Genomic DNA, 144,179 nt, shown 5'->3' with positions numbered 1-144,179 from the left:
TCCATGGCTTTGCTTGCTACTTAATCCTGGTGTTGTTGTTGTTTTTTTACTGGAGAAGATATAAATTGACCTTGAGATTTTCTGCATGCTAATCAAAAGTTTATAAAATATTAAGACTGTGATTGGAAGAGACTTTCAAACAGACTTTCAATGGGTAACATTGAAGTTTCTGGATAGGACAAGAACCAGGGTCAACTGCCCACTTCAGTATGGACCTCATGGATTCTGTATTTGAGGGGGGAGGAGAAAGAAATTAATGAATGCTCAGAGGAGAATGGTAGTCACCAAAAATGTGCAAACATTTTCTATAGTACTCTCTAGATAGCTAGAAGAAAACTAAAGGTTACACAAATACTTTATACAGTGCTGTACTGTACTATCCAGGCACAATTCGATTAAACAGTGGAGTTTTGGCAAGTTAATGAAAAACTTCCTGTTTGGTGTTTGCTTCCTAATGAAAACAAGTAGGGGATTAATAATGGATTACCTATTCTCCTTTGAATAATTTTCCTTAATTGCCCCCCAGTGTCCATTTCAATTTGCTAGTTTTTTCCCTATGACTTTCAGCCATCCATCCTTCCAAGGTAGGTAAAATGAGGACCCAGATTGTTGGGGGCAATTAAGCTGACTTTGTAATAATGCCGCTTGGGGTGTGTGTGTGAAAGCCCTAATAAGCAGGCATATACATAGAATGAAGGCTACTGCTAAGCTTGTAAGCTGCCCTGAGTCTTCGGAGAAGGGCGGGATATAAATGGAATTAAAATAAAATAAATGAAGAAACGTCATTATCAAAAGACAGTATTGAAACAGCCGTGGATGAAGGAGGAAAAGCATGAGGCATCACAAGGAATAGGCATTTCAGAAAGTTGTTTCATTTGCATAAACTGAAAAACAGAGATCAGGGTTAAGCAACTGCCAAACATTCTTTGGCATCCTCATCGGTGCCATGAGAACAGCATTTAGAGGAATATGGGTGTCTGCAATAGTACTAAGAAGAAACAAGTGATAGCAGGTGCATTAGGCAAATAACAATGGATTAAGTACTATATGTTATTTGTATCATAATGTCATAATTTGAAAAATTGCATCACCTGAGTCATTTATGCAATGATGTTATGATGCATGTCATTCTGGCTTCTACCAGATGCCTATGGGGTGATATACCGCATTTTGAAAGGAGTGATGTGCAATGGCATTAACTCATCTAGACGGAAATAGTTCACACACGAATCCCAAACAAAACTTTTGGGAATTGAGCGGTATATCAATTTTAATAATGATCACAAAAACTGATTATAAGCAACTATATTAACAGTCATGAAAATGATTCACTGGAACATCTGTAAACATTATCATGTTCGGTAATGAAAAAAAATGGTGGGAACACGGTTGAAAAAGTAGCTGAAACTGAGCAGGTTAAATACTGTGGGATTTCTGAATCCTAACTGACAAAAGTCATGGCTAGTTAAGCAGACCAGATTTAACTGTGGTTGCGAAACAGATAATTGATGTGGCAATGCCAGGAGGTAGCAGAAGACAAAGAATTGGAAAAGATCACAAATCATCAAGATCTGAAAACTGAAGTTGAAAGATTATGGCATAAACCAGTTGTGATGGTCCTGGTGTTTATTGGCACACTGGGTGCCATACCAAAAAATCTTGGACGGCACTTAGAAAAATCTGTGCCTTTCTACCTCCCAGTTACAGAAGACTCCATTACTTGGAGATACTACACCCATACATCACAACATCCTAGGTTCTTGAGAAGTAGTCGATACATATGAAGGCCAACACCAGCTAAAGAATTGGCAGTTCTGTTTTCACATCTTTGTGTATATAATAATGTATTGCTCCTTTTGGTACTGGACTTGTAATTGACAGGGATAATTGGGCCTAGGCTAGATTTCCCCAGCTAGTTGCCTCCCAAATAGCTGTGCTAGATGATGATTTGGGGAGTTGTCCTGGAGTGCCCCCCCAATTGGTCTATTTGGTCAGAAACCCCAAATGATGTCTTCTCTCATAACTCATATGCAGCTTTAAATGTTATTAACTGTAGTCAAAATCCAGCTTTCACAAGAAAGGAAACACTTCTGCCATATTAAAGGCAGAGAGAGTATAACAATTAACAAACGAAACATCTGCAGCTTCCTACTAACATCCCTATAGCAAGCGTGCTCTGTCTTTACTTGCTGCGTAGCAGAATCTTGCCACATTGTCTGTAACACAGCAGCTTCTGTGTGGGAATTTTCTCCAGCCCATCATTTTAAAATAACCTCTATAGAGAAGCATTATTTGCCCTGAGCAGCCTTTTTCTTTCCCCAAACCCTGCCCTGGAGTAGAGAGCAGCCTTTCAAGAGGGGGCAATTGCCTCCCATCCCGTCTCGGGCATTTGGGTTCCTTTCAGGACAGATGGGAAGATTCCCAGCTCAGATTGTAGATCACTGGCTTCTCTTCCTTTCTTTCCTGCGTGAGGAAGGTCATGCGTTTGTCTTTTTAAAGGCACCAAATGAGCCTTTGTTTATTCTTCTGTTGTCTCATGAAAAAAATAAAAGCATTTTTAGGAGTTGTTTCGGAGACTGTTTTCAGGCTTCATGGCCAACTAATGAAGAGCTACGCAAGTTGCTTCAGCCTCCCTCTTGCAGCAGACGGAGCTCCCCCCCCCACACACACATACACATTCAATAGTTCCATGGCCGTCTTGCCTTTAAGAACTATCCTCATTGCTTCTGGACAGCAACTACTCTCCCTCGCCAACATCAAATACTTTGATGCAAATTGGCACTGCCTGCCTAGATCACGCATGAACTGTTACTGGTTAAGAAAGCCTGGGAAGGTTGGTTGCATTAGGCCAAAAGGAAGAAAAAAAAGACCAGTAATGCCAGTGATTGCTTAGGCAAGCCCTAAGCGAGACTATCCTAAGAGGGAAGGAGAGTCATCAGGAATAGATTGTCCCCTTGGCTTGCAGAAAGTAAGTCAAATAATAAATGGTAGCAAGCAGTAGATGAAAGAAGGAGAAAAGAAGCTTTCTGATGGATGAACATTTGGCTACTAGGAGCTACCGAGAATTAAAAAGTAGGAGTCCTTTAGTCTCTGCATGCTGGTTTGCTTGAGATCACAATGGAGAGGAAGCCATTGGCAGCACTGCGGCCTGGCTTCAGGTTCCAGTATGGTTCTGCCCCCAATATTTCCAAGCTGTCTCTTGTCTACTCCTGATATGGTGCACCTGTCGATCCTTCTGGATCATTTGCTAGGAAACACCCACCATATCTGGCCCTATTAGTGTCTCCATCAGTCTTGCTAACCACCGTTTTATTTATCTGCGCTCCATTGCCTTTTGCTGCTGCCAACTTCTCTTCCCTGCATCTTATTTCTCACCCTTCCCGAATGCATTCCTGAGCTTGAATTCTGGCCCACAGAGCACTCTGCTCCGAGGCTCTCTCTCTGGTTCCACTTTGGCCAAGATTCACATTTCAGTTTCTTGTATATCTATGATAAAAGTCTCTTCCTAGCAAGATGAGCAGCATATGAATTTAGTAAGTAAGTAAATAAGTAACAGACTTGTAACCTTTCAGATATTACTCAGTTGTAACTTCCATCAGCCTCGATCGTTACCCAGAATGATAACGCCAGTTAGCTCTTGTTCAATAGCATACGGAGTTTCTCAATTTGCTTCCAACTGCTGCCCACCTAGCAGTTCGAAAGCATGCAAATGCAAGTAGATAAACAGGTACCACTTTGGTGGGAAGGTAACAGCGTTCCGTGCACCTTTGGCATAAAGCCAGGCGGGCCACATGACCACGGAAATTGTCTTCAGACAACACCGGCTCCCTCAGTCAAGAAAAGGAGATGAGCAGTGTGCCCTAGAGCAGGGCTTTTCAACCAGTGGTACGGGTACCACCTGTGGTACATTGGCACCTGGCAGGTGATACCCGACCATCCTAGAAAAGTGGTAGTGGGGGAGGGGAATGAGCTGAACCGGTGGCACACCGCACAAGCCTGATTGAGAGACGGCTGGAGCTACAGGGCTGTCAGGGCTCAGTGGAGTGCCAGGATCAGCACCAGGCTCCAGCTGGAGCTTGACACTGATCCTGGCACTTCTGAGCCCAGAAGGCTGGTGTCTTGCTTGGCTGTGGCTTGGGGGGCACTTTTTTCAGTCACTAAGCAAACTGTTGTAAGTTGAGGACTACCTGTACTTCATCCCTTTTTTCCTTTTTTTTTGGTCATCCAAGTTTTTGACACCTTGCTAGGTGACTGGTGGTACTCGGATGTTGCCATATCCTAAAAGTGGTACAATGGGTGAAAAGGTTGAAAAGCCCTGCCCTAGAGTCAGGCATGACTGACAGGGAAACCGTTACCTTTTACAATAGTCCAATGTGGATTTTATGCCACAGGCAGATGAATTAAAGCAAGAAACTATCAGGTTGAACAACCTGCCCTTTATAGATCAAACTCCATAGCTTGCATTTGAAGAACAGGGACTTACTCTGCAACAGTATGATATAATACCCAGCTGTATGATATAATGAGGACTCAAAAGTATCCTGTCATTTCATGGACATGAGGGTAAAAACAGAACGTAAAATTTGACTTCCAGCCTGTGGGGAACTGTAGGCTATACTGAACATGAGACCAGTGTCTGATGAAATCTCAAAAGCTGAATAAATTGTTGATTAGGGTAGCAGGTGGTCCCAAAATGAACTACCTCTTTTTTTTCCCCTCCTCTCCCTCGCTAAAGAAAAACAGAATGAATTATGCAACGTAATGACAATGAATCTGCATAAGCTAAATAGGTCAGAGAATTCTGCTTCTAGGAGCAGAATTCTTGAAGATTAGAGGACAAAGAACGCCTACGCTTATGGCAGAAGTGACGTACCCTGCCTCGGTTTCTGATGGAGGTGAATGATCTCTTGCCATACATTCAGCCAAGCTGAATATTGGCCCCCTCTTGCAGTGTCTTAAAGCATAAGGGGCCTGCCCCAACCTGATGAAAACCATGATGGTGATGATAGTGGTGAAAGTACTGAATTAGGAAAGGGAAGACTGAGCTTCTAGTCTCCCCACAGCCACAGAGACCTATTGAATGACTTTAGATCGGTCATTCTCAACACCGTAAGGTAGAGACAGAAAAATAGGAAGGGATGTTCCTGTTTTGAAAGACATGTATGCCTCTTTCAGCTCCTTAATAAAAAGTGGGGAATAATTCATCATCTTCATTATCATCTTCCACGCTGATGAATACATCAGTGCATAAATAGGACAGTTTGTGGTGTGTGTGTGTGTGTGTGTGTTTGTGTTGAGATAGCATCTGAAGCCAGGTCTTTCACTTATATTATTGTGGATCTGGTTGGATGAAACTTGCAATATTTGGGAAAGGGGCGGAAGAGCCAATGAAGTAGAATGAGCTCCCATTTGTAGCGCATAGACCAGAGATCATTTTAGAGTGAATGTATTTACAGACTAACGCATAACGTGAGGGCAACACGGGACTCCAAATTCAACATTTTCTTTACAAGACAAATGAGAATGTATGGAGGCACTTTCTGGAACAGGGGTCTTCAAACTTGGCCCTTTTACGACTTGTGGACTTCAACTCCCAGAATTCCTCAGCCCGGCACGCTGGCTGAGGAATTCTGGGAGTTGAAGTCCACAAGTCGTAAAAGGGCCAAGTTTGAAGACCCGTTCTGGAAGGATGAAGTACTCAGCCAAGGCATGAACCTGGAGTTGAAATCTAGAATCACCGAACCTGCCTATAAACCCATCACCAATGCTAAGGGAGAGAATGCGAGTTGCATGATGGAGCAACAACATTGCCCGCCAAGAAGAAGGCCCAGCATCAGTTTCCTGGACTGAATTGAACCCGCTGGGAATCATTTGGACTTGATGCTTCTCACTGCAAGATCCTTTGCATTTCATTCTTTTAAAAGACATTTGATTGATTTGCTTTGATTTCTATAGCTGCCCATCTGAACAAATGATTCTGGGCAGTGTGTTTCATAAAAACATAAAACAATTTTTAAAATTGAAGCAATACAGAATAAATACACACAGTTGCCAAGTAAAACTATTGCTGCAGGTGTTGATATATCCAAGAAATGGGATCCTTAACACACTTGTAGACCCAGGTCTGGGTACATAAACTGGTCCTTCACAGCCTTATGAAAGGCCAACAGGGTTGACGTCATTCTAATCTCTGAAGGGAAAATGTTCCAGAGGGCAAAAACTATGGCAGAGAAGGTCTTCTAGTCCCCACCAGCCAACATTCTTTGGCTGACAGGATCTGTAATTTGTCCAACCTGTTGCACCAAATTCTACAAGTAAAAATGACCGGGAGAAGACAATCCCTTAGGTAGCTTGGGTTCAAGCCATGAAGTGCTTTAAAAGTGACAATCAGCACCTTGAATTGCACCTGGAAGAGCTCATTGGCAGCCAATGCAGCTCACACAGCAGTGGTGTTACATGTGTCAAATATCTGACACCAGTTACTACCTGTCTAGCTGCATTCTGCACCAGTTGAAACTTCTGAATGCTTTTCCAGGGCAGCCCCATGTAGATCACATTGCAGTGATGGGATGAGAAGTTACAAGAGCATCATTTTCAGCTAGGATGTTGGGAACTGTGATCAAATACATCTAGAGGAGTCAAGACTGACAGGAAATCTATAAGGTCTTTGCCAGCAAGGATCACCTTTAAGGGCCAGTTGGGCCCAGTGGCAATTGCCCTTACAGTGGCATTGCCAAGGAAAGAAATGCATTTCAGAAATGGGCACTTGCATTAAAAAAAAAGTGTGCATTGCGTTATCAGAGCAACAGCTGGAACAACAGTAGATAGCTAGGAGGTATCTAGCAGAATTGGCTGTCTGTTTGTATGGCTGCAGCAGAAGATTACGGTGCCCCCTAAATGGGGCTAGAGACAACCAGACCAAGGTGGAACTCAGAATGATAAAATACATAAATAAAAACAAAGGTCTTCCTTTTGACATAACAAAATATGCAAACCGCTGGCTAGTTCTTAGGTAGTTGAGTAGCAAACAAGAATGAAATTAGTTTTGCAATACTGTTAGGCATCACTATAGTCTTTTGGTTTGTGAAAAGCATTTTGCAAACAATATGTAGGATCAGACTGGGCAACTTGCAAGTTGCATTATCGCCCTGAAGTTCCACGTGGTTGCACCGCTGAATTGCGTATCCCATCATTTTGAGGTAGGCGGTCCATGAAAACGATATGCTTAAAATCTGCCTAAGGCAATTAAGAAAGCCAAGAACCCAGTCTAAAAAAGGCTGCCTCCTTCTTCATGCTCACTGAAACTCTCAGATCCCCACCATCTCACCTCCCCAAGAAACCATGAAATGAAGCTCCCAGATGTTCTGAACCCAGGTGGGTGAAGAGGAGAATTCTCAAGGAAAGGAAAGGATCCCTGTACCAATACGGATCAGGCAGCCAGTGTGAGTTTGAGGGCTGAATGTGATCCACTTGGATCTGCAGAGATATTGGGGGGTCACAGAAGTGTATAGACCTGGATTACGGGCTCTGAGGGCAATCTCTTCCAAATTGGCTCATTTTGACATACAGCATAAGTCTGGCTTGGTGCTTAGCTCTTAAATGCGATGCCAGGAACAGCACAGCAAGAAGTGGACAAAGCCAGGACAAAAAATTTTTTAAAAAAAAAAATCCTAACATTTCCTTGAATTCTCTTCATTTGTGAATGTGATTAAGATGAACAAATGCAATTAACATGTTCTGGTATTTCTATGCACATGTCTTTGACATTTGTTCCCAGTACTTAATATATTCCTCTGCTTTTGGAAGTTAATATTTTGCAAGAAGCTCATGAAAAGTTTCTCTTCTGGATGATGCCTCCAAGAGTTTGGGGCAGGGGGTTGTAAGGTGTGCAGCTTATAGTTCACAGAAATCCCAAGGGACTTTTCCCCACTAAATCAGTGGAAAACTGCAGGGACCAGCAGGAAATCTGCTGTTCCTATTGATGAACCCCATCCCCACGTCAATTTCTCGTTCCTGGTCACTGGCAGTCATTTTACAGAGCACAAAGCCAAACCGATTGGTATACACTTGTAGGCTGCTGCTGGACAGTGTTGGAATGAGGGAGAAAATGCCATTACAACAGTGGTACAACTATGGATGGCTTAGGCCTGTCTGTCTCATGGGCTTGGGAGGTGAAGACAAGTCAAGAGGTCATGGCAATAAAAAGAAGTGGCCAGATTATATTTGTGCTGCGGTCAGATCCACTGGGGGGGCCCCAGAAAGCTCACAAAAGGGAAAGAAGTGAAAACCAAAAGGGTCTGAGGGGTCAGCAGAGACAACAATCCCCGAGTCATTTTGGGACAGAGACATCGACCCCTTCTCCGTTTCAGGTGGCGTGTCCCTATTGCAGAGAAGAATTGGTGCTGCTCGCCAGCATTGGGGTTCTGTAGAGTCAACAACTCCAGTCAAAACATTTAAAGCCCAGCGAACTGACCACTTAGGCCAGATGCACAAATCCTGTTATTTTGTTGGGTTTGCTTTCAAGGGTAAGATTCTTTGTACGATTAAATAAAAAGCCCAATGTCTCTCAGCCAGCTCTTTGCAAACTCACAGCAAAGGCAGGCAGCCTGGTGCAAATCATACCGCCTGCCCTCATCCCCAGGGCTGAACAGGCCTTCGAAATATTGGCAGAGAATAACCAGCTGTGGTCTCCTCTCAGGAAGAGGGGAGGGAGGCACTGTCCTGGTTAGCTCCGGGACCTAGCGATCCTGAGGGGAGGAGTGGGATAGGAAGAGTGACAGAAGAATGAAAATGAGTGGGAAATCATGAGTAGGTTACTTAATGCAGGGTTATATAAGGAGAGAAAGAGAGGGAGAGAGAAGGAGGGAGAGCTGAGTTTCTGTTTGTTCAACAGGAGTTTTCCATTCCCTCCTCTTCCCCCCCCTCCCCCAGATCAGTGGGGAAGAAAAGGATGAATGGTCTAACAAAGCTCCATAGCATGCAGAGATGGATCAGAGAACATTAGGCAAGGAATGGGGGGGGGGAGAATGTATAAAAATAAAATTGGCATATGGGGTTCACAACAGAAAAGAGAGGAGGGGGTGTTAGAAAAGAATGAGAGGTTTACGTTTTATGCATTTACCAGGCTGATGAACTAATTGAGTCTCTGGTCGACCGGGCGCTTATGCTCTAATAAAGCTTTCTGGTGCATTGGTTAATTAAATTAATACCCTGCCTTTCATTCCAGAGCTCGAGATGGTGTATACATCACTCCTTCCTCCGATTTCTTTTTTTTTTTTTTGTCACAACAACCTTGGGAGGTAGGTTGGCAGAAAGAGAGGGAGAGGAAGAGAGGGGGGGGTGGATGGGCTGGCGCCCAAATCACCCAGTGAACTTCTACTGCTGGGGAGGTGGAGGCAACTGCCAGTATTTCTTGGCCCCTCCCTCTTCCCTCTCTGCCTACATTTTTCTTCCTCTTGGGTTCCCCCCTCCGCCTCGCCTCCTCGTCCTCTGCTTCTCTCTCCCACCTCCCCAAAATGATTGCGGCAGTGCTGGTGCAATCCCTGTGCCCTAGTTAGGCGCTGGTCTACTGTACATCCCGCATCAAGGGCCAGCTTAGTCTCGTTTCCATCAGGGAAGCAGACAAGAGGCGGCAGCGCCACCGCCAACCTCCCCCAGCCTCGTCTTCAGCCCCTGCCGGTTGGAGATAGACTGTCCCTGAGCCAGGAGGTTCGGTTCCTTCCAAGCGCAATATTCCAGCGTCACGATCGCAACATCTTTCTCTCCGAGTGGAGTTATGTCCTCGCCACGACTCGGGGCGCCGGGGGGAGGGGGGGAAGGAGGACTCGGATTGCCTTTGCCACGAGCAAAGGGCTTTCTGTGGGGGGGGTCAGCATCTGTGGGGGTAGGTGCCACAGAAAGCCCGCGTTCCTCGAATGCCTGGGCTGAAGAGTCCCCTCCCCCCCCCCACTTCGATCAAGCAAAGACCGGTTTCCAGATAGCACGATGACATCGCGATCATTCCCGCCAGCCCAGCCTGCCCTTCGCTACCGGCCGGGCGCTGCAGCCGGGCGTCTTGCGGTCCTCCGGCCCCCTCCCCAGTCCACCGCCGGGGGAGGGGGAGAGGGAAGGGGAGGGGAGGTGGGTCAAGCCCAGCCCCCTCCCGGCGGAGCCCTCTCCTCCCCCCCCTCTCTCCTCCGCCTCTTCTCTCACCCCACCCCTCGCGCCTGCTGCCACTCAGCACCTCTCGACCAATCAGAAACGGGGAAAGGCAGCTCTCTCTTCCCCCCCCCACCCCGGCAGCCTGTGGATCCCGCCCCCTCCCCTGCAGTCGCCTTGAAAAAAAGCCAGAGCCGGAACGCGCTTTTGCTTCCTTCCTTCCCATCCCGAGCAATGCGCCAAAAGCAGACCGCGCGGAATAAGACGCTCCCCCGGTTGCCCTTGGCGATTCGCGGGCAGGCTTGGAGGCCGCGCCAGGCCCAGCGCGAGGCCCTCCTCACCCCCCTCCCCCTTTTTTTTTTACACCACCGCTTCCCTCATCTTCACCGCTGCTCCCGGCCTTCAGAGCAGTCGGGGAGACCCAAGCCCTTGCCGGTCACCCAGGGGCTTCTTCTCTACGAGACCTTCGCCTCTCCCCAGAGCCGTACAGGCTCAGGCGGCGGCGGCGGGGTCGTGACGGTCGCCCCTTCGCTTTGAGGTGGCCGGCTGGGGGCGGGGAGGCTACTCCCGGGGGAGGGGCGTGATCGCTGCTGGTGTGTTTGTTTGTGTGTTTGTGTGTGTGTGTGTCCCTCAGATGTCGAGGCAGCATTGCTGGGCAAGGGGGGAAGAGGCGCCGAATGCAAGGCCCGAAGGGGCGGCCCGTCCCTTCCTTTTCTTGTCCTGCTTTGACCCGCTCCAACTGTTGAGACAGACGGCAGGACCAAAGAAGCCTTGGGATCCTATCCCAGACCAGACCAGACCTGGCAGTTAGGTCCTTATTTATTTATTTATTTTATTTTATTTTAATCCCATTTATATCCCGCCCTTCTCCGAAGACTCAGGGCGGCTTAAAATTTAAGCACAAACCAATGTGCTTAGCAGTAGCCTTCATTCTATGTATATGCCTGCTTATTAGGGCTTTCGCCCCCCCCCCCCAGCGGCATTATTACAAAGTCAGCTTAATTGCCCCCAACAATCTGGGTCCTCATTTTACCTACCTCGGAAGGATGGAAGGCTGAGTCAACCTTGAGCCTGGTGGGACTCGAACCTGCACTAATTGCAGGCAGCTGGTGTTACTTAAGGAGGCATTAGCCCACTGCTCCACCAAGGCTCTTTTAACCTTAGGCTGATGTCGCCCCCTCCTCCCCTCCTTATCCTAATGCCGCTCCCCCTGGGGTTAGGCAAGGCAATACCCTTGCCTGACCTCAGTTTCCCCGAATTTTTCCTCTTGTCCTTCCCTTCAAGGCCTGGCGGTTCCGTTTGCTGAAGTTCGAGCGAACTGCTTTTCTTCTGTCCACCACCACCACCACCACCACCCCCTCTCCCCCACTGAATCTAGCTCTTCCTTTCTTTTTTTATCTATCCCGCCAAGCCGCCTGTCCACCCGGTCCCTTAAAGTCTTAATCGTTCCGTCTCCGCTCGGTCCACACCGGGATCCGTTGCCCCCCTCCCCCCCCCCCGAAACAAGCCATTGAAAAGGTCCCGCCAGACTCCAGAGGATCGCTGGAAGGTTCGCGCTTTCGCACCCCTCTCATGTTCGCACATTCACATGCTAGGTGATCTGACTCTCCACCTCTTTTTCCAGTTACCAAGGGTGCAGAAGGTGGGGATGGCGTGGCGGATGGGCAAGGCTGCTGCTAAAGCTGCCGATTTAACCCCCAGCCCAATTCCTGCCCCCCACTTAATGCAGGTACCTCTCTGCAGTGGGTAGGTGGGCGGGAGAGCCCTATTGGTTTTGAAATATGCCCCCACCCATCCACCCACCCACACCCCTTTACTGATCTGGCCAGGGACGTCACCGGCGCTCCCTCCATCTCCTTGAGCATGTGTGCGCGCGCGCAAAGTCTCTCTCTCTCTCTCTCTCTCTCTCTCTCTCTCTCTCTCACACACACACACACACACACACACACACGCCCCTCAAGAATACGTCGCTGTCACCTTGAGATGCCGGCAGGCGAGCGCGCAAGGTGCAGCAAGAGAGAAAGCCAAGGCAAGTCGACATTGAGGAGGTCGGGTGCAAAAGAAAGCTGGCGATGACTGGGAAGGGATCTCAAGCGGCCAAAGGACTTGCTACATTCCCATTCTATTTTGCAACCACCACCACCCCACCCCCCGACACACACACACACACACACACACACAGAGAGAGAGAGAGAGGGCATACCAATAATCAGTATCCTAGAGCCGTTTTTGAAAGCTGGACCTCTGCAGGTATACCAAGCGCTTCTCTCCCCTGGTAATTTTAGGCTGCATTTGGGAGAGTACCTTTTTTTTAAAAAAAAAAAAAGTGGGAGGGGCGCCATTTGACGGCCACCAAGCTTTGCTTTCTGCAGTGACTTGTCCCCACGCCATCCCAACCGCATTCCGCTCCCCTCCCCCCTTCTGCATTACCTATGACGGAGGCTGCCCGGGTTCCCTTCTCAGGAGGAGGAGGGGAAGTCTCCTCAAACCCCGCTGGGCGCTAGGAGATTATATATTGCATACATGCCTCTATCTATCAATCGCACAGACTTTTCCATCCCGATCTCCCCCTTCTCCCCCCCCCCGGAGAACCTCCCAGGAAGGTTCTCCGCAGGGTACTCACCGGGCCATGCCAGAAGCAGAAGAAACTGGGCAGGGGAGCAGGAAGGCTGTACGGCCGCTGAAGAGAGAGAGAGGTGGTGGAACTAGGGGTCCCCCCTTTCTCTCTCTAGCTTGGCCCGGATCCAGTCGAGAATCGGAGAAGCGGGGGAACTTCCTCAGCTCAATTTGCCCCCTTTCAAGGGAGGATTGGAGGGGAAGGGGGGGAGGGCGAGGGTGGGGGCTGCTAGTTGACTACAGCCCCGGGGATGCTGCGGCTCGACATCGCAGCGCCTACATCCTGCAAGGATGGAGAGGGCTCGCGGAGCACTGGTCCAGCTGCAAATCTCAGCAGAGGGGGGAGGGGGAGGCAGGAGAAAGAGGAGGGGAGCCACGGCTTGGTGGGGTGGGGGTGGGAATGGTGAAAGCAGGCAAAAGCCAATGATAGAAATTTGAACCTCCTGCCCCACCCTCCACCTCAACCAGGTCCATCCCTCCGACTCCTCCCCACTTCTCGAAATCAAGAGACACCTACGGATCTATAGCTGGAACTTCATTGATGGCTGCTTTTCCCCTCCCTCCGGCCCATGAGATGGTATGTTCCAAGCTGCCTCTCCATCACTGATAGAGAGGCTGAGAGGGATGGAAGGATTCCCACTACCTGTTTCTGTAGCAGTCCAGCCATAGGCGCACAGTCCCAATCCTTGCACAGGCAGGCAGCTTCCAAACTGATGGTGGTTATGACCGTGGTGATGTATGTATGTGTGGGCAGTGCGTGAGTGCAGGAGGGGTGGGCTGGGCAGAGTACCCTTTACGGAAGTAGGTGGGAGTCGAGGAGGAGGGGTAGAGAATAGAGAAGACAGCAGATCAGTCAAAGGCATTTCTGTTGTTTTCTTTCCATCCCCAAATTGCTGGTGCTAGTAAAATGTGTAAGTTGCACTCTTTAAGAAATGCTTTGTATTACTTTAAAGTGCAACATACTTACCTGGCCTAAGCACTTGAGGATTAAAGGTCACTGCATCAGATATATTAAGTTCTCTGTTCTCAGATGGACACAGAATAAAAGAAACCATGGGGACAAATAATCTGGGATATTCCTCTCCTTCCTTTTTAAATGTAAATTGTCCTTGCATTTTTGAAGATTATTCATTGTCTTGGTAAAACTGACAACAACTTGTAAAGACAGGCCAAAAGTATCTGAAATAACCAGTGGAGGCCAAGAGAATTGCTGTGAGGGGAACTTGTGGATGAACTGAAACTTGATCCTCAGCTCAGCTTTTAACAATGCTTCTCTAGAAGTCCTACTGTTTAGCTCTGTCGCATGTGATGGACGGTCACTAGAACTGGGAAAACAGAGACTCTTGCTGCATTCTGAAAGTTAACCAAAATCTGTAATCAAAAATATCCTAGTAGTCTTTAAGGCATACACATATGTGCATGCACATACATGCGTTTGCATGCACATACCTATGCATACATCTTCATTATCTATAGGATAGGATTATATCATTCTAAGAAGGTTTTAAGCCCTTTACCATATTTTTCCTCCCTATAACAACCTTGTGAAGGGGAAAGCTGTTATTGTATCAAGCCTATTGAAAGCAGGAAACTACAGAAAGCATGTTGCTAAAAGTTAATTAGTTTTCCATCCTCCTTGATGTTGCCTTTATTTTTATTTAGGTTATCATTGTGGCACACCTTGTTGACTCAGTAGAGTGAAGAGAGTCAACCATCTACTTGCATCACCCAGATGTTCTTAATAACATTGGGAGCTTTATGAATTGCCTCTCATACAGGCTGTTTGATGGGCCCCATGTTGTCAACCCACAGATGCAAGATTTAAAGCTATGACTATAACGTGCAGGGCTGAGGCTGAAGACAGAGTCAGCTGCCCGTTCTATGGTGAGGGATGCACTATTGGTCTTCCATTTGCTATATCAAGTTCCCCTCCTCACTGATCATGCTGGATGAGATTGTGTAAAGGCTGAACTGCAAGCTGGAAAAGTATTGTCCAGGCCAGACATGCTATTATATAAGCATTGTGCCTATCAGAGTAAAGTCTGTTGATGCTAAAGTCTGAGTGTGAAAGCTTAGGATTTTAACCTTGGGTTGATATATAGACAGGGCTAGTATTCTCCATTCTGTACTGGACAGATCTTTTGTGAATGTATGACTTGCAGTGAAATAGCTTATCTTGCAGTGTTGAGTCTGTGAAGGTTCTGACATTAGTCAATGAATGCTGGACAGAGTTTCAGGGCAATCAAGGTTTAATGACCTGCTTGTCTTACCTGACAGATGGAGGAGGAGCCACGCATGAAAGGTGGCCAAAGACCGCCTGGCCAAGAACAAAGAATGATAAGAGGCAGATGTGATACACAGGTGCCACTAGTTTGCCATCACTTGCTTTAGAATAAAAACTTGTATGTCATCTCAAGATATTAAGGACAACTTCCTTCCGTATGTTCCTTTCTGCGGTCTATGGTCTGTTGATAGATCATCTAATAATGTTCTACATAGGAAACACAAGGAGAAATGCTTCACAAGTGGCAGTGCTTCAAGGCAGAAAGTCCCATTATCCTCCCTTGCTTCCTTGAGGGATAGAAATGTAATAAAGCACCTGTCTTGAACATGTTAGGCAACAGGTAATTAAATCAAATGTGTTTATTATCATTATAATCATCATGGTTAAGATGACAGCTTCATTAGTTGAACATATGTAAGGCAGAACAGTCCTGCCATCAGGAAAAAGACAACCAGGCAGATATTATTGAAAACCGTTTGTTGTATGTGTATGTACACATGCATGTATTTATATGAATGCACATATGTGTTACATTCATAAAATCATATTTCACAATGATTTTCAGGATATAACAATCCTAAGAGAATGATATGTAATTTTAAGATATACCATAATAACGTGATATCATTGAACATCAAAGGCACAACAGAAACATACATTGTAATAATACGTTTTAAGAGGTTTTGTTTGGAAATACAGAGATATGTTTCTCTGTATTAGTCCCATAAATTCAGGAGTCCTCCTGCTCTGTGTGAATTCTGCATCTGCTTATAATGGGACCATGAGCGGCTCTCCTCAGACATGGACCTTAGGCTTTACTTCAAGTACCAGAAGACTCTTATTGCCAGATGAGCATGCTCCGTTGAGATCAAAGGCAGTTGGAAGGACTCAGAGATGACACATGTTTTGCTCTGCTAAGAATTCCCATAAAACCGAATAAGCAGCAGAAAGAGCAGGCAGGGACACCCTTCCTTGGGAAATTTATTTCTGTTCCCCAAAGCTGCACAATTAAAAAAATGCAGATTGGGAGGGATATGTGTTATAGCCAGGATCACAATGGTGCCTATGACCGACAAGTCCAACTTTAGATAAATAACCGTTACATAGGCTTCTAGAAAGAGAGGGAAAGGAGAGAAAGTTGTGGTGGATTATCCAGGCATGATACCTGTCTCATAAAGAAGAAAACATGCTCTGATTTTACCTCCACATCACTCGATTTAAATGGCTACCTTTGCACACAACTTGTGATAGAAAAGGAACTGGGGAGAGCTCTTTCTGCAGGCTCTCTGTCCAAACAAGTTGGCAAAAGCTCAGCCAAGGATGCTTCCCCAGCTTCCCCAAGAGTAATGATTTATTAATTTTTTTGCCCTGCCAGAAAGGTGCTTCTAAGCAGAGCGATCAGCTAATGGGCATGGTTGGCCAGTTGGCAGGGTGAACCCAATCTCCCCCCCGCCCCCCTGTCCATCAGTCAGCAGCACTCATGCCATCAATAAGAGCGATCTTTGGAAGGAACCCCATTGATCAAACCAGAGCTTTCAGCAGCAGACATGCAGATGAGTGGCCAAAGTGGAGAAAGAAAGCCCCATATTGGCCTCAGCCAGCAGCAGGGGACCCCACAACATGATGCTTTCCCACTAAGCTCCTTCCCACCAGAGAGGAAGCACACCCACTGGCGTGTTCCAGAACAAAATGCCAGTCTCCATATTTCCCAGGATAACTCTGGGCTACAGGTGACCCCGGAAGTATGCTTTAAAAATGACAACGGTGGTTCACAGAAATCTGGAGCCTGCAACCTGGGAGAAATCTGGATTTCTGGGATATTGAGTAATTTGTGATGGACCATATCCACTGTTGGAGGATGAAAGTTTCCAAAGTACTCATACAGCCAGAGCACCTATTGCAGGCTTTACCGTTCCTCGTCGGCCCAAAAAAGAAAAACTGGGGTGCCCTGTTGTTATCACCAAGTGCTTCAGGATAGGCCAAGGCATTCCCCTGTCTAGGAAGGGAATGGGGAGGCTGCTGCCTTCTTGTCTGCTTTCATTCCAGATAAAGACTTACAATGCTCAGAGGGTGTCAAGAGTATGTGAGCTTTTCTTGCTTTAGTGGAATCCTACAAAATTCTGCACTCATGTCAGATTCTGCTCTTGATTTTTCCCATTATTAAGAAAAAAAGTAACATTACTAAAGTCGTGCAGCTTAACTAGTCAACCAAGAATCCAGTAAGAACATATACAAGGAGATGTTGACCTAGCTGCAAATTATCATATGTACTTGGAGGAAAGGGAAAAGGTATGAAAATGAAATGAAAAATGCACATGCAAATATTGATCTCTAAAATTGCACTTTCTGTGCACCTTCAGCCACCTTCTTTTTTACACATCTCAGAGCAGCTGAGATTATTGGATTTGGGCTGGGGACTCTGCTATCAGATCGCCTCTTAGATGAGCCATAATCTCCTAGACTGACCTGTCTCCCCAGGTTGTTGTAAGGACAGCATGGGATAAACCCATATTGAGCTCTCCAAGGGGAAGGTCAAGATAAAAAAACCTGATAAATAAAAGATGATTAGTAAGTGCTTGAAATGCTGCTAAGTGTTGTTCAGAGAATGCAAAATAGGCAGGTCCCAGCCGGAATGGGAGATTATTTATTGCCATACAATCATTGGAAAAGAAGGAGGGAGGGTGCAAGAGGGGGAAGAAACAAAGCATTCCAATGCTCCAGCATTCCGCATTCATATTTACCGGATGAGAGGGAGCGACTCTTCTTCTCTTGTCTCCTTTTTCTGATAGTGGGTCGGTAGCTAATTGTTGTTCGCCTCGTTCAATGAGATGGGCAGCTATATAAATTTGGTTAATAAATAAACAGAATCCCCTGCAAATGTCAGATTCATATCAAATCAGCTCAGTGCAGGTCAGAAGTACTTCCCATAAAGGAGTTGTGATGCACAACCAGCATGCCACATGGCAAGGCTCCTAAGCTATGTGGTAAAATTGCAACCATTCCTTGCTTAAAGTAACCATCAAACAGATGTTGGGCTATGATGTTCTGTGTTGGCTTCAGGGTTGCTCATGGGATGACACTGGTTCAGTACATAAAAGGCTTAGTTACAAGATTTAATATCTGCACCAAAAATTCTGGATTCAGTAATGACCAGGTACGGCCTTGCAGCTTGGATGCTTGGAACCAAATGGCACCATTAACTTTTAAGACATTAAAAATCAAGCAGAAAGAGACAAATACTGAGAACGGCTTTGAAAGGCACTATAGAAGACTTGAGTAGGCAAGAGATCATTGCCAGCTTGAAACACTTCAAGTCTACAAGACAAACGCCAGTACTGTCCTGTGTGGCTTTCTACTGGAGTAAAAAGTAATACAGATAGCCAGTACTAGTTGTGATGAACATGCGGAGCTGAGGAGCAACAATATTTTGTTGGGTTTTCATTATGATAACTCCGGGGCTATACCTAGATATCTTGAGTCTGAATTGGCAGCCCAGCCAAGTCAAGCAGCAGATGGTATGCAGATGCTCCTGAAATTTTTCTAGCACCGTAAGTCTGTTTTTTCCTTAAGGCTCTTCCCACTCTTTCAAGCATCTTCATTAACTACAAACTTCAAACTACTTGGAGTCTGAAGAATTATGCTTGCAACAGTGGCAGGAAACAGCAGGCCACCAGTAGTCCTATGAGCCTACAAAAGCCAGATGACTGTCATAATAGTCAGACATAGTGGTCAGACAGCGATGCAAACTTTCTCAATATGACAGTTCTTGTTATGTACTGGGTTTTTGAGGAATACCATGTGGGTTGCTGGAGCAGCTAACGGCTCTCCAGCAACCCAGACTACAAGTCTCCTGTGCTGCAATTGGCTATCTCCAGGCGGCAATGGTTGATTCAAACCTATTGGCTGCCGCCTAGGGGCTAGACTATATATTGCAGCTAGTTGCAGCCATTTCCTTCAGTAAAGTTTCTGCACGAAATAAACTATGAGTTACCTTGTACTCAGTTACGCATCTTCATTCCTGCGCCAAAGAACCGGCTATTTAACAGGGGCGATGAAGGTGGGATCCTGCTTCACTGAATAAAGAGCTGAAGTCTATGAGGGAAAGGCAGTGCATGCCGGAGGGAAAAGGCATTTTCCCCCCCCCTTCTCTCAAGGTCAGCTAGCAAGCTACACTGTTGACCTTGTGCTCAGTGGACTCATTCCGAGCCTGGAAGCAGGATTCAGAAGAATGCAGGAACCAGCAAGAAAGAATGCCGAAAGCCGGAAAACTGGGAGAATTCAATGTGAAACACCCGGAGGAATGGCCACCATATTTATCACAAGTAGAAAACTACCTCAGGGCCAATCAGATCGCGGAAGAAGGACTGAAGGCCGCAATGCTACTCTGTGTGTGCGGCCCAGCAACCTTTGATTTGGCCGAAAACATTTTCGCACTGACACCGATTGAAGCGGTCTCCTACACAGATCTCAAAAAGAAGCTAACCGGGCATTTCCAGCCCAAGATGTCTGAAATGGCTTGGCAGTTCAAGTTTGACCAAAGAGTGCAGCTGAATCAGCTTTGGAATTCATAGCGGGCCTAAGGCAGGCCGCACACCTATGCAAATTTTCAAATTTAGAAGAGCGACTACGAGACCGGCTCGTCTGCAGCCTACGGGACAGAATGCTTCAGCAGAGACTCTTTGCTAGGCCAAACTTAACGTTTTCTGAAGCACAAGACGAAGTGATGGCCGACGAAGCTGCCAGGGGCGCAGTTCAAACAGATCGACAAAGTTTGAAGAAACGGTCCACCTTGAGGATGCCAAATGCACCGAAGAATCTTCCAAGGAAGAAGAACCTGAAATCAACCGACTCCAAAAGCAACCCAGCGTGCAACACCGCAACAGCCAGCAGCGAGAGGACACTTACAAGGCAGTTCTCTTACCGAGATGTAAGGGGTGTGGCGGCAACCATTTTTGTGCCAATTGCAGATTTCGATCAGCCATGTGCAGAGCTTGCGGAAGGACAGGCCACATTGCAGTGGTTTGTAGAGCCCACCAGAGAGACCGGCCACCCAAACACCAGTCGGAAGAACCGACTAGGAGAGTTACTGGGGCCCAGGGTCCAGTTAGTGTGGGGTTTTTCAGAAGCCGTAGAAGCGTATGCCGCACCGGGGCTCGACACCCCCTCAAACCCAAACTTAAGCTCATGGTAGAGCTACAAGGAGTACCATGTAAGATGGAATTGGACTCTGGCTCTGCAGTCTCAATTATTTCTCAAGACACTTTTAACTTCGTGTGTAGGCGCAGTAACAATTGGGCCAAACTAAGACCCTCAGATGTAATCCTAACGGACTTTCAAAATGCTCACAGGGAGAAGCCACTTTGTTGGTAAAGTTTAAAGGGTTTTGGGGGCACCTAGATGTAATAGTAGCAGGGGGCCAGAGAACGAGTCTCATTGGACTCGATTGGTTTGATGCCTTAGGTATTCAGATTACTAGCATAAACCGGACACAAACTACAGACCTCGCTTCAGTATGCGAGGACTATGCAGTTGTTTTTGATTCAACCCTAGGGAAATACACAGGCCCGCCTATCTCATTTAAGCTAGATCCCAACATAGTTCCAATCAGGGTTAAGCCTCGCAGGGTCCCCTTTGCCTTAAAACGTAAAATTGATTCCAAAATTGATAAGCTTGTAGAACAGGGCATGTTACAGCCTGTTGATGGTGGGGAGTGGGAAACTCCTATAGTCACTCCACTTAAAGCCAACAGGGAACTTTGCATTTGTGCTGACTATAAATGCACTCTAAATAAATCCCTCAAGCAACATGCTTACCCGGTCCCAGTGGTCAACCATATTTCAGCCTCCTTGCAAGGGGATAATATTTTTGTTAAACTTAATTTAGCACAGGCCTATCAACAATTGCCAGTTGATGAGGCCACAGCTGCGGCTCAAATGATCGTGACTCACAGAGGGGCTTTCAAAGTTAAACGCTTACAGTTTGGAGTCAGTTTTGCACCGGGTATTTTTCAGGGAATCATGGAGCGTACACTCAAGGGTATTCAGGGCATCTCCCCTTATTTTGATGATGTTCTTATTGCAGGGGAATCCCCAGAAGTGTTGGCCAGTAGGCTCAGGGCTGTCTTGCAGAGGCTTCGCAAAGCAGGCCTCAAATTAAAAAAGAACAAGTGTAGTATTGGGGTTTCTTCAACAGAATTCCTGGGTTTCCGAATTGATGCTAATGGCATTCACCCCGCTGATTCTAAAGTGAAGGCCATTAAAATGGCTCCTAGACCCAAATCAAAAGGAGAGCTACAAACATTCTTGGGCCTCCTAAACTTCTATCACACATTTCTACCTCATAAGGCCACAATAGCAGAGCCCCTCCACAGGCTTCTAGATAAGAAAGCTCCATGGAAATGGACTAACTTACATGAAAAAAGTTTACAGGACTTAAAAGCACTATTGTCAGAAAAGTCCACTGTAACTCACTACAAAGAGTCTAAACCTGTATGTGATGCATCTGCCTATGGGGTGGGGGCAGTTTTAAGTCACATAGAAAAAAATGGGAAACAGGTTCCTATAGCATTTTACTCAAGGACCTTGTCCTCTGCTGAGTGCAACTATGCTCAGATTGACAAAGAGGCCCTAGCCATCGTTGCTGGAATAAAAAAATTCCATGACTATTTATATGGCAGGGATTTCACGGTCTACACTGACCACAAACCTCTGTTGGGACTTTTCACAACAGACAAACAACCCCCCACCTACTATCTCCAAGAATGCTGAGATGGTCTATTTTCCTATCTGCATACAATTTTAAATTAATTCACAAACTGGGCAAGGAAATGGGCCATGCTGATGGCCTCAGCAGACTACCACTGCCACTAATGGATCCAGATCCAGCTCCAGCTGCTAGAATATTGTCCATACAGGACATACCTGAATTTCCCCTCCATGCAGGGGACATTGCTGCTGAAACTGCCACAGATAAAATACTTAGTAGAGTGTTGTCATGGGCATACACGGGCTGGTTGGATAAAAGTCCAGGCTCAGAATTTCAGAGCAATTTTGTCAGGAGGCATGAATTATCTGCCCATAAAGGGTGCATTTTATGGGGACACAGAGTCATAATTCCCACTTCCCTAAGAGACAGGGTTTTACAATCATTACATGAAGGCCATCCAGGCATTATCAGAATGAAAGCTTTAGCTAGAAGCTACCTCTGGTGGCCTGGCCTTGATAAGGACATTGAGGCTCAAGTCCATGATTGTTATACATGCCAGAAATCTAGGCCTGAAATACCACAGGCTCCAGTTCACAGGTGGGAGGAAACGCACACTCCCTGGTCTAGGATTCACATAGACTACACTGGGCCCTTTCAGGGACAGCTCTTCCTTATAGTAGTGGATAGCCACTCCAAATGGCTGGAAGTAATTCCAGTTCCTAACATGACTACTGCTAGGACCATCCAGGTGCTGAGAAAACTTTTTGCCACACATGGGTTGCCAGATGTCTTAGTTTCAGACAATGGGGCCCAATTCACTGCTGCTGAATTTCAGGCCTTCCTGATAGCTAATCTCGTCAGACATGCAATGTCTGTGCCTTTTCATCTGTCTTCTAATGGTCAAGCTGAACGCATGGTGAGGACAATGAAGAAATCACTCAAGCACATTGTCACAGGTGACTGGAATCACAGATTGGCAGATTTTTTACTCTGTCAGCATTCTACACCCTGCACTGCTACAGGCAAAAGTCCTGCAGAACTACGTTGGGGGAGGAGTTTGATCACTAAACTGGACAGGTTGCATCCAGATAGAGTGGCAGCAGAAGCCTCTCGACAAAAACCCCAGAGGGGCCTGCACATGGGCAATTGGGTTTGGGCCAGGAACTATGGTCATGGGAATCTGTGGGTTCCTGGTCAAATTACCAAGGCATCTGGACCCCTATCTTATGAAATGGGGTTGGAGGGAGGGCGAGTTGTCAGAAGACACATTGATCAGCTCAGGAAACGGTTTCCAGAATGGCCACTAAGTGAGGACTGTATCATAGGTCCCTCCCAAGGTCCTCAAACTTGCGGCCAAGCCAGTCCTCACATGGACTATCAGGACTTTTCCTTCTTAAATGAGGTGGAACCGGAGGGAGAACTGGGGAGCCCTGGAATGCAACATGGATCCCCTGAAGGTGCAAGCCAACTGAACTTCAGCAACTGCTGTGCCTACTCTGCCGAACAGTCTGACTCTGGGGTGGGCCAACCTGGAGAGGCCAGCCATAGTGCATCGAATCCCCTTGACTCAGGAGCACAAAGGGACACAAGTCTACCCAGCCCATTGGGTAAGCTGGTAGGCCACAAAGTGATGGGAACTCTGAGACGTTCCTCTAGGGCACGGGTCGGCAACCCACGGCTCCGGAGCCGCATGCGGCTCTTTGAGCCGTCTCCTGTGGCTCCCAGCCGCCCGGTGCGCCCGCACCTTTTTGAACGGGCAGTGGTGCGCGTGCACCTCTCCAAATGGAGAGTGGCACCGCCCGTTTGGAGAGGTGCGCGCGCACCTCCCCGAATGGGCGGAGGTGTGCGCGCACCTCCCCAAACCTTTGGAGAGGTGCGCACGTACCTCCGCGCGAACGGGCAGAGGTGCCGCTCTTTGAGGAAGCTGTCGCGGCCCGTCTCCGAAGCTGCCGCTTTCGGCAGCTTCGGAGACGGGCCGCTACAGCTTCCTCAAAGAGCAGCGCCCCTTCCCATTCTGAGAGGTGTGCGCGCACCTCTCCGAACGACCGGAGGTGCGCGCGCACCTCCCCAAACCTTTGGAGAGGTGCACGCGTACCTCCGCGCGAACGGGCAGGGGCGCTGCTCTTTGAGGAAGCTTCCTACAGCTTTGGGGAGGTGCGCGCGCACCTCCGGTCGTTCGGAGAGGTGCGCGCGCACCTCTCAGAATGGGCAGGGGCGCTGCTCTTTGAGGAAGCTGCCGCGGCCCGTCTGCAAAGCTGCTGAAAGCGGCAGCTTTGCAGACGGGCCGTCGCCGTCGGGCAACCGGGAACCGGTTCCATCTCACTTTTTTAAAAAATGGCAACCGCGTGAGTCCGCGCATGCGCAAAAAACCGTTTTGCACATGTGCAAAAATTTTTTGCGCATGCGCGTGCATGGACACACGCACGCAGCTCCCACTTTTTTTAATTTGTGATGGAACCGGTTCCCAGTGGCTCTTTTCCTTTTTTAGGTTGCCGACCCCTGCTCTAGGGCACACAAGCCTCCTTCATATCTTGCAGATTACGTTGTAAAATAAAGAGCTATATATTGTTGTAATTCCTGTTTGCCACTATACTACAGAAACTAGTGCTATGATGTAACTGTCTAAAAGTGCCATCTTTGAAACCTTTTCATCCAGACAGTTTAATAACATTGTAACCTACATTCTTTTATATTTTTTATTATTATTATCACTTTTACTTTAGTGTGTTTGGATAATGAGTCTTGATAATTGTTGAGACTAAGTGGTGTTATTATGGTCTGTTCTAAGAGGGGAGGGGTGTTATGTACTGGGTTTTTGAGGAATACCACGTGGGTTGCTGGAGCAGCTAATGGCTCTCCAGCAACCCAGACTACAAGTCTCCTGTGCTGCAATTGGCTAACTCCAGGCGGCAATGGTTGATTCAAACCTATTGGCTGCTGCCTAGGGGCTACACTATATATTGCGGCTAGTTGCACCCATTTCCCTCAGTACAGTTTCTGCACGAAATAAACTATGAGTTACCCTGTACTCATTCCTGCGCCAAAGAACCCGCTATTTAACAGTTCTGAAAACTGTTACCTACTAATAAGCCTTTGTGTCAGTTACATCTGTTCTACCAAGAGAAGAAAATATTTGTAGCTCAGGGTTGAACTGTGAGGTCCTTGGTGTTCTCTGAGCTTGGTTGTTTTCCTGCAGATGTTTAATTCACTCAATTAGATAACAACATCAGTACTAGGATGTTACCTAGTTGGGTAATGAAACATCTGCAAGGAAAAAACCAAGCTCAGAGAGCACCAAGGGCCCCACAGTACCTGTTCTCCCATAGAGTGGTATATTTTCTCAATCCTTTCTCCTACAAACAAAAACCAGGCAAATGAATCATAAAAGTGTTCCTATCTTTGAATGAAAGCTTTACTGATTTGCCGAAAACTCCTGGTCTCTGTATGAAGATAACCTCATTTACATTGTCATTTAATAGGGGAAATGTATAGTTAATTATTATTTATTAAGTAGTAATGCCACTGATAACACTCAATCACCCTGCATGATTTAAAAAATTTGTATATCTCTGTATGAATCCTTTAGGTTTTTCTTTTCATGAAATTCCACAAGAGGGTCATTTATTTTGTGAGATGGGTGGCTTTATAAATTTGACAAATGAATAAATAAATTTGCACAGTTTATGATCAGGTTAAAATGTGGAGGCATACTTATAAAATTGGGAGAAAATTAAATACTTGCTGAGGAATATTTATTGCTCTTAAGCTGCATGGAAGGAACATTTACCATGTTTATACAATTAATTAACTATACAATTAGTTGTTCATGGAATTACTAAGCAGCCCCGTCATTTCTTGCATGCAAGTGTATCAAAGAGAAACAACATTTTACTGGGCTTGTACATGTCAAGAAGGCAGTAGGATTTTTAAAAAGTGAGTCGAAATTGTTACTTGAAGCATGTTGATTGTTATCTGCTACCTAACCTTTAAAAACAAATAACCAAGGGGGTAGTTTTAATTTACAATTTTTTAAAAAATCCCCACTTTTTTTTTAAAAAAAGACATCATTACATTGCTTTACTACAGTATTGTTAATTTTAAAAAAATTCATCATCCTGGTTATTTTTTTTTCCAGTTGGGTGGTAGTTAGCAGTCAGCATGGACTGAACCTCAACTGTTCTTGTGCTCTTGGGCTGCAAAACAAAGAAGCGAAGGGCTTGTTCTGGCTTCCTATTGTTTCAGATGGCTAAAATATTTGTTTTATAATTTGTTCTGTTGGGACAGAGCCAACAGGGAACTTTGCAACAGAATGTCTCAGTGGGCTGTTTCACTCAAAACAAGTAGTCGAACTGTTTCAACACTGAGCTTGAAGCAAAACATATTTCTCATTTTGTGGATGTCTTTCAGCGGAGGAGCAAATGAGACTTGATCATTTACATTTAAAATGGCTGACGGAAACACGAGAGCTGGTTTCTAACTAGTGTTTCAAAATTTGGAATAGTGTGAAAGAAGAAAAAGGGGAGGAGGAGTATTTATTTTTGCTATTTTCAGTTTACCTGTGTGAACTAGGTAAGAAATGAGCACCAGTGGAGAATATTTAGGCTTCAGAAATGAACATATTTAGTAAAAAGTAAAAACCAACTAATTAACCAAGACTTTAATACCTTAACACACACACACACACACACACACACACACACACACACACACACAGAGAGAGAGAGAGAGAGAGAGAGAGAGAGAGAGAGAGAGAGAGAGAGAGAGAGACTATTTTTTGCATGATAGCATCCGGAGAAGATACAAATTTCCTGTTGATGTTAGAGCCTGCTCAGCAGCAATACACAAACCCTAGTTGTGAATATGGGGCTGACTAGAAGAATCAGTCCATTGGTAATTCAACCAATGAAAAAATATAAATAATAAATAAATAAACAAACATTGCATTTTAAAAATTTGGTATGGCTGCTTCAATTGTGCCTCCCTCATAAGTACACCAGAGGAATGAGGATGTGACTTTAGCTCACCTTTTCAAAGGCAGCATGATCATTACTCCCAATATGCCTGATTAGGCAAAAAGAGGTGGGATGTGTAGAAAAAAATTAAGGTGTCAAGGTAACCTACAGTTAAAGTTGACTAAAGATCTGGATTGGCTTTTTGTTTATCACTCACCACAGGCTAGAGAATATTTAGGCTTCAGAAATGAACATATTTAGTAAAAAGTAAAAACCAACTAATTAACCAAGACTTTAATACCTTAACACACACACACACACACACACACACACACACACAGAGAGAGAGAGAGAGAGAGAGAGAGAGAGAGAGAGAGAGAGAGAGAGAGAGAGAGAGAGAGAGAGAGAGACTATTTTTTGCATGATAGCATCCGGAGAAGATACAAATTTCCTGTTGATGTTAGAGCCTGCTCAGCAGCAATACACAAACCCTAGTTGTGAATATGGGGCTGACTAGAAGAATCAGTCCATTGGTAATTCAACCAATGAAAAAATATAAATAATAAATAAATAAACAAACATTGCATTTTAAAAATTTGGTATGGCTGCTTCAATTGTGCCTCCCTCATAAGTACACCAGAGGAATGAGGATGTGACTTTAGCTCACCTTTTCAAAGGCAGCATGATCATTACTCCCAATATGCCTGATTAGGCAAAAAGAGGTGGGATGTGTAGAAAAAAATTAAGGTGTCAAGGTAACCTACAGTTAAAGTTGACTAAAGATCTGGATTGGCTTTTTGTTTATCACTCACCACAGGCTAGAGAAGCTACTGTGCTCTGCTTATGTGCGGAGGTGGAGGAGATAGGAGAAAAACATTACAAGTATACAGTGTACAAGAGTTGTCTGCAGGTTCTTTTGCATTTTCTGTATCATGGCCGTTCCTGAAGCTTCCCTCTCTCAAGGTCATGGGGGGCATGGAGTGGGTGTGTGTACAATCTCAGGATGAGAATCCAGAAGCAAAAAGAGCAATGAAATTTCTTAGATAGCTGTGCATAAAGGTAAAGGAATAGATTCCCCCTGTCCAATCATGTCCGACTCTAGGGGGCGATGCTCATCAATCTTTCTTAGCCAAGGGAACCAGCATTGTCCAAAGATTTTTCCATGATTATGTGGCTAGGATGACTATATGCCAAGGTGCGTGGAATGAGGTTACCTTCTCACTGATGTAGTGCCTATTTATAGTCTTGCATTTACATGCTTTCAGACTGCTAAGTGGGGAGGAGCTGGGACAAGTAGAACATCATAGAACATAGAAGAGCAGAGTTGGAATGGACGTTGGAGGTCACTTAGTGCAGTCCCTGGCTCAAACAGGAGACCTTATACCAGGGGTCCTCAACCTTGGCAACTTTAAGACTTGTGGACTTCAACTCCCAGGAATTTGCTTTGCTGGCTGAGGAATTCTGGGAGTTGAAGTTCAGAAGACCCCTGCCTTATACCATTTCATACAAATGGCTGTCTAGTCTCTTCTTGAAAGCCTCCAGTGATGGAGCACCCACAACCTTTGAAGGCAAGCCAGTCCACTGGCTGATTGTTCTTACTGTTAGGAAATTTCTCCTTAGTTCTAAGTTGCTTCTCTCCTTGATTAGTTTCCATCCATTGCTTTTTTCCTGCTTTCAGGTGCTTTGGAAAATAGGTTGACTCTCTCTTCTTTGTGGCAGCCCCTCGAATATTGAAACACTGCTATCATGTCACCCCAGTCCTTCTTTTCACTAGACGAGACATACCTAATTCCTGCATCCATTCTTCATATGTTTTAGCCTCCAGCCCCCTTATCATCCTTGTTGCTCTTCTCCGCTCTTTTTCCTGAGTCTCAACATCTTTTTTATATTGTGATGACCAAAACGTCTCGGGTCTTGAACCCAGTTGGTTTCCAGTTGACAAGATTTCAGCTGGAACAAGCTGGACAAGATTTCAGCACATGCAAGATTTTAAAAATGGGGAGGGGGAGGGGGAGAGGGAAACAGACCTTGTGTAACATTTGCCTAGATTGATTTATACATCCAGAAATAATTCAGAAATAATTACATCTCATCTTGTAAAGGGAATTTTGTAACCAGATAACCAATACATCTGCCATTCTTTGCTCTCCCATTTACTGATCATGATGAAGTAGACTTGGGCCAAACACCCGTTCAAGTAAAGGATGCCTTTGAATATAAAATATTCCGTAAAGTATGACATGTTCCTAGCCTTCGCTCACCAGTCAATAATTTCAAGCATAATGAAATATCTATTCGGAAACTCATGGGAATTGGAGACAACCCTGTCCTAAAAATCAATTTAATGATCTACATTCTCTCTCCTTAATATGCCTTCAGGTTCTGCCTCCTGATGATGAGGTCTCTCTGTTTTTGTTTCCCAAGGTCAGGGCCTCAGGAGACCCAGGAAGATCCTTCAACCACATCCCAGACCTGACCAACGGATTTCCCCTTCACTTGTTTAATGGAGGCAGCCTGCCCATAGAGAAATTGGGTAAGATATTATTGGCTGTCTAAGTTGTAGTGAAATCAATGAAAACACACAGCTATTAACTTTCTAAGCTGCCCGGAGTCTCTGAGAAAGAATTAGTCAGCCATATAATTTTTCTTAAATAAATCAAACAAATAAATATTAACAAATACCAGTCTTTAGACTGAGGGAGAACCTCATTACTTTTCAGATCAAGGTCTTGAGTTGACCGTAATAAATAGGACTTCAGAAATGCAGATCAAACACAGTTAAGTTTAACCTGCTGAGGGTAGCTACCTAGCTAAGCAAATATATAACATTCCAAATGTTAAATTCGTATAGACAGTCAAAGATCCTGAATGAAACTGAATGAAAGTCCTTGATGCTCTTTTTCTGGCAAATTTATTCAGTTTCTCCTCAATTCTTCCTTTGTGGACCAAAATGGAGCAAAAAAAAAGTTTCAGCTTTGTTTCTGGACTGTTTTCTCTCATCACTTGGTCAGAATTCAAATGAAGAATCACCTCAGCTATTCCCTCACGGTGTCTGAGTAGGTTCACACAAAAACCCATAGTTGGGAAAGTTCACATAAACTGAGGCCATAAGCCAACTATGATTTATAGACCACAATGGATGCATCTATAATACATGCTTAGCCCAAACCAAACAAACTGCATTGCTTAGTTTAGCACAATATAAAAATCAAGTCTCTAAGTCCTCATAGATCTTCCTTCAGCTATTATTCCAACTGATTCTTGTTAGTTTGCAGCTACCCCTATTCTACAGTTTCCGCCAGCACCTTTTGACCAGTGATCCCAATAGCTGCCACTCATTGGTCTTTAACCAAGGATATTCACAGGGAATGGGTGCCAAGATAGTGGCCACAACTGCATGGTTGTAAACCCTGCGCCTTTTCTGTCATTCCAAGTAACAAGGGGCAGGGCTTGGATTATATACAGTAGTTGAGGTGGCCATTCTGACTTTTTGTCACCACCCTTGAGGACATTCCTGCCATTGACATTAATGAAATCCCTTAGAATTTTTTTTAGGTGCTGAAGCTTTCCACAACCTAATGGTTTCCTTGTATGTTGGAATTTTAGCTTTCAGGAGAATCAGTCCACTTTGGCACAGAGGGTTGTGACTATTAAAGCCATCAAAACATCTTAATAACTCTAAAAGCCTAAGCAGCAATTGACATGTTTCCAATAGCAGGCTATGGTCATAAAAGCTCCTCAGTTGTATAACCAGCTAATTTTTATAATTATCAATGAAACCTTATCAGAACATGCAGTGATTTATGCTTTTTTCACATTTGTACAATTGCTGCCCCTTAATAGTGTGATGATAATTGCTTCCCTGTTAAGAATTAAGAATTCATGCTGTTTAAATGTGCATTTATGTAAAAAAAAATTAGATTTGAAGTGGACAATTTTTTCCAGTAAGAAGCTCTACTTAGCTGTAAATCTCTCTTCGGCATATAAGTGGTGAAATAGATGTCTGTGGCTATTTCAAGGATGGGAAAAATATGCTACATACCAAACATTTATTTCAGCTAAAAATACATTTGCAGGTAGTAATCTAGATGGCCGTATCACATACAGCATTCAACAGCGGGTTATGTTCTTTTGCCAGTTACAAACTTTATATTTTTAGGTGGATGCCTAAAAAAGTCCTAAGCATACATAGACATCTAAAGAAAATAATGCACAAAGTTGCTTTTGGCCTCCCTGTCTGTGGCTGAATGGCACAGGGGCTTGAGTTTCTAAATTGAAAAGATGTTTTATTCACAAACCCCAGGGATAATGGCTAAAGGTGGCAATTACTGCTAACTTTATTGGATACTTCTACAAGAGTCAGTGTTGCTCTGGGCTCCACAATGTTTTTTTATATATATATACAACCCATAAATCGACTACTTTTATAACAGGAGGAAGGACAAAACTAGGAAGACATTTCCTGCTCCCAAATAGGAAGGCAAAGGCTTAGGTATCCACCTCACAGCTAGACAGATTTCAGCTACATGACTCTGCAGGAACTGGACATTATTGTGAAAAGTGAATTTCTTGTTCTAAAAAGTTCATCATACATCTGTAAGATATATGAACACAGAGGTCAAATCAAGAATTCATACCTGGGTAATTTCTCTTATTTTCCCTTGTCCCTACAGCTGTATCCTTTCCTTTAACTAGATGTTTTTGTATTGAATGGTGAACTGTTGCCTTTGTTCCACCTGGTGACAGTTTAAAAATATGATAATGCAATTCAAGACACTGCAGAGCTGCTCAGTTAACATCAACGCAGTAGAGATGAAGTCCCAGAGATGGCCTGTGTGATGTCATTGGTGATGAAGTGGCATGCACAGCCTGGCACTACAGGATGCAGAAGAAGCAAATAGGCTGAAAAAAATAAAGGTTCCCTTTATTCTGTCATGCATTTCTGGACTATAAAAAACGAGAAGAGGCAGGAAGTGAACAAAAGGAAATTTCCCCTTCTCAAATTATTTCTTTATAGCCTCAGCTTAGCATTGTTTGCATCCAGGGGTGGGGAGCTATGGCCCTTTTATGACTTGTGGACTTCAACTCCCAGAATTCCTGAGCCAGCCACAAGTCATAAATGGGCCATAGTTCCCTATCTCTGGTACACATATAACTTGTCTGTTGATAAAGAGATCTTAAGAACTGGGCAAAAAGCAATGATATAGGATCCTTCGCTGATGGGGCCTACAGTATATGTATCCATGCATGCAGATGGAAATGCATACATTTATTGATGACTGGAAATCCATTATGGATTTTTTCTGTAAAAATGAACCTGTGATTTATAGTTTTGATGATGGGACAGGATAGATTACAGAAAGAAGAGAGTCATGGTGTAACCTTAGGGAGAGAGAGAAGTTAAAATATAATTGTAGCTGTAACTGTTGTGAAGAAGACTGAAAACCACGTCTTTTTATCTTTCTCTCTAGTTTTCTGCCACTTTTCTTTCTTTTAGCACTTTTAATTTTTATTTCTCCCTTTCTCTTTCTTCTTTTTCATTTTATTGTAGTTTGCATTAGCTCTCATATTGTTAAAGCTTTCAATAAAAATTATAAAATATATGTTTGTTATACATTCTCACAGTCTGTATATTAATATACATACAACATGCTAACAAAATTACTTTTTTAAATATAAGTAATAATGAACTTGTTTGCAAAATCAGAAAACTGACATTCTGACATTTTGTGGGGTCCAAAACTGTTCCTTGTTTAGCTTATGCCCAAATCCAGCACAGCTTCTTAGAATATCTCTTCTGATATCTACTTGGAAATGAAAATTGTTTGACCCTAAACTTGTGGCCTCAACAATTCTCTTAGCTGTTCTTAATCTCTTTGCAGTTTTCCTACAATTATTTCTTTTCTTCCCAGCTTTTGATTGAGAGACACAGACACAATTAAAGATTAAAGATACGGAGACATGTGTTCTGAATTAGGGTTGGGATTATCATAGCTGAGAGCGGACCTGAAAGTTTCTGGGTTTAAAGTTCCTTGTCTGGGTTGAAGATCTGCTACTTACTGATATAGGATGGATTGAGCATAAAAGGAGGAATCAGTGCACAACTGTAAAATGATAAAGTTGTCTTTGGGTCACACTCAGTGTAGGGTTATAGAATAGTGGAATAGTGTTTTGTTTTTTTTAAGCACCATTCTTCGGGTTATTGAAAAGTGCTGTCTTACCACCTCTGCTCCCAGATTTCTTTTTCTTCTTTTTCTCCCAGCTTCTTGAATATCTCTACTCTCTTGATCATCTTAAGCGTGCTGGATCGCAATCACCCAAAAAAGTCAAGCCTGCCCCAGAGTGAAGAATAGAAGTGAAGTATTTTGGGTCTGCTTCTTCTGGTTTCATTATTCATGTTTTCCAGGTTCCATTTCTATGGCACTGGGCAGAGCTGGGTTTTGGGTTTGTTTGTTTGTCAAGCTCCATCAGGCACTACCCTCAATATCTGGGTCCCAAATGGCCTATTTTTACCCTTTCCTATTTTGGAAAATACCATTGCTATCTTTTTTTTCCTGCCCACCTCCCAACTACCGTATAATAGGGTTGTGCAAAAGCTTCACGTTCGCGATTCAGTTATGTAATAGTTGGACTGGATCTCTGAATCAAATTAACTTCCAAATCAGATTGTCAATTTGGATCAAAAAAATCAGGATGACGGAAAACCTGATTTGCCGATACAGAATGGCTTTTGAGCATGAGCGAAAATCTCCCCCATCAAGTGAGAAAATCAGGCAGGCTCCGTTCCTTGAATCAGTTTCCAAGTTAATCAAATTAACCATTCAAATCTCAGATCAATGAATCAAACTGGAGCTGAACAGCATACCCCAATCAGTACATGTCCATTAACCCTCAGCCTCTGAGACTTTGGGACAAAAGGCTTCTCAGAGTTACCAACCGAAAGATCTCCTGCATTATTTACCTCCATAGCAGATTTTTCTAAATGTTCTTGTAAGACAGAAAACTAAACTGGAAAAGACAGGTGAGTTACCAATGTAGGACAGCATAGCTGGATCCCTCATTATATTCTTTGCATATAGCAATGAACACCTCTTCTAAATGCATCTTAGCATCTGGGCCTCAGGAAACCAAGCAACCACATGGGGGTGGGGAATACATCTAATGACACTCAAACACTTTGAGGAGGATGTGGCCATAGGGACCTACTCTCCACTTCATTTTTTCAGAATAAGTGAAGGCAGAAGAAGGAGGGGTAGAGAAGAATGGGGACAGTGAACTGAGAAAACTTCTGGATCTTCTGCGCACCCACAAGTTACTCTCATTGTCTTCTTCTTTGATGTAAGGCCTGGCTAATTGGAACAGGAGACATGCTGGGCCTCTCTTACTTAAGAGAAAGAACCCAAGAAGAGGGTGGTGTTTCTTCCATTATCTGCCCAACCTTGCCAAAACATCATTCTTGCTGTGGTAAATGGAACCCAAGTTGAACAAAGGACGATATACTTTGATCTGTACTGAAACTAGGGACTTTGGTAGCAGAATTGGCACAGGATTGTTGCTGTTGCTGCTATTGGATTTCTGGATGAGTCAAAAATCCCACATTATGTTTGCTCACATCTTAATCTTCTCAAACAACCAGCATTTCCAGATATCAAAACAGGCCACTTACATTGTATAGGATAATTTACAAGGTCCATTTTACTTTAATAAAGATGGTAATAAAGAGTAGAATAATGGGTGTTTCTCCAGCCACACTGATTTAGAAGCCAGATTGCCAGCAGCTAGAGGCTTAGGTATATAAAAGCCACAGTAGAAGTTTAAATCTGTTTAATCACTTCCTTTCCCCAAGGAATCTTGGGAATTGTTGAGGTTTTGCAGCCAGCTCACCAAACTATTCCTAGGATACTTTGGCAGGAGCTATGGTAGTTTAATTGGTATAAGATTGATGTACATTATATAGAGGTGCCTTCCTCTTTTTTTAAAAAAAAAAAGATATACAGAGGCTGATTTTGCAAGTTAAAGAAATGCAGAAACAGAATTCATTGGTTCTATAACATATGAAGGTTGCGGTCAGAAAATGACATCCATACTGCAAGCTGCTAAATTCAGGGGGCACATAAGTCAATCACAAATCAACAATATATCATTGTAGCAGGTCTGATAGAGCGGACTTGCTCATGCAAACAAAACTATAGCCCAGAATCCCTTCAATTCCCAACCACCCCCACCCTGTTCTGCCCCAGACAAGCCAGCAGTAGCATCAAACCGGTTGGAACTAGAAAGACAAGTGCTTGTTTGCAGATCATAAAGAGCTGATTTCAAATGCAGGAGTAATGTAGGCTAATTAAATGGACCATATTGTAAGATCTTCATCTATTTCTCTTCCCTTTGCTGTATGAACTTCCTTCCCATCCCTTGCTCTATCCCGGATATTGGCTGGCTCGTAGAAGCCAACAATTCTCGACTTTTTTGTTAGCATGACCTTACTGGTGATTCCTACTTCTCCAGAATGGGCTTCGTTTCACTGTTGCCTTATTCACATCCCCCTCCCTACTCCCACCCCCTCCTTTCCCCATTGGGTTTACCTTGTCCCTCTATACCCAACCCTCCCTCCCTCGTTTATTCTTTATTTTTTGTAGTTGCCAAACTGGATAGCCAGGCGGTCAGTGGCACAGCGGAAAGTAGCTGGTTGAACTTCCCAGTAAGGCACAGGGTTGCCAAAAAGGCTGATTCCATGGTACGAGGCACGCTTTACCCCAAAGCCCACAGGGCAGAAATCGTTAACGCCAACATGAGTAATGTTGTTGGAATGCAAGTACACCACCTGTAGAAGAAGACATAAGAACAGGTTAGAAGTGGAGGATCAACTGGACTTACCTTCATCAATGGAGACATTTGTCTTGAACACAGGTAGTCCACAACTTTACAACCACAACTGGAACCAGAGTTTCTATTGCTAAGCAAGGTGGTTAAATGAGCTGTGGCTGATTTTATTATCTTTTTGCTATGGTTGTTAAGTGAATCACTGCAGTGGTTAAGTGAGTCACATAGTCATTAAGTTGCCCCATTGATTTGGAAGCGAGATGGGAAGGTCGAAATGGCAATCACGTGATTCCAGGACACTGCAACCATCATAAATACTTGATGGCTGCCAAGTACTCACATTTGATCATGTGACCATGTGGATGCTGCAACAGTCATAAGTGTGAGGACCTTTCATAAGTAATTTTTTTCAGGGTCATTGTAACTTCAAACAGTCGCTAAATGAATGGTTGTAAGTTGTCTGTACAACAGTTCAGCTCTTAACAATTTTCAATGTAAAGTCCTATATCTATATGCTAAAACTGGATCCAGTGTTTAGGTTTCCCATTTAGATACACTTGGTGGTCCATGAGTAACAATTGATGAAATCCCAGAAGCCTAAGAAATTAAGGCAAGATTGAGATTTTGAGGAAACAGACAGACTCCTGTTTAAAACCTTGCCTCTCCCCATAATGAGACAATGGGAAATAACATTTCTGTAAGTTGTAAGAACAGGAAGAGCATAAGCAAGAAGAAACATACATATCTTTCCCTCAGATCATATTCATTTTAATTTGCGATACCTTGAAGCTAACAAAATGGCTGCAGACACCGCATGGAATCTATTATTCTTGAGAGTGACATTCTTTTGTAAAACATCTTACATATATATATATAAAATCTCAGCTCAGCTTATTTGTTACCTAAAGCACTGGCCTATTAAAGCAACCGATGGCCATATTGGCTGGGAATGATGGGGGCTATAGTCCTAATACAGCTGGAAGGCACCATGCTAGGGAAAGCTGTTTCAGACAAATTATTTTCCCAACAATGGTATTAGGAAGCCAAAATGAAGAACAAAAAAACCCAGAATCCCAGTTAAGTCACTGGGTCCTTTTGTATACATATTTAACAAAATTTGTTTTAGCAACAATTGGAATTTTTTGGGAATGTGGTAGGGGATGGTTTTGGATGGAGGAGAAAGGGAGGGAGATTCAATTGATTCAGGTTGCCATAGGAAGGTTGAATGTCTAAAGATCATGAATTCATATAAAGGTTTTACAGCAACGAGAAATAAGCTCTATTGATTTCAACACAGTGTCCTTCCAAGGACACAACAATTTCCAGCTTTGCCGTTATTTGTATTGTTAACTGAGTTTTGTAAATTGTGCAATATCCATTTTTCCTACCACGATAACTATATCTAAAGCTCTCAGATCTGTAACCTTTACCTTGACAAAATGGTGCATTATAGGGCAAAAGTTTTGGAACCAAGCAACCTCAAATGGACTACTTTACAGAATACATCCAAAATCTGGGACCCATGACTCTTATGGAATTGAAATTTGTCAATTTTTTTTAAAAAAATTGTGATAAAAATTATCATAAAGCATTTTATGTCTATACAAAATGTCATAAAACATTTCTTGTGGTGAACTCCTGATGTTTGACTGCACTATATAGTTCAACATGGACTACTTTCAAGATAGATACATCTCTGAATATCTTCCTGAATTATTAAGAACTTTTCAAGTACATTAGAAGCTCTGCCACTGTTGAAGGTATTGAGTGATAAGGATAAGGATCTTTGAAAAGATGACCCAAAGGTTATGGGTTGTCTGGTACATTTAAAAACTCCATGCAAATAACCATGATTATTACAATAGCACAAGATACTCATGAAACTACAGAATACAGATAAATAGAGAGAATTTGCAAAATCAGTTTGCTGGGTTGCAGAATCATAGTTCTGGATTTGCAGTGCAACAGAGCCAGATTCACTATGGAAAAGGACATGAAAGACAGTTTGGAACCAAAAAGGCAATATGTGGATTGGTAAAGGATGGCAATGTCTTGTGCCATTTGAATGTTTTCTGTAGGTATTTCAAAACAGAATCAAGAAGAGAGAGTTCTAGATATCTATGGGTCATATCATCCCAATCAATTTTCTAAGGTTGCTCATTGTTGAAGTTTGAAGTATGATCTCCTAGATTCCATGCCCTCCCTGAAACCTAGATCATAGGGTCATAGGATCATAGGGCTGGAAGGGATCTGGGAAGTCTTCTCGTCCAACCCCACACCCAAGGCAGGAGTCCTTATTCCATCCCGAACAAATGGTTGTCTAATCTTTTCTTGAAAATTTCCAGTGATAGAGTATCCACAACTTCAGGAGGCAAGCCATTCCATTGACTAATTGTTCTTACTGTCAGGAAACTTCTCCTTAGTTCCAGGCTGGATGTTCCTCTGATGATCTTCCATCCATTGCTTCTTGTCCTGCCCTTATGTGCTTTGGAGAATAAATTGACCCCCTCTTCCCTCTGACAGCAGTTCAAGTATTAAAAGATGGCTATCATGTCACCTCTAAGCCTTCCCTTCATTAGGCTAAACGTACCTAGTTCCCTGAACTCTTCATCATATAGCCTAGCCCTAGCTTCTAGACCCCTTATCTTGCTTGTTGTTCTTCTATCTGATTCTTTCTAGGTCGATCTCAGCATCTTTTTTGTATGATGGTGACCAGAAGCAGACACAGTATTCCAAGTGTGGCCTTACTAGTACTATAAAGAGTGGTACTATCACTTCTCATTAACTTGATGTTAGCCCTGTGTTGATGCAGCCTAGGACTGTATTGGCTTTTTTGGCAGTTGCAGCACACTGCTGGCTCATGGTTAAGCAGAGTACGTAGACCCCTCTCACAACGACTACTGCTGAGCCAGGCACTGTCTGTTTTGTATCTGTGGGTTTGGTTTTTCCTGCCTAAGTGCAGGACCTTACTTTTCTCACCACAGAACTACATCTTATTGGTTACCTGCAGAAACTTGAGATCAGGCAATCCTGGGGGGACTCTTGAGAGCTTGTTGTTATCCAAGTGCAACTCACGTAAGATAGGCAGGAAAGCAAGACTGCCATTCTCAACCATGCGAATATTGTTGTGTCCAAGGCCCAATCTATGAGGAGAGAAAGGGGATATAAAGTAAGTGCAGATTTAGTGTGATTTAGTGTGTGTACTTTACAATGCAGAAGAAGATCAGCCCTCACTTCCTTGCATTCACTCTGCCAATGAGGTCTTTTTCCTTGCCCCCCCCCACTCTGCCCCAAAATTCTTTCTTAAATTACTGGAAGTCTAAAATTGCAGAGGTGAGGACAAGCCATGAAATGGAAGACTAAAAAGTTTTCTTACTTTTCCTTCCTTCAGCTATGGAATCTTTGTTGCAGTTGCCCTTTCTTGATTACAAAATTTTAGATGGAATTCCGATGATGGGAAGATTACAAATAGTAATCACATGACCCAGGACAGTGCAACTGTCAAAAAACATGTCAGTTGCCAAGCATCCGAATTTTGATCACATGAGCAAGGGGATGCTGCAACAGTCGTAGGCGTGAAAACTAGTTGTAAGTCACTTTTTTTTTCAGTGCCATTGTAACTTTGAATGATCACTAAACAAATTGTTGTAAGTCCAGGAGTACCTGTATACAGCACTCTAATATTTCCCCTAATAAAGTTTGGGGAAGGGAAAGCTAGGAGACAGACCCAAAATCACTCAAGTAGTTTCTCTAACTGAGTTACAGAATTGAAACTGCCCTAGTCTTAGCATCTTCACCACTGCACCACCCTGGCTCCTACTAATTTAGGGTTATGTGTGAATTCAGTTTCCACCTTATAAACAGCATCAAGTTTTTGGACAGGAGCAAGTCCCAAGTCCTTCGATAAAGTCCATCCTTTCAGCTCTGTGGGCCAAGGTAAATTAAAATATGAAGACCACATTTCTTTTGGTCCTGGTTGCTTTTTTGTAGCTAACCCATCAAAGATGTGTCTGTCTGTATTACAGATTGCACATCAAAGCTCAGGCAATATAGTTAAATATTATAGATGACAGATGAAGATGGTGACGAATGAGAAAACAAAGACCAATCAGACTGGGCCTATCAGTCTGGGCATTTGGGTACAGATATTTCAATTTCCAAATGAAGCAGGAAACAAATGTATGATTACGCTGCCATCTTCTGTCTGATTCTCTCCAGTCAGCTACCTCATTCCTTCATGCAGCCAGCAGATGTCTGGGTGCACCACACCAACTGCAACTATGGATTGGATAAGTGGACCAATAAGGAAAAGGTGAGAAGGAGATGGCAGAAGGATTTCGGCTGCTGTTTAGTGTAAGATATAAAAGTCCACATTTCTAGAGTCTGGATGGCGATGCTATTTGGAGCCTATTTAAACAGAAGTGAACGCAACAGAAGCTTCCTTTTTATTGTACCACAGTGTGTGTTTTTTTTCTGGCTAGGGAATGCAGGCTGGGATTTCTGGGAGTTGAAGTCCACACATCTTAAAGTTGCTGAGTTGAAAAAAATAGTGCTGTACCACCACCTCAGAATACACACGGGGTTTACAAGAGTTGCGTGTCTGAAAGGTGGGCTGCAGGGGTATTAGTGCTCTGTGTGCAGCTTTGTGTGAAATAAGGCCAGCGTTGAGATAAGTGACTTCCCTGCTTGGAAAAACTGCCAGACTTCCTGAGTATGGCTTCCGCTTGAATTTCTTCATCCAACATATTGACAAACATTAGGAGCTGGTCCCCAAGGAGGAGCACAAATGCAACGTGACAAATGGAAAGCAGAGGATAAAATCCTGTCCCTGTGCTGTTCTCTTAACTGTATCTCATTGAAGGTTAGGACTGCCCCATGCAGTAAAATATGTGGGCCTCCAATGGGCACTGAGTTTACTCTTATGGGGCAGTAACAACTTTGAGTAGTGATTCAATATGCAGAACAACCCAAAGGGAAAAATGAAAATCCTTTTTCTAGCATTGCAGTCAAGCTGCTAAGCTGCTATTAACATTTTTAAAAAAAACTCAGAAAATTCTTTCTTCTCCTTTCATTGCATCCAAATCAGCCCAAAATGAATGCATAAAAATCAAAAGTGGAGGGATTCGATCCTGAATCAAGAACCTTAATCTTTTGGGCTTTGTCTGATTTTTATACAATAGAAGTGATGAAAAGAATGGCCTCTTGGGAGACAGGGAAAGCAAATTCTTAGAAAAGATTTTCCTGATCAAGTTTGTCTCTTCAGATCAAAATGTTTCAAGGAAAGGAATTAGAACACCCGTTAAAAAGTTGCTAACAAATATAGCTCTTTCCCCCTCTAGTGGCTCAAATATATATTGAACTTAAAACGGTGAGACCATATTTAGGCCTAGTTTAAATATGTGTGAAGCTCATACAGAGTATAATAAAAATTCCACCTCCTTTTTTCCCCCATCTTTCTCAGATGAAGCACTGACTTTATTGTATTAATGTTACATTATTTAGAACAACATTAGTTCTCCAAATATAAATTTGTGAATTGGGGGATAAGCTAAAATTCGCCTCACTGGCCAACTTAATGACTTCATTTCCAAGAGCGATTCTCCTTTAGTTACTAAGTCATTTCCTTTGTCAGGTTAACAGAAAACAATTGAAAAATTTAGAAAACTGAATTTTTGCCAGTTGATTTTCCAGGCCTGTCTTCTCAATCTGACTAAAAACTGCTTAAAATTCTTTGAAATTATACTCTATAATAAAATATGGTGAGAAACAAATATTTTATCATTCTGTGACTTGAGGCTGCCTGTTCAATTTGTTTATCACATTCACACAGCCACCATCTTTGTTCGTTGATCGTTTTAGATGTGATATAGAGACCACTCAATAACTTAAAACGGCTTGGTGATGGCTGTTTGAAGTCATCCATGATGGGGGGGGGGGAAGGAAAGGAACCAGCTGGCACAATTGCACGTGGTCACACTTAATTATACACCATATTGAGCATGCTGTGCTATAGTAGGCTCTACGGCTGCATATTTCTACCTCCCATTTCATGCTTGGAATGCCTTCTGCTAGTCTGAACCATGGAAGATTACTTATGATGACCTCATACAGTCGCAGTTCTTCTCTAGCTTGGAGGAGCAAGGTCATGAGCAGCATCCTGACTAATCACTGAGCAAGTTTGAAAATGCTTTCACCTGCAGCCTGTGGGAAGGTGGGGGGGGGGGAACAGCAGTTGAAGTTTCTCAGGAGCTTGTTGCTAGGGAGACCACAGCTGAGCTGGGTGGATATTTTAAACCCCCAGACATTTTAACATTTTAGCCAGTTAAAGATTCTGAAGGAGTGCTTTTGTGGCAAAAAAAGAGAGGAAAATGAGAGGGAGGCAGTCCAGATCTCCCTGACACTGGTAGGAGATGACTGATGTTACAGGTGTAGGTTTATAAAGAAGAGAAGTGGAATGAATCAATACCTAGTTCTGCCTACCCAGGTAGTTAGTGGGGGTTCTCCTTGGTTTTACCAGAACTCCTCTCCTCTCCTCTCTCTTCCCCTTCTTCTCCTTTCTTATCTGGTGAAACTTTTTTTAAAGAAATGCACCTCTTAAATGCTGAAGCAGAATTGATTGCCCAACTGTAGGGATTGCAAGTCGGGAACAAGGGAGTGAATGGTTGGTTGTATCTTTTGGGCACCAGCTGCTCTATTTTTGTGTTTTGAATACTGTACATATGTTTTCTCTTTGCACTTACTGTTTTTTTTCCTTATAGATAATCTGGGCTTTAAACACATGCTTCTTGAAGATCTATTCTAAAACCCTCAGTTTTAGCTATAATTTGTAGTATGTTTTAATTAGGAGGATGGAAGTTGACTTTGGCCCCATATTTGGCACCTGGGCAGATTGTCCCCAGCATGGGGATGGGGGGGGGGACATCTAGGCAGAAACCTCCAAGATAGGAACATTCTGTCAGCTACCAAGTTATGGAAGAGATGGAACAACTTTGCTATATGTGCACAAAAATTAAAACTCAATGGACCTCCTCCCTTGGTCCTTCTAACTCCATATACTGTATGGCCTTACAACTTTTGTGGACAACGTGAAGTGATTCCCTGAAAAGACCTTGGAATTACAAGGCCAGAGGAAAAGGAAAAATGGAAAGAAGGTTCAAGGGCAGAGACAAAGTATTATTTTTACATCATGCTAAAAAGTGAACCATAATTGCATCTCTAGGGAAACTAAAACTTGTATCAAAAGTATCATGAGGATGACCAGTGAAAAAGGAACATTGCTTCCATGTTTAAAAAATAACTCTTACTATATATTCACTATGAACATTTCCTATTTTCTAAACACATTTTTGCTAACTTGATAAAACACAGATTTCCTTCCCACTATTGTATTCCCCCCCCCCTCTTTTTTTCCTCCCTGTGCAGCTAACTTTGAAGCAAGGAACTGCTTTGGCTTCCTTGTTTAGAATGTGCAATGAGGAGTTGTGGACAGACTTGAGGTAGGATAATTTCCTTTTTTTAAAAAATACTCAAGCTTATTTTCATTTCTCATTTGAAATTAACTGCCTTGTACTGTATCTCAGTCATACCCTAATTTGTGGTTCTTCAGATGTTCCGACTCATAAAAGCTGCAGATAGTGCAGCCAATGGTGAGAGAGGTTGCTCTGTAACATCTGGCGATTAGTGACCTTCCTACTTTTGCCCCAGATTTCATCTGCACAATCCTGGCAAGCTCTTCAAGAATGACTCTCCTATTACCTGTAGATTTTGGAGTAGCGGATCAGATCCTCTAATTCAATTGCCTGGATCTTGTTGTGGTCCAGATGTAGCTCAGTTAAGGTTTCAGGGAGGTCTGGTTGAAGAAGAGTAGGAAAATATTAGTCTTTCTAAAATCCACAGCATTCCAGAGTGCTTCAAAATAGATAAAGCAACTATAAGAAGAGAGAAGCTCTAATTGCACAATGCACTAACAATGGTTAGCCAACTTTTATAGTTCCCTGGCTTAACTCAATGGCCTGAGTTCATGTATAGCATTGAATCATCACTAACCAAATAAGCTTGTTTTGTTGAATGAACCCTGCCGTGAATGTTTTGAACTGAGAATGATACTGCAAACAGAACAAAATAGGACAGACAGTAGCAGTAATGCATTCTGAAATGCTCTGAGGTCACAACATTTGTACTGGCTTACAGAAAAGGAGAAATTTTCCTCAACAGGAGAAGAATTCCATTTCTATTTAGCATATATGAAAAAGTTTTGCTCCCAATGGAAAGCAACAGAGAAGATGGGACTTCTTGTAAAACTTCATCAGGACAATGGCTACTATGCCATTCAATGTGTCACCTCCACTACTTATGATGGCTCATCAATACCCCATAGTCGAGTTGTGTATGATTTCCAGGAAATTGCAGGTTTTGTCTCTCAGTTGTCTAATATTAAATACTTCCCATCCTATATCAACTAATATAAAACTCTCCCCATCCCATATGATCTGAAATTGGGGAACTGGGGGGAAAAATAGAATCCTCGCAGGAAAAAGGAAGATGTATTTTGGGAAGAAAAGACAAGAGTTCTAGGGGAAGAATAAGGGAAAAAAAAGAACTCTGTGTCTTATTTTTTTAAAAAAATACGGTCTCCTTCCTGCGTTACTGCTGTGTCCCTGAATTCAGATGGTACCTCTCAGTATTCTTTGAAAAAAGCAAAATAGTTCTGCACTACCTTTGGGATTAAAAGCTGAGAGAAGCCCTAGCCCTGGGTTTTATTAAGAGGTAGATATGGAGAAGAAAGAATATGGAGAAGTTATCACCTTTGGGTACACCAGTGAGCTTTGCTTCTGAGATCCTCAGGTAGTTCAATTTTAGGCCATCAAAGGCACCAGGTTCAAATCCACTGTTCTCCAGAGGATTCCCACCCATTTCTGCAAAAAGAAGTAGTTTCATATAGAACAATAGTGTTCAGCTTTATCAGATCCAGATTCACACAAGCCCTCTTCTGCAACTTATGGCATATCTTTAAAAAATTATGTATGTGTCCTCCTTCTCTCTCTAAGGTACAGGAAGAATGAATGCAAAGGGCTACAAACGTGGTAAGAGGGATACTGCACATCGTGATCAATCTTTAGGAGCCAAATGTACATCTGTTTCTATTTGATTATGGATTAGTAAGGCCCATCTCCTCCCACCCTCCTCCAACTCAACTCCAAATTTCCCTTTCTTGAACCCATTTTTTTTTCCTCTTGGAAGAGGCAAATTGTACTTGCTTGCCTGAAACACGCAGTTCCACCCTCAAAGCTTATGGAAAAGAAATGTTTATTAAATGCAAGGTGATGTTAACAGAATAAGGTATGTATATGTGATTCTACTGTATGCTTCAAATCAATTTGAATCATTTGCATTTTTAAACAAATTTATTGGTGGAGCAATTTGGGCATTTTTCTCCTAGTGGTCTTGCAGTTGCAATAAAGGCAGGGTCATCAGATGCTTTTGACTATGATACAATTATTTTTGATAAATGCCATTTCTCCCCTTGTCCTGCTAATATTGCTATATTTTTTCACCCCGGCCCCTGAGTGAGGCAGGGCAGTCTTAAACTGTCCTTAGCAGGATTGATTTTAAAATAGTGTTTCCCCTGTTACTCTGATTCTGTCCAACTACAGACTCAAGATGTATATCATCCATTGTACTTCACTCTTAATATTGGAGTCAAAGTCAGTTCACTAGTAGTGAGAATGAGCACAGAAGTTCCAGTTGGGTTTATGTAGGATTTTCCCCTCTTTTCAAGTCCCCGGTCTCCCTTTTCTGCCACCATTTGCCTATGTGCTCCCTAAAGAACAGGACAAAGTTATTTTAATTATTATCTCAATGAAAACTACATGGACATATATCCTTCTGGTTAACTATGATTGATCCTGATCTATAGGGGAGACCATATTACTTTTGAAAGCAAATATGATGTGGGAGTTACATTGGGGACTAGAGTTTCTCAGGAAAGAAATGTCAATTATATCAAAAGCCAATAGTCATCTATTGGCTTCTAAAATTGAGAAGCACAAAGCAAAATATTTGAGAATGCCGTATTTCCCCGAAAATAAGACCCAACTGGAAAATAAGCCCTAGTATGATTTTTCAGGACACTCATAATATAAGCCCCACCCCAAAAATAAGCCCCAGTTAAGATCGTCAGCCAGACAGACGCATCTAGTGCCGTATTTCCCTGGAAATAAGACCTAACCAGAAAATAAGCCCTAATGTGTCTTTTGGAACAAAAAATAATATAAGACCTGGTCTTATTTTCAGGGAAATATGGTAGTTCTAAAAATGTTTATTGAATGAGAAGCAAAACGTTTTCAAGAGGGGAAAAATCAAGAAAATCCAGTTGCCTTTTGAAAAGCAACTTTGGGACAATCATGACCTGGATGACTGACAATCTCCATACACACAAGGGGAAAGGGAGAAATGTAGGAATTAAACCATTGGGATTGATAAGAATTGATGTCTATTTCCTATCTTTACAGAGGACAGTCAACTGTTTAAGGTGTCTTCATCCCAGTATATAAAGTTATTAAGCTAGCTGTGCTGTGTCAAATGTCTAACTAGCTTCACCTGAGTTTGGGCCCTGGAGTCTGATGGTTGTGGAGAGTGTAGAGACCATGACTGTGTAGGTAATTCAGCAGATTTGCACTGTATGGGTAGACTGTTCATCTGATATTATTCTAAGAATTTTCTCTATTGTTATAGCCTTCCTAGATTCATGCAGTGCTGCAATGGTGCTCCATTCTCCCAGGAAATGCTAAACGTTATTTGCTTCCCTTTGTGATTCTTATTTGGTTTTTTAAATCTGTAATTCAGCTGGAGTTTACACCTGAAAGCGACATGGAAGAAGGGGTACACAAAGTAGTCTAACATGCCTAATAGACCCCTGAATTCATACCTATCTCACACCTGCTCCCATGCTGAGTCTGACAGATGTTTTCCCTGCCTATTGACAGAGTGCTGAAGGGTTTGATCAATGTGTATATTTAGGGCATTACCATTTGGAGCAGACTTGGAGCCAACACAATAGATGCAGGATAGGGATTAGAAGATGAGGTGGGAACAGACATTTACTGGGGGTGCAGATGAGTAGATAACAAATAAACTCAGTCACAGGGAAAGGCCCTAAAAATGTTGATGGAATTTTGAAAGAGACAATGGATATTGTTGATTATGGCATCGTATTTTGAATGAGTCAAATATGGGGGAGGTGGGGAGAACTCCTCAGCTTAACATATTCTAAAATCTTAGAAGTTTTCCAAAGCTGATCCAGGCCTATGTAAGTCCTTTCAGGAGGCAGTAGAATAATTTTGTGAATGTATTTGACATTCTAAAGTGAAATGCTCAACTTTCAGTGGATTGTGCTTTAATCTATTCTTAAACATAATGAACACAGTTAAGAAGAAAAGTATACGCAGATTCCCAGTTCTTTTGCTCATGCTTTGTTCCTAAGTAAGTAAGTAAACCAGAAATGAACACTTTCAAACTTCATCTGAAGCCAATATCTAGTTTATTCCTCCCAAATTGATGGCTTGCAAATGTAGGAACTCTACATTTGCAAGCCAGCAATTTGGGAGGAATAAACTAGATATTGGAAAGGTGAAAAAATGGTTTTTTGAGCCCTCTATTTTTGATTTTTTTTAAAAATTTGCTCATATGTTCACATCAACAATGGAAAAGGACCTCTATGCAAATTTAGCCAATTGACTATGATTTGTTAATGTTCATTCTATGCTTTTTCTCTCTCTCTCATCAACTGTATTGTGCATATCACTCTATGCATGCTATAAATTTATGCAGGGGAAGATGGTTATGAAAATGTATGCCAGGAAGGCAAATAAAGTCAGAATATAAATTGACTGTTAATGTATATTTGCATTTTGAAAACAATGGGTAACATTGGGAGCTGCAGTGGCCTTTTAGTCTAGTGTTGCTTGATATTAACCATATTTTTTTTTTAATGGACCAACCAACATGTCACACAATATTGGATGCAATTTTCTTCATTCTAGAGAACCATTCATCGGGGTCTGTGTCTACGTTTCTAAAGAAAAGGAGCAAATATAAAGTGGGCCTTTAAGAAAGAAAAGTGGGGAAAGGTGGTGATGCCTCACCAATGCAATTCATGTTGTGGAGCCCATTGAAGACAGCTTTTGGGATCTTCTTGATTTTGTTCTCATGGATCCGGAGTTCCACCAAGGAGTTGGGCAGGTTAGGAGGAATCTCCACCAAGTTGTTCTTGGAGATGTAGAGTTTCTGCAGCTTAATCAGAGGGCTAAAAGCCTTTGGATGGATCTTGGAGATCTTATTGTTCACCAGTACCAAAGCCTGTGGGTAGAGTCATAGACAGAGATGACATGTGAGCAACATTTAAGCATGTGCTGACATAGATGTAAGAAGGTGGAATCCATTATTATCCTGGCAACCCATTTTTGCAGCTAGAGAAATCTGTGAGGAAGTCCTGCAGAAAAATTAGATACCGTATTTTCCGGCGTATAAGATGACTTTTTAACCCATGAAAATCTTCTCAAAAGTTGGGGGGTCGTCTTATACGCCGGGTCGTCTTATACGCCGGAAAAAAAAACAAATCAGTCGAGCGTCCCCGTTCTTGCAAAGCCGGGCCGCCCCGCGCAACCGAGCTATCTCCAGCGTGGCTCTGGGACACGGCTGGGCGGGAGCGTCGGGCGGCTCTCCCCACGCGAAGGCGGTGCTGCCCGTCGGCTCTTGGCCCAAGGGGAGGGCCTCGCACCCGCCGGACTCACCTGTCACCAGCACCGCTCTCCCCCCTGTGGGGATGCGCTTCCGCCGGGCGGTGCTGGCTGAGACGAGCCAGCAGGCAGCCACAGTGAGCGTGGCGCTGAGGGGCAGCGGCAGGACGGCCTGGCCCAGCGCCTGCAGGACGGCCAGCAGCCCCACGCACAGCAGCAGCCGCCAGCTCACCAACAGGTCCGAGCGCAGGAGCCTCACCGCCAGGCTGCCCAGGAAAAGCAGCCACACCGAGAGGCTGCACGCCCAGTCCAGCTCCATGAGGGGCAGGGCGGGAAGCCGGCCGGGAAGAGGGACCGGGAGCCCGGGCCGAGCACGCCTCGGCTGACAGTGAGAGGGAAGCGGCACGAGTTCTAAAAATGAGGCTGTGGGTGGAGCTGCCCCGCCCTGCGCCCAATGGGAGAAGTTCAAGGCCTGGGGGGGAAGCAGGAGGGGCGCCGGCCGTGGCGGGGTGGTGGCTGCCCTCCGGCGCTGCCTGCCGCCTGGGAAACGCTGCGCCTCGGGGGCCAGCAGAAGCGCAGGAGCAGCGGGAGGGCCGGCGGGGCCAGTCGGGCCTTCGCCTCCTCTGCGACGGACAGGGAGGGCAGGGCATGTAAGTATTTTCCGGCGTATAAGATGAAAACCTTGAAAATCTTCTTAAAAGTCGGGGGTCATCTTATACGCCGGGTCGTCTTATACGCCGGAAAATACGGTACCAGATTCCCATTGGTACAAATAAGATATCTGCATACTTCCCAAGTCTGCTTGCAGATGGTAATCATATAAAGAAAGGAGCAATGCTGTAGACAAGATAGATGCAATTGTTTGCACTGGAAAAAAAAATTAAGGAATGAAGTGAGACTTGCAGAAATCTTTTAGCAGAGTATCATGATATAGAATACCGCTAGTGGCTCAAGGTTTCCAGGAAGCATAATCCCAGGTGTTTGAGAGAAGTGGAGGTTGCAAGTAGTGAAGGCCATTCATTTTGAGATGTTCAGTGTTCCAGGATCCAGTCCTGGCAGAATAAATAGATTTTAGTGCTACACCTGAAAGAAGCTACTGTATATTCAGAGTGCACCCAGCTAGGTTCTCCTGTCCTACTGATATCCATTAGAAATGGGGAGGGGGTCTTTGGCAGTACATACATAGAGGCGAAAGAGCCCTTTAAAGTCATCTTTGCGCAGCTCCGTAATGTGGTTGTTTTGCAGATCTAGTAATGTGGTGTCTGGTGAGATTTCCTTAGGCACTTGCTTCAGACCTGGAAAAAACAGAAACAGACAAGTCAGAAAAGTCAGGATCGGCTACACAGACAGATGAAGGGATATCCAGGGCAGACAGACCTGGCCAGGCTGAAACAGGATCAGCTAGACAAGGCTGGGAAGCCAAGGTGGACGGGGCCCTGTACTGTGAATCCCAGAGAAGAGGATGAATTTAGCACCTGCTGAAATTAAGGCTCTGGAGCCCTCGCTTGGCTGTTCAGCCCCACACATTAGTCACAGCCCACATTAATAAGTTTAATCTACCCAAGCAAGGAGGAAAAATATTCAAGCTCTTGTTTTACAATTTGTCAGTGAATTTTAAAAACCTTGCAAGCCCTATAAATAAATTAGCAACAAGTATTCCACCCGCTTTTCCCTCTTCTCCCTTACCATGAAGCATAATCAATGATGGTCTGTGTGTGTGTGTGTGTGTGTGTGTGAGAGAGAGAGAGAGAGAGAGAGAGAGAGAGAGAGAGAGAGAGAGAGAGAGAGAGAGAGAGAGAGAGAGAGAGAGAGAGAGAGAGAGAGAGAATATCATGAATGGCCAGGAGAACCGAAAAGGGGCAGCGCTTGCGGTCCAGTATGCTTTCCAGTTTCTTTGCTACCTTTGCAATTGTTTCTTGCTAACTCACAATGTATGACATAAAGCAGCAATGTTTGGGTTTTCCACACATCTGTCAACCAATGACGTGAGACAGTCCAGCACAGCAACATCACTTTCACAACTTGATGGTTGCAAATGTCCACAAGAAAGAGAGCATGGAGATTAAAAGCTCCACCTTTTAGAGTATCACACTGCCTTACAGTTAGCTCTGCATCAATATGCAGAGTGCATGCAATCCACCAAGTACTGTTGCTCAGTTGTACCTGGCTGATGCTATTGTACTTAAGCCACTGAACCATAGGAAATCATAAGCCGCCTTTTCAAGATTTGCTGTTTCCTCAAGAACAGTGATGGCCTGGGGACTTTCAAGAGTTGGGCTCCCCTGAATTGTCATTTTACAGAGGAACTGCGTATTTAAGGATGGTATATAGCTCAAGGGCAGAGGGCGAATGCCTTGCATGCAAAAAACATCATGTTCCTGCCTTGCTCTCTGCAGCCAAAAATGGATCACGTGGAAAAAAACTGATGGGAGGGAGGGGGCAGAGCTCCAATTGAGAGTTTGGAGGGACACTGCCACCACCAGCCAGAACCGGTGTAGATGAAACAGAAATGCCTTCAGCAATTTGATTGTCCTCTTTCTGTCTAGAACAGAACAAAAAAAAAGTGTGTTGCTTCGGGAGTTATTTTGCTCAGAAAATGGGCCACTGGCGGAATGCCAGTTCTGGGTCTCCTGCAGTGCTCAACTGGTGAGAGCTCTGATCTCAGCATTTTGAGCAGGAATGAACATGTTTGCATGGCCAGCATTGAAATATTTTGCAGCAATTGGAGATGGGAAATGAATCCATGCAGAAGCATCCTCTCGCTTTTTCCCAACTCAGATTATGATCCGGAGCTCCACATGTACAATATCCCATGAGCTTTTCCATAACTGTCTGTCCTTCCTCCTCCTCCTCCTCCTCCTCCTCCTCCTCCTCCCTCCCTCCCTCCCTCCCTCCCAAAAAAATCTTATGATCTGCACTGACAAGCTGTGCCTTGGTTCTGATTAAAACAAAAACATGTCAGCATTCCAAGGAATTCTTCTCTCTACGTGGGTGAAACAATATTGGCAGCTGAGTCACTTCTTCATTAGCTCAGTGAAATACAGTCCTGAGCCTTGGCACAACAGTCTTATTCTGATCTGAGTTCTAGATCACAATAAACTATGCTGTATAATGGGTTGCTACCGGTATTACAGTCACAATATCCTAATGTGGATTCGCTGTGACTCTGCCCACATATTGCATTCATCTATTTACCCTGTTTATAGTCACACAATGCTAAGTCACACTTCGTAAATCTGATGTGGCTCATACATGATTAATGTGCCAGAAGCAAGCTTTTATTCAAGGCTACAAGAGGGATGAGGAATAAATACTGCTTCTACACATGCCTGAAAAATATTCACAGAATTGTTGCTGCTGTGTTAAAAGTATGTGGTAAAGATCTCATGTTTTCTTTATCAACTGCATTGGAGATGCCTTGTCTGCAATGAACATTAAATTCTTGAAAAAACTGCATCTGTTGAATGTCTGCTTGTCTGTCTCTAATTTATTCTCTAAGTCTTAACTATTAATTTACAGTGATTAAAATGGCCTAACTCGCGACACCATGAAGAAATCCTGTTGCACAGCTCAGAATTATCAATAGTGAAGACTTGTATTTTATTTTATTTTACCTTGACCACTTCAAACAAGGCCATTAATGGGCTGGCTCAATGAAGAATGAATAAACTACTGCAAATGACTGTTTCAAAAAACTGGAAGCAAAATAGAGGTTTTCAAAAAAGTAAATTACCTGCTCTGAAGCCTTTGTGAGTTTCACAAATACACAGATAATCTGTCAATCAGAATTTCATTCCTAGGCACCCTCTTCTTCTTATACAAGAAGATAGAACTGTGTCGAAATAATGCATTCAGATATAGCTGCGCATTACACACAAAAGTCATTGAAAGGTTAACATTAAAATAAAGATGTTCCCTCACATTTATTGTCTGAAAACCTTGTTTAAGTAATTTTCTTGGGTAATTCTGGCTATATCTCAATCTAGGGATGGGAAAAATTGCTTCACATTCTGAGTCTGGTGACTTGGCTATCCCTAATATGACCCTCACACGTCCTCCTCTGTAATTTGTATTAGATTATACAGGTAGTCCTCACTTAGTGAACATTCAAAGTTACAATAGACACATCCCCCCAGAGCTTCTTGCATCCCACTTCTGGAGTTCCAATGGCCACACACCCTGTCATCATGTGATCACATTTTGGGCACTTGCCAACTAGCTTCCATTTATGGCGGTTTGCAGCATCCCACAGTCACATTGCTGCAATTTTTAGTGTTTTTTTGCCTGTTTCTGGCATTTACATCCAGTTTCTGGCAAACGCCCCCCCTCCCCCACAGATTGAAGAAAATGGGTTCATTTAATCATCAAGGCATTCGCTTAACAACCCCTGCAAAAAGGTTGAAAATTCAGTCATGGTCACCTCGTGGTCCTCTTAATGATTGCCTTAATGATACTCAACATACATCTGTAACTCCAGGCTCGATTTACGTTTGTACATCAAGGATTACCGGTAAATGCTTTGGAATCAGTGTGGCCCTCTGCACAATCTGAATAGCACAGATATGACTGAATCTGGATTTCTTGATAAATCTCTGGGTGAGCTGTAATAAGAAAATCTGAGTCCCTACTATTTGACTGTAGCAGCAACAAAATCAATAGATTGGAATTAAGAGACAGAACTGTCAGCTCCATTAAGTTCTGCCCATGAAAACAAATTTCTGGACTCCAAATCCTTTGCTTTTTTTAAAAAAAAAAAGTGCATATATTTCAACCAAGGCTCTAGTTAAAGGGTTTTGTTGGGGGCGGGGGCGGAGGGAGCTTTAGTTAACAATGAAACTAAAAATCACGTAACCCTGAAATTTGGCTATCATTGCTAAAGGAGATACATACACATGTATGTACCTAGATACATATATGCACATTGTTCTAACCTTGGAAACGGGCTAAAATCCAGAACAATAAGATAACATTAGGAAGCGGCTCAGGCAGATTCCCCCCTGATTTATTAGGGTATGAGAAGGAAAAGGAGTCTCTTGCAGGACATTCTATCATAATTATTAGTTTTTGTTAGTTTCCATCTCTTTAATTTAAAAAATTGAATAAAGTTTTTTTTGTTTTTGGTTTTTAAAAAAGACAGTCTCTCTCTCTCTCTCTCTCCTAGTGTTTCAATAGCAGTCACAGATGGGCATGGCCCTTTGGGTGGGTGTGGCCAATTGGTGGGCGTGGCTGCAGTGGTAACGGCAGACTGGGTGGGACTAAAAAGTTCAACCAATCAATTCCAACTTTGCGAGAACTTTTTTTTTCCCCCGCAAGAAGTTGAAATTGATTGATTGATTGAACCTTTTTTTTTCTTGCACACAAGGCCTAAAGCGAAAAGGTTTTATAAAACCCAGCTGAAGGCCTAGGACTGGGGTGATGGCGCGGGTGCCCACAGAGAGGGCTCTGCGTGCCACCTGTGGCCCCTGTGCCATAGGTTCGCCACCACGGATTTATACAATCTTGCACTTTTTACACCTGCAAAACACCTGTTCAGCTGAGAAACACAAGTGGAAAATAAAGAGCATCAGGACAGCTTTAATTCCACCCTCATCCCAAACTTTTTTCTGTTGCCAAGGCAAGGTCTGTATTCCCTGTAAGGGAGGGGTGTCAAACTCAATTTCATTGAGGGCCACATCAGCATTGCGGTTGCCCTCAGGGGGGCGGGTGGGTATGGCCAGGGTGGGCGTGGCCTACTGGCTGGGCGTGGCTAGAGTGCTTATGGCCTACTGGCTGGGCGTGGCCAGCTCTACATGGTTTGCATCAAGGGTGCCTATGGGAGCCTGGGCAGGAGTGGGACAGATATGAGGGTCTCTGGCAGAAGGAGGATCTCTGGCCCAGGGCCAAGGCAGTGGCGGCCATTCCTTCACTGTTTACAGGATGGCTTCGTGGGCCACATGAAACCTCTTTGCGGGCCGGATCCGGCCCCCGGGCCTTGTGTTTGACATGTCTGCTGTAAGGGAAGACCAACTATGGTGAAATGAAATCAGTGGAACAAATAATTTGAGACTTCAGTAAAGTCTGCCATGTATTTCACAGAAATATCTTTGAATGTGAAATGCAACTTTGAGCAGGTACAGAGAAGTGATGCTCAAGTGCCTCCTTGTTCCATTTTGCAACTACATTAATAAATTAATCTTAGGTTCATCTTCTTTAAAGTTTAAATATAAGAGATAGTTTCCAGATTGTAAAGACAGTTCTGGAGACCGTAATGTTAACAATCAGCTGTGATGCTTCTCCTTATCAGCAGAAACCCAAAATCTCCACCCTAACAAATGCAGAGATTGTTTCTAAAATATTATAGTTCCTGGAATTCTTGTAAAACTATCCCTTTCATTTCAGCAAATCTTACTTTGGAAAGAACAATTGTAAAGTCGCGTGCTTCACATAGAGACGGACACAGAGCTGGGGTAGAGATGAGTTTATTCTGAACAGAACGAACTGGGGAAACAGGGAAGCCTGGTGTCTATTTGTACCTGCCCAGGTGGATGGCATCCAATCAGTTCAAACCTGGGCTTTCTGCCAGTGCAGGTGACAATGGGTGTAGATCCTGGCTTCCCACCAGGCTGACCATGCCTGGGGCTGTCAACAGCTTAAGTCATTAGGCTTATCCTGAGTGAGCAGTCATCGCCCGGAGCTGTCCAGCCCCTCTGCTGATCTGCACCATCAGCCTCCTGCTGTGCTGTCCTTTGTGTATGCTGGGAGGCATACACTGCACCCCTTCCCCCATAGTGAGGATGATCCTCTGTCATTCCTTCTTAACTATATACAGCTTATTTACAATTTTTACATTTAACCCTCCAGATTCCTCCTCCCCCCAGGCTTAAGAGCGAACATAATCACTGAGGTAGCTGGGGGCTCTGTGTGTCCTGTTTGATCTTCTCAGGCTTGGCTCTGTAGTGGTTTCGGTTCTGCTTCCTGTTCCTTGGTCTGGATGTGTTGGTCTGATTTGTGTGTGTGCATGTGTTTCTGTGTTGGCTCTTTGTGACCTGCTGCCCTCAGGCTCTTGCCTACTTTCCTTGTCAGCTCCCTGCCAGGCAGATGGATGCCCCAAAACCCTTCCTGCTGTTCTTCTGGGTGACTGTGACTGTGGCTGTGTGTGTTTGTGTTTGCTCTGCCTCCTCCCTTGCTGTTTCCATTGATTCTCCACCCGTCCTCTCAGGGGCTCTCTTCCTTAGTTGATCTAAGTGTCTCCTCCACAGGAGTCCCCCCTCCACCCTTACTCTGTAGGAGAGGGGGCCTGTCCGTTCCACCACTTCACCTGGCACCCATGGATGGCCTGTGCTGTAATTTCTGGCCCAGATCTGCTCCCCTATGTTGAAATTGGTTTTGAGGGTTGGGGGTTCTGTGTCTGCTGATACCCTGTCTGGGTGGAGTCTGTCTAACGTAGTTATGAGGCGTCTGCCCCACCTGAGCTCCGCTGGGCTCTTTCCTGTGGCTGTGCAGGGTGTTGCGTGTTGATGGAGGAGGAATGTGGCCAGTCTCTGTTTCCAGTCCCCTTGTACTATTCGTTTGAGTGCATCCTTGGTAGTTCGCACAAACCTCTCTGCCAACCCGTTACTGGCAGGGTGAAAGGGCGCTGAAGTGGCATGCCTAATCCCCAAGGTCCTCAGGAACACTTGGAAATCCGAGGAGGTAAATTGCGCTCCGTTATCAGATACTACTACATCTGGTAGCCCATGTGTGGCAAACACTCCCCTTAGTGCCTGTATTGTGCCCGCTGATGTTATGTTGGACACAGGTACCACCTCTAACCACTTGGAGTGACTATCCACGATGACTAAGAAGGTGTGTCCCTGAAATGGCCCCGCATAATCTATATGGACCCTGGACCAGGGGGTGTGAGTTTGTTCCCACTTGTGGACTGGAGCGTGTGCCTGCTCTGGGCGAGACCTTTGGCATGTGTAACATCCTGCTACCAACCCCTCTATCTCTTTATCCAACCCAGGCCACCACAGGTAACTCCTGGCCAGAGCCTTCATCCTTACCACTCCCGGGTGACCCTCGTGAAGGGACTGAAGGACTTTCTCCCGAAGTTTTGTGGGGATGATGACCCTGCTCCCCCACAGCAGGCAGCCTTTATGCGTTGAAAGCTCGTGCCTCCTCGTAAAAAATGCTGTGAACTCTGGTCCCGGTGACTTGTCCTGCCACCCGCTGCTAACCCAGGACTGAATTCTGCTAAGAATCTTATCCCTGGGAATTTCGGCTGCTATGTTGCTAGCGTCTAATGGGCACTCAGCCAGCTCCTGTATTGCTAATATCTGATTAGCAGGAGCGGGATCCGGTCCAGCCTCCCTTAGGGGAAGTCTGCTGAGTCCGTCGGCGTGTCCCATTTCCTTTCCTGGTCTATGGATTATCTTACAGGAGTATGCTGAAAGAAAAATGGACCAACGGAGCATCCTTGGTGAAAGGATCTGTGGCGTTTGCTTCTCCGTGGTGAATAATCCCAGCAGGGGCTTGTGATCCGTGTAAATGAGGAACTCCCTCCCGTACAGGTAGTCGTGGAACTTTTTTACCCCCGCGACCACTGCCAGCGCCTCCTTATCTATCTGCACGTAGTTTCTCTCCGCTGCTGACAGGGTCCGGGAATAGTATGCTATGGGAGCCTGCGAGCCGTCCTCCCTTAAGTGGCTGAGGACTGCCCCTATCCCATAAGGGGATGCACCGCACGCTAGGCAGATGGGCTGGTCCTCCCTGAAGTGAGTGACCGTTGCGTCCCCGGCTAGCATGTTCTTAAGGGTCCTGAACGCGCTTGTGTGTGTTGCAGTCCAGTCCCAGGGTGTTTGTTTGTCCAGAAGCCTGTGCAAGGGCTCCGCAATGGTCCCCTTGTGCGGCAGGAATGTATGATAAAAATTTAAGAGACCAAGGAACGCTTGCAGCTCCGCTTTGTTTTGGGGAATTGGGGCTTCCTTGATAGCCCTCACCTTGGAGGCTGACGGGTGGATGCCCTGCACGTCTATCCTGAATCCCAGAAACTCCATCTCCGTAACCCCAATTTTACACTTGTCCCTTTTCAGTCTTAGACCCACATCCCTAAAACGACCGAGTACCGCTCTTAGCCGTGATGCCAGGACATCCTCTGAGCTGGCCGCTATAAGGACGTCGTCAAAATACGGGCAAACCCCGGGGATCCCCTTTAGCGTTTTTTCCATGACTTCCTGGAAAATCCCCGGAGCTACGTTCACCCCGAATTGCAGTCGGTTTACCTGGAACGCCCCTTTGTGGGTGATGATGGTCTGGGCCCTTGCTGCCTCGGGGTCTACCGGCAGCTGCTGATAAGCCTGGGCAAGATCTAACTTCGCAAATACTGCCCCACCTTGCAGGGATGCCAGGATGCTGCTTACGGTGGGAACCGGGTACGAATGCGCACTTAACGCCCGGTTAATTGTCCCCTTATAATCTGCGCAGATTCTAATGTCCCCATTTGCCTTTAATGGGGTAACTATGGGGGTCTCCCAGTCCGCCCCATCTACTGGCGTCAGCACCCCCTGTTCCACTAACTTATCCAATTCCTGCTCAATCTTATGCTTGAGCGCAAAGGGAACTCTCCTCGCCTTCATCCTGACCGGTGGGACTAGGGGGATTAATTTAAAAGAAATCAGGGGCCCGGTGTACTTCCCCAACCGTTCGTCGAAGACATCCGCGAACTCCCTGCAGATGCCCTCCAGGGAGGTGTGGCTCTGCGTTTGGTGGATCCCGGTGATCCCAATGCCCAATGCCCTGAACCATCCTAGCCCCACAAGGCTGGTCCGCTGCCCTTCAATGACCAGCACGCTCAACTTCCCCTTAAACCCTTTGTAGTGGACCGTCACCGATGCCTCCCCCCTGACTTTAATCGGAGAGTTCTGGAAGTCTGAGAGGGTCAGTTTGGATGGCCTCAGGGGAACCCGCTGGCTGCTCCGCTTGCAGATCTCTCTGAAAGTCCACGCGGAGATAATGGATACGGCTGACCCAGAGTCAAGTTCCATTACGCAGGGGACCCCTTGAATTTTAACCCTCAGTTTGATTTTTGGAATAAGGGGTGGGTGTCCCCCGGTTTCGCAAACAGCCGACCGTCCCGCTGTGTGGCTAACCGTAAACCTCGGCGGCCGCTCCCCTGTACCTGTGGCCAGCCGGAAATCCGCCTCCACCTCGTGCAGACTGTCCCTTGGCCGGCTCCGACAGACCGCCGCGATGTGGCCGGTCTTCCCGCACGCTCTGCACTTCGCCGATTTGAAACGGCAGGTAGACCGGGGGTGCTGTCCTCCGCAGCTGGTGCAACGGGTAGACCGGTTGGAGTTCCCTGCTCCACAGCCGATGCACGGGGGAGACCGGTGTTGTCCAAGTGAGCCGGGCTGGGTAGACCTGGGGCCGCCACCGCACTGCTGGGTAGATCGGGAGCGATGGGTGCTGCAGCCGGAGAACTGGGTAGACCAGGGGCCGCTTGTTCCGCATCCGCACTCCTGGTACCGCTGCTCGGCCGTCGCTGGGCGCTGCTCCTTCACGCGGTCCCGGGAATAGGTGGTTGATCGCTGCTGGCGGTGGATGGCGTCCACCTCGAAGTCTCCCCCTTCTGCATCGTCGTGGCTGGACAGCTGATGGATGGCCCCGTTCTCCCTTGCGTCAGACTCCTCCGCTACGTCCCAAGGCTAGGAACTTCTCCTGGACGTCCCGAAGGGTCAGCTTCTGCTTGGCAAACATCTTCTGCTGCATTTTCCGGTCCCTTAGCCCGCAGACGATCCAATCCCGCAGACGGACTTCGAGGTTGTCGAAGTTGCAGAGTCTCGCCGCTTGTCGCAGGGCAGCCATGTACTGCTTCGCGGTCTCGCCTGGACGCTGGTCCCGTTTCTCAAAACGGTACCGCCAAGCTATCTCTGATGTTTCGGGCTTAAAGTGTTCCGTTAGCTTAGATATCAGTTTGCTGTATCCGACGGCGTGAATGTTGTCGGGCGCGCACAGACCGACCGCCAGCTGGTACGTCTCCATGCCACAGCTGCAGAGTAGCGCCGCCACTCTCTGTCGGTCGTCCTTGACCCCATTCGCCCGTAGGTAGCACTCGAGCTGACCTACGAACGCCTCCCACTCCTCAGGGCGGTTCCTGTTGAAGATGGGGTATTGTCCCAGTTGTGCCATTACCTCGGTCGGGGTCGTCCTGCGTCAGGTCCTGAGCTGCTGATGGGGTTTCGTCCGCGGCTAGCGTTTTCCGGAGCAGGATCCCATCCTCGTCACCAGTGTAAAGTCGCGTGCTTCACATAGAGACGGACACAGAGCTGGGGTAGAGATGAGTTTATTCTGAACAGAATGAACTGGGGAAACAGGGAAGCCTGGCGTCTATTTGTACCTGCCCAGGTGGATGGCATCCAATCAGTTCAAACCTGGGCTTTCTGCCAGTGCAGGTGACAATGGGTGTAGATCCTGGCTTCCCACCAGGCTGACCATGCCTGGGGCTGTCAACAGCTTAAGTCATTAGGCTTATCCTGAGTGAGCAGTCATCACTCAGCCCCTCTGCTGATCTGCACCATCAGCCTCCTGCTGTGCTGTCCTTTGTGTATGCTGGGAGGCATACACTGCAACAATGTTCACTTTTAGGCTGTTGCCAAAGAGGCAACTAGTTAACTAGATCTTAGCTAGTTAACCTTATACTTTATTTTAATTTTATTTTCAAGGCAACAGATTATTTCTAATCTGTCTTTCTTATTTTTAATCTTTCTATCACTGCTTAAGGTTTGAATAAATCTGCCAGCTCGATTCTGATTTTATTGTAGTGCTTTTTCTTAGTCTGAGAGTGGTTTTACTTGTGTAGATGCACCATTTATTATATTTTACTTGTTGGGAAGAGTTTGGGAAAGAACTTTATCTCTCTTTGTACATATAAGCCATATGTCTTATATATTCGGAACATTATTTAGCACAAATGCTAATAATAACAGCTGTGAAATAAATAACAAGGATGTCTTATAGCATGTCCTTCTTTGCAGGCTAGAAAATACTGGTTCCTAATAAAGATATGCTCTGACCACAATTTGTAAACATCTTATTGATTATCATGGGTTGATTTGTTGATATAGCTCATCTAGTAAAAAAAAAAGAGACATTCTACTTTGGTGTGAACCCAATCAACTGTAATTTACAATGTGGTTTAGCACAATGGATAAATCACATAGCTAGTTTCCTCTTCTGTTCTTCAGCTGCATTTAGAGTCTGCCCAAGAGGTCTTTGTTTACACTCAGAAGCTTATTTGACAGACAGAGTGGGGGCAAGGAAAAGGAAGCCAGAATGGTAGCTGTCATGGGAAGTTCTAGCAAGATTCATGAGAGGCATTGCAGATTTCAGCAGTATGTCAGTTTTCTTTATTTGTTAATACTTTGCCTGATGGAAAGATCTAAAGATTCCAGATGGTTGCTCTTATCTGCATTTCCTTCCTTCCTTCCTTCCTTCCTTCCTTCCTTCCTTCCTTCCTTCCTTCCTTCCTTCCTTCCTTCCTTCCTTCCTTCCTTCCTTCCTTCCCTCCCTCCCTCCCTCCCTCCCTCCCATCCATCCATCCATCTGCTAAAAACTTATCTAGAACTAAGGAGAAATTTCCTGACTGTGGGAAGAATTAACCAGTGGAACAGTTTGCCTCCAGAAGCTGTGAGTGCTCCATCACTGGAGGTTTTTAAGAAAAGGTTGGTATAGAGCAGTGACCAGGTTGAGCCAAAGGGAAAAGTCAAATGTGTCATAAGTCTCAAGTCTCTTCACGCCCACAAGAGATCTAAGTTCAGCCCACCTTGAATTCCATTGACTCTTATCTACTGCCAATTTGCTTTGACTTTTAGTAGTTCATATTCTTGCAAAGAGTTTAAGCTTGCAATAAACCATGATATTCATTAGCCTGGATTGCCTGATTTCTGGCATTTGACAATTGGATACCCATTTAGATTGAATGGTATAGATCTACTGCTTGCACAGGGGGTTGGACTAGAAGACCTCCAAGGTCCCTTCCAACCCTATTAGCAATACTCTGTGTTCTAATATTGTTTTTGGAACAATAATTTTGGAACAATTGTTTTATATTTTAAACTCTTTTGTTTCCTAGGTTTACATTTTCCAATCATGGACATTTACCTCTGTTCATAGCACCAGGATCTCCAGAATGAATGCTAGATCACAATCTTGCCCAACGGCTGTAATCTTTCCCTCCCCCTCAGGAAAGGGACTCACCCAGATCAGAGCATTGGACCACCCTTAGGTGGCAATGACAGCCAAAGGGACAGAGGCCTGGGTAGAAAGGAATGTCTTCTGCCTCAGATCCACTTGAAGTAGGGAGGATCCCAGAAGCCTCTTCCTCTTCTTGGACCGAGGGATCATCCATGGAGAAGTCCCAGAATCCTCTTTGTACAAATGGCAATTCACTGCTCACCAGACCCAGGAGGGGCATCAGAAGAAGGAAGTGTTCCATAGTGGGAGGTCCCAGGCTAAGATATAGAAAAGATGGGCAGAGATCAGAGTGTGCTTGGAGTTGAGATTCTCAAGATCCTCAGAATCAGAATTTCTTTATTATTGATAATAACTCTCAGCGTGGTATTATTGGGCACCTACCACAGCCCAATGCTCTGAAAGGAAGACCATAGCTAATCTTTGGATTTTTCCTGTTCCTCTTCAGTGACATTATAAAGGTGGGAGAAACCTTGCTTAAGCACATTCTACAACTCCCCGTATTACCTGTTTTACTGGTTGCTCTGCCACAGCTATCCACTCCCCCCCCTCCCGTTTCCCCCCTTCTATGAGATCTGGAGTTGCTGCCCTCCCATTCTTCTGATCCCTAGATGACCACGTGGTAAATGGAAATGTCCCTTTTTGTCCTTTTGCATGAAACTGTGGTGCAACAAATTTCTTGCTGCCATGGATATAGCCAAGACCACCATCTTCATTTTGGTAGACCAGGCTTCAGTAATTGGTGGCTAATCTGCAGGCTGTACATTGTGGCTCAGCTGACTCAGCAGACAGGAAGGGGAGAGGGAAAGGGAGGGGGAAGGAAGGAAGGAAGGAAGGAAGGAAGGAAGGGAGGGAGGGAGGGAGGGAGGAAGGAAGGAAGGAAGGAAGGAAGGAAGGAAGGAAGGAAGGAAGGAAGGAAGGAAGGAAGGAAGGAAGGAAGGAAGGAAGGAAGGAAGGAAGGAAGGAAGTGCAGTGGACTCACTTTTTCTCCAAAAAATTCAAGAGGATATCATAATTTTCAGTTCTTCCCTTCTGGTGCTAAGTGCTAAGAACAAATCTGAATTGAGTCTTATTAAGCCAATCTAGTAAGACTATAGAGTCCTGACTGGACAGCCAACACTTCTGGGCAGCCCCAGGGTGAGGGAGGTTGCAAATTACTATGACTTTATTTTTTATTTATTTCAGTTATTTACGGTAACACTGTATTTAATTTAATTTAATTTAATTTAATTTAAATAGGGAACTTTATTTAATTCATGAAACATTGATATGGATGTGGCAACCTAGTGACTCCATAACAGAATCCAGATTTGAATCAGGCACTTCCTAGTTGAGACTTTGTACAGTTAATTGTTTCATTATATGAAGGAGAAGAGACAAAATCCAAGCCCTTACGAACCAGGAGGGATGGGTGATGAGTCAGGAACATCAGAAAATGTGGGAGAGAGTGAGTATACTCACTCCAGTGTTGATTGTGCAACAAATATCTTTCAAAACTCAGGCCAGAATTGCTGGAATAATGACTGGGATCTCTGCCAATGGCCTGTCCCCCAAAGCTGGGTTGACTTGGCAACATATAGCTTAGCTTCATTCAGTCCAGGGCCTGCAAACAGCTGTAACTCTGCTTCTCTGAGGCTGCCAACTCGGCCTGCCAAGAAAGACTCGTTTGAAAGCACTGGTGGAAGATTTTGCTTTTTCTTGTTTGCAAAGGAAATGGGTGAAAAGGCAACCAGGCTGAGCTGGGGAGACCTCTTTGTTACTAAAGCCCTCTGGGCTTGCTTATTTCAATTATTAATCATACCATACTTCAACCAAAGGCAATATGTTCTCTGGCCATCACCCAGATCCTCCATCTTTCAAATCCACCTTTTTCTAATTAATTTGGGGTAGGCTCTTATCCTTGTCTCTGGGAGACAGAAACAAAGAGTTCCTGGCCCGCAGTTCCTCCACGCTGCTAATAGCTCTTTACATTTGGAGCCTCTCATTGCTTCATGCTCTGGTTTTTGACTTCTGCTTTGCAGTTGTAGGCAAAGTCTTTGTCTTTTACAGAAAGGCTGCCTTACTTTTGTTTATGTAACTGAACTAAAGCAGTTTCTGGCTGGGCAGTTGACTGGGTTAAATTTGTTCCCCCTTTTTCTGTTACATGAGGCACCTTACCCTCTAAACAGCAATCAGCCTCTGCCTCATTTCTCCTCCCATGTCGAAACAGCCCTTAAGCAGTTTTGTACTCTCTACAGTGGCTGCTTCACCCTCCAGATCTGAGTTAACCTCACATCTGGCCTGCAATATCTCGATTATCTGCCTTGGTGGTCCTCTCAGCTATTCTGCTGGGACTCTCCTTCTCTAGTCAGTACAGGATACAAAAGGAATATCCCACACGCTTTCAGTGCATCCAGTTATTTCTCCTTTTACTCCTCCTTAAAAACAATTGCCATTCATCCTTCTAACTGTTCTAGTCTTCATGATGGAACCTGCTTTTCTCCGCCATATCTTTCCTCTCCTTACTTTTAGAACTTTTCTACAACCGCAGAGGCAGCTGTTTGGTGTCTACCAGAGTAACATCTGTATTGCATCCCATGACCTTCAGGTTCAATTCAAGGTGTTGGTGATAGCCTATCCATGGCATATGGCCTGGTTTTTTATTTTTTTATTTTAATTCCATTTATATCCTGCCCTTCTCCGAAGACTCAGGGCGGCTTACAAACTTAGCAGTAGCCTTCATTCTATGTATATGCCTGCTTATTAGGGCTTTCACACACACACCCAAGCGGCATTATTACAAAGTCAGCTTAATTGCCCCCAACAATCTGGGTCCTCATTTTACCTACCTCGGAAGGATGGAAGGCTGATTCAACCTTGAGCCTGGTGGGATGCGAACCTGCACTAATTGCAGGCAGCTGGTGTTACTTAAAGACAGGGCTTTTTTTCTCATAGAACGCTCAGAACGGAGTTCCGGCACCTTTTTTGGATGGAACCTTGTAGAGTAGGCAAGGCGGGTTGTATGACATCTGTGAGTTCCGGCACCTTTTTCTTTTACAAAAAAAGCACTGCCTAAAGACTTTCTCACATGTTTTCTGCCCACCTCCCCAGTAAGATTAAGCAGAGTGGGCATACTGCAGGTCCCATCTTTGAAACAATGCATCTAAGCATGCTTTCCTTACCGTGACTCCTGTCCTCTGGAATACTAGTCCCCCTCCCTCCTCAACTTTGCATTGCCTTGATCTTGTCATCCTCTAAGTGAACTTTGAAAATAGGGTTCCCCAACGCCCCCGGGACCTGAGAGGGTTTTTTTGTTGGATGATATGCACGATCAGATCTTGTTCTTTTTTAAAAAAATGTGTTGGGTTTTTTTAACCAGTTTGACTCTCCTGGGGGATGCAGAGTCATTATTGGTTGCTTTTAGTGTAAACCACCCAGAGTTGGTTGAGTCAGGAAACTCTAGAAATGTAATCAAGCAAACAAACAAATTGTCACCAAGTTCAGCAACTGCAGCCAACAGTTCTTCCTGGAAATTCTGAGAATTGTAGTGCCAAACATGTGGGGGCATCATTGAGGAAAGTGTTATATACAGCCTACAAATAGATTAGGCACATTCATTATAACTGATAACAAGAGTGAAGAAGAAGCCGCATTTTTACACTGCAGAATCTTTGGGAGTCAGGTGGTATACAAATGGAACAAAAGTAAAATACATAAATAAAAATTGAAAGACCAACGACACAGGAATGCGCAGTTGGAAAAAAAACATTTCAAAATGGAATGAGCATGCAGCAGAAGGTGAATGATCGTCTCACTCAGAACATCACCCTCAAAATTTTGTGCCTTCTATTGATTGTTTAAATCTTGCAGTTTTCCAAGCAAGATTTTCAGAAGTGGTTTGCCCTTTGCATGCTTACCAGGACTAAAAAAAGAGGGACCGGTCCAAAAATCACCCAGCTGCCCTAACTATTACACCAAACTGGAAAAAAAATGAATTCACAGGGTCAATATCATTCAACCTTTTTATTAATAACCTAATTAATTGAAAGGTAATGAAATGTGCAGTGATGGGATTGTAATTTAATCTGGATAGATTGGAAGACTGGACCAATACGCCCTTCAACAGGTAGAAACATGAGGCATTACATCTGAGAGGGGGGGAAAAAGGAAGTGTATAGAAGATATAGGATTGATGGCTTGAAAGCACTAGATTGGAAAAAAGGATTAGGGTGTGGTCATTGACAACAAGCTAATCATGGACAAATAGTGTGAGGCAGTTGCTAGAATGGTTAAAACAGGGGTGTCAAATTGCTGGCCTGCGGGCCAGTTGCATCATACAGAGGCCACGTCCACCCCAGCTCCAGCAATGCAAAAAAGTCACAATACATCCTAACACTGTGGTGGCAAACCTATGGCACGTGTGCCACAGGTGGCACGCAGAGCCCTCTCTGTGGGCACACGCGCCGTCGCCCCAATCCTAGGCCTTCAGCTGGGTTTTATAAAACCTTTTTGCTTTAGAACTCCGCCGCCGTGTGCAAAAAACAGAAAAAGGTTCAATCAATCAATCAATTTCAACTTCTCGTGCGAAAAAGAAGATCTCGCAAAGTTAGAATTGATTGATTGAACTTTTTCATCACACCCAGTATGCCATTACCACCACAGCCACAGCCATCCAATGGGCCACACCCACCCAATGGGCCACACCCACCCAATGGGCCACGCCCACCCGGTACCTGAGGATACATAAGTGGGTTTTGGGTTGCAGTTTGGGCACTCAGTCTCCAAAAGGTTCGCCATCACTGTCCTAACATGTCATATGACACAGTGAGTTTGACAACCATGGGTGTTAAAGCAATTCTGAACTGCATTATAGAAGTGCTGCCTGAACGACATGCGAAGTCTTTATTCCCCTCTGGATTGCACTGGTGAAACCACACCTGGATTATTTTTTACCATTCAAATTTCCAAAAAGATATCGACAGGTTAGAAAGGGTTTGGAACACACCAACAAAGTTAATATAAGGAATGTCTATGCAGATTCTCAGTCATCCAGGTCATGGTTGTCCCAAAGGTGCTCTTTCAAGAGACAACTGGACTTTCTTGTTTTTCTTTGAAGACATTTCACTTCTCATCCAAGAAACTTCTTCAGCTCTGACTGGATAGTGGGGAATGGAAGGATATATACTCCTTGCAGGCAGCTGGTCTTTTGCATTCTTTTAGTGAGTTGTTGAGGCCATCTGGAGGTTTATCTCTGTATCAGGGTCACCTGAGTAGTGCAAATGGGTGTGGAGCCATCTTGGAACTGATGAAAGGACTGTATTGTAGACTGGAGATAGATAGGCCCCACACCACTCAGGTGACCCTGATGACACAGATAAACCTCCAAGTGGTCTCAACAACTCTCTAAAATAATGCAAATGACCAGCTGCTTGCAAGGAGTATAAATCTTTCCATTCCGCACCATCCAGTCAGAAGTGAAGAAGCTATTTGGATGAGCAGTAAAATGTCTTCAAAGAAAAACAGGAAAGTCCAGTTGCCTCTTTAAAAAGCACCTTTGGGTTAATAGAAGTACCTAAGGATACACCCTCTGAGGATAGGTGACAGGACCTTGGGTTGTTCACCCTGCAAAAAAAGAAGATCGAGGCGTGATAGAATATCAAATCTATGAAAGGGTGCCATAAGGAAAATGGGCAAGAATCATGTCCATGGAAACTAGGGCCAGAAATAAAATGCATAAGTTGCAACTACCAATATTTTGTTCAAAAAGAAGAGGAAAATTCCTGATGAAATGATCAGTACAACTGTGAAAGAGTCAATCTCTGTTGACAACCATGGGTCTTCCTTCTCTGGAGAAAAGGTTAGACCAGGGCTTTTCAACCAGTGGTACGGGTACCACCTGTGGTACATTGGCACCTGGCAGGTGGTATGCAACCATCTTAGAAAAGTAGTAGTGGGGGAGGGGAATAAGCTGGACCGGTGGCAACACCACACAAGCCTGAGCAAGAGATGGCTGGAGCTGCACGGCTGTCAGGGCTCAGCGGAAACACCAGGATCAGCGCCAGGCTCCAGCTGGAGCTCAGCGCTGATCCTGGTGCTTCAGCTAAGCCCAGAAGAAGCGCCGATCAGCTGGAATGTTGCAGCATCTCCAGGGTCTTGTGATTTACATTCAGATGCTTGGCAACTGATTCATATTTATGATGGTCACAGTGTCCCAGGGTCATGTGAAGTGACCAAAACCTGCTGCAACCAGCCAGCAGAGGGGGGGAATAAAAACCAAACACCCCCACCCCACCCCCGCTGCCACTCCTCAACAGAAATGTTCACAACAATGAAAACCTCAGACAGGAGGAACAGTGCCACCGGTTGGGCAGGCAGGTGTCCTGCTCGGCTGTGGCTTGGGGGGCACTTTTTTCAGTGCCATTGTAACTTCGAACATTCACTAAGTGAACTGTTGTAAGTCGAGGACTATATGTATGTCATCACTTTTTTCCTTTTTTTTTGGTCATCAAGTTTTTGACACCTTGCTAGGTGACTGGTGGTACTCGGATATGGCCATATCCTAAAAGTGGTACAATAGTTGAAAAGGTTGAAAAGCCCTGGGTTAGACAGCCACTTCTTCTGAATGGTTTAACTGTTTTTCTTGAAGATAACTGGCTGAGATTCTTATGTTCACTTAAGTCCACAGTTCTATGATTCTACAAGTCTAAGAGTTGTAATTGCAATTATATTTTAAATCCAAATTCTCCAAGTTATCCTAACTGCGATTATTTTCATATCAGAGTCCTTCAGCATTACTAAAGGCTGAATGTTCTGAATTTAATTGAAAGCAAATGTCAATTCTCCTAAAATGATTGTCCTAGAAAATTTACTTACCAGCAAGTGTTATTCAGAATAAAGGTCTCGTGGTATAAATGAAAAAAGGTTGCTTTTTGTGTCTGGTAATAAAAACTCTGAATCTGGAATAAGAACTCTTTAATTAAAGATACCAGGACTCTTATTTATTTATTTATTTATTTTAATTCCATTTATATCCCGCCCTTCTCCGAAGACTCAGGGCGGCTTACAAGCTTAGCAGTAGCCTTCATTCTATGTATATGCCTGCTTATTAGGGCTTTCACACCCCCCCAAGCGGCATTATTACAAAGTCAGCTTAATTGCCCCCAACAATCTGGGTCCTCATTTTGCCTACCTCGGAAGGATGGAAGGCTGAGTCAACCTTGAGCCTGGTGGGACTCGAACCTGCACTAATTGCAGGCAGCTGGTGTTACTTAAGGAGGCATTAGCCCACTGCTCCACCAAGTCCATTTCACAAGACCTGCTCTTGCCATTGCATGGTATTACCAACCATCCCCACTCCCTAAATTTCCACAAATAAAATAAATCCAGGAAAACAGGATGCAATGACATGATGTTCCTTGGATATTTCACAAAAAGTAAAAACGATCGAAAAGCAATATGAAAGAAAAGAGGGTTAAAGGAACATACTTCCAGCTTATTTTTAGCATAGCATTTTTCATCTGTTCTTTGCGTTTTTCTCTGATGTGTCAGGAGACTGAGCTGCTAGCTGCCAATGCCTATACTGACCATAAGTCATTTTTCCATTGTTAGGATGGGGAAAAAGTGTAAAGCATGGGGGTACACAAGCTGCAGCTCCCCATCCCAGGTTTCTATACAGCCTGTGCCTTTCGATCAGCTGCTGCCAGTTTTAAAGAAATGTGTAAACCCCCTCTCCCAAAGTTTATGATTTTAAGACTGAATAAAACAGGAAAAGGTAGCTGGCTATGGAAAAGCAGATGGAATTTAAAATAAATGTGTGTTTTTTAAATCTCATGCTATACCCAGTGGTGGGATTCAGCCAGTTCGCACCAGTTCAGTAGAACCGGTAGCTAATTTTTTGTTGACTTCGGCGAACCGCCTGATGCCCTAGCCCTTTTTCTTAAGGCCCAGAGTGGCCCACCAGAAGTGTGTGGATGCCACTTCCAGAAGTCCTTTATGGGCCTCGGAGGCCCAGACCCAGAACAGACTTCTGGAAGCGGCGTCCACACAGAGAACCGGTTGTTCAGGTATTTGAATCTCACCAATGGCTATGTCCACTTTTATCTTGAGCTGACTTTGCCCCTTGCACCACAGATATGCCATTTTTACCAATCACATGGGGCTCTTAAGCTACCAAACTTTAGCTTTAGGTTAGGAATGCCCGATCTGCATTTTCATTCCTGTATTTACGTTCAATAAATCCTCCAGTTTTTTCCAGACAAAGCTTGCTAGAAATTTTGCAATCAAATTCAGGTGAAGGATGACAGTGAACCAAAACAAAATAAAATTTACATGTAAATTTGTAGTTACAATAATGACATCACAAAAAGGACAAACATTGCATAAATGCAACATTCAGCTCTAAACTACTACTGTTAAAAGAACAGCAACAACCCTCCAAACAACAAAAGAAAACGACTGGGTTTGATGCAGTGGTTTAAGGCCCTGTGCTTGAAACTGGAAGATGGTGATTTCTAGGCATGAAGTCATCTGAGCGTCTCTGGGCTAGTCATTCTCTCTCAGCTCTGGGACAACAGCAGAAGCCAACCACTTCCAAAAATACTGCTAAGGAATTAATTTTAAAATGAGTTAGACGATGACAAGCTTTAAGTCATATTTATCCATTAGAATATGTTGTGCCATCACAATATGCTAGATGAGAAAACTCAAATTTTTTGCTGCCCACCATTGGTCATCCAGGTTTTCACTTTTGAGATCTGAGAGCCCTACAATTCACAGTCATGAGATCTAGAAGCTTATTTTTTTTTTCAAAAAAAATGTACATTTTGCTTAACTGCCAACTGCCCTTCTGACACAGAAGAAAAAGGATTGGCAGAGCAATCAGTTCTTGCATACAATCCCTAGTTAAGGCAGTGAAGAGGGATTGATCCCTCCACTGCTTGCTCCCTGAATAGAGTCAAAATATTTCATATCTTCACGTTTCTTAATAATTGTGACCTGATTTGTTTGCTATAGGTGACCATGTGAAAGTTGAGACACAGGTGAATCTCAGATCGAAAACGCACTCACAGTCAGCTAAATGAAAGGCCGCTCCCTCAAGATTTATCTATGCTACTATTTTGGACTGCAAGTAAATCAGCATGTTTATAACTTTTTATAAATACTTGGGGGGAAAATACAGTATGGTAGCTTTCCCTGGTTTTCTGCAGTAAGCAGATGTCCTGTAATTGCATAAAGGAAAGGCTGTAATTTCACTGTTATTTTAGCCTGCCTGTAAGCCTCTGGTGTTCAGAAAGGGACAGATCCCTTGATCCCCAGAGCTGCTTTGGGGGTTACTTTGGACTGAAGAACAAACCATGGACAGGGAAGAGAATCCACACTGGCCTTTACTCTTTTTCCACTCCCCTGCCTGTGCCCAGGTCTATAGATGTGGAAAACAACAATGAGACATGACTTCCGAGAGGCAATGCCTGGAGAGTTGAGATCATTGTTCCATGCTTCTAGAGGTCCATATCCCTCTTTTGTCTGTAAGGAAGTGAGGCTCTTGAGAGCAGATGTCATGTTATGGTTCAAGTGTGTTCAAGACCCTTTCAGCAGGCAAGTAGGGCAGCTTTCTCCAACTTGAAGCCTTCCAAATTGATTTGGCCAGATTGGTTAGTCATTATGGGAGTGAATGTCCAATGCTTCTAGAAGAAACCCAATATGAGAAAGGATAAAGTAGGAATCTTTGATTTCAAGAGCTTTCATATATGTAGGTGGAGCCAGAGGTGATAAGATGGGAAAAGAGTAGTGTAGGCCAAACTAGGACAAAGAAAGAGAGAAAGAAAGAACATAAGTAAAGTTCAGGTAAATGCTAAAGTTGAAACATAGTTTGTGGGGAGGAAGTGACAAAACACATGTTGCAACTTCATGGTGCAATGTCTTCTTATGTACTTATGTATGATACAAATACAAAAGGGCAGGGCTTGCATTGTGACATCTTAATGCATTTTTTACTTTGGTGTTATCATGACTAGCAACAGACACTTCTGAGCAGAGGCAATTTTATGCTTGGCTCAAATGTACCTTTAAGGCACATGGATAAAATCTGAAACCAGAATGGCTATGTGGGAAGTCAGCTCCCCCCAGAAAGAAATACTTTTGGGAATAATTAAAAGGCAGAATATTATATTTACCCAAAGGATCTTAAAGGCAGAAACCACCCCGCTTCCAAGTCTCTCTGCCCCAAACAGAAACCAGGTCTGCAGAAATGCAGATGTGATAATCTTATCAGAAAGACTGGAGCCAGGAAGCGGGGTTTAGAAAGACAAAGATCCCTAGAATCAACAATCCCGCACACCAAAAAAATCCAACACAGGACATAGTCATCAACCACAACCCAGGGAAGCAGGATATGACCTTTGGGTCATAGTAGGATTAACCCTCCACTACCAGAATACCAGAAAGGCACATTCAGACTCAGGTCAAAGTTCATGCCACAGGAACAACTCCAAACAAAAGCTCAAGAAGGTATAAAAACCCACCACTCCCTACTACATGTGGTCAGCTTTCCCAGAGCCATGCTTCTGTCTGGCTTTGCAATTTAATAAACTCCAACCTTCTTTCTAAAGCAGCCTTCATTTTGCTTCTTCCCAGCTTGGACTGGACCCTGATGAAGATTTTTCTTTCAACAGCTATGTTTTCAATCAAGACTCTCTGCTGCTGCTGCTGATTTCTTACTTTTACCTTTCCTGAATTGCCACTGCAGCCACCATTCACCCAAAACAATCCCCTATCCCATCCATCCACATGCAATATTTCTCATTGTGTGCAATGGCTTCCAAGCCTACTGGCTTTATACTTGCTTAGGTAATTTCTCAAAGCAAGAATATGAGCTGACAGTCATAGTAAATCCAAAGAGCTACCGATGCTTCATTTTTAGAAGCCCAGATTAGAAGCATCAAAGGTCAAGACCATGCTGGCAGCTTTCTTTTCATTAAGCGAAGTGAATCAGTTGCTTTGGATAGTAGAGCAAAGCCTCTACTAGAGAAAGAGCTTTGCCCCATCTAAAGATAGGACCAGTCTTGCTATTGGTGCTAAAAGTAAAAAATGGTTCCCCCTTTCTTTTCTTCTGACCAAAGGAAAAAATGGGGAATGCCTGGAGCAACACATTCCAAGCCCCTTAACCTAAAAGTACAATCACGGAAGCAAGATTCACACAAGCTTTCCTTTTGAGTTGTAATGGCAAGAGTTAGGAATCAGAATACAGAACTGTGGAGCGCGCTGTGGCCTAGCAGTTAAGATGTTGGGCTTGTCAACTGGGAAGGTGACAATTTGAAACCCAAGCACTACGTGGCAGAGTAAGCTCCCCTTCTTGCCCCAGCTCCTACCAATCTAGCAGCTTGAAAGCATGCAAATGTGAGTAGATAAATAGGTACCACTAATTGGGTGGGACGGTAACAGCATTCTATGTGCCTCACGATATAATAATTCGGGCAAACATGAGTGTCTTTAGATAATGCTGGCTCCCTCGGCTAAGAAACGGAGGTGAGCATCGCCCCCCTAGAGTTGGATACGACTGGATAGGGGAAACCTTATACAGAATTGTGACATGCTGAGGTGGGAACTCTCCAACCATGCATTGTCAGTGCATTCATTAAGGCGGAAATCTCTCTGAAACCTCTGAGTCTTTTTTCCCCAAAACATTTGCATGACAAAAAGTCTGTTTATTAGATAAGTTGGTAACGGGAGGATTCCCATTTGCTGATTTTTATTTTTTTTTGCTTAGAGCCACTCCTATTTTTTTTATCAGTCTCAGCACAAGCTTTCACAATGCAATAAAGTCCATCTCGGCACCTCCTTTAAATATCTGAACACTCAGCAAAGAAATTGCCAACAAATGCCTCACTTAAAAGTGGTCCTTTGAATGTTTTCTCAATATTTTTAGCAGAGCTCACAGTAATGAGAGAAAGAACTGCTGCAAAAAAAAATCACTGATCATTGATCTGTCTTCACCTCCGATCTGGGTTTAAGACAGCATGTGGAATAAGGTGAGATAACTAGGACTGAGATGCAAGTAGGCAGCATGATGAGGACAGGGGGTAATATTGGCTAATGCTGAAAATAAATGAAGAAAAATCGAGAAATACTCTGTGTGTCCAAAAATGATTGAGGGTGTGAAGCAAAGGTATAATGAAGTCAAGCATACAGTATGGCTGAATTAGATTCCCTCCACCCCCATCCCCCAATCTCCATCTCTCTGATTTTCCAAGGTCTCAAAGAAGCTGAATAAATTGCATACCATTTGAGGAAACCATAAAAATATCATTTGCATAAAAACACGCTTATCTTTGCAACCATTCAAGACAGGTTGATAATAATTCTCTGGTGGGGAAAAATGGACAGAAAAGGCTAGACTAGAGCAAAAGAAGCTGTCCTTGGGATGCCACCCACCCACACCCCTGCAATGTTTTGAGCAATAATAAATAAATAAGCAACTGTTTTGACATATCCCATAACATGCTAAGGAAAGCCCTGTGTTAAAAACAGGAGCATTTTAGAGGAATGCAGTAGGTAAGCATTATCTTTAATTCTTACACACACACACACACACACACACACACACACTTTGGTGTTAGAGAAAGGAGTGATGGCAAATGAAGGTTGACTGAAATCCAATATTCTGGTTATGTAGATGGAGAAAGCTGGTTTTTCTAGAGCAGACATGTCAAACACAAGGCCTGGGGGCCGGATCCGGCCCGCAAAGTGGTTTCATGTGGCCCCCGAAGCCATCCTGGAAACAGTGAGGGAACGGCCCCCACTGCCTTGGCCCTGGCCCAGAGACCCTCCTTCTGCCAGAGACCCTCAGATCTGTCCCACTCCTGCCCAGGCTCCCATAGGCACCCTTCATGCGAACGTTGTAGAGCTGGCCATGCCCACCCAGTAGGCCATACGCACTCTAGCCACGCCCACCCAGTAGGCCATATGCACTCTAGCCATGCCCACCCAGTAGGCCACGCCCACCCTGGCCATACCCACCCGGCCCCTTGAGGGCAACTGCAATGCTGATGCAGCCCTCAATGAAATTGAGTTTGACACCCCTGTTCTAGAGGCTGGAATAAGTATTGAATGGTGAGGAATAACCACAATACTATGGCATCAACCAAATAGGTGGACAGAAAGTGCAAATCTGAGAAGGACAGAAATATTGAGCAAAAGGCTGTTTCTGAGCTACTACTGCTCTACTGTTGAATCTCCTTCTGTCTTCTGCAGCAGCGTTTTCCTTCCTTTTATTTATTTTATGCATATCTATGAATGTTCAAATGTTCAAAACATCACATTAGGCTTTAATTGCAGGCAGTGACAGATGGATACTCTAAGAAATGCATGCCAGATTTAAGCATTTCCTGGAAACTATGCCTCCAAAGCTGGAAGCATTTAGTTGTGTGATCATTGTACATTATGTGATCACTCAGTATTCTTTATACATTGCTCCAGCAGGGTCTTAGTCCTGAACCCATTAACTAGATGGAATATCAAATACTGAGGATATCCACCTGCACAGGACAGTAAAACTCCTGTATATCCAATAGTTAAGGTGTTCAATAGAGGCAATCTTTTTTCTTATTCCAGCATGACCTTCCAAGGATCTTGGCTCTACCGCTTGCTGTAACGGTCTTTTCAAATTCTCCTTAGCAGCTGGTCCACTAAAGCACCCTTCTTTACTTCCCTTTTATTTTTAAACTTGACCAGGAGGACTCAAACCATTTAATATCTTTCATTTCAGTCCAAGTTTAGCTATGATTAAAATTGTTCCAGTTTAGCTGTGGTAAATGCTTCAAGTCAGTAAAAGATCAGAAGCCAGAATGCTTCTGGGACAGATTTATGACTGATTCACACATGAAAAAGAGAATTGTAACCAAGCTATAAGAATACAATAACTATTGCCAATTTACACAGCGTCTGCAACTTTCCATTCATGTGTTGTAGAAAAAGGGATGTGATGCAACCACATTGCACCTGCATTGCTGTCCCCTCTGATCTGTTCAATTGATTGATAGTCCAGAAATAGCTTTTTCCAACCCTGGTGCCCTCCAGATATGCCACAATGCAGTTCCAAAATTCCTAGCCACATCTGGAGAGCATCAATTGGAGGGAAGCTATTCTAGGTGATGATGCAACAATACCATATTGGTAGTTTCTTTTCATTCCCTTGTTACCAGGAAGAGTCAGAAGCAGCGGGCAACTCATGTGCTTTTGTAAGTTGCAATTTGGGACCTGGATATGACATGTTTCAATACTTAAGTTGCAGAAAGTGAGGTGAAAGGATGTAATTTGTTACCACAACGGCTTGTCACTGAGGTGGTAAATCTGTATTAAAGGACTGATTTGCGCATGATGTTAAACCTGCCACTTGAACTTATGCTGTTCCTGCTGTGTTATTATAAATAGCAGCATATGGGAGGAGGTTGTGATTACTGATCAGGATGATGGTACTGCTGGAAAGGGAATTCTCCTCTGCTTTGCCCTGTCAAAAAAAAAATCATCCCCTCAAGTTATTACTAGCTTTGGGGAGCCACAAAAGGAAAATATCCTTGGAATATGATGAGGAAGAATATACCTACGAAATGCTCCAGTCTCTTTCACCAACATATACCTACCCATTCAGTAAAACCACTTTATTTGCTATCCCAAGATTACAATAAGAAATCAGTAGGATTATGGGAATAGCCCTTTTGCATCGAGCCCGGTGCCTCTTAGTTCTGCATTTTGTTTCTTACAGTGGTCAATCAAATGCCTCTGGTGAGGCGGAGATATAATGCCTTCCCCATCGCTCTCCCACAGCAAGTGATGTTTGAAAGTATGCTGACCCCAATCCAGAGGAAACACTGACTAATAGCCTTGATAGACCCACCCTCCTTGAATTTGTTCAATTTCCTTTTAAAGCCATCCAAGAAACTGTCCACCATTATATCTTTGTAAAGGAATGTAGGCTTGACTTTGGTCATATGGAAGAAAGGACTGGGCCATTGAAGTGGGACTTTGAGGAAAGATTACTTGGTCCCGAGTAAGGGGGAAGGATGAGAAAGTAACTCAAAATAATCCTTCCTTGGTTTTTCCTTATTAGAGAATGAGACAAAAAGACTTGGGCAGGCTTTCAGTTTCTTGCAGAAACGTCTACAAGAAAACAAGCAACCTCAGAGACCACCAAGTACCCCTCATTTCAAGATTCTGTTCTACCCTATTACAGATAATCCTCAACTTTCAAGCATTCGTTTAGTGACCATTTGGTATTACAATGGCACCGAAAAAAGTGAGTTGTGACATTTTTTAACACAACCATTGCAGCATCCCCATGGTGACAAGATTAACATTTGGACCTTTGACAACTGGCATATATTTATGACGGTTTCACTGTCCTGAAGTCATGTGATCACTTTTTGAGTCCTTCTGACAAGCAAAGTCAATGGGGAAGCCAGATTTACTTAACAACTGTTTTACTAACTTAACAACTGGCAAGAAAGGTCGTAAAATGGGGCAAAACTCACTTAACAACTGTTTTGTTTGGCAATGGAAATTTTGGGCTCAATTGTGGACATAAGTCCAGGACTACCTGTATGATAAAGGCCATTCCTGGAATTACTGCTTTATGTGTTCGTTGACTTAGCCTACTTGAAGGACAAGGCATTTTGTGGTAATGAATTTCACCAATTTATTATTTACAAGAGTGTCAAAAGGTTGGAAGATAGTCTGACAGAATGATAGTACCCAATCTAAAAATCTTTGGAATCAAAACTATATCCTTAACTTCTAGACAAAATTTAGAATGTTATGAGTGTACACAAATACTTGAGAAATTATTTCCAGTATAATGTTGCCAATTTGCTTCTTCCCCCCCCCCCCCCCTTTATAACTGAATGTTGAAACATGATAGAAATAACATTTCTAGAAATAAAAGCCCAATTGTTCCTTCTTAATTTCTGGCTCAAATTTGTGTCTGTGCAAACATAGGAGATTACCCAACCCTTTTTCTGCCTAAGCAAATTCAGGCCTGGCCCTACCAGACAGCAGTGAAGGGAGAAGGTTATTTCAGGAGGCAGGATTTGGGAGAGATGAAGGCAGAAACTGATCTTTAAAAAGTGTCCCAAGTCTGTTGAAAACATGGCTGTAACACAGATGCGTGTCATCTCTGCTTCTATTTATGCAACAACAATTCTTTAGCAAAGAAGTGAATTTCCTATAGAAATTAGAATTTGGAAAATAGAATTTCCCTGACAGCTCATTTCTGAGAATGGTTTTATCAATTCACTTTGGGCTCTTCAGAATATGAGGCTTAAGCTTTAGAGGGACAAAAATTATTTTGCTGAACATCCTAATACAGTACAGGGGTGTCCAAGCATGGCTTCTGGGGAATTCTGGGAGTTGAAGTCCACAAGTCTTAAAGTTGCCAAGGTTGGATACCTTCTGCCTTAAAGGAAGCAGCTCTTCCTTCAATCCAGTTCAGCATCTATGGTTTAAGTTTTGACTGTTCTCTTGCACAATGCAATGTTAGTATCACCTCTGCCTGAGAAAATATTATTGTATGCTTAAGCAAATTTCCTTTGAGGAAAGTTTATATCCTCCTGAGATTTCTGTTACTGTCTTGAATACCTTCCATTGTTTTGAATGGAATATTTCAAAGCATTCCTTACAACCCAAAAGGAAATGCTGACTGTAAGTGGGACATTTGGTATTTTGTACATTATTTCATTGTCCTCTAAATGGAAGGCTTCATAATGAATTTCCCCCAAATAATGGGGAAAGTAGAGATTTGTCTTATGTATGGAATACTGGTTTTAATTTGTTTCCAGGAATCTTTTCAAGAGCTAGGAAACAGACCACTTTTGATAAAAACAAAGTAGAATTTTAGAAACACTTTTCCTCTTGGTCATGTTTTGATAAACACATTGAGTCAGTTTGATCTTGTCTTTTCCATTTATGCCTCGAAAAATAATGATGAGGGAGGGGATTCAGATTAGCGCAATTTTTTGTGGCCAAGGAAAATACGTGGCCATATTTATATACAGTAGTCATCAGGAACAAAGAGCTAGACTCAACGGAATATTTACTTGATCCCTTTTATTAAAGAAAAAAAGCAAGAGAAAAAGTAAGCAATATCTACAGTGCAGCACTGAATCTCTAAACCAACTACTGAAAGTTGCAGACATCCAGGTGAAAGACACCCAACATGACCAGTCAAAAAATGTCTGAGTTTTTCATTTCCATGGTAGGCACTAGATTGTTCATTCATGTGAAAAGGAAAAGGTAATCAAGTCGTCTGCTGTTTTCCTCTCTCCACCATCTTCCATTGCTCTATAGGTTCAATCTTCACAGCCAGAATTTATTAGGAGAAAGAGGAGAAAGATAAGAATGTAAATGTAGGAAGTGTAAACTTGGCAGGTGAGGGGATATTGACATGGCACATGGCACTTCAAGAGATGAGCCCCTGTTGGCTTCCAGTTTGTGTGCGCGGCGCCGGTGGATGTGCGGGAAGAAGCCTCTCCCTGCTGTCCAGTCTTTCTTCCTCAGAGAACCCTGAAAAGGGTCAAAATTCACCCTGGAGGGGCGACCACTGTGAGGAGGCTCTCCCTGGGATCACAGAAGGGTGGCAGCCCTCTGTTTGATCCGGAGCAGCTCCTTTGGCCCGAAGAAAAAGAGATCGGCCATCAACATGGCCGATCACTAAGCCGCTCCCTGCCAAAAGCCAAAATCACTATCAAGCACAACGAAGCAATCTGGAGGATTTGGGTGAGACCTTACTTTTCTTACTTCCCTAATTACTTCCCTGTGTGACTTTCTTGAAAATCTTCTCCCTGCTTCTTGAAAGATCGGTAACTGCCTACTTGGGGAATTAAATCCTTAAAGCCTCAAAAGAAATCAAATGACTAAGCTAAATAACTAAGCAATCTTATTTGTACTTCTGGAATTTTGGGGCCACTAAAAAGTTTTATTGCTTATTTCTGTGGGGACCTACTACCCTATTTACTGCTAAAAAATGGATTAATTGGATAAAAGCCTCGTATTAGTCTGGAAAAGGATTTTACATGCTATTGAGGACATCTTGTGGTGAAACCTGGTATAGCAAGTAAACCTTTTTTTACTCTGAGATCTGGCTGTAACAGATTTGTCCTTGACATTATCTTTAAAGATAATAATTGGGAACACCTGGGACTGAAAACAACCTTTAGGAATAGTGGAGGTGGACATTTACTGACTTTTATTAAAATAGCCTCCACTAAAGGCCTATCTGTAAATACTAAAGAAATGGAAGAATATATTCCACCACTTGACTATAACCTCATACTTGAAACAATTTTGGCAATGACTGAAGAAATGAAAGCCAGACTTAAAGACAAATCTGACAGCATAAACTCACCTAATGAGACTCTGACTTCAGTTGATGAACTGATAACCCAAAAACTAACAGAGGATGAGGAAATCAACAACAAAATAGGGGACTCTAAAGAACAACAAGTACAATCTATTGAGAGCCTTGATGCCCAAACTTCGATTTCAACTATAAAACCTACAGTTCAACAAACAACAGAAGCTGAAGAAAGCAATACTAAGATGGAGGATGCCAAAGGCCTTCAAATACAGTACATTACGACTTTCATCAACCAAACAATAACTACAACACCAGACACGACCTCTTACATAAGCCAGATGGAACTGAAAGAAGACCAGACTGAATTAATGACAACTGTACTATGCCAAACATGGAGATTTGGTTTATTAGAACAAAAATATAATGACTATAAAGGGGTCACTCTCTTTGAAAAATTGACAACTGGATGGTCTCCCTGGATTCAAACAACGTGTGTAGGAAGAAAGGGAGACACATTTGAGAAGTTAAAGGCAATGATATGGAAGTCTGCCTGGCACAAGAAGAAAGCTAGAATTAGATTTAAAATATGAGTGGTTTTTTTTATAAATGTTGGGATTTGTAATAATAAAGCTTAAATTTTCTTTTAATGGGCCAAGGGGAACTGTTAAAAGATATAAACTGATTTTATATTTAGGATCTAGATTTTTAAGGGAATGAAAATTAGCTACTAGGGCACAACTTTGAATTATTTATAGAACTTGGAATGACACAATAAAACATACTTTGTTAATTATTGATGAATTGCAAAGATGACAAATAGAATATGTTTTTGAAATATAAGAATACACTTAAATGAACAATGTATGTATTTCAGATATGATAATTACTATATAATGAAATAGGGGAAATGTGGGTTACCTGAAAATTAAGGTTACTACAGGCTAATTTGGAGCACTGTATTGCAATTAGATAAAACTTAAAAACAGGACATGAATAAGTATACGTGAAAATGTATAGATAATTGTTCAAACTGATTCTGCTACAACCAGAAATGTATTAATTTGATTTTGATATTGTGACTAAGGGAATTGGAGAGGGAATTTTTGTTGATTTATCTTGACCTATGTAGAAAAAGTTTTGTTATTGGACTTTTGATTATCCAGTCACCACATTGCTTCATAAATATTTGGATGTAAAATTAGAAAATTAATAAAACTTCTTTATTAAAAAAAGAAATCCAAAATACTGCTTAAACAATCATTTAAATTAGCTTTCACAAGCCTTTATGTAAAAAAGAGTTTTGCTTTTTGTCTCTATGACTGAAATCCAATTTTTCAAAGAAAATTTTAGTAAATAAATATAGACTATCCAAATGAAAAAAAAAAAAGAGAGAGAGATGAGCCCCTGTTCTGGGCTTTTCTCCCATATGGACCAATCTGACTAAGCATATTATGTGTATTTGAAGCATCCATGGATTCCTTCAACTCTCAAGTCCTCTGACTTTTCAATCAGCAATAAAAAAAATGATTAAATCTTTATGGCTATTTTGTATTTCCACTTGCTATATGAAGAACTTTCGGAAACCTATTACTCGACTGCATCTCTCCTCCATTCCTCCAGGAAAACAAAACATTTATGTCCATGAAGGACAGAAGGAGAGAAAAGGCCAACTTCCCTCACTTGCTTCCCTCTTAAAAGTAAATCCTACTCATTGTCCTCTCTTCCATTCACTTCAGCTCTAAGAATGTATCTGAAAAAGGGCGTGTGGAGGTAAACTCCTTCTTTCTGAAGGATCCCACAAAATGAATGAAATCAGACTTAGCCAGCAGAACAGGAAGACAGCAAAGTTGACCATCATTTGAAACCCCCCCCAAAAAAGGTTTTAAAATCTTTCTCTGACTCAAGCTTATCTATGAGGCAGAATTCATCAAGGGAAGCTTCCAGGATTTATTTTATTTATTTTAATTCCATTTATATCCCGCCCTTCTCTGAAGACTCAGGGCGGCTTACAAGCTTAGCAGTAGCCTTCATTCTATGTATATGCCTGCTTATTAGGGCTTTCACACACACCCCAAGCGGCATTATTACAAAGTCAGCTTAATTGCCCCCAACAATCTGGGTCCTCATTTTACCTACCTCGGAAGGATGGAAGGCTGAGTCAACCTTGAGCCTGGTGGGATGCGAACCTGCACTAATTGCAGGCAGCTGGTGTTACTTAAGGAGGCATTAGCCCACTGCTCCACCAAGGCTCTTAGGACCCCACTTCTTCAGCTGATTGTGCCTAGTTAAAAATGCTCTTGAACAAAATCCCCCAGAACAGTATCTAACCTTACCAACTACTGCAATCCCAAGGCCATTCCAAACCAGGAAAGGAGATGAGTTCATAATCTCACTCTGACAACACAAACCTTTCACATGCATGGCTCTAATTTTCCTAATTTGCTTAGGTCAAATTTTGGGGATTTCTTTGCAGATATGTGAGTTCAGTTCTCTCCCCAGCTGTACTCTTCTCTACCAGACAGATTTAAAAGCTTCTCCTTCTTCTTTTCCTTGACGACATCTAGGCTGGGGCCTAAAGCTAATATTGATTTTTATAGCCACATAGCATACATTCTAGGCAATATTCTATCTATGCCTCACCTGGGAACAGCATACTAGCTGTTGGAGGTCTGAGCTAAGGACATTCCCTCATTAGGTGTCATGAAATGTGACTTCTGCCAATGGTTGGTCTCCAATGCAAATATAATAGCTATGTTGGCAGGCCACATGGTTGCCAATGTTTGTTTTAAATAAATATCCCTAGCCCAGAGCTAAGGCAGTATAGCCCAACTAGAGGAATTTGATGGGTCAAAGATATTGCCTAGCAAAATATTGAGTTTATTGACCTAAATGAACCAGACATGCTCCTTCCCTATCCAGGTCTTGAATGACTCTATACATTCTCCTCCAAACCATTATTCTTCATAAGAATCCTGGTAGACTAAATGAGATTGATTCCCCTAGCTCAGTGTTTTTGAAAGTTGGCAGCTTTAAGATGTATGGACTTTGAAAAACACTGCCCTAACCGCTGCCAACTTGGTATTCCTCTGGTTGGCCTTGATGGCTAGGATCCCTGTACCAAACATTTGGAGAGCATCGTTTTGAGAAAAGATGAACTTGCCAAGATAACTTATCTTGCTATAAGCTTCTCGGAGTTGCCTTGAACCGTGAAATGGGAGGCAAATAAATTTGATAAACAAATTAGGATGTTGGCTGTGGCTTGGCTCCTTGTTACTTTGGGGATAGATTATTCAAATGGAATCAGCCTGTCTAATAAGGATCAGCTGTGATGAGTACTGGCGGAAGGATTCCCACCACCCACCCACTGGAAGTTATGAAGTGAGGACCTTCTCTGTTGCGGACTCTTTGCTCACCAACAGCTTGCTCTTTACCCAGAAGATCTGGGTAATAATATTTAGGAAAGTGGTAAAAAAGTATGGTCTTAGTGTGGAGAACCTGGTTAGGGAGATATTAGTATGAGAGGGCAGTGGTGTATTATGGTTGTTGATACACCTAGATTTTAAGTAGATGTTTAGGCAGATTGCTCAGACTCATATAGCATGAATGAAGACTTGGATCCAAGTCCAACCCAGCTTTAACCAACTTGATTTCCTCTAGATGTATTTGATTACAATTCTCCTAATTCCAAGATGGTAGGGTTCTTGGATATGATGGGGCAATTTCTGAACAATGGACATTATGGTAGCTGCTAAATGGCTTTTCTTCCCCCCCCCCCCCCGAATTTAAGATTATTGAATTTTATTATCTCAATGCACTTGGTCTTTTTCTTCTCTCTCTCTCTCTCTCTCTCTCTCTCTCTCTCTCTCTCTCTCTCTCTCTCTCTCTCTCTCTCTCTCTCTCTCTCTCTCTCTCTCTCTCCCTCCCTCCCTCCCTGTGTGTGTGTGTGTACGCGCGCGCACACACACACACACACACACACACACACACACACAGACGTGCACATGTGTATTGGCCAAATTCTTTGAGCTGGCACTTGTGTAGGGTCAAGCTATTTGTTCCCCTGGCTTTCTTTTAAGGGGAAGGGATCTTCACCTGAGATGGCAGATGTGAAAACAAATTCTGTGCACCTACCAAGCTACTTTTTAATTCCAGGAAGGGAAAACCTCAGTCCCTCTGTTTGTAATCATCCTCTACACATCCACATAGGAACATACACAAATATCTTCCTTGCACAGGGTGCACCCTGCTTCCACTCTAACTTTGCCCTATGTCTTATTGTGGCACTTGTGGTACTAGAATTTGAACAGGACCCCTGTCTGAATCCTGGTCCATTAAAATAAATGTACACCACATAAAAATGCAATACAGTCAACTGCACTTTAGACAATGCTAACAGGAATTATTTCCCCGTTGAAGCTGATTCTTTACATTTTTATCTTGAAGCAGCTTCAAGTGAACAACACAGGGACTATAAATTGTGGTGAGCAAACTCCCTTTGGAATCTGCCTGCTCCTCTAATGCTTTCAATGTGATCTACTGGAATTATGTATCAAAATAAGATTTGGGAAGAGGGCAATTAAAAAGAAAACAAAGTTTCTCCAAATATTAAAAGCCATTTCCTAAGAAGACGTGGAAGGTGTGCTGTCCAAAAGCATCGCAGAAGTTACTGAGAGAATTAAACTTGCGTCTTCAGTGTCCTATGGCTATTTATTAAATTATAAAAACTAAGCTTGGATCCCAAAGGGCATTTTTCCCCATTAGTGAAATATGCTTTATTTCTATCGCCCTCCAGGGCTACCAGCTCTACAGTGCATTGGCTTCTGGCTGGCCTGAGCTTGCTCAAGACAGTAATTTTTTAAAAAAAAATTTTAATTCCATTTATATCTCGCCCTTCTCCGAAGACTCAGGGCGGCTTACAAGCTTAGCAGTAGCCTTCATTCTATGTATATGCCTGCTTATTAGGGCTTTCACACACCCCTGCAAGCGGCATTATTACAAAGTCAGCTTAATTGCCCCCAACAATCTGGGTCCTCATTTTACCTACCTCGGAAGGATGGAAGGCTGAGTCAACCTTGAGCCTGGTGGGATGCGAACCTGCACTAATTGCAGGCAGCTGGTGTTACTTAAGGAGGCATTAGCCCACTGCTCCACCAAGGCTCCAATGTAGCTTATTGTATTAGAATTCAAGACACCCAAGATCCAGCTAGGTCCTGCATATGTAGCTAGTAAAGGGATCACTTGAGACTTTGGGAGCTCCTCTGTACTTGCCAGTGTATTTGGCTTAGACAGCAAGATGAGGACAATAAAAGTATGGAAGTTCAGAAAGAGCACAAGCAGTGAAATAACAATGGTTAGATTTACAACTAAAGCAGGCAGGAGTGACCAGATTTCATGTGATGTATAACCAGATGATCTTCTAAGCTTTCTCCCCAGTTATCCCTGAAAGGCTAATGCCATGCTTTTCTGCACATGCTTTTTTTTTTCCTGGAGCCACTCAAAGCACCACCAAACCACAGAGATAAGAGCCAACGGCTTGACCGTGAAGCAGAATGAAACAGCTGAGTGAGATGACAGATTTCAATGCTTAGTTCTTTTTCCATTGTCTATAAGTGTGCTAAGGTAACTTACATTTTCATATTGAGCTGAAGAACACAGGTTTGCACCCTTTTATACCCAAATGGGCATTATTTTGCACAAGGCATGAACAAAACCAGGGTAGGGTGCGCCTGCCCTCTGGAACCAGCTGCCCGTGGAGCTGAGGACCGCCCCCGACCTCCGTTCATTCCACCGGGACCTGAAGACCTGGCTCTTCGAGCTCTCTGGCCCAGGCTGAGAATTTTAATTTTAATTTTAATTGGGGGCTTTTACTTGTTCAGGGACTGTTGTAATTTTTTTAATTGTTTTTAACTTTTGTATTTCTTGTTTTAATTACCCTGTAAACCGCCCTGAGTCCATCGGGAAAGGGCGGTATACAAATCTAATTAAATAAATAAATGAATGAATAAAATCTACATTGGAACACCAGCTTGATATCAGAATGCCAGGATAATATTGTACAATCATGCAGATTGACCATCCAGTTAAACTAGTTGTGCTTAATAGTGACTCTAAGGGTTTGTTCTGTTCCAAACATATTGGCCTCGTTAAAATATTCCCTTGGAGGTTTCTTTCCTTTTTTTTTTTTTTAATCTCTTCCCAATATCTGCGCTCTTACGTTTTTAAGGGCAGCCAGGGAGAAAATAAACCTGAAGTTTTTTTTTCCTCTCCTTTAATCTCCATGCTGGAAAGGGCTTCCAGTGATATTTTTTTTCTTTTTCCTTGCCGCTGATGGCACAGGAACAAAGCCAGGGAGAAAGGTGGCAACTCTATCAAGCGGATTGTCTTTAGTGGGACAGCCCAAAATATGAACGATTGCGTTCCTAGAAGAGCTACTTCCAGTAAAAGCTGCTTTCCACCCAGGCTGCAGCCAACAATTACAAGCAGCGAGCATGTCTCTTCCAAACCCACAACGCACTCCAAAGCCTACAATAGCAGCCTTTATATCCCAGATCCCAAATGGTTGTGATTATAGGTGGAGTCACACCCAGTTTTCTGTTCCAGTTTTGGAGCTGATGCCAGACTGGTGAAAGTTTCTCTCCCTTAGCAGCTCTCCCTGGATGTACAAGTAGTCCTCAGCTTACGATCACAAAGGAGCCTAAAATTTCTATTGCTAAGCAAGGCAGTTGCTATCTGAATTTTGCCCCATTTTTACGACCTTTCTTGCCACAGTTGTTAAGTGAATCAGTGCAGTTGTTAAGTTAGTAACACAGCTGTTAAGTGAATCTGGCTTCCCCATGGACTTTGCTTGTCACAAAAGGTGACCACATGATCCCGGGACACTGCAACCGTCATAAATATGAGTCAGTTGCCAAGTGTCTGACTTTTGATTACGTTACCATGGTGATGCTGCAACGGTCATAAGTGTGAAAAATGGCCAGAAGTCAGGTTTTTTTCCAGTGCCGTTGTAACTGAGAATGAGCACTAAATGAACTGTCGAGGACTACCTGTACACACCGGGCCTGGGACAAGCCAATGTACCTTGGATTATAATGTGATGTGTGAACATGCTGGAGAAAGAAGAAGATGTGATGCTGAGCCAACCCAGTCTGATGCACAAAACTCCAAATGGCCCCAGCCAAGCCTGGCTCCAACCCCTCGCCTCCTCAGTAATATAAAGCATGATGAGGTTTCCTTCTCAAACCTCACTGAAATGAAACAGGGCTTTAATTAATGCAATATTAGAAAGTATTTGCAAATATGCACAATTTGTACAAGATGATTAATATTCAGAGTCTGGCCAGAGTCCAGGATTAAGCACTTTTAGGAAAAATATAAGTAGAGGACTTCCAGTTTTGCGTCGTGGCAATATGGGATGCTTGGAAGGCAGGGCTCTGCATTCCGTGTCCGATTTTTGCCCTGCTGGGGACCCTAAAAAGGGCCTAAAGCCGTGGTGGCAAACCTGTGGCACACGTGCCACAGGTCGCATGCAGAGCCCTCTCTGTGGGCACGTGTGCTTTCGCCTCAGTCCTAGGCCTTCAGGTGGGTTTTATAAAACTTTTTCGCTTTAGGCCTGCGCTGCCGGGTGCAAAAAAAAGAGGTTCAATCAATCAATCAATTTCAACTTCTCACGGGGGAAAAAAAAGATCGTGCAAAGTTGGAATTGGTTGATTGAACTTTTTAGTCCCACCCAGTCTGCCGTTACCACCGCAGCCATGCCCACCCAATGGGCCACGCCCACCCAATGGCCCACGCCCACCTGGCACCCAACAATACATAAGTGGGTTTTGGGTTGCAGTTTGGGCATTTGGTCTCTAAAAGGTTCGCCATCACTGGCCTAAAGTCAGCCCAAAGAGGCGATGAAGAAGGGAGAGGTATCTCATCAATCACAGAGAGACAGCAGTCTTTCCGTTCAATCTGAGAAAAGCCCTCCAAACCGGCAGGGGAGAGACGGGCTACATTCCTATGCCCAGCCATTAGCTACTGAAGACCAAAGAAGAAAAGCACCAATTAACACATCGTAAACAGCATGTTTGGAACTGGGTGAAAATATTGATCCTTTCTTTACTATTTTACAACTGAATTTCCTGGGAAAGGCTCCCAAGAAGCTAAAAACCTCTGAATGTGAACTGAAGCAGCGTTTTAATTTCTATGGGGGACAAAAATACACAATACTGAAGTGGAAGTAACATAAAGCTACAGTTCTGAAATTTGAGAACTGAGATAATTATTAAGTTTTTCTCTTTGGAAAAAAAACATCGAGGTGAAATATAAGAAATCAATTCTTTGTCTTAAGAGTGGAAAATGGATTTTGAATGACATCTAGTTGTGGATTTGAGTACAGCACTATAACTAGCTTCCTGACTGCTTGGTGACTACTAGCTTAAGGGAGAACAGCTGGCAATAAAGGAAAATATTTTGGCATACTTATCACCCTGACCTACTTATCACCTACTGAGCTTGGACTTTTAATCTCAAGAGCTGGTGGGAAATAAGGAAAAAATTGACCTTGGATTACATCTGGCTGGGAGAGACCTTTCAGCTGTTTTCAGGGAGGTTGAACATTGTGGATTATAACCTTGCTCGACTGACAATTTTTGGATGCCTGAGACAAAGGATCACTATAAAATATTGCTTTTGGGACTGGACCTGTATTCTGGAATCTATTGGATTATAAAGGCTACATATAAAGACCAGAAAGCTAGAGCAAACTTTGCTCTACTCTTACTGAGACTGGTGATATTAGAGGATCTCCAAAAATGATACCTCAAGAAAAAACAAACACCTTCCAGAAGGAAATATACTCTACGCTACAACTAATTCACCAAACAATTGTTGTATACAAAGAGGACATAAAAAGAAATCTTAATGAGACTAAAAATAATTTAGATAATATAAATGAGCAAATCTCCAAATTAAATCTACAACTGGAAAGTTCTGAGACAACGACTACAAAGTATGAACAAATAAACCAGAGATTGGAAGATGAAGCAGAGGAATTGGACTTAGAGATGGAAAAGATGAAAGAAGGGAACTATAAACTGCCATACATAAATAAAATACTGCAAGACTTACCCATAACAATGAAAATGCAAAAGACCCTTTACCTTTTAAGTCTGCAAGATTTACCTAATGACAAGGAAGAAGATTTCGGGGAATGGAACATAGAGCTGTCAGGGCAAATGTTGCAGTTAGGGAGACAAAAGATGAGGGGAGAAATTGAGGGAGAAGGAAGGTGGGAGTTGTTTAAGGAACATAAATAGGCAGAATCCCCCCCTCCCGCAAAATACCCTACCTAAATTGTCTTCTTCATACCAAGCAACTTTCAATAACATAGAAAGAAAATTCCTGGGTGATTTAATTGCCTTGGGTTGGAAAACTACTTGGCAAAGAAAGAAAGCGAGAGTTAGATTTAAAAAATAGAAGATTTGACCTATTAGAGGGGGCATGATATGTTTAAATACTTGTTTGAATATGATTAAAAGAATGGATGACCCTTAGATATAATTAGACTTTTATAATGAAAGATATGATTTAGAATTAAAATAGTATTTTTTTCTTCTTTTGATATAGGAAATATGAAAATAAGAGGAGGATTGGTTTGAATAATTTTTTTAGCTATATAAATGTAATTAATATTGAGAAAATCATAACTGACAAAGATACTTTAAATATTGATGGGAAATCAAATGTTAACAAGAGCACAATAAACAGGATATTGATTTATGAATTGATATTATTGTTATTTGTATAATAGTAATAAAATATGATGAAGATGTTTATATCTAACTTGGTATACATCAATAGTACCAAGAATTGTAATTGTGTAATGAGGGGAAAATGGAAAAATATGGGGAAGAAAGGAGGATCAGGGAAAAAATATATAAAAATAGTATTTTGGAATCCAGAGTCATGCTGGCAGATGGTGAGTGAGAAGTTTGATTTTTATTATGTTCAGTATTGGGAGATAGGATTTTGTTACTCTTGTTATTCCACATGAGAAGGATAGGCTTCAAAACAACACAACAAATTAAGTTCTAAAATGTTGGACTTCAAGCAGCCTCAATGCTCTGAAGCATGTGAGTATTGGGGGAGGATAAAACCTACATCTTGGTGTCCTAGTTAAACTACCTTACTCCTATGCTGCTCCAAAAATGGTAAGGGAGCAGTGTTGTCTGTAGGAGAAAGGTTTGGGTATGTGATATGACACTCTCCAGCACACTCCTCCCATACAGGTAGTCCTCAACTTACAACAGTTCATTTAGTGGCCGTTCGAAGTTACAACAGCACTGAAAAGAGTGGCACATGACCAGTTTTCACACCTATGACCATTGCAGCATCCCCATGGTCAAGTGATCAAAATTCAGACACTTGGCAACTGACTCATATCTGTGATGATTGCAGGATCATGTGATCACTTTTTGCAGCCTTCTGACAAGCAAAGTCGATGGGGAAGCCAGATTCACTTAACAAGCTTGTTACTAATTTCACAACCACAGTGATTCACTTAACAACTGTGGCAAGAAAGGTCGTAAAATGGGGCAAAATTCACTTAACCAATATTTATTTTTTATTTATTTTTTATTTTAATTCCATTTATATCCCGCCCTTCTCCGAAGACTCAGGGCGGCTTACAAGCTTAGCAGTAGCCTTCATTCTATGTATATGCCTGCTTATTAGGGCTTTGCCCCCCCCCCCCGAAGCAGCATTATTACAAAGTTGGCTTAATTGCCCCCAACAATCTGGGTCCTCATTTTACCTACCTCGGAAGGATGGAAGGCTGAGTCAACCTTGAGCCTGGTGGGACTCGAACCTGCACTAATTGCAGGCAGCTGGTGTTACTTAAGGAGGCATTAGCCCACTGCTCCACCAAGGCTCTAACAGAAATTTTGGAGTCAGTTGTGGTTATAAGTCAAAGACTACCTGTAGTTCAAAAGCCCAGTCCTGATTAAACCATGTTTCCTCGTTTATAAAAACAGGCTGGGTTTCAGAAGGGATTAAGATCCACCCACAGTCTTTACCATACTAGCTGTCATTACTTGGCAGATTCAGAAAATTATAGTTCTTCCATTGTCATTGTCATTGTTTATGGTGTGACAGATTGATTGTGCCATCAAGTCATGTTTTACTCCTAATGACCACATAGATAGATTTGCTTCAAGAAAATCTATCCCTAACCTGACATTTTAAGTCTTCCAATAGTGCACTCATTGCCACTGTGCATTCTCTATGACTGTTTCTCAAACTCACCAAATTTAAAATGTTTCGACTTCTATCCCTGGAATTCCCCAGCATTGCCGAATGAGGAATTCTGGGAGTGGGAGTCCATGCATCTTAAAATTGCTGAGGTTGAGTAACACCGCTCTATGGTAAAACAGGTCACCTTGAATCTCCTTCTGATGCCACATCCAATCAGTGAAGCATCCCTCCGTGGGAGGGTGTGGTTTTTTGCGAGCAGGACCCATATGTGGCTTTTGAATGGCATAGTTCAAAAAAGGAGATGGGGCCAGGGCAAAAAATTAATGTGGAATTCATTTCATTTAAACCTTATTAAAATGTATGAAATATGTTTAAAAAGTTCTTCCCATGTGTATTTAATAATTTTCCCCTGTCATTTTGAAACCAGACTTGGCAACACTGCCTTTTGAACTGGCATGACCCTAGCAGCCCCCTTAAACATTTGTAAATGTACCTCTCTCTTTTTCAAGTTTGCTTTTCCTTCTGATCTTCCCTTTTGTGAAAAGTCAAAGTAGATGAGGTCAGTTAACTAGCAACTATGTAAATCACATTTAAATACACATTATGCAACATCTGTGGTAGAGGGTCTCAAAATGGCAGATGCAAATATATGATTAAAGACCTGGCCCTTTTTAAGTCACACCTCTTTTTTGAGCACATAATCAAAGACTCCACCTTGACTTTTTTAAGTTCCTCCCCCACAGTTGCCCCTGAATATATTGCAAGTATGGAAGCTCCCAATTTTGACAGATCTTTGCAATGTCAATCTGGATTTGAGGCCTATTTGCATTGGAGGAAAATTTCTCAATTACTCCAGTAGCTATTTTTTTTCCTAACAGGCATGGGTGGTAGTGGGACTAATACAGTTTAGGATCACTATAGATGTCAAAGATCATACTAGAGGTGGACAACATATTGAGCACCTGGCATTCTTTAAGGTTTCCTGTGGGATTCAGACTGACCACACTGGGGTTAAAGTGGGCAACACTTCACTCACTGTCTTCCTCAGTGTGGTACAGCTCTCAGAAAAAGGACAAACAGTTGATCAATCCACAATTGGAAGCCTAACTATTTGGGAGAAGAGTATTTGGGGGAGGGAGGGGAATGAATGATTTAGTTAAAAGTAATGTTGATTTTCAAAATCATTTTGTTAGGCATGCCATCTTGAAAGTTTGGAATGAACATAAGACAAGATGGACTCCTGAAGTTCCTTTATGATTGTCACCCCAAGAAGCATTTTTCAGAAGAGAAATAATAACATCACAGCCTGGATTGTCTTATGCTCATTTATTCACTTTTTCTGAAGGAGAAGCTAAGTTAAAAACCAGAGAAAATCTGGAAACGGAAGACCATGTTTGTTAATGATTTGTTTATTCACAGTTAATAATGAAGACCTCCTCTTCCCTGTCGCACCATCCCAAGCTCAAGGATCCCATTCTTGCAGGTTTCTGTTTAAAAAGCCATTCATGCAATTGTTAATTGTGCAACTACCACGGCAGCTCGCTGGGCCCTATCTTCTCCACCCAACTTTTCTACTATAATTTAGCTACTAAAGCTGAAAAAAAGGAAAATGGTTTGATCATTTGCAAGGCTCAAGACCTCTGTCTGTTCACTAAGACCTTCCCCCACTTTGAAGTTTACAGTGTATCAACATAATGCCCTGACAATGCTAAATGTTACCCCTTAAACACATGATCCTGGCCTTGTCTAGTACACAGTCCAGAACCTCAACAATCTTATGTTGTCATTTCATGTGTCAGAATGGCAGTACAATACGTACTTTGGCTCCTAGAAGCAGGAGTGTTATGTTGGCAAGTTTGGTTCAGTTGTTAGTTTTTGCAGCATATCACCTCTTTTTTTATTTTAAAGGGTAGACTGGGAGGAGGGATGTTCCCCACTATTTCAAGAAGTCATCATTCAGCTGCAGTGATACTATTGGTCCCAACTCCTGCTAGTCAACTTGTCCCACCCTTTACCTGCTCAAGAACTGCTTGTTATCCAATTTAAATGACAGCCCTGAATCTGACACTGCCCCATCACAGCCCCTACGTATATAGAATTTATAGTCCTTTACCACCCAAGATCACCAAGCCAAAGTTACCAAGATGTTGTAGGCGTGGCCACATGTGGGTTTGATGTGTGTTAGGTGGTACAGATATCCTTCTTCCATCTGGTCACTCTGCACTGACTGTTCTGTTTCTTCATTCCCTACCTATCCTTGGAGCCTTGGTGGAGCAGTGGGCTAATGCCTCCTTAAGTAACACCAGCTGCCTGCAATTATTGCAGGTTCGCATCCCACCAGGCTCAAGGTTGACTCAGCCTTCCATCCTTCCGAGGTAGGTAAAATGAGGACCCAGATTGTTGGGGGCAATAAGCTGACTTTGTAATAATGCCGCTTGGGGTGTGTGTGTGAAAGCCCTAATAAGCAGGCATATACATAGAATGAAGGCTATTGCTAAGCACATTGTGCTTAGATTGTAAGCCGCCCTGAGTCTTCGGAGAAGGGCGGGATATAAATGGGATTAAAATAAATAAATAAAAATATCCAAATTGTAATCTATTTGATCTTGCTCAGTTAATTAAAAAAAGTTATAGACACATTTTCTGACTGGAAACCATTATGTACTTTATTATGCTAAAAACCTAAAAAAATAAATTTGTGATTTATGGGTTTGAGAAATAGCAAGGGCAGAATATGGAAAGAAGACAGTCACAATATAACTCTAGAGAGAATAAAATATAAATGCATTTACTGTAACTGCTGTAAAGAAGATCGGAAACTGCTTTTTTTACATACCCTTTTTTTCTTCTTTCTTATCTACCTTTTTCTCTTTTATTTCTTGCTTATTTACTTATCGCTTTACTCTTTTGTTCTTTAAATTATTTTTACTCCATAAAAGGTCTCTTTCGTTGCTCTTTTTTACTCTGTAAAAAAGTAATAGTACAAAAATACTGTAGGCACATTTTTATGATTGAGGTTTGATTTCCTGTAAGTTTCTTCATTGCATTGCATACCGTGTGCAATGCCCAGACAGGATGTCAGAAGAAAAGCAGACAACCTGGGAAAGCCAAAGCAGAGTCTTGCAATTAAAGAATATCTTGGACCCACCCTATTCAGGCTGAAGTCCTCTGGCTGGTAGTTGCTTACTAATGACTTGCAAAGCCTGAGGGTCTGGAAAGAGTGTGCATGCAGCTGGAATTGCTGCAGATGTAGGATAGGAATTGGTGATGCAAACAGCCAAGGTTAAAATGGCATGATTTTATTCCAACTCAAGTGGGGGCAGGGATATCGCAGGAGAAAGGGCCCAGAAAGGGGGGGGAGGGGAAAGAGCTATTCCAGAGACCAGACCCATGCTGTGAATGTCAAAGTAAGAAGTAATAAGATTTGAACTTTCTCATCAGCCTTGAGAACTGGCAATACAAAAATTCTCTTTTCTTTCTTGTTTGTTTAACTTTTAACACACTTTGACAGCAATAGGGAGGAATGTTATAAGGAATGTGATATAAAGAAATGTAAATATAGGAGCTTTCCAAACAAAGGGGGTTTTTTGTGTGTATTTGCCCTATTTCTTGGAATATTATTCTCCAGCGAGTGTGTGCATACACAGATGTGTGCACAGACTTTATTCTCTGCCTTTAGAATATGCCTGTGTTTTCCCACTGCTTTGTTGGCCTTTTTAATTGTGACAAAAATGATCTTCTACGGATGGAAACATGGAATGTGGCTGCGACTTGCAATTTTATTGCTGATTTCTTCACTAACTCTGCTTGTCAGAAGCTGGCTATGAAGCATGGAAATAGCAATCGTGTATTCACATGATGCTTCATGGGTCATAAATGCTGGCTGATTGCAAACACCCACATCTCAAGCAACATGAGGTTGCTCTGACAGTCGTAAGTTACTTTTTCAGGGCCACTGTCACTTTGAATGGTCACTAAACAAGGCAGTCATTAAGTGAGGACTATTTGGAAGCTGCCTCAGGAGAATTGTAAAGGAGGCCTTTTAGTATTACCCACCAAAAGCCAATGGTTAGCTATTCCAACTTTTCCTCTTTAGCAGCTCTGAGATGGAAAGCAGAGCAGGAGAAAATCTTGGTGTGTTCCAGATATAAAAAGATGATTATGCAAAGTGGAGAAGTCTGCAGCACCCCTGGATTGAGTGACTTTTAATTCAACCTTAGCCAAGGCACAGACTCCTGGGCTAACTGGAAGTTCTCCCTTGCACTCTTGATGCCCCATTGCAGGGCTATTTTGCAATTCTTATTAATTTCAATGACACTTTCTCAGCAGCCTTTCGGAGTGGAATGTGCTCTCCCTGACTGTTAATTAGAGCATGTCGGGGTGGATTTCCTGCAACCAATAATCTTGGACCAGCATTTGAACATGTTCACATCTTGGCCCTGATCTTGCAGCTTTCCCCCAAACATCATGCAGTGCTCTACATGAGGCTGTCAATTACAGGCATTCCCTCTGCGGCTGCCAGTGTGCCAGAGCCAGATTCTGCTTTTCATGAATACAGGAGAGGAGTTTTGGTTCCCCCTCATCTGCACTCCAGCTCAGCAAACGGCTCCACCCATTCCAACATAAAATATCAAAACTGGGGCTTGCCAATCCTGGCTTTCAAATAATTTGGCTTCTTGTCTGTACAAAATACTCATTTAGGATCTGAACTTTATTTTTAACAAAGTGCCAGTTGGAAGACAATGACAACGTAAGTGTACCAGCAACCAGCTGGCAGAGACACCTGAATATGCCAGATTGCAGTCATTGGGGGGCGGGGGGGGGGAGCATGTTGAAAAGGGAAGCTAAGTTGCTCCGGTGGGATGAAAGGAACCATTAAAAAAATAAATGCAGATCAATTTTGTTGTTTCACATCTCCTGCATGAGGCTTGCTTTGGACCTTTCTTTGCTGCTACGCTGCAATGTTCTGCATCCGTATTGGAGTCGGCAAGAAATTATACCAGCATAACATTTAGTATTCCCACTGCTGATCCCCATCCTGGCTCCGTTGGGCCTACAGTATTTCAGAAACATTGCAGTCCCTTGATTCCCCCGCCCACTCCAAGGCATGAGGGGAAAAGCCTCCTGGATTTTATACATCTTGAAGTTGCCCTTAAGAGGTAGTCCTCAACTTACAACCACAATTGAGTCCAAAATTTCTGTTGTTGAGACATTTGTTAAGTGAATTTTGATAACCTTTCTTGCCATGGTTGTTAAGTGAATCACTGCAGTGGTTAAGTTAGTAACACGGTTAAGTGAATCTGGCTTCCCCACTGACTTAGCTTGGTCACAAAAGGTGATCACAGGACCCGGGACACTTCGACTGTCATAAATATGAGTAGGTTGCCAAGTGTCTGAATTTTGATGCCAGAACAGTCATAAGTGTGAAAAATGGTCATAACTCACCTTTTTTGTGTGCCGTTGGAACTTTGAAAGGCCACTAAATGAACTGTTGTAAATTGAGGACTATCTGAATATAGGGGGAGGAGGGGGATGTGCTAACCCAGGTACACCTCAGGATGTCTCAATCCATCTTATATTAAAGGCTGGAAACAAAATGAGGATGAGGTCATGGAGATGCAACAAAACCAAGATTCTTTTCATCTTGATGAGGTACTATTTTGCAACTCTTATTATGTTTGCATCATGGTTAGGTACAATTGGGACAAAGAATTTCATGGCTCCCCTGTGGGGGAACCATTTCCAGGTGACACCATAGAAAAAGAATAATGAAGCGTATCTCTGAGTTTCAAGAGACAATTTTGTGATGCATGTGTGTGTGATGGGAAACGAACAGGTGGTAGCTTAATGGAGGTACAATTGCTTTCCAATTTCAACTGGTATTGCCAATTAAAAATGTTGAATAGGAGGCCTTGTAGAAACTGTAGGAATTGTGGTAAATAATAATAGGACAAGTGGACTAATAATCAAAAAGATTCCTGTACTTTCAAACTATATTTCCTTTGCTTTCTGAATGAAAAAAGAAATCACAGCTGGCAACATTCCTTGAGTTGTTTACTTGTTACTTGGATTATTCCTTGTTAGGATATCCTGTGAGTCCATAATCATGTATTGCTCATCAAGAAATGATACTTATCTAACTGATTTCATGCGAATTGTGTGCATGTTTGAATCAGTCCCTAAGCCTATGCAACTCACAAGTTCTTATGAAGAAAGAAGGAATGACGCCTCCCCACAAGCTCTTGAGGGAAAGGTGGAATATATATGTGTGATAAATAAATCAGCGTGAAATTTGACATATCATGAGAATGATGTAATGAGACTCTGCTCATATTGGATAAAGAAACTTGTCACCATTTCTTGCTTTGTTAATGACTTCCTCCATTCTGAACACATACTACTAATACTCAATACATTTTCTTCGTCTGTAGGACGTTCAGTCTGAAATTCTAGGCATGCTTACCTGTACTTATACTTAACAGGGCTTTCTTTGAGTTGACAAACCTAGATCAACAGTCTCAGCCTATTGCAAGGGAGAGTGTACAATTAAAGCACTCACTTTGTAGATTCAGTGTCCCTGGCCTTTTCCTCCCTAAAGGTAAAGGTAAAGGTTCCCCCACACATGCGTGCTAGTCGTTTCTGACTCTAGGGGCCGGTGCTCATCTCTGTTTCAAAGCCGAAGAGCCAGCGCTTGTCCGAGGATGTCTCCGTGGTCATGTGGCTGGCATGACTAGACGCCAAAGGCTCACGGAACGCTGTTACCTTCCCACCGTAGTGGTCCCTATTTTTCTACTTGCATTTTGACGTGCTTTCGAACTGCTAGGTGGGCAGAAGCTGGGACGAGTAACAGGCGCTCACTCTGTTACGCGGCACTCGGGATTCGACCCGTGTGTGACTTCCTCCCTAGTGACTTGCAATACCTTATAGTGGTAGCCATCATCACTGTGCTGTTAATAAAGCCTGCCTTTGTTACCGTTGTACTACAAATCATAATGCTTGGATGAGGCTGAAAGTCACTTGTGAAGAAAGGCAAATTTTAATTCCAAATTAATTGCTACTTAAAGCCTCTAAGCTGGGACACTGGTTCCAGTGTCACCTCCCTCATTCTTAGTCATTGCACCACAGCAATATTTTCCTTATTCCTTTGTTAGCTTTATAACCCACTTGCCTACCAGGTCAGGAGATCAAGGCGACCTGCATAGCACTCCTGCCTCTCAGATTTACTCCCAGAAAAGCAGTCCTGTGAACCTGCCAGATTGCAGGGATCTGTTAAAGAGGTCCAAACAAAACACAATGCCATAGAGATATTGTATGCCTAAAAAATCCCCTAGAACAGTGGGAAAGAACATAGGACTGAGATATTATGTATACGCCTGACAAATTGGTTTCTCCCCTATGATGTAAGGAGACAGGAAAGATGGGGACAGAATTCAAGTGTCAGGATCATTCAGGACTATGGCTGCCAGCTCAGAGTGGTGGATGCTGGAATCTATTCAGGTCTCCTGATTCCAGGCATGACATTTTGGCCTTTGGTACAATAATGGGAGAAGGGGAAAGGATGGCGAAAAACAAGTACAGGGTTGTCTATGGAGATTCTCAGTCATCCAGGTCATAGTTATCCCAAAGATGCTTTTTCACAAGGCAACTGGACTTTCTTGTTTTTCTTTGAAGATGTTTTGTTTCTCATCCAAGAAGCTTCTTCAACTCTGACTGGATGGTGGGGAATGAAAGGATTTGTATTCCTTGCAGACAGCTGTACATTTGCATTCTTTTAGTGACTCATTAAAGTGATCTGGAGGCTTATCTGTGTCTTCAGGGTCACTTGAGTAGTGCAAATGGGTGTGGAGCCTTTTGGGAACTGTTGAAAGGACTGTACTGTAGACTGGAGATAGATGATGTTGGATCCCCCCCCCCTCTGTTGAGAGAGGGCTGTTCTATTTTGACATAGATGAAAGAGGGGTCAAAGAGGCCATCTATGTCAAAATTGAACAACCCGCTCTCAACAGAGGGAGAGGGATCCAATATCATCTATCTCCAGTCTACAATATAGTCCTTTAAACAGTTCTAAGATGGCTCCACACCCATTTGCACTACTCAGGTGACCCTGAAGACACAGATAAGCCTCCAGGTAGCTTTAACGACTTGCTAAAAGAATGCAAATGAACAGCTGTCTGCAGAAGTATAAATCTTTCCATTCCCCACCATCCAGTCGGAGCTGAAGAGGCTTCTTGGATAAGAAGCAAAACCTCTTCACAAACACACACACACACACACACACACACACACACACACACACAAAGACAAGAAAGTCCAGTCGTCTCAGGAAAAAGCATCTTTGGGATAAGTACAGGATTGACTGACCAACACAGCTCTGGAACAATCAAATTAAAAATTAGAAGCTGGGGGGGCAAGGGGGGAATGCCACGTGCTACGGGTCAGAGGAGCCCGTGTGGCTTTGACATCTGTGGTTGTGTGGAGCCAGCTTGAGGATTCTAATGGCAGGCAGTGGGTCATGCCTGCCAGCTCAGCAAGGAGCGGGCTGCCAAGGAAATTGCACAGCCAAGAAAGGCAGAATTGGCGCAAGGATGCAGACTTGGCAAGCAGGCATATAGTTTTTCTCCCAGGCAGCCTTTCCTCCACAAGCCCAGCTAGATCTGCTCTCCCAAAAATGGAGGCAGCAGTGAGGAGCTGTGTGCTTCCTGCATCTGTTGGCCTAAGCACTTCTGTCACTCCCCTCTTCCCTTCTCTGGGAAAGCCACCCCCTCTTCCCTATCTCCCATTTTAGCTGGATGCCTCTCCTGTGTTAACCTTGGATAGCCTCTCTTAATTTTCTCCCTCTTGTTCTCTCTTTCTAACATCTATAACCATCTTTCCAACATCTATAACCATCTTCTCCACCTCCCTTTTGCTTGATCCGCTAAAAGGTTTGAGGAGGCTTTGCTTCAATTGGCAGACATTGTGGGTTTCCTATCCCCCTGGGGCCTCCTTGTATAATTGCTTCCAAGGGTGGGAATAGGAAGCTCTTGGAGACATTGCTGGCTTTGCAGTCCTGGTTTGCAAACATTTATGCTGGCTATGAATGAAAAAAACTCTTCCAGTCTGTTCTGCTCATGTTTCGACTCACACTGGACAAATCCAAGACAGCTGAGTTCAGTCATTCTTGGATTTAAGAATTTTTTTTTAAAGTGCAATGCTAAATTGAGAAATTACAGAGGTGAATACAGGGCTTCTCTGTATCCCCTTAACAAGAGATGAGGGTCTCAATGTTACCCCCCTGGCAAGATAGGCAGCAAATAAATTGAACAATACATATCCGTCTCTATATTCTCCGACTACGGTACCAGAAAGATCTGGTGCTGATTGACGAGGAAAGACAAAATCCAGAAGAGTGCCAAATCAAAGAACAGCAACAACACAGAAAGATGGACAAATAAAAGTGCTCTTTTATAGCTTTCAAACCCACGTTTCATTTAAGGAAGCTGTTCCCACAAGATGGAGCGGGAGGCTAAATGACTCCACAAGGGGCTTACTTAGATGGTGGGGAAGGCAGTGACTTGGAAGCTAGTTAAAATTGCCATGACCAGAGGCAGTACAGCTCTGAATAGGAGAGGTTGAAGGAAAAACATCAGGGAAAGGTAAGTTTCTGCCCTTCTGGCGAGTTTTCCAGAGTCCTCTAGCTGCTCCTGGGATATTTGAGAGAGATTCTGATCATATCTGGACCAAAAGGCGCTCCTCCCATGGCGATCTTGCATAGCCTGAAAATGGCGCTAGAGGGCGCTAGAGTCAACGAGCAGGTCTGAGCACCTAGGACCTAGGCTTCTCTTTTCATGGGAACTCAAAAAGACCCCTTTGGAGCTGCATTTCCCCCAAAATTCACCCTTTGTTTTAATTTTAATTTACTACTTTGCAAAGCTTGAGAATGGGAGATTGCATCTACCCCTGAGATGGAAAAACACCACAAGCAAAAGGAATAAAAAAAAGAGCTAAATCCCATGAAAAGCCCTGCTTTAGAAAAAAACCTGGTACTTTCAGCTCACTTCTCTCTTTTGGACACAAGGAGTTCCAACTTTCTTTGGGCATGGCCACCTTTGATATCTTAGTTAGATAAATGCAAATACAGATTCAGCTACAATTCCATACTTCAGCTTGGTTGATTATGGGAACCGTTGAGGATCACCCCAGCCAGTTCACCGTTGCAGAAAATCTATGGCTAGAAATGATAAAACCCATTTTCAGGGATCTCTGCTCCCACAAATGTTGGGATCTAAGGCAACAACATAGATGAACACGCACAACGTCCATTTCTCCTCACTTCCTCAAGGCTGAACTTCCCACTGAATCAGACCTTGTGGCTTCAGAGTCGTCCTGTCTCCTACTCAGTCGGGCATAAGTGCAGACCAAACACTGTTTGAGATGACAGTCCCAAATTCCTTTCTTAGTAGGGTTTGAGCCATCCTTAAAAAAAATGGGGGACACACCATAAGGGACCCTGAATAATACATGGTTGGTTGTTGAGATCAGCACAAGAGAGGTTCCTTGTGTTACACACCTATGGTAGTTCCTTTCCAGCTACCATGTAGGGGGTTCCCTAAAAGCTCTTCCAGGGAGCAAGAATGAAACAATCGAATAAATCTTACAAGGTTAGGCAGCTGCCAAGTTGATGAAAAGAAACCGGAGAATAAGGGAGCTTAAGAGCAAGCTGTTAACAGTAGGGTTCTCATCAGTTTACAGGGAGGGGGAGCAAAATGTGGGGAATGACGACTGGAGAGAGCAATTCCACCACTTATGCACACGCGAAATGTATGCGGCTGGAGAAAGGGTGGGTTAGAAGTAGACATGTAGGACTCTTACAACTTATTCCTGAGAGCGTTAAGAGGAGTGATCTCTAAGAGTTAGAGCAGGAGGGGAGACAGTGATGGGACAGTAAATGGAACAGAGTGGATTTTTTAAAAAGAAAAAATTAGGAAGGAGGAAGTTCTGATGGGGTTTAGAGTAACAGAACACTGCGGCTTAAAAGTTGAGGGGGAGAGCAAGGGATCTAAAAACCCAAATTCCCAGTTTCTGCTGGTTCCATGGCTGAAATTCCTGTGTGGTCCACTGCGTTTAATCCATTTGCCCCAAAGACTCTCCAAGAGAGAGAACAAAACAAAACAAAAAACTTTGGAAGATGAGTTGGGAGAGGAAAAATGAGAAGGAAAAAATAAAATGTACCTTCAGATCGGAGTTTTGGTCCTCGCAATCACACCTGAAGCAGATCTTTCTTCTCTACCCAAGCGCCTTCTCCTTGGCCGCCTTGCTAAAGTCCGTCTTTTTTCTGTTCCTCTGCTGGTTTTTGGTATGTTCTTTTTCTCTCCCCCCCCACCCTTTGCCAGCAGACTGAAGCTGAGTGTGTCAAGCCCTTCACAGGACTGAAGGAGGCTGTACTGTACTAGAGGGGATTGAAAGGGGTTGACTTCCTTGTAGGCAAGCTGGTTTCAATGAGGTACAGAGCTCACACGCATGCACACACACACACACACACAAATGACTTCAGGGGCTGAACCATCATGTGGTTTCCATCAACCACCTGCCAAAAATGGGGGGGGGGAATTAAAAGAGAGAGAAAAAAACTGCTCAACCTCAAGGATGGAAGTTTTCAGCCACTTCTCTCCTCTACTCCAAAATGACAGACTTTTTTTTTCCTCCCCTCTTCGTTTCAAAGTGGTCACAAGAGTTAGTGGGTTGGTAGGACAGCAAGGAGACAAAACTGCCTCCCCCCCCCAAAAAAAAGAAGTTGGATGGGGGAGGGGGACAACACAACAAAAAACCTCTCTGACTTGGTGGCGCCAGAAAGGATGGCTTTTGTGTTGGTTTAAGGCCATGCAAAATATTTGTCTTCCCTGACTGGGAGAGCCTGGCTTGTGATAAACAGAGAAGAAAGGAAGCCATCTTGTTGGTAAAGAAATGGTTCTGTACTTTGAAGAAACAAATAAGTGGAAGAAGATAAATGATAAAGAAGGAGAGAGAGGAAGTCCTGGGATATGAAAGGATGAGAAATAAGAAATATAGTATAGTGTGAGGGAGGGAGCGAGGGAGGGAGGGTTTGTTCATTATGCAGCATGCTTTATACAGAATAAAGTTGGAGAGGCTTATGTTGAAGTATAGTAATTCATTGGAGTGCAGCTTCTAGCAGCCTAGAGGAACTAATGGCTGTTGGACATGGATGAGAGGAACAGTAATTAACAATATCCAGAGGGCCCTTTTTCCCCCCTCTCTCAGGGAGGCCGAAAGAAACATAAGAACTCTGTTGGATTATGTATCCGTTTATCTAACTTTCTCCAATCCGGCACATTTTATTTATTATGATGGACTACAAATTCCAAAATCTATAGTTAAATCCTCTGAGCATTATGGGAGTTGGGAGGCTGCCAGATCGGAAAAATGATTTATTGTTGCCCTTTCTAATCCCAACAATGGGCAGTCTTTTTTTTTTCCAGAAACAAGCAGGGGATGGAAACAGATTGCCACACCTGGATGCACAAGGTTGTTGTGGAAATCAGCCGTTTTACAGTTTCCCTTTCAAGAGGTAGGAAGTGGCTGTGTGAAAGGATCATTGCAAGTGGTTAGATCATGAATCGGATGCTTTTTCCATTTTCCTGCTCCATCCTTAGCCTAAGGCAGACATGTCAAACACAAGGCCCGGGGGCCGGATCCAGCCCGCGAAATGGTTTCATGCGGCCCGCGAAGCCATCCTGGAAACAGTGAGGGAACGGCCCCCTCTGCCTTGGCCCTGGCCCAGAGACCCTCCTTCTGCCAGAGACCCTCAGATCTGCCCCACTCCTGCCCAGGCCCCCATAGGCACCCTTGATGCGAACGATGTAGAGCTGGCCACGCCCACCCAGTAGGCCATACGCACTCTAGCCACGCCCACCCAGTAGGCCACGCCCACCCTGGCCATAGCCACCCGGCCCCCTGAGGGCAACCGCAATGCTGATGCGGCCTTCAATGAAATTGAGTTTGACACCCCTGGCCTAAGGATTTCTTGTGCTCTTGTATATATTCTGGTTGGTTTCAGTGAGACTTACTAGCAACAATTCCTATAGGTGAGCGAAATGGCAAAATTCACCAGTGAAGTATTTAATCACATCTGTATAGCCTCCCAGCTCACACAGTGATTATGGGAGGTGTACACAGTAACAATAAACACACAAAAAAAACAACTCTTAAAAACAACCAATTGAAATTAAAACAAAATAAAAACAAGATAAAAACAAATAAAAACATGGTGGAAGGAAAACATATAGGGAGTATATTCCATTAATCCATATATAACCCTCTAACAGACTCCACTTTACTATGGGATTCCCAAGCTAGCTGACAAAGCCATGTTTTAAGGGCCTCCCTGAAGGCCAGTAGGTTTGGGGTCAACCTTATTTTGGGGGGAATGATTATTATTTATTTGCTGTGCAACTCGTGGTTCGAGGTGACTCTGAGTGGGGCTCTGAGTGGAATGATGTTCCAAAGGGCAGGGGCTACAGCAGAAAAGGTTCCACACAACAACATTCGCTAGACAACAAGTGACCGACAACATGCCTTTCCTACCAAACCTGATATACGTATTATATGAAAAAAACAACAGTATGACTGGGTTCACATATTACATTGAGCAATGGCTTGTTTATCCATGCTTTCTTGGATAATACCTCATTGGCTGGCTTCATAGAATGCCTTAAGTTATAAACCATCTTTTGTGTACCACGATGTCTGAGTTCACCCAACTTACTTGATCAGAACTAAGCAAACCAATATTTATTGCATGTACATCTTTCTATCTACAGGCAGCAATAGCCCTGAAAGAATATTGTAAAGATTTTGTCCTTTAAAGATGAATCAGAACAGCTGGTTGGCTAGATTTTTGCAAAGATAAATTGATAACATTGCATAACAAAGGGTTGTGGATGCCAAAATCCTTCCTGCCAAACACAGTCACTTAATTTATTATCATTATTCTTGTGAGCAAGCCACCTCAGCATCAAAATAGCTGGCACTGACTGGGAACATACAGGCCCACATTTGCACATACATGCATACCAGTCATAAACCTCTGAGTGAGGTTTCCCAGAACTGGGCTGCAAAAATCCCATGACCAAAAGGGGGCACCAGAGGAATACACAAAACTCTTAATTTCTGCTGCCATCTAATGGTTGTCCTCAATGTTGTAGCCCAGATCTCATAACCTTATTTAAATGTGTCCCCAAGTACTGGAGCATATCCAGCAGTGTATAAAATTTGCTTTGACAGTAAATTGAATCAATTTTCCCAATAAGCTGGGTCTGTAGATGACCTGGATCTGAAAGCACGTTGGGGGAAGCAAAAGTAGGAACTGGGGCACCTCAAAAGGACATACACAGTTGTTGGAAAATGTCTATCAAAATTGTGAATTGGACATAGCGATCCCAAGGAAGAAATTTGTTCACAATGCTTGATCCTAACATTTGGAATGTAAAATGTTTGCACTGTATAGTATAAGCCTCAAAACCTAATCTCTGTTTAGATCATCCTTCTTTAACCTTATGTCATTCAGGTACGTTGGACATCAGCTTCTAAGCAGACTGATGATTAAAGTTAATGAAGTTGTCTGCAATTAGTGAAGTTGACTGGGCCCTCAAAACCTGGACTTCTGACACAAGATTTGTTCTATGTTACAAACTCCAATTTCCAGATGTTGTCTTTTTAGAGTATAGATAACAGGATAAGGTGCTAACTGTAGTGAAAGAACCATCCATAATACAATAAATGGTTACAATACATAATACAATACACGGTTAAATAAATTTTCAGGTTATTGTATGATTATCTTTATGCCTGACTCAGACTGTACTCTCTTTTCCTATTGTTATCTGGATGGGTAAGGGCCAGACTCTCCCTAAAGAGGTTTTCTTAGATATTCCTACCTTGGTCCTGTAGTTTCTGTGCCTTGACAATGTAGTTCTCCTGGAGATAGTTCACCTGCAGTGAACTTGAGAAAAGGATGTATTTACTTATTAAATTGGAAGAGTTTAAGCAAGTCTTTAGACCCAGCAACTTTTTCCTGTTCACCGCTCAACCTTACAACCTGCAACCACTGCAGCCTCAACTTAAAACCATTTTTTAAGCAACCGTTCAGAATTACAAGGGCACTGGAAAAAGTGACTTATGACCAATCCTCACACTTATGACCATTGCAGCATCCTCATGGTCATGTGATCAAACTTTGGGCACTTGGCAACTGGTATGTATTTAAGACAGTTGCAGCATCCTGGGGTCATGCAAATTGTCTTTTGCGACCTGCCCAGCTGGCTTCCGACAAGCAAAGTCAACGGAGGCAGCCAGATTCACTTAAAAACCACATGATTCACTTAACAACTGAAGTGATTTGCTTTACAATCATGATGAAAATTCTGGTCTCAGTTGGAGTTGTGAGTCAAGCACTAGCTCTACTGTGGCTACTATACTGTAAAGGACAAAACACATTCCATTGGCATGATTAAGGAAATCCAGTACTTTTCATCAAGTTCTGTCAAAATCTGAGACTCATGGTGGGGGAGGAGTGTCTAATAATTGTGGGGGAGGAGGAAACTTAGTAGCCAGAATCTGTGAATTCTGCTAAAGGATATGAGAAGGATTCAGATGTGTTGGCTAGGGTATTTTAAACCAGAGGTCCCCAACCTTTTGGATATGGAGAGAGGTTTTTCCGTGGACGGGAGGGGGTGTGCTTTTGTGTGCTGCCTGCATCCCACAGATGGGGCTTTGTTTGTTTGTGTGGACCGGTTGCTGGCATGCCACGGACCAGTACTGGTCCACGGACCGGAGATTGAGGACCCCTGCTTTAAACCATAAGTTGCCTAAACCTTTTCACTGTTAGCACGTCCCTTTTCCCTCTTTTTAAATTAAAGCTGGGTCTCCACTCAAATGCACATTTCCTGGTTCTTGCTCATATTTCTTTCTCTTGCCCATGCAGGAGCTGGTCCCAGGTGGGTCATGACAGCAACTGGGTGGGACATTGATGTAGGCAGACAAATTTTTGGTGCATCTCGGAAGAGCCTTTTGCTGGAGTCCTTTGAGAATCTTAAATCCTGTAGAGAGTAACTTAGAATTTCCCCTCCTTCGTACTCTGTTTGTCACAAGATTCCCTTGATAAATAAATACATGGCAAGTTTTCAGCAGATCACTGTAAGGGAGCCAAAAGTGGCAATGGCAACCCTTTTATGGCTGTATTACAAAATCTCCCTTTTTCTCAGGTGTTGTGTTTGAGCAAGAATCTCTCAGCTCATTCAAATTGTCATTATCTCTGAAAGTCTTAGCAGCTCTAAAGAAGACTTTGAGTTGTGTTGAGAAGCTATGTCTGCTGTTGCTGAACATGGTGGCTAGGGACTAGGAAATTGGTTTGAGATTTCTTGTCGGGCAGCCACCCCAAGGAGCCTTCACATGTGGTTTTGCTCCAAGTTGATCTCAGCAATAGCACAACATTCTTTGCATTCCAGGAGTGCATAGCCATTCCCTCCTCCACCCCCTACCCCCTTTTCCTTCTTGGTAATCAACTTCAGTAGATTCCTTTGGGTTTATTTATCTATTTTGTTTAATCCACAGATATGTGTTGTATTCTAGCAGACTAACACAGACTTTCTACAGGAAAGAGGAGCCCAGATGCAACAGAGGGAGAAGGAGCTAATTCTATGAAACTAAGCCTGAAAAACCTCATCTAGTACGTAACAGAATTGGAACGGGCTTTGGGAGGTCTTCTAGTCCAACCACCTGTATACTCTATACCAGGGCTTTTCAACCAGTGGTACGGGTACCACCTGTGGCACATTGGCACCTGGCAGGTGGTACGTGGCCATCCTAGAAAAGTGGTAGGGGGGGGAAGGGAATGAGCTGAACCGGTGGCAGCACCGCACAGGCCTGAACGAGAGATGGCTGGACTGCAGAGCTGTCAGGGCTGAGCAGAAGCGCCAGGATCAGCACTTCTTCGGGGATGTCAGGGCTCAGTGGAAGCACCAGGATCAGCACCAGGCTCCAACTGGAGCGCCGATCAGCTGAAATGTTGCAGCGTCCCCAGGGTCTTGTGATTTACATTCAGATGCTTGGCAACTGATTCATATTTATGACACTGACAGTGTCCCAGGTTCATGTGAAGTGACCAAAACCTGCTGCAACCACTCAGCAGATGGGGGGAATAAAAACCAAACACCCACCCCACCCCACCCCCGCTGCCAATCTTCAACAGAAATGCTCACAACAATGAAAACCTCGGACAGGAGGAAGAGCGCCGCTGGGCGGGCAGGCCAGTGTCATGCTCAGCTGTGGCTTGGGGGGCACTTTTTCAGTGGCATTGTAACTTCGAACAGTCACTAAGCAAACTGTTGTAAGTTGAGGACTACTTGTACTTCATTACTTCCCGCCCCCCCCCCTTTTTTTTGGTCATCAAGTTTTTGACACCTTGCTAGGCGACTGGTGGTACTCGGATGTTGCCATATCCTAAAAGTGGTACAATGGGTGAAAAGGTTGAAAAGCCCTGCCCTATACCATTTCAGGCAAATGGTTGTCCAATCGCTTCTTAAAAACCTCCAGCGTTGGAGCATTCAGAACTTCTGGAGGCAAGCAATTCCACTGACTAATTGTTCTAACTTTCTCCTTAGTTCTAGGTTGGTTGGCTCCTTTAGTTTCCATCTATTGCTTCGTGTCCTGCCTTCAGGTGCTTTGGAGAATAGATTGACCCCCTCTTCCTTGTGGCAACCCCTTAGATATTTTCAACACATCACCGCTAGAAGCTCTAGTAGCAGTACTAGTAATAATAATAGTACCAATAGTAATAGGCATCTTGGATGCAATCCCAAAACCACTTGAACACCATCACTATTAACAAAATCACCATCAGTCAATAGCAAGCTTGCATCTCACAATAATACCTTCTAACACCAGCAAACAACATCTGCCTATCCACATCCTTGGGAAAAACTCCATAGGTGGATAAAAATGCCAAATCCAGTTTAAACATCTGGCAACCAGCCATAATAAATAAATTGGTATAAACCAACAGTGGTGGTCCAAGTGGTTATAGACATCCTGGGTACCATATCAGATAACCTTGGACAGCACTTAGTAAACCTGCACATTGATAAAAAAAATTTCATCTGTAAATTACTTGGAAACTACTTGGAATTGCACACATACCATGTCAAACCATTATAATATCCTATATGCCACATTATGGGGCATAATGTGATATGAGTGAAAGTCAATACCAGCTTGTTGCACTGTATATATTTATTAATAGCAATAGCACTTAACCTTATATACCGCTTCATAGTGCTTTACAGCCCTCTCTAAGTAGTTTACAGAGTCAGCATATTGTCCCCCAAACAATCTGGGTCCTCATTTTACCGACCTTGGCAGGATGGAAGGCTGAGTCAACCTTGAGCTGGTCAGGATCAAACTGCTGGCAGTGTGCAGAATTAGCCTGCAATATTGCATTCTAACTACTGCGCCACTAGGATCAGACCACTGCAGTTTTCTCCAATATTGTACCTGCAGAGGTGTGGGCAATATTGTGGGAATGTTGTATTGTGTAGTCCCAACATACCTGGAAAGCACCATTCGATGGAAAATTTAGGACTAATCATTATCTACCACATTTCCACTTCCCGATCCCTCACAAAATAGTTTAAGGATAACCTAGGAATGTCTACATTTCTGCTGGCCTTGAAATGGAGAGAATAGGCAAAGAAACCAATGAGCCAATCGCTGCTAACTCTCCAACTGACCAACAAGAGAATGCAAAACCTGTTAACCAGTCAGTATCTTGCCTCCCTCCTTCCTGAACCTCTCCCAGTCCTAGAATAAGAAATAACCTCTCAGTCCCACTCTGTATAAAGGGGAGTAAAATTCAGTGGCTAGGAGTCCGTCCCTCGGTACACGTGGATGGGCTGCAAAAAGAAAAGTGAAGTGAAAGTACAGCATACTAGCAAGCCTGAAACTAAATGCTTTCCCCAATAATTCTAATCAGGGCTGTGTGTTACAATTAGGCTTGGGGAGTGTCTACAGAAACCTTAGCTAATGTAAAAGAAAGAAGGTGGAGGATGCTGAAGCATTATAGAATATATGAAAGTAAGTCATTTCTCCACTAGCAGTGTTCAGGGTAGTCCTCAACTTACTATACCTCAATTGAGCCCCAAATTTCCACTGTTAATCAAGACAGTTGTTAACTGAGTTTTACCCCATTTTACAACCTTTCTTGCTACAGTTGCTAGGTGAATCACTGCCCTTGTAAAGTTAGTAACACAGTTGTTAAGAGAGTCTGGCTTCCCCACTGACTTTGCTTGTCAGAAGGTCGCAAAAGGTGATCACATGACCCCAGGACATTTCAATCGTCATAAATACAGGCCAGTTGCCAAGCATCCAAATTGTATCATCTAATCATGGGGATGCTGCGATGGTCGTAAGTGAGAAAAACTGTCATAATTCATTTTTCAGTGCCGCTGTAACTTTGGTCACTAAATGAAGAGTTGCAAGTCAAGAACTACCTATATAACATCTTCTAGAGCAGGGGTGTCAGGCCAGTTTCATCATACTGAAGCCGCGCCCACCCCATTGCCGGCAATGCAAAAAGAGTTGTGATACGTCGCAACACGTCACGTGACGTGGTGAGTTTGACACCCGTGTTCTAGAGCCATCCGGTCATTTTTGTACCAAAGTAATATTAATGAGAATTACCTTTAAATTCCTTCAACAATGGCTAAGTTATGAAGTCACAGATAAAGAAAGAGTATATTTGCTAATTTCATTTTCATTGCCAGTATATCTGAAATGTAGAGTAAAAACAGTGTTTACTGAGAAGACTGGGGAACATCCTTAAGTGAAACTGATCTTGATATAGTTTGCACAGTCTTTGCTCACAAAACTCCTGAATTTAGAGCAAGAGTGAAGTCATACATCCCCAGAAGTGCTGGAATGGTTTGGAAATGCCTAGCCTTCTTTTGTAACAAAGGTTCTGAACTTAATCAGTAAACTGAATATAGAACTAAATTAAAATGAATCATTGGACTGTCCCATAGTTATCTCACCATGATTATGTTGCTCTCCCTTTCAAAGAAACAATTAATCTTCTTTAAAAGTCCCATTTTCAATTTGTGGATTAAACTCCATTCTGATTTTTTGCACAAATAAGAATAGGGTTGGGAATTGTAGCCAGCTTCAACATAATACCTTCCCATCTCCATGGTTCTATTAAGAAACTCATTCAACTTGACTCAGGTTTCCTATGAATAATTCATTGTGAAATGCAAATGGCTATCAAGTCCCCATCAATACTTTTTCCCAGTAAGCAGCTACATGTATATGGTGATTGGAATATTGAGACAGCTTTTTCATATGACTCACCAAACCACAGTGCTTGAATCACAAATGATTTTAAATAGGTTGATGAAACTAAAATGAGGATTAACTTTCAAAATATCTGTGTGTCATTTTCAAGTGTAAGAGTTAGGGGTCAGAAAAAAGTTGGAAAAAACTGTGATCTTCCAAATTCTGTTATGCCCTATCATTTCATATGTTGACTAAAATCTCTGGGAGATATAGTTCAACCATATTTGGTGAACCATAAATAAGGTTCCCCCGCACATGCGTGCTAGTCGTTTCCAACTCTAGGGGCCACTGCTCATCTCCGTTTCAAAGCCGAAGAGCCAGCACTTGTCCGAGGACATCTCCGTGGTCATGTGGCCGGCATGACTAGATGCCAAAGGCACACAGAACGCTGTTACCTTCCCACCGTAGTGGTCCCTATTTTTCTACTTGCATTTTTACATGCTTTCGAACTGCCAGGTTGGCAGAAGCTGGGACGAGTAACAGGCGCTCACTCTGTTACGTGGCACTCGGGATTCGACCTGCCAAACTGCCGACCTTCTGATCGACAAGCTCAGCATGCTAACCCACTGAGCACCATGTCCCTGAACCATAGATACTCCAATACTAATGATCAAATAGTACATATTACTCACTAGAGAAGGATTTAGCAACCCACTGCCAAAAAAGAGCAATAGCATTTAGATTTACATATCGCTCCATAGTGCTTTACAGCAGTGGTCCTCAACTTCTGCGGCTTGGTGGTCCAGAGAGGGGAACCAGGCCACGAGAGCTGTGGGCTGGTTCATGCATCTGTGTGCGTGCACTGTTCCACTCACACAAGAGAGAAGAGAAGCCTCTGGGGCACGGTTTCATGCACCTTCAGGCTTCTCTGTGCCAACTTTTGCAAAGGGATGTAAGGCTTGAAGCAGAGCGAGATCACACCCCCGAAGCCATTCGTCTATTTGCAAAAGCTTTTGGCGTAGAGAAGGGAAGCCTTTGGGGGCCCAGTCTCATGCTCCTTCAGATTCACTGAGGCTGCGCGATGCGCCAAAAGTGGATCAGATATCCTGCACAGCTTCAGTGAGTCAGCAAAGCTGAGCAGGGTGGACTCATCCTACTCAGCCTCTGCTCTCACCGCTCCATTTTTGGAGCATTGGGAGCAGGTGGCTTGGTGGCCCAGGACCGCATGAGCAGGAGGCCGGTGCTCGCATACTGCTTCAAAGTTCTTTACAGCACTCTCTGAGCAATTTACAGTGTCAGTATAATGCCCCCAACAATCTGGGTCCTCATTTTACTGACCACGGAAAGATGGAAGTCAACTCCTGGCGGTTGGCAGAATTAGTTTGCAATACTGCATTCTAACCACTGCGCCACCAGGGCTCTGAATGAAATAAACATTCCCAATCAGGACATAAGTTAGAGATGACAACTGGGAGTTCTTGAGATCAAAGAGAGGTGGATCAGGGAAGAATCAAATTTATATAATTGGTTTCACCACTGATTTTGATGGTTTCCAATGAAAAGTAAATCCAGCAGATTGAAATCCCGAAAGAGAAAAATCTCCAGGAAGGATAAAGCAAGATACTGAAGGCACAATCACAAAGAATTCCTACTAGAAGGAAAAATGGGAGACATCAAAACAGACCAGTGTGAATATGCAGGTGGATTTCCAAAAGGCTGAAAGAAGAAGATCAAGCAGAGGTAATGTAATGAGAAGTGGAATTGTAGGGATTGTATCAGGCTAAAAGCTCATAATAAGCACATTGATTTGTGCTTAGATTGTAAGCTGCCCTGAGTCTTCGAAGAAGGGTGGGATATAAATGGGATAAAAAAAAAATAAGCTGAGGCTTGTGAACAATCCCAAGAATATCAAGAAGGGCTTTGGGGCAGGGTGGGTGGGTAGGACAGAAACAGAAGAGAAAGCAAAGAAATTATAAGTTCTGTTATTGGGAGAAACAGATAAATTAGTCATGAATGGTGATGAGAAAGCAGAAGGTTTTAATTCATATTTTATGTCTGTCTTCTCTAAGAAACAAACAATGTCCTAGCTTTCAGGACTAATAACAGTGACTATAATGCAAAGCCTGGAATGTATGGCACTCACTTGCATACAACCTAAAGTATGAATTTGGTTTGTAGATGATACCTGTGTCATAATAAAAAAGAACCAACTAAAGAACAGGCACAAAAACATCAATAACATCTTCAAAGGAATAAAATTCACTAAGGAAAAAGAAAAGAACGCACCGCCCTTCTTGGATAACCTCATTAGCAGAGACAGTTATGGCAAACACAAGTCTGTCATAAAACTACCCATACCAACCAAGAACTCTACTACCAAACTAACAACTCAACCTTCCATAAGGGAAGCTGTGTAAGAATACTATTTAAAGGTAAAGGTAAAGGTTCCCCCGCACATGCGTGCTAGTTGTTTCCGACTCTAGGGGCCGGTGCTCATCTCCGTTTCAAAGCCGAAGAGCCAGCGCTTGTCCGAGGACATCTCCGTGGTCATGTGGCTGGCATGACTGGACGCCAAAGGCGCACGGAACGCTGTTACCTTCCCACCGTAGTGGTCCCTATTTTTCTACTTGCATTTTTACGTGCTTTCGAACTGCTAGGTTGGCAGAAGCTGGGACGAGTAACAGGTGCTCACTCTGTTACGCGGCACTCGGGATTCGACCCGCCAAACTGCCGACCTTCTGATCGACAAGCTCAGCGTCCTAACCCGCTGAGCCACCGCGTCCCTAAGAATACTATTTAGACAAGCACAAACATACTGCAGCACCCTTGAACATCAGAAAAAGGAAACAGATCCATCTATGTCTTCCAACAAATTGGATATCCATGCAACTTTATAAAAAATGTCTGACCGCTCAATCCAATACAGCACAAACAATACAAGCTATGTAAATGATGACACTGGCAAACATCAAAAACATCTCAGAAACCATCAACAGACTATTACAACCACATAGCATCACCCTAGCACACAAACCAGTTAAAGCCCTTCAAAACATTCTAAGTAAACCAAAAGACTCAGCTGCCCCAAAAGAAAAAACAGGAGTCATGTACAACATGTAGTGTAAGGACTGCAACAGTCATTATGTGGAACAAACAGGCAGAGGAGTAGCACAGTACACCCATGATCACCAACTAGCAGACAGAAGACATGATAAAAAGTAAAGGGTAAAGGTTCCCCCGCACATGCGTGCTAGTCGTTTCCAATTCTAGGGGCCGGTGCTCATCTCCGTTTCAAAGCCGAAGAGCCAGCGCTTGTCCGAGGACGTCTCCGTGGTCATGTGGCCGGCATGACTAGACGCCAAAGGCGCACGGAACGCTGTTACCTTCCCACCGTAGTGGTCACTATTTTTCTATTTGCATTTTTACGTGCTTTCGAACTGCTAGGTTGGCAGAAGCTGGGTCGAGTAACAGGCGCTCACTCTGTTACGCAGCACTCGGGATTTGACCTGCCAAACTGCCGACCTTCTGATCGACAAGCTCAGCGTCCTAACCCACTGAGCCACCGCGTCCCTAGGATTTATCTACCTTGGCTGAAAAATTCACAGGGGTGATGACTGTAAACCTGAAATAAAAGACATTTTGTTCTTCAGAGGAAAAACTGTAGAAAGAAAACAGATAAAATATTTTGCATGAAGACATCTCACCGACAACAAAGTCAGCCTGCATTTTTTTACAGTTCTAATATACTGTTGTGACCAAAAACGAACCAAAGAAAGATTAATACCCTCGAACTGGATGCTGGAGAAAATTGTTAAAAATTCCTTGGACCACAAGAAGAACAATTTACTCAGAAGTAGTTGAAGCAAAAGAAACTTCTTGCTGGAAGCACTAATAACAAAAAGCCAAGACTATCTACTGGCAATTCCCTAATTACCACAAATCTTCAGTTTGGTATAAAAATGCATGTGGAAATCTACCCTAATCTTAACAACCACAACATGGCCGATCAATTTACTCTTAGATACTATATAAAGAAAGCAGTTGGTTTCTTCTTTGTGATTATAGTGCAGGGAGGTTTATACAGCAGATGAACATAATATGATGAAAATGTGCATCTTGATTTTGGCATGCAGCATCAAAGATGAGGATTTTCTATTAAATTTCAAGAGGCAGAAGAGAAAAGGTCATGCATTTTGATTGGACTACTTGTTGCAATTTCCTTGGGCTAGATAGATTCCTTTAATATAAACTTTTGAGGGAGACTTGAAAAACAATGACAAAAATGATACTGTCAGATGTGTTGTTTAATAACATGCCAATAACGTTAAATCTATAAGTTGCCATTTCATTGTGTCTATAACCCCAATGCTACCCAAAGAGTTATTATGGCTTGGATATGCTGAAGACAGGCTGGAATCGATGGGTGTCAGAATTCCCCTTCTTTCAGTCCCTTGGTGGCATATTCTAATTTATTCTGAAGACTTATTGAGATTTGCCATGGGGATCTATAATTAGAGGAGGAAAAAAAGCTAGGAAGAAGTAATTGCTCGTCTCTGAAGCTTATTTTCCTATGGCCTCATCTCCTAAACCAGGTGACCTCGTAAACACCCCCTTCCACAAAAAAGAAAACATCTGTCAAGAAGACACACAAAAAATATAGCTATGTTTATTTGCAAAGATGCAAAGGTAGAAATAACAACTACAGTTTATTTCATCATAGTGGAAAGGCTGTGATGATCCTTGATTTATAAGTTACTCCTGGCTGAACCACTCATGGACTGTTTCAGAATGTCTGACTGCACTCCTTATAGCAGCTGAGCTATAAACCAGCCAAGGCCGGAATGTAGATATTATGAATAGCATCCTTATGCTCATCCTGTGTCAATTAGCATCCTCACGTGTTAATCAGCATGCCATCCACCTCCGATTGCAGAGAAATGTACCTGCATTACCTGTCTCTGTCCCCCTGCCCTATGGGTCTCACACACTCCTCTTAATTGAGTAATTGTGATTGAGCCCCATTTCCTATAGCACATCAAAAGTGCAATGTGCAATGTTATTATTAATATAGTAACTCTGATGAAAATTTTCATTTGTGTTTTAGAATGCAGCCACATGCAGGGGTTCACAGATCAACATGATCACACATTCACTCACATTATAGTTTTAGTAAAGGTACTAAACACTGTCCGGTCGTGTTTGACTCTAGGACACAGGGCTCCTCTCTATTTTCTTGGCCGAGGGAGCCAGCATTGTCCAAAGACATTTTCTGTAATCATGTGGCCAGCATGGCTCTATGCTAAAGGTGCACACAATGCTGATAACTCCCCTCCAACGTAGTACCTATTAATCTACTTGCATTTGCATGCTTTTAAACTGCTAGGTGGTAGGCCTATAGATGGAATATAGTTTTAGTAGATTTAGCCATATATTCCATTTATAGCTGTGTCTGGGGGAAAATATTGGTGGAGACTGGAAAGTATTCTTAATTAGTAGGAAATTCCCATGCAGATAAATTAAGACATTTTTTTCACATTTTCCAGGCGTTTGTTTTAGCCCTGAAACCAGATTTCAGGTGATGACAGAAATTGTGTCTCTTCCAGTGGTGGGATTCAGCCGGTTCGCACCACTTCAGCAGAACCGGTAGCTAATTTTTGGTTGCCCAGGCCCAGAATGGACTTCTGGAAGTGGCATCCACACAGAGAACCGGTGAATCCCACCACTGATCTCTTCCCTATTCTGACAAAATAATTCACCATTTTTCAAAGCTACTTGGCTCATAGTTAGATGATTACTGACTTAAATGTACATAGATTATTTTGGCTAGTAATATCTACAGGACATACTTCACATATAGCCAAAATGGAAAGAAAGAATCTGTTTCTGAAGCTTGGTAACAAAAGGCAGTTGAGTGGGTGCTGGGAACAGAGGAGTGAGTGTGTTCCATGGACCTGCAGCCTGCTTTGGGGGATTGATGCTTCTAAGCCTTTAAATGGCCTGCTAGATCAGTGTTTCTCAATCTTAGCAACTTTTAAGATGTATGGACTTTAACTCTCAGAAGTCCATAGCTACCATGCTAGCTGGGGAACTGTGGGAGTTGAAGTCCACACATCTTAAAGTTGCCAAAATTGGGAAATTCTGTGCTATATCTTGGAATGATGGGCACATCTCTGCTAATCACCTTTAGAAATTACTTATTATTTCTGTTATTAATGGGATTGTCCCATTCTACCCACTGCAGCAAAAAAAGCTTGCTATGAACCCCATCTGTCAAGGAATTTCATCTGGCAGGATCCAGGAAATTTCTACTATGGCCCCTGCCTGTCAAGCACAGAAAATCAGAAGTCCAGGCAGTTCAAACAAATATATAGGTTTACTGCAAGCTTATGCTTGCTACAAGAATCCAAACTACTAATGATCAAAGCAAATTGGCGGTAGATAAGAGTCAGTGGAATTCAGAGTAAGCTGGACTTAGATCTCTTGTGGGTGCAGAGGGACTTGAGACTGATGACACATTTGACCTTTCCCTCAGACTCAGCCTGGTCACCACCCTACACCACCCTTTAGAATATTCTGCCACTGATGAGATCCACCCCTCACCCTCTTGGCCTTCTGAAGGGCTTAAAACCAGGTTCTGCTGGCTGGCCTGGGGCCCAGTGGGGTTGGTCTATGCTCGGAGTGCCTGATGGGGTAGAGAGAAGATCCTATCCCTTGCTGCCATCCTCTTGGTTTTTAGTTTCTATTTAATCCTTGCTAATTTTAACTTTTTTATATATTATCTTTTTATCATTTTTAAGCTTCCCAGAGTTGCATCAACAATGAGATAGGTGACAATTAAATTAAATTAAATTAAATTAAATTATAAAATGACCAGGCTATACTGGTCATACAAACATATGACTAGTCCACATGACTAGTCCACTAGTCCACTAATTCCATTTTCAGGAATACCGAACAATAGAGCGCCAGAACCAGAGTGGATCCCTTTTATAAGGGGACTCACCAGTTTAGGAAATGAGGAACATAAATTCTTTTGGCAAGGAAGAATAAGGAACTGAGGATTCTTCTATCTCCAAAATGTAGCTCCTTGGGAAAGTCCTGGGATTAAGATAAAGAGATCCCACAAACATTAAGAATAGTTTGCACAAGAAAAGGTAAATTGCCCAGAAGATTTTATTATCCAGTCCTTCAGCTTGGAAGAGGACAATGGCTGTACAAGGAATTAAAGAGAGACTGGCATTCTTGCTGACCCCAACCAGGTCTTCCAATAATCAAATCCAGATGTGCGTTTATTTCATCATCAGGCTGGGATGCTTCCACTGTTGACTCTGAACCTCTCTACCATTGACTTAAAGTGATGGCTGGTATGGTGGGAGGGGTTGTCCTGGATATAGTGATGGGTGGCCCTTCTTTTAACTAGACAGAACAGCAACACAGAGGAGGCTCGAAGGACCTTGGAAAGAAATAGGTTAGAGGAGAGCTAAGCCGAACAGGAAGGGATTGTTTAACTCCGAGCACTAGAAAATCGGTATCTTTAAATTCGATACGATAATTTTAGCAATCAAAGTTAGATTTCAAAGCTTTGAATGGATACTGAAGGCTTCCATTGAATTTTAGCCCCTGGGGCAAAAGAGCAACTAGTGCAATTAGATAATTTTAGACTTCAGCCTTAATAGGTCTACCAGAAATGCTCTTCAGATGGCAATGTGGTAAGCCTACCCAACACAATTGGGGGGCCCACTTGTCCATTCTGCTAATGGAGACCTGGAGTTCTCCCCCAAAATGCCATATGGTGAAATCATGAAGTCATTGTTTCCATACCAAATGCCACAAGAGAACTGTAATAGTTGCTCCAGAGATTGCTCGCAGTTGCTACTTGCTCATAGACGAGGCTACTTGCAGCACCTCTGAGTGATATACTGCTCTGGTCTTGTTTCTTTCCACTCGGCTTTTGATGGGAATGGTTTCTTGAATTTTTCAATTCTGCATAAAGTCAACCATTATTCTCAGTGTAGATTTTATAAGATCATGATTGCAACAAATAGATAAAAGAAATACAATTAACTTGTACCAGGTCAGCTTAACTGCCCATCCAGCCCACTATTGTCTGCTATCCTGACTATGAACAGAAACGCAAGAGCCAATCAACCATCCTTACTGCTTAGTTTATATATTGGGCTGAACTTAGATACCAAATGGATGCCTCAATACAGTCATTCCCAATCTCGTAACCACCAAGTGTCTCAGGACAGCATCTCCCAGAATTTTCCATTAGCAACTCTTCTGATTTGCATTCTGTCTATAATATTTTACCCAATATTAAGTGGGGGGAAACAATGCCTCCCAAAAAAGTCTGAATCATTCATGTACTAGAAAACATTTTTTTAAAAAACGTTTTTTGTCCTAAGGTTTGCATTTCTGCCTCTCCCTCCGCCTTGCCTCCTGCTAGCTTTGAAAACAAATCATTATAATTTTAAATCATTAAACATTAAATATTCTTAGCTAGTACAGTTATGTAAGATGGCAGTTAATTTGGATTGCAAAGTATGTTTTTGAATATTTGAGTAGCCAAATGCATGCTTTAATATTATTTTGGGAATAGATTCCACCGTTTGATGTGCAAGATGATCAGGATTTTAAAAAAAAATCCCCTCCACTCTGACTGCTAGATCACATTTACAGCATGCCATACTAGTAAACTTTATTTATAAACCTTCCATATATTATAAATTTCATTATACACATTCATACACATGCACACACACATCACACACACGAAGATAAAAAGAAAGATTTTCTGATAGTAAGCAACAATACCTAGTTAACACTGACTGATCTCAAGGAGCTAAATACAGCTGGATTTGGTTAAAACTAAGATAGAAGCTTTGCAAATAGCTGAGGAAAGGAAGGAAGTGAAAGGCAAGGGAGAAAAAGAAAGATACACCCAATTGAATGCAGAATTCCAGAGAATAGCTAGAAGTTATAAGAATGCCTTCTTAAATGAACAGTGCAAAGAAATAGAAGTAAACAATAGAATAGGGAGGACCAGAGATATTTTCAAGAAAATTGGAGAGATGAAGGGAACGTTTAATGCAAAAATGGGCATGATAAAGGACCAAAATGGCAGGGACCTAACAGAGGCAGAAGAGATTAAAAAGAGGTGGCAAATTACACAGAAGAACTATACAAGAATGAGCTTAACGTCCCTGATAATCACAATGAGGTGGTCACTGACCTCAAGCCAGACATCCTAGAATGTGAAGTGAAGTGGGCCTTAGAAAAGCTGAGCAACAACAAAGCTAGTAGAGGTGACAGTATTCCAGCTGAGCTATTCAAAATCTTAAAAGATGATGCAGTAAAAGTGCTACACTCAATTTGCCAGCAAATTTGGAAAACTCAACAGTGGCCACAGGATTGGAAAAGATCAGTTTACATTCCAATTCCAAAGAAAGGCAGTGCCAAAGAATGTTCAAACTATCGCACCATTGCACTCATTTCTCATGCTGGTAAAGTTATGCTTAAAATCCTACAAGCTAGACTCCAGCAGTATGTGGATCGAGAACTACCAGAAGTACAGGCAGGATTTCGAAGAGACAGAGGAACTAGACATCAAATTGCCAACATACGCTGGATCATGGAGAAAGCTAGAGAGTTCCAGAAAAACATCTACTTCTGCTTCATTGACTATGCTAAAGCCTTTGATTGTGCGGATCATAACAAACTGTGGCAAGTTCTTAAAGAGATGGGCATACCAGACCATCTTATTTGTCTCTTGAGAAACCTATATGTGGGCCAAGAAGCAACAGTGAGAACTGGACACGGAACCACTGATTGGTTCAAAATTGGGAAAGGAATCCGGCAAGGCTGTATACTGTTGCCCTGCCTATTTAATTTATATGCAGAGCACATCATGAGAAAGGCAGGGCTAGATGAATCAAAAGTTGGAATTAAGATTGCTGGAAGAAATACCAACAACCTAAGATATGCAGCTGATACCACTCTAATGGCAGAAAGTGAAGAAGAACTAAAGAGCCTCTTGTTGCGGGTGAAGAAGGAGAGTGCAAAACTTGGGTTGAAACCTAACATTAAGAAAACCAAGATCATGGCATCCGGCCCTCTCAATTCCTGGCAAATAGATGGGGAAGAAATGGAGGTAGTGACAGATTTTATTTTCCTGGGCTCCAAGATCACTGCAGATGGGGACTGTAGCCAAGAAATTAAAAGACGCTTGCTCCTTGGGAGGAAAGCCATGGCAAATCTAGACAGCACACTAAAAAGCAGAGACATCACCCTGTCAACAAAAGTGCGTATAGTCAAGGCTATGGTCTTCCCAGTTGCAATGTATGGCAGTGAAAGTTGGGCCATAAAAAAAGACTGAGCGCCAAAGAATTGAGGCCTTTGTACTGTGATGCTGGAGACGACTCCTGCAAGTCCCTTGGACTGCAAGGCGATCAAACCAGTCAGTCCTAGAGGAGATCAACCCTGACTGCTCTTTAGAAGGCCAGATCCTGAAGCTAAAACTCAAATACTTTGGCCACCTAATGAGAAGGAAGGACTCACTGGAGAAGAGCCTAATGCTGGGAAAGGTTGAGGGCAAGAGAAGAAGGGGACGACAGAGAATGAGGTGGCTGGATGGAGTCACTGAAGCAGTAGGCGTGAGCTTAAATGGACTCCAGAAGATGGTAGAGGACAGGAAGGCCTGGAGGAACATTGTCCATAGGGTCGCGATGGGTCGGACACGACTTCGCAGCTAACAACAACAACAAAGATAGAAAATCACTAGGAACTCTACAGACTATACAGCATATATTGAAAAACTGAAAGAAATAGCCCCAAAGATGGCAATGGCAAGTCACTTCCACTCTGTTTTCTGGGAAATAATATGAAGGGGTCTATATAATCATCAGGAGTAGAACCTAACTCAAAGAAAAATTTGCCAAAGTATATCTGATAGTGATTAACCTCTTTGTCTTTTCTGAACTGATCAATGGCACTCAGAGCAAGCTGGAACAATACCAAAATGATTGCAATATTGTTTTCATGCAAATTGCTTGCTTAAATAAAGACAATGCAAGCAATGGCATTTACCTGAGCACATCCTCACTCATGTGTATTCATTTGTCTGTGTGGTCAGTGAATGTGCATCCCTCCCAGGGGTGGGATTCAAATATGTGAACAGCCGGTTCTCTTTGTGGATGCCACTTCCGGAAGTCCATTCTGGGCCTGGGCAACAAAAAATTAGCTACCAGTTCTGCTGAAGTGATGCGAACCGGCTGAATCCCACCACTGATCCCTCCTATCTTTAAAAAGATAAGATAAGATACACTGGGCCACATTATATATATATTGACCAGCTTTGCTAAACCATTATTTACTGAACCATGTCTTGTTCAAGAAGCCAATATTGGCCGGGATTTACACATTGCACTAAGCATCAGTGCCTGGGTTCAAACACAAGCCATATAAGTCATAGGTGTAGAAAGCCACACTTCCCCCTGTCATCTTAACTCTGTTTCTTACCTGTCCTTCCAATGCACTCTAGGACAATAAAACAAAGGACCTTTGACACCTAGGATGAAACTGACAAAGCATGGTTTTATGTGGATGAAACTGGCAAAAGTCATAATAAGAAAATCCCCTCTAGATATTACAAATTCCTTGTGATAGATGAGAAATAATAGATCTCATTGTGAAAACCCTTCACCCCAAGGTTACCGACTTGATTCACAAAAGGTAAAGATTGCAAAACCACACATGGAGCCAAGCACCATTTCCTCTCCGCAGGACCTGGTATGTGTTCCAGTAATCCCAACCAAGTTCCTGTGCTTTGCAAAAATAATAGAAAGACTCCTCTATAAAGGCAACTGCTTTCAAACTATAAGTCATGGCCACCTTTGATTCCTGTGACTGTTTTGCCTTCACCTCTGCTTCAAAAAATTGTCCTGTGTTCTTTGGAAAACTCAGATTGAATCAGACCAAGAAATGCCTAACATAGGGATCCCTTGTAAATCTCTATCTGGTTTGGCATCAAAGAGATCATCTATTCCAGTTTGAACAAACCTGTCTGACATCTACATCCTGGAAAGAATGACTGGCAGGCTGTGATCACTTCCAGGAGCACAGGAACATGGGTTTCTCCAACATCTCCCCTAGGCTTTGGAACAGCCTTCCCTTAAAAGTGAGTGTTGCCTCATGAATTCCTGCTTTCCAGAAGGAAGGAAATTAAAGATAGAGCTCTTCCAGTTTAACGTGAGGGTGTCATTATGCAATTGCTTTTTGTATATTGCTCCAGTTGTTTTACTATGAATATGAATTATCGTTGCTCTTCCTAATTATCGCTGCTCCACAGACCTGTTATCATTTTATTCTGGTTGTTTTGTATTGTTTTGTACTGAATTATGTAGTGTACCGCTGAGTCTTGTGATTGCAGCAAGATAAATGAGTAAATGAGTAAATAAATAAACAATCAAGCAGGCTAAGCAAATCCAGACAAGCCCCTTAGCATGAAGTACAGACTTAATCAAAACCACAGTGCACCAGGAAAAATCTGGGAACTGCAGACTGGGTAAAATATAGTTGAAAAGAAAAGGTGTGCTGTGACATCATCTGGAATCATTTCCCTGCCTCTATTTGTCGTTGGCTGCTTCTTACAGGGAACTGAGTGCTATTACCAGTACACACTTTCCCATTTCCTCAGGAATAATGTTGCATTATTTTCCACTGTCTCAAGTCTCCATCACTTCATTCAGCTGCCAGGGTCTCAGTGAGGGATGGAATTAGGTCCTTCCTTGCTCATAAAACAGCCAGGAGGAGCTGTGTTGTAATCCTTCATTGGTGCCTCTGATGTTGCTAAATGGTGAAGAGGTTCAGTTGAACTTAGTCTCCATGAGGTGAATATCTGAAGCTTGGGGATGTAGCTTTGCATTTACTTTCTGCACCTACACTATTTGGGACCCTGTTCTTGTTTCTGATTTTATAACTTCACCAGATGAGGTAGTGGCCATAGCCAGGCAGAACCAGGATTCTAGTGAATTTTGGCTCAACAACTCTCTTTGGTTTTTCTTGTCAATGGGAGTAACTAAATTAAACAGAGACAGAAAACATACTGCAATGTTCAAATTAAGGATCTTTATTTGTTGCTGCTATGCAAGCCAGGGTTTTGAAGATGAAACTTGACCTGATTAATGATCCTGGTTTATAAGAGACATGAGAAAGTAGAATTTCAGAGTAAATACCCACTGGCACTCATTCATGGCACCTGGTGGCATGGATTTAATCTCACTCCTAACCCCATGAATGACACAGCTCCTTGGCTGAACTTCTGTTTTACTTGTGTGTTTTTCTCTCAAACCTCCCTCTCCCCCCTCACACACAGACCCCAAATGTTCTGACACTGTCCAAGGACAGCCTCAAGGAATATTAAATTTCTTCATCTTGAAGGGCAAGGCAATCATATCTAAGGTAGGTGGCAACCAAGAGATAGAAAACGGCTGCCTCTTTGTGTCATCAAATGGTCATCTGGATCTTTGCAGCTCAGATATGATAGCTGTATGTTGGAGGGAAATCTGGTGATTTTAGTAACATGAAACAGAGACAGCATAGACAGGGTAAGGATCAGCAGCAGGGAGAGCAAGTTTACTGCCAGAGATCATCCCGTGGATCATCTCGGCTGTGGAAAAAAGCTCTGTTCTTAAGAGTGAAACAGGCGATGTGCCCACAGTTTGCTCATGCTCAGCTTGGATTCCCCAGGCGGTTTCCTCTCTGCTTTCTAAGTTCTTTAAGCTCATTTTGTAAAGGAAGGTGGGATTTTAAAAAGTAAAATGAAATGGACTAAAATGTCAGCCAAATGGTAGATGAGATCCCAGATTAGGTCTCTTTGGATCGTAGGCAAGGACTTCTCAACAGCAGAAGGTTGCCTTATATTGCCTTTACTTGGAAATTTTACCTTGGCATCTTATTCCATATATTTTTAATGTACAGTGTCTGGATGCATTTTTATTTATGTATTTATATTTCATATTTCTAAACCACCCATCTCCCTCAAAATGGGGCTCTAGGCAGTTTTATTAATGGGTAAGGTTATTTCGAATTACGTAAGGCAACATCTTTCACGAGTCCCGCTTAAATTAATCCAATCCAGACAATAGCAGTTCCCTTTGCATGGGCTGCTTGTGAGGTCAACCTGAGCAGGGTGAATGCATCACACAAAGCTTCCCTGCCCGCTCTTGTATACTTATTTATTTACATCCCATAAATAAAGGAGCTCAAGGCCCTGCTTCTTCCCATTTTTCCTGGCAACAACCTGTGAGTGAGGCTCAGCTGAGAGAGACAGTCTCTGACCAAAACCACCAAGTTGGCATGTGTGCCTGAGCTGGGACTAGAATCTGGGTCTCCCTACTCTTAGGCCAGCACCTTAACCACCACACCATTCTGGCCTCTTCTACCAGCCAAGCAGCTAAGGCTGATGGGGCCGGATCACAACGCGTGACACTCTCCCTCCAGAGTATGGCAAATTTATTTTTAATTTTTAATTTTAACTTATTGCACAGATGATTTTAATTTTATTTTTATTATTATTTATTATTTAATTTTATTTTTATCTTAATTTCTGTACTTATTATATGTTAGCCGCCCTGAGTCCTTCGGGAGATAGGGCGGGATATAAATCCCATTAATAAATAAATAAATAAATAAATCAGCAATAACGGCATGCCATGCTCTCAACCTTCTGTAGAACAAGAGGAGGGGAAGAGGGGACAGTGCCACTCCTGCTATAGACCAGGGAGGTGCAAGACAGATCCTGGGGGCACCCTGAGTTTTGGCCTGTCAGGGAATATGGCTGACATATTCAGGGCCAGTCAGTCTGGCTAAGCCTTGCCTTCCAGCCTGCTTGCATGCAGCACCACTATTTTCACAGCTGCAGTTCTCACATGCTTTTGAAATGCCATTACCTCACTTCCTTCTCTCTCACTCCCCCCCCCCACACTCACCCCCATGGTGCTAACAAGCAAGTAGCAAAGCTAAGGTTGCTTTGAAAGGCAATCTGAGACCAGAAAGAGCCAGGCAAGCTTGGTTTCTACAAGCCACCTTGCTCAATTGAGAGATCGTTGTTCTCCAGGCAGACCTCGTATTTCCTCCTCCAGAAAATCTGTTCCTCCTTATTCCTGTTTTCCCCAGCTTACTATCATTCATGTATCTCTAGACTGCAGCTTCCCAGCCAGCAGAGCTGATACATCTAAAGGGTAGTGGACCAAGGAGGGCTGATTTATCGTGTAAAAAATAATAAAACAACACTTTCAGAAATTCTGGGTCAACACAATATTCTGAGCCAGTGATTTTCCAACTTTTCAGAGTAACAGATGACCTCCTATAATGACACAGGAATTTATATGACAACACGCCCCCAGCCAGGAATCAATGAATGATTTAATTGGTGTGAAGTTTGAGCAGGAAACCAGTGTAAAATTTAATTTCTGTATTGCAAGGTATCTCTAACTTGGGGCACTACTACAATTGCCCAGTGAGACATTGTTGGGCAAAATGAGGAACAAAACTAGTGCAGATTTTCACAGGCATCTCCCTTTGCCTGCACAAGCCTGATTTTTTAAAAAAATGTGACCTCTTTCTTAAGTTATCATGGCCTCCTCAGGGCTCCTAAGTCTCGATTGGACAACTCTTACCCTAAACCATGTTGCAATTTGTTTGGTTTGGGTGGACACATTATTTGACTCAGCCATTCTGGTTTATAAACTCCAGTTTATGGAACAGTGGGTTATATGAAGCCACCTAACTGCATTTCAGCAAACTATAGCTCTTGATGCAATTCTTGTTTATATCCCCACATCATTATTTCTAATCGAGCTATTTCTAATCAAGTTCCTTGCAATTCTGGGAGTCCACAAGTCATAAAAGAGCCATCATTCCCCACCCCTGGTCTAGAGGATGCATAAGAGTGCACAGGCGCAGGAAACACAGGACCCCATAAGTGATAAGTCCAGCTATGTCTTCCATGTTTCATTTGTAGGTCTTGGCAGGTGGTGACCATATTTTGTAGCCAATGAATGATTGAATGATCTTTGGCATTGTGTTCCCAAAGCACTGTGCTTTTTGGGTGGAAGTCTGAATTTATTAGAATATTTATCTTCCCAATCCTCTGCCTTCCCACTTTTCTCTATCTCTCAAGTTACCCAGAACAGACTCAAGGCAGGGAGTCTTAAGTTTTCACACAAGGTGGGTGGGAGCCTTGTGGGCTACTCACAGTGAACAAGAAAAAAAAACCCAGCTTTGGCAATTTTGTCTTAGGATAAGTTGTCTTTCCTACTTAAATTAAGTGTCTTTACTTCTGTGACTGAACTGTTTTTGTATCTGGGACAAATAACAACCCTTTGACATCAAAAGTACTTAGTTAATTTCATCCACTTTAAAAAAACACCAATGTAATGATGGCACTCAAGTTTGCCTCATTTCTTCTTTTCCTTTCCAGACAGAAGATTGCTAAAGTATCTCAGCAATACTGAATGTATTCTTCATGTATTCCCTGGTGCTCTTGCATTGTATCTGCTGCCCACAGAACAAGAATTCTGTGTCAAATTTAAGTGAAAGAAAAGAAACAGTTGAAATCTTGCAGATAGATATCATCCAGATCACATTGCTCTCATTGTTTCACATGCCTAGGTCCTTGAGAGATCAGCTGTGGGCATATTTATTCAGAAGCAAGATTTCTCATATTTAAAAGAACTACGGTATTTATGTACTCACCTGGAGAGTTTGACTCAAAGGAACATCTCTCTCTTTTTTTTAATTCTCAGTCAAAACTGGTGATACATAGCAGTGGTTTAAATAGCCGCATATTTAATGACCAAGTTAAAGCAGCATACAAAACTTTGAACTTTGTTTAACAAAACACTCTGTTCACATTATAAAGTATGGCCCAACAGATCTGGGCTGCAATTCACACTAAGGATGTCCACAAATAGGGTCAGAAAAGTCAAGCTGATTGCACAATTGAAGTACACGATGCATGTAAAGAAGGGAAACATTGATCATACTTTCACAGCAGCTGTGACTTCTTTTTAACTGTCTCTCTGGATGTCCCTGCCCGCAGTATGCTGTATGGGGTGGCCTCTATTTTTTGCAGCCCTAAAACAAATCATAGTGCCGTAACATGGTGGCTTGTTTCCCACAAAGTGATGAAGCACAAATTTTCCAACCTTTTTTAGTCTAACCTCAGGTCTTATGCAAACCTAGCCCATGTGTAGAATAACCAGGTCAGAAGGTGGTTTTTAGAATAATAGTAAGCTTTCTGAAACTCAAAAGGTAAAATATACCTTTAGCTTCATCAAATATCATCATTCAAGTACACAAGTAGACTGCAGCCTTGCTCTGATTTTTAACCATTGGAAGAAAAAAAACAACCCAATATTTTGAGTACTTGCAATGTGTCCACTTCAAACAGATCTTATTTTGTCTAATTTTTCATGGTTGGAAGTTCAGTTGATACATGAATAGACATGTGTGTGTGTGTGTGTGTGTGCATGCATACATTCAGATCGAGACATACTATAAAAACTGTAAACATTTGCTTCCCCTGGCCCTAAAGTGCCTGCTTTCAGAGTTCTTACAGAGACACAAATGTATCTGAAAATATCCAGCCAGTACCTCCAGCTGTTCACAAGGAAAGCTTTAGGACTTTGCGTAGTTATTATTCCTTCCCGGCCCAAAACTCTAACGTTAAAAAATAAAAGGCCAATAAAATATAATTGAATTATGAGATTCCAAGACAAATTACATGTTACAAACATGCATGCAACATTCCTTGGCCTTTTCAAAAACAGAATTAAATTTAACTTTCCCCCCCCCACACCCATCAGCTGTAGCAGCAGCAATGAAGAGTGGAGAAATTGCAGATGCAGAAAAACAATTTGTCTTCCCAACCCCCACCCCCCAGATTTTCCATTCAAAATATTCCTCCTCTCAAGGGGAAAAAGGACGCAGATCAGCAGCTGTGTCTTTCTTGTAATTTCTGGTTCTGCCCTCTGGCAGGAAAACTAAATAGGATCCATTATTGTGAGAGAAATACCTGCCTCCACAATTTAAAAAATCCAGGGTCTTACAAAGGAAGGCTGTTGAAAAAGAAAGGATAGCAGCAACAGGGAAAGGCCTGTCCCCTTGGCCCCAGATAGTACCACGCCTTTGGAGTAAGGATCCAAGGGACCCCAGCCTTCCAGATCTTTTTAGATGATAGATACTGCTAGGAGCATGCAGTACTAAAACTCCAGCTGGCATCTGGCATTGTATCTGGAAGCCAACCTGTTGAGTGCTCGTAATTGTGATATCACACAGGTGAAAAAGTGTGTCCCAGGAGACATCACAATATAAACCAGTTCAACATGGGGGAATTTAATCCTGTACAGAACCAGAGATGGAATGTCATGGACTTCAAATGGCTTCCAGATCCATAGCCAGTCTGTCTAGGAAGGCTTGAGTCTGTTGTAACATATCCAGGCTCTCACAACCTCCAGGTGTCAAAATAGCATCCTGACAACATCTCCTGTTCCCTTAAGTATTGAGATGTTGTATGCAGAAACAACTTTGGGTAAAGAGATGCGACCAAGGGGACTGTAAAAAAAAGGCAGTTCAGCCCACAGAAGGGATGTGGATGGAGAAAAAGGTTCAGAAGAGACTCTCTTTAGTTTCTTAGACTGTAAAGGAGACGAGAGGGTAAGAGATGTAATTTCAGACTTGCAAAATTCTGTTTGTGTAGCTTTACAATAAAGTAAAATTAGCTCATTTGGTTGTGTTTCCTGTCTGATCACCCTCATAAGACTGACATAATCTCATAAGTCTGAAAGCTTTGGCAAAACTGTGCACCAACATCTCCTCAAGCACCTTCTGGAATCCAAGCAGATCTATCATGGGGTGGTTCCATCAAATAGATCCCTCCTCCCTGAGGAGGTTGATAGCTCCAGTCATGCATCATTTTGATGCCTTTCACACAACAGCAGAATTCACATATTATTCTATAATCCAACATTTGAGTTCACACATTGTTCTAAGCAAAACATGGTTTATATAGTTTGGTCTTAGCCCAGTGCATGAACTTAGGCAATTGTGGATTACATTCCATGTTTTTTTACAGCTTTCTCTATTCTGAGCAGTCTTCAGATACATGAATGTCAGTTCCTGCCTTTCTGCAATGGCTATGCTAGTGGAGGATTTTGAGGAACTGAAATTGAGCACCCAGTTTGGAAAGACTGATTTATGGCTTACCATGATGCAGGAAACCATCCAGTTGGTCCTGGTTAAAGCAAAGAAGGCTTAGTGTGCTCTGTGAACCTGAACTGTATGCGGGTTGTTGTTGGCTGTTGTGAGGCAGAAAACAGCTGGGGCATGACTGTATGATTTATGTTACCCAAAGGATGCTGAAGGGGAGGAATTGAAATCTTGTCCTAGGAGGAAGGGAAGGAGAGCTGTAGGTCAACAATCTCTGAAAGAGAAGACTGTCATCCCCTACCTTGGAACCAGAACAGGAAGTAGAGTTTCATACACTCACTTTTGAGGGAAAAGGTTCATAAGTAGCCTAATTCACTCATGAAATAATGCTCAATGGCCAGGAAGAAAGAAGTCACAGCAAAATCTGCAGATGGTATTATACAGTTCTAGTCCGTGTGTCCTCTTTGCTGCAGAGCTTCACAGAGTATTTTGGCTCCTATAGGGAGTAAATCATGATGTCCTATGGATAGAGAATTAAAATTAAACTTGACCATGTCAAACTAAAAACTCATCTAATCCACTACTCCAGTTTCCCACACTGACCTCCTGGGAATCTCATAGGCAAAATGGAGGGAAAGAGGATTGAAAGAGATAGGAAATTATCATCCAATATAAAATGCTATAATACAACAATAATTTTATTATTGACAGTTGCCAACATTCTACAAAACTGGTATGGGGATCAGAATTTTAATCATTCCTCCAGTCTAAAGGGGAGATTTGGTTTTGTGAAAGCCTTGCACAAATATTGCTACTTAACTTTCCTCACCTTTTTAAACATCTTAGACTTCGGCTTCCATGATCTTCACTTAGCCGGCTAGGGCTATGTGGGAGATAAAATCTAGCACATTTGGAGGTTGGAGAAGATTGTAGCATCACGTGTGGATTTTTGTATGTGCGTGAAAGCTCCACCTTAAGACACAACATCTGTTTTATCCTGACTTGTCCCAAGCAAATATTTTGGAAACTCAGATCAAATGTTATTCTACTCAAATATTAAAATATTCTGAAAGCATATGGTTGCATAACATTCCCCCTTTCCTGATAAGGAACAGAAGCATTCCTTGGGCAATCTTGGGTAATAATATGCTCCTTTGCTTACAGCTGCAATGAGTTGAGATTTCCCCTCCTCCATCAACAGATCCTTGGCTTTCAGATCCATTGGATTATAACTCCCTGAATTTCCTGTGAACCTCCTAAGAATTGGGATCCAATGCATCTGGATAATAGTGTATTGGGAAAAGCGACAATGGGGCTTAGGATCAGATCAGATCATTCTACCATTCACATTCTGCCATATATACGTTCTTTCATTTGTTGTACACAATGGAAGAGCACTAGTATGGGGAAAGTCAGCATAGAATAGAATAGAATAGAATAGAATAGAATAGAATAGAATAGAATAGAATAGAATAGAATAGAATAGAATAGAATAGAATAGAATAGAATAGAATAGAATAGAATAGAATAGAATAGAATAGAATAGAATACTGCTATCATGTCTCCCCTATTTCTTCTTTTTTTTTTAGACTATCCAAACCCAAGTCCCGCAGCCATTCTTTGTATGTTTTAGCCTCCAGGCCTTTGATCATCTTAGTTGCTTTTCTCTGAATTTTTTCCAAATGGTGAACATCTTTTTTGTGATATGGTAACCAAAATTGGCTGCAGTATTCCAGGTGTGGTCCTACTAGGGCTTTGTAAAGCAGTACTAGTACTTCATGTGATCTTGATTCTATGCCTCTGTTTATACAACCCAGGATTGTATTAGCTTTTTTGGTTGCTGCTGCACACTGCTGGCTCATAGTCAAGTGATCGTCCACTAGGACTCCAAGGTCCCTCTCACAGTCACTGTTTTTTAGCCAGGTCTCATCCAATCTGTATTCGTGTGTTTGGTTTTTCCTGCCTAAGTGTAAGACTTTGCTTTTCTCCATTTGAAACTCATTTTGTTGAATAAAGCCCATTGTTCGAGTTTGTCAAGATCTTTTTAGATCCTGGGGTGTTGGCTACTCCTGACAGCTTGGTGTCATCTGCAAATTTGATGACTTCCCCTTCCTGCCTGAGCAGGGGGTTGGACTAGATGACCTCCAAGGTACCTTCCAACATTATTATTATTATAAAGCTTTTATTCATAAAACATGAAACTCAGTCAATTGAACACTCAAATTGACTGGCACTAATGGTTGACACGGGTTGCTGCCAGCATCCTAGGTATCAACCAGGTATCTCCTTAAAATATAAGATGTTCCGAGTAGCGCAGTTTTTTATAGCTTTGCTGGAGTTATTGCAGGAATCTGCAATTTCTTGATGTATTTTGCAAAGTTTTTGGACATAGTTCCCAGTGCCCTGATGACAATGGGTATCACTGTTACACGTTTCATCCATAATGCGCAGATTCGATGGCCAGGTCACGGTATTTCGTAATTTTTTTCAGTTCTTTTTCTTCGACTCTGGCATCTCCTGGTACAGCAATATCAATCAACTGTATGCTTCGCTTCTCTACAACTGTGATATCTGGCGTGTTGTGTTCCAAATGGTGATCTGTCTGTGTTCGGAAGTCCCACAAGATCTTCACCCTCTCATTCTCGACAACTTTTTCCACCCTATGTTCCCACAGGCAAGTCGTATTTTTTACACAATGCCCAGTGGATTAGTTAGGCAACACGGCCATGTCTAGCTTTATATTATTATTATTATTATTATTATTATTATTATTATTATTATTATTATTATTATTATTATTATTATTATTTCCTTCATCTAAGTCATTAATGAAGATATTGAAGAGTACTGGGCCTCAGTAATTTCTTCTCTAGCCTCGCATGATTATTTTCTGTCTGTCAACTCCCAGTTTAAATCCTCACCTCAGAAGCTCCTGGCCTCCTTCCTGTCTTAAGCACTAACTTTTTCACTGGGTGACTCCTGTTAGGTTGGTTAGCAGATGAACCAATAGCTCATTCATCCCCCACAATAGTGTGGGAGTCCTGTAGGAAATCAGCACACGCACACCCAGAGAAGGAAATATTTGGGGGGATATTAAAAAGGCAGAATATTATACTGTACTTCCCCAAAGGAATAATAGAAAAATCTTAGGCAGAAACCAGCTTTTAGAAATGCAGATTTGGTGATTCATTCAGGAAGACTGGGGCCAAGATGCTTGGAGCTGATGGGATTAGAAAGACAAAGACCCCTAAAATCTACATTCACCCACCCAAAATCTAAAGACATGCCTTTTAGGACACAATAGAATTAATTCACCACCATTAGAATTCCAAAAGGGCACACTCAAACTCAGGTCAAAGTACATGCCACAGGAACAGGAAGAACCTCGAATACGAAGTCCAAAGAAGGTATAAAAGCCCACCTATCCCCACTCTGTTTTGTCAGCCACCTCAGACACATGCTGTGTCAGTAAAGTTTCTGGCAACTAAATAAACAAGCAGCCTCCATTTTATTTCCAGCGTCTTGGCCTCCATTTTGTTTACTCCTGGCATGGACTGGACCTGAAGATTTTTCTTTCAACAGGCCCTTCTAGCCCTTTCTACTCTGCAGGTGGGAAAAAGGTACAAGAATTGAACAATGTTTTAAGGATAAGTAGAACTTATAGTTACTAGACTGTAGTCACTGGAATTCTTTCATGATGGCTTCTTAGCTTTTCTTCAGTAAATCAGATGTTCTTCCATTCTTGTGTGCCTGTTCATCCCTTCCACTCCGGCTTGCCAGGGAGATGCCTGACAGGAGAAAAAAGCAAGGCTGCAAGTGGCAGAGTAAACTTCTCCTTATTACTCCAGCACTCCTGAGGAACTAAATGAACTGGACAAAGGTGACGTGCAGCACACACAAGAGAGATGAATTGGGACAGACAACATTGTGGCTTGTGCGTATGTAAGTGCACAAGACACAGGAGGAAGTTAAGGCCCTGTAGAAATGAGACAGACAAGGTAATCTAAGCCAAATGAATGACAAATAATAATAATTTTTAAACCCTCAGAAGTTAATCCAGGAGGAAACTCTATAATAACTGATTTATTTTTTCCACTCATCCACTCAATTTTTTTTTTTTTGCAATTACACTTTTGGGATAAATGCATGGAAAAGGAAAGGAGGAGATATTTGAGGTGAAGATAAGAAGGTCCAACTTGTACCATTCTATTAAGCTTAAGTTAACGAAACACAATTGCTATGTATGCATAATGTATCCCCGGGGTCTTCATACTTGGCCCTTTTATGACTTGTGGACTTCAACTCCCAGAATTCCTTTGAACACTTTAAAAAGCCTTTGAACACCCCTGATATATCCCAATCAATAAACTGGGCCTACAAATAAACTTGCAGCAATCCAGGCAACTACTAGATGGCAGCAAAGAGTTAAAGGTCTCCTGGAATTTTAGAGCCGAAATAGAATAGTCCAACATGCAACCTTTTCACTGTAATTTTGCATTCTCCTTAAAACCAGATCTATGGAAAAGCTAATGGGAACCTCAAAACTCCCCAAGGCTATTTCTGTAGGGTGCTGAGGAGCTTTTTGATATATTTGTTCTTGTTTTCAAGTGCCTATCTTATTTCTTTTCTTTCTCAGGTTCAGAATCACTTTGAACTACCTGGGAAAAATAGTAAAACTTTAAATTAACTGAGTAAAGGTAGGTGTACCAGTTGTCAAGCAATATGTAATTCGGAAAAGCACTCACTGAACCCAGGTTCAGAAAAGTAGGAGGTGGTGGAGGAAGCCTGTCTCCAGCCAAACTCAACTTGTAATGATTGTATGGCTTGTCCATTCATTGGCTGCATTCACACATAAGATTAAAGGTTTATATTTAAATCATTTTTTAAAAAGCCTTGATAACTTGATAACATAACACTAAGCTATAATGAGTGGTTCGCATATCAGGACAAGACAAAAAAAACCCCAATCTTAGCTCCCACCCAGGCACATTAAAACCATACTAATAGCCTATGATATTGTTATGACCACAGCATCAATAGGCACTGCTTTTTCTAATTTTCTTTTTTCCTTCCAGCTCAGTGATTATATACCCTGTTTTCTCAAAAGCACTCTTGAATCGCACAAATTGTGTCTAGGGCAGATGCAACACACTTTCCCAATGAAAGAATGATGCACACTGCTTAACCAGTGTTTTTCAAACATGGCAACTTTAAAATGTGTGTACTTCAACTCCCAGAATTCCCCAGCCAGCATGAGCTAAACTATACTGCACATCAAAAGCAGTGTGGTATAGTGGTTAAATTGTTGCTCCGGTACTGCTGAGTCCCAGGTCCAAACATTATCTATAGAAGCTGAAAGGTGACTTTGGGTCAGGCATTCTCTCAGCACAATCTACCTCACAGGGATGTTGTAATGGCAAAGAGAGGATGAAAGGAGGGGGCACTATATATGCTTCTTTGGGTTTCTGGGCAAAAACAGTGAAAGACAAATCAAGTGACAAAAGTGTCAGTTTCCACAGTCCCATTGCAATCTAGCTTCATGCCCAACAAGTGAACCTTAGGGTGGAAGCACACAGAGAAGAGCTGTGCAGATAAGGTCAGGCTTCTTCCCAAAGGATTCTGTGGGATTGAGTTAATTGGATGCACATGATAAGACTATTACAGGGATGGAAAAGCAGCTCCACTTAATAGTCTGGGATCAGCTCCCATTCTTAGCCAAAAGAGAGTTTAAAAGGCTGTTCTGCCCTGCAACTCTCTTGCACAGAAAGCTAATAGAATGAAGCTGAATTAAAATATGGCTTTCCAGATTTCAGCCCTTCCTTCCACTTGGGCCAGACTTGGTCTGTCCAGGCCATATTTACCATAGCCACTAGTGGAGTGTTGTTCTACTTCTTTACCCCTTCAGGCCGGCTTTAAAAAGATCACAGTTTTAATACCATTTCCCTCTAATGTGGATCAGGAGGGGAAAGTGATAGATTGTCTTCTCAATTTCGTGTCATTTAGAGGAAGAGAAGATAGATGCAACACTGTTCCATCAATGAACTTTTATACATAAACAGAGACATCCATATCTGTATTTACAAACATCTGGTTTTCCATTGTTCCACCAGTGAACTTGTAAACAAATAAAATGACCGTGAAGGACAACACCCGGTGACCAGAAGGATGGAAGTCTTCCTGCTGTAGTACACAGCTGGAGAGGTTGTATTTGCATTCAATGAAATGATGGGTAGTAAAAAAAACAACAGACATTTGAGCTACCACAACTCACAACAACTACTTCTGATGCATAGCAGAAAAGTTTGGGCAAAGATTGCCTTTCTGGTGGACTCTATCTGGGTGCAGGTTGTTATGTATCCAAGTCATCTGCATAGCAACAGCCACCAGGGGGCGTTGGCCTGGACGGTTTTGGCGGGAAACCCAGTTTTGGCGGGAAACCTAGGGCCAACCCCATTGGCTGGTCGCCTACCTGGCTGGGTATTTAAGGAGGCCAGGTAGCCCTTGTTCTGGCAGTATGCTACCCCCCCAATAAAGAGCTGAACACGTACTCTGGCTGGCGTCTCTTCCTTGCGTCGGACCCACTACATTACACAGGTAGAGGAGGATGTATATACCTCCCTCCCCTTCCCAAGAATAATAAGTGAGGGAGCAAGAAGATCGGCCCCAAGTTCTTTAGGGAAACTCAATAGCTGCTGTTTACTTTGATGAGGGCAAAAATGCTGCTACATCTTGTCTGATCACTTGACCTTTACTTGAGAGACCTTTTGAGAAGTATTATGGGTTGTCCTGCTGCAGTTCCCTGGATTCCTGTCAAATATAAACTTTATTTCTGGTCACCTGTCACAAGGATTGACGTTTGCTTATAATGTCTGTATTTACTATTTATCTATTCCTAACCCTAACCCTTCAACTCAGCAGACCATACCTGAGGCAGCTTAAATTGGGTTTGTCTAGTCAAGTGAAAAGAAGGACTAGAGGTGATTTGATAGCAGTGTTCCAATATTTGAGGGGCTGACACAAACAAGAGGGAGTCAACCTATTCTCCAAAGCACCAGAAGGCAAGACAAGAAACAATGGATGGAAACTAATCAAGGAGAGAAGCAACCTAGAACTAAGGAGGAATTTCCTAAGAGTGAGAACAGTTAACCAGTGGAACAACCTGCCTCCAGAAGTTGTGGATGCTCAGTCACTGGAGGTTTTTAAAAAGAGATTGGACACCCATTTGTTTGAAATGGTATAGGGTCTCTTGCATGAGAAGGGGGTTGTATTAGAAGAACTCCAAGATCCCTTCCAACTCTGTTATTCTGTTAAAGTTATAAAGCCAGGAGTTGATGGTTTTTGCTTTGCTTGCTTTTATAGGGTTTTTTTTAAACTGTATTTTTTATAATTTTATTGTGGCTGGTGACCCATCCAAGATGCTGTTGCATTAACTAGACAGCTATACTGATCTTTCAAGTAAATAAAGTTTCCCTTTAAATAAGGGAAAGAAGTCATAGAAATTTGCCACTGGTATACTCTGTCATATTTCATTGACCATTTGGTCAGTCCTGCAATCAAATGGTCATTGAATCAACCCTGCCCCTTTTTATTTATTTATTTATTCGGTTTATATACCGCCCTATTCCCAAAGGACTCAGGGTGGTTTACAAGGCAAAATTTAAAAACAATCCAATATAAAATTAAAATAAATTAAATTAAGTCTAGCCACAAAAATTAAATCACAATTTAAAAACATTAAACCCCTCAGTCCAGACCAGATAGCTCAAAGAGCCAGGTTTTTAGGTCCCGGCGAAATGAACGAAGGTCGGGGGCAGTCCGGAGTTCCGTTGGCAGTTGATTCCATAGGGCAGGCGCACCCATAGAGAACGCCCTCCCCCTGGGGATCGCCCGTCGGCAATCCTTGACCGGTGGTACCCTGAGGAGGCCCTCCCTGTGGGAGCGCACAGGACGATGGGAAATTGACGCTGGCAGCAGGTGCTCCCTTAGATAATCCGGGCCCATGCCATTTAGGGCTTTATAGGTCATCACCAGCACCTTGAATCTCACCCGGAGGGCAACTGGAAGCCAATGCAGCTCGCGGAGAAGAGGTGTTACATGGGAGTATTGGGAGACTCCCATCACAACTCGCGCGGCTGCATTCTGCACCAGCTGAAGCCTCCGAGTGGTCCTAAGGGGCAGCCCCATGTAGAGAGCATTGCAGTAGTCTAGCCGGGAGGTCACGAGCGCATGGGTGACTGTGCGTAGCACATCTCGGTCCAGATAGGGCCGTAACTGGCGCACCAGGCGAACCTGGGCAAAAGCCCCCCTGGCCACGGCTCCTATATGAACTTCCAAACTGAGAAGTTGCTAGAAGAGAAGAACAGTTTGATTCTGTCAAACTGAGCTCTTCAGCAATTCACCCATGTCCATTGGGTCTCCAAGCCAGTCTCTGGGTCAACCTGAAGAGCAGCTGACCACTGACAGAAACAGGGGCATTACAAAATGAAGGAGGCGAAAGAGATCCAAATTTCTGATATTTCATGGTGAAACTTTGTCCATGCTTGTCAACTATTGTTTAGGCTGCTTTTGCTTTTTCCAAAACAACTCTCTTCCAGAATACCTCATGCCTAAAAGGAGTTCAACTATCAAATAGTATTAGCTCAAGTTGGGCTCCTTTTGAACATGTCCATGCAAAACACTTGCCCCCCAAACAGAGTAAGTTTTCACAATTGGCTGAACTGCCAATCTGTCACAATTTGTTTGCTCCATAGCCCCATCCTACATTATGGAGAACTGTAAATAAGAACAGACCAACTGCTGGCCTGCAGCAAGCTAGGGATTATCCAAGGGGGCAGCAACTTTTATACCAATGTATAGTTTTATGTTGGTTCAAGGACTGGTGAATAGCACTTTAACTCAGCCATGAGGAAGAAACTTCAGTCTCTATTGCAGGGGTCTCCAGACTTGACAGCTTTAAGACTTGCGGACTTCAACTCCCAGAATTCCTCAGCCAGCCATGCTGTTTGAAGATCCCTGCTCTGTTATCAGCTCTTTGAATCATGTCTATCTTCAAGAGTATGGAGAGAGGATGTCTCTCTCTCTCTCTCTCTCTCTCTCTCTCTCTCTCTCTCTCTCTCTCTCTCTCTCTCTCTCTCTCTCTCTCTCTCTCTCTGTGTGTGTGTGTGTGTGTGTGTGTGTGTGTGTGTGAGAGAGAGAGAGAGAGAGAGAGAGAGAGAGAGAGAGAGAGAGAGAGAGAGAGAGAGAGAGAGAGAGAGAGAGAGAGAGAGAGAGAGAGCTTGTAGTCATCCAATGAGTCATTTCTGGGAGTGATGGAAATTGATTGTCTTTCTCCTTCATCCCTTACATTCTTAATGCAACATGTTGTTCAAACTGCCTATGTTGTATCCCTTCCCCATCATTAGGCCCCCAGAGGGCTCCATCAAGCCTAGTTTGCTGCTACAATCTTCTTCTGATCTGGATCATAACAAAGGCACTTCCTGTTTTGGGAAGGTCAGGGGGCCAGCAGTAAATGTTGGCTTTGGCTGGGGTTTTGCTGTTCTCTCCAGTCCTTGTGCTGGATTGACCTAACCCTGAGCTATGTAAATTGGAACCAGCTTTGGAGGCTACGTTACGAAGCACACACTCCTCCTGTTCACCAGCAGAAGAAAGCTGAAAGAGCATAAAACGTGTCCTTCGCCTGCTTCCTGAGAATAGCAAAGTAGCAGAATTGGAAGGGACCTCAGAGGTCTTCTAGTCCAGCCCCCTGCTCAAGCAAGAGGCCTTGAAGAAGAGTTTCTTGTTTCTACAATTCAATGCACATGCCTTTCACTCTTGTGGAACAAGGTTTGCTCTCTTTCCATCTAAAGTCACCCACACATCTTGTGCTGCATAGTGTTGATGGTGAGGGGATAAACTAAATATTTTAGGGGGGTCTGAAAGTGGTGAAGTCATATCATAATGCAAGGTCAGGTTTGGGGAAGGAAATTGTGAACTTTGGGTTTTGTTTGGGTTGTATGGAACTATGCCTAGATTGCAACTTTCCCTGATTTCCATGATGGGAAAATGTGATGACAAATTTCTGCAGTTTAAGTTCAAGGGACCTAGAGGTCACATATAGGGGGTGAGTTATTACCCCCCACAGATAGGGCTCGCAACTTGGGAGTCCTCCTAGATTCACAGCTTTCCTTGGAAGACCACATAACAGCTGTGACTAGGGGAGCCTTTGCCCAGGTTCGCCTGGTGCGCCAATTACGGCCCTATCTAGACCAAGATGCCCTACGTACGGTCACTCATGCCCTCGTGACCTCTCGTTTAGACTACTGCAATGCTCTTTACATGGGGCTGCCCTTGAGGACCACTCGGAGGCTCCAACTGGTACAGAATGCAGCCGCGAGAGTTGTGTTGGGAGTCTCCCGATACTCCCATGTTACACCCCTACTCCGTGAGCTGCATTGGCTCCCAGTTGTCCTCCGGGTAAGATTCAAGGTGCTGGTAATGGTTTTCAAAGCCCTACATGGCATGGGTCCGGAGTACCTTAGGAATCACCTGCTGCCAGCGTCAACGTCCCTCCGTCCAGTGCGCTCCCACAGAGAGGGCCTCCTCAGGGTCCCGCCGTTCGGAGAATGCTGTCTGGTGGCTCCCAGGGGGAGGGCGTTCTCTGTGGGCGCGCCTGACCTATGGAACCGTTTACCGGTTGAGCTCCGGATGGCTCCCGACCTTCGCTCCTTCCGACGCGACCTAAAAACCTATCTCTTTGAGCAATCCGGTCTGGTCTGACGGGTTCTGTTGTAATTATTGTTTTAAGGTAACTTATCTTCTGCATTTGGGCAAAATTAGAGTTTAATTTGTTTTCAATATCTGTATTTGTGCATTCTGTTATTTATGTCACTGTTCACCACCCTGAGTCCTTAGGGAGAAGGGAGGTATACAATCAAATAAATAAATAAATAAATAATAAATAAATGTATCCTCAGGACCGAGACTGTCCACCTCTGTCATAAGAGATGAAACACACATTGATTTTCCTTGCGTTTTTTTTCAGATGCGAAATCTTTATGGCCACAAGTACTATTAATTTTCTGTAAAAAGGGAGGGAGGGAGGGAGGGAGGGAGGAAGGAAGGAAGGAAGGAAGGAAGGAAGGAAGGAAGGAAGGAAGGAAGGAAGGAAGGAAGAGCCCAAATGTAGTCAAGGGATTAGGTTGTAGACCGCTACAACTCTCTTTTTCATTTCCAGGAATTCTGGCTGCAACCTTTCATTTTGAGCTACTGGTTGTGGGGGGGGGAGGATCATTCAACCCCCAGTGAGGACTATACCTTTGTGTAAAAGAACCAGATGATGATCTCACATATTATTTTTGTAAAGTCGCATGCTTCACATAGAGACGGACACAGAGCTGGGGTAAAGATGAGTTTATTCTGAACAGAACGAACTGGGGAAACAGGGAAGCCTGGCATCTATTTGTACCTGCCCAGGTGGATGGCATCCAATCAGTTCAAACCTGGGCTTCCTGCCAGTGCAGGTGACAATGGGTGTAGATCCTGGCTTCCCACCAGGCTGACCATGCCTGGGGCTGTCAACAGCTTAACTCATTAGGCTTATCCTGAGTGAGCAGTTATCGCCGGGAGCTGTCCAACCCCTCTGCTGATCTGCACCATCAGCCTCCTGCTGTGCTGTCCCTTTGTGTATGCTGGGAGGCATACACTGCAATTTTCACAGTTGGTAAGATTTAGCTTAATCAAATGATTACGTTGAAAAAAAAACCTTTAAAAAGTGATATTATTAGATGTGTTTCTGGAGCGGGTAGGATAAAAGTGGGAGCTTTGAGGAATGGTTTTGAAAACTTCAGCATTAAAGAACTCAAGAAAAGTAGGAGGAAAAAAAAAGACACAGCCAGAGGTCCCTGTAAGGTCGCGTGCTTCACATAGAGACGGACACAGAGCTGGGGTGAAGATGAGTTTATTCTGGACAGAACGAACTGGGGAAACAGGGAAGCCTGGCGTCTATTTGTACCTGCCCAGGTGGATGGCATCCAATCAGTTCAAACTTGGGCTTCCTGCCAGTGCAGGTGACAATGGGTGTAGATCCTGGCTTCCCACCAGGCTGACCATGCCTGGGGCTGTCAACAGCTTAAGTCATTAGGCTTATCCTGAGTGAGCAGTCATCGCCCGGAGCTGTCCAGCCCCTCTGCTGATCTGCACCATCAGCCTCCTGCTGTGCTGTCCTTTGTGTATGCTGGGAGGCATACACTGCAGTCCCCCCAGCCAGAAGAAAAGCAGGCTGGCAATAAGTTCTAAGCCACCTTGCTGATCACACTGGGTGATTTTGCTACCTGGAAGTTCTAATGCAGAACGAGGAAGGCATTCATTACTGGATTTCCCTGCCTTCATTTCCTCTCCTATCAATCATCCCTTTCAGGGAGGATTAATAATCAGCTGTTCAGGGGGAGGGGGTATAAGCAAATGTTTGGCATGGCCGCTTTAGCTTCCTGTCCTCATCTCCAACCCTGCAATCTGTTAGTTGGGATATTTCTTAAAATGTGCATGATGCTCGTCCTAAACCCATCACCAAATCTTAGCCTGGCTGAGATGCTTCAAGGATGGAGAGGGGCATGGATGGAGGCAGGAGGACAGGCTAGCAAGTGAGCCCCACCTCTATAAATGTTGCAAGAGAATGGCAGGAGAAGCAGAAACAGTCAATGACCAGCCGCTCTTGAAAACAGCCCCTGTAATAACCACAACAGCATTCTCCAAATGCAGTACAGGTTGTCCTTGACTAACAACCTTTCGTTTAGTGACCGTGCTAAACAACGGCACTGGAAAAAAGTGTCTTATGACTGTTTTCCCCACTTACAACCATTGCAGCATTCCCACGGCCACATGACTAAAATTCAGACACGTGGAAGCTGGCTCATATTTATGGTGGTTGCCAAGCAAAGTCAACAGGAAAGCCAGCTTAACAACCATGTTAACAACCAACAACGTTGCCAACTTAAGAATTGCAGTAGTTCACTTAACAGCTGTGGAAAGAAAGGTTATAAAATGGGAGCAAAACTCACTTAACAACTGTCTTGGTTAGCATCAGAAATTTTGGGCTCAACTGTAGTCGTACGTCGAGGACTACCTGTAACAATACAAAAAATGCAGTGGGTGAAACCCTTAGCCAGTAACTAAGATGGCTTTTTAAATTATTGCCATTTTGCCTTTGAGTTGGTCCCTGCAGTTTTCTTGACAAGGTTTTTCAGAAGTGGTTTGCCGTTGCTTTCTTCCCAGGGCTGAGGCTGAGAAAGAGTGACTGGCAGAAGGTCACCCAGCTGGCTTTGTGCCTAAGGTGAGACTAGAATTCTCAGTCTCCTGGTTTCTAGCCTCAGGACTTAAACACACCAGCACACTGGTCTTAGGGTGACATAGAACTATGTAAAAGACATAGATAAAATAAACCCAGTTAGGCATATGTTTTAGCTAAACTTTTATTGGGGTGGTTTTTTTATTTTACAAATTGAAGCCATGAAGGGGGGAGGGAGGGAGAGAGAGAGAGAGAAAGAAAACTAGAGGAAGAACTTGAATTTCAGTGAAGAAATACAGAAAAAATGTAACATATACAGGGCTTTTCAACCAGTGGTACGGGTACCACCGGTGGTACATTGGCACCT

At 43.1% G+C, this 144,179-nt stretch overlaps 1 protein-coding gene and 1 long non-coding RNA gene across 3 annotated transcripts; one reads left to right on the top strand and one right to left on the bottom strand.

Moving 5' to 3' along the window:
• Positions 1 to 13,240: 13,240 nt before the first annotated feature.
• On the top strand, positions 13,241 to 15,082 carry LOC308663855. Its single transcript, XR_014025511.1, has 3 exons — positions 13,241 to 13,330; positions 14,416 to 14,637; positions 15,031 to 15,082. It is a non-coding gene; the product is annotated as an uncharacterized lncRNA (long non-coding RNA).
• A 20,203-nt stretch (positions 15,083 to 35,285) lies between these two features.
• On the bottom strand, positions 35,286 to 102,485 carry BGN (biglycan). Of its 2 annotated transcripts, none has more exons than XM_081318819.1 (8): positions 102,229 to 102,485; positions 61,467 to 61,720; positions 49,434 to 49,546; positions 47,658 to 47,871; positions 44,319 to 44,429; positions 43,270 to 43,363; positions 38,519 to 38,657; positions 35,286 to 35,515 (listed from the first exon to the last, which is right to left on the bottom strand). In XM_081318819.1, the coding sequence occupies exons 2-8, from the start codon at positions 61,702 to 61,704 to the stop codon at positions 35,318 to 35,320; spliced, it is 1,107 nt and encodes a 368-aa protein (XP_081174945.1). In that variant the 5' UTR covers positions 61,705 to 61,720; positions 102,229 to 102,485; the 3' UTR covers positions 35,286 to 35,317. The 2 variants fall into 2 exon arrangements, with proteins under 2 accessions (XP_081174945.1, XP_081174946.1); XM_081318820.1 differs by having other exon boundaries at positions 61,467 to 61,722; positions 102,236 to 102,485.
• Between the last annotated feature and the right edge of the window lie 41,694 nt (positions 102,486 to 144,179).

The sequence above is a fragment of the Vipera berus genome, assembly GCF_964194415.1.
Source record: "Vipera berus genome assembly, chromosome: 2".
Classification (NCBI taxonomy): Eukaryota; Metazoa; Chordata; class Lepidosauria; order Squamata; family Viperidae; genus Vipera; species Vipera berus.
Note: the sequence above shows the minus strand (reverse complement) of the source record. Positions and strands in the feature narration are given on the sequence as shown.

Bases quoted from the DNA above. Each gene is read 5' to 3' on its own strand.
- BGN (XM_081318819.1), bottom strand. From the start codon at position 61,704: ATGGAACACTTCCTTCTTCTGATGCCCCTCCTGGGTCTGGTGAGCAGT. The intron at 49,547-61,466 runs GTGAGTCCCTTT...TGTTTTTTCCAG, and splicing joins GGTCCAATGCTCTGATCTGG to GTCTGAAGCAAGTGCCTAAG. The intron at 38,658-43,269 runs GTAATAGGAGAG...CTCTCCTCATAG, and splicing joins CGCTACTCCAAAATCTACAG to ATTGGGCCTTGGACACAACA.